At 51.5% G+C, this 141,043-nt stretch overlaps 3 protein-coding genes and 1 long non-coding RNA gene across 9 annotated transcripts; 2 read left to right on the top strand and 2 right to left on the bottom strand.

Annotated features, from left to right (window-relative positions):
• Positions 1–30,453: 30,453 nt before the first annotated feature.
• Meak7 (MTOR associated protein MEAK7) lies at positions 30,454–46,686 on the top strand. 4 transcript variants are annotated; one of them, XM_075977447.1, is made up of 8 exons: positions 30,454–30,750; positions 34,898–34,988; positions 37,362–37,592; positions 38,409–38,553; positions 39,861–40,289; positions 42,928–43,046; positions 44,406–44,585; positions 45,009–46,686. In XM_075977447.1, exons 1-8 carry the CDS (start codon positions 30,737–30,739, stop codon positions 45,123–45,125), a joined length of 1,326 nt encoding a protein of 441 aa, XP_075833562.1. In that variant the 5' UTR covers positions 30,454–30,736; the 3' UTR covers positions 45,126–46,686. The 4 variants fall into 4 exon arrangements, with proteins under 4 accessions (XP_075833562.1, XP_075833560.1, XP_075833563.1 ...); XM_075977445.1 differs by having other exon boundaries at positions 30,456–30,750; positions 34,898–35,066; XM_075977448.1 differs by lacking the exon at positions 30,454–30,750 and adding an exon at positions 31,162–31,248.
• Positions 46,687–52,043: 5,357 nt separating this feature from the next.
• Atp2c2 (ATPase secretory pathway Ca2+ transporting 2) lies at positions 52,044–108,876 on the bottom strand. Of its 3 annotated transcripts, none has more exons than XM_075977442.1 (28): positions 108,688–108,876; positions 91,917–92,027; positions 88,770–88,886; positions 86,291–86,380; positions 84,226–84,261; positions 84,056–84,117; positions 80,676–80,784; positions 76,424–76,573; positions 76,285–76,353; positions 75,787–75,862; positions 72,419–72,485; positions 70,391–70,531; positions 67,815–67,939; positions 67,582–67,679; positions 65,814–65,915; positions 64,694–64,783; positions 61,406–61,507; positions 60,829–60,985; positions 59,911–60,081; positions 59,250–59,347; positions 59,113–59,163; positions 58,028–58,194; positions 56,712–56,780; positions 56,507–56,623; positions 55,242–55,389; positions 53,933–54,031; positions 53,516–53,657; positions 52,044–52,180 (listed from the first exon to the last, which is right to left on the bottom strand). In XM_075977442.1, exons 1-28 carry the CDS (start codon positions 108,778–108,780, stop codon positions 52,062–52,064), a joined length of 2,976 nt encoding a protein of 991 aa, XP_075833557.1. In that variant the 5' UTR covers positions 108,781–108,876; the 3' UTR covers positions 52,044–52,061. The 3 variants fall into 3 exon arrangements, with proteins under 3 accessions (XP_075833557.1, XP_075833558.1, XP_075833559.1); XM_075977443.1 differs by having other exon boundaries at positions 67,582–67,646; XM_075977444.1 differs by lacking the exon at positions 70,391–70,531.
• On the top strand, positions 52,100–58,033 carry LOC142852535 (uncharacterized). The gene is made up of 4 exons (XR_012910970.1): positions 52,100–52,178; positions 52,980–53,091; positions 57,507–57,612; positions 57,922–58,033. It is a non-coding gene; the product is annotated as an uncharacterized LOC142852535 (long non-coding RNA).
• A 9,922-nt stretch (positions 108,877–118,798) lies between the features above and the next one.
• On the bottom strand, positions 118,799–138,699 carry Wfdc1 (WAP four-disulfide core domain 1). The gene is made up of 7 exons (XM_075977441.1): positions 138,254–138,699; positions 127,335–127,524; positions 125,951–126,034; positions 124,929–125,069; positions 121,596–121,637; positions 120,008–120,081; positions 118,799–119,062 (listed from the first exon to the last, which is right to left on the bottom strand). The coding sequence occupies exons 1-6, from the start codon at positions 138,371–138,373 to the stop codon at positions 120,023–120,025; spliced, it is 636 nt and encodes a 211-aa protein (XP_075833556.1). The 5' UTR covers positions 138,374–138,699; the 3' UTR covers positions 118,799–119,062; positions 120,008–120,022.
• Between the last annotated feature and the right edge of the window lie 2,344 nt (positions 138,700–141,043).

Raw genomic sequence — 141,043 nt, 5'->3', positions numbered from 1 at the left:
TTCCCCAGTCAAACACAACCTTATTTTTATTATTTTAAATTTAATTTAGTGTGTGTGTGTGTGTGGCTGGTGGGGGCGATGGGATTGCACACACGCCCTTGCCGCGGCACTTACGTGGAGGTGAGAGGACAGCTCTCAGGAGTCTGTTCTCATCTTCGGCTATGGATTCTGGAAATCCAAACCAGGTCATCAGACTTGTACAGCAAACACCTGTCCCCACCGAGCCATCTCCCTGGCCCTCCCCATGACTTTTCGAGACAGGCTCTCTCACCAAACCGTGTGCTGTCCAGTAAGTCCCAGGGATCTCCTGCTTCTGCCTCCCGAACACTAGGGTTTCAAAATGCAGCACAGGCTGGAGTTTTTAAGTTGCGGCTGCAGGTGCTGGGATCTGAGCAGCACTTCATGAGCTCAGCCACTCCCCGGCCCCTAATTGTGCTTTTCCAAACAGACATTCCCATGGGACACCCAGCACCCTGCAGGATCCTTGTTACCCACAGCAGGTGACTTGGTTCAAAGTCCACCCGGAGGGAAAGCTAGCGGGGAGCTGGGGAACAGAGCAATGTGCAGGGTGCAGTGGGGAGTGACAGGAGGATTGGCAGGGGTGACAGTGAAGTTTGGTGACGGCTGTTGCCTGGTGTTCACAGAGCCTTTGGGTTTGAAACAAAGAACTGTTTAAAGAGAAAAAAAAAGATTGTTCCAAATTGAGTCTGAAGCTTTCCGTTGTCACGAAATGAGGCCAGCTCTGTGGAGAAGCAAAATGTTGGCCTGAACAATCTAGAAGGGAAGTCTGTCCTCAGGAGTTTCTAGGACTGTCCAGATGGCCTCTAGGCCCAGCGCCTCTTTCCAGAACCTTGTGCTGCTGCCCCCTCCCCCCCGCAGCCTGCTTTGGCCTGGGCGCTTGCTGCCGAGGCCCAATTCCATATCCCCCTGATTCCTCCGGGCTGCGGTGATTCAGAGCCTGTAAACAACAGGTGCCCAATGATAACCATTCAGTCTGTGGATGCAAAAATGGACCTCAAAGGCAATAAGAGATTGTTTATTCTGGAGCCAAATGTGAGTGCCCATGGCCCGGGAACACAGATTTGGGTTACCTCAAATTCCATATTCCAACCTGGAATCAGTTTTATGAGGATTTTTACAGTAACAAAGGAAGTCATGATCCAAGGAGGTTGCAACAGAGGAGAGGTCTTGGATGCTATCCGAGAGATACTTAGCCTTTTAGTTGGTGGGATACGGCTTTATTAATTCATTCCAGAAGATTCAACTCTTAGTCACAGGATGGTAGGTCCAACAGAGAGGGGCTGGAGATAATCCAGGATAAATTGAAATTACGCTCTGGACCTGCAAACATTCTAACCGCTCTGCAGACACTGAAGTTCTCATCAGTTAGCCAGCCTCATGGAAGGCTCCATTGGAGGTGTCGTGTCTTTCTTTCCACTCACGGTTCAGGTTCATTGTGGGCACTGCCTGGATGGGTGAGCACACACAGGCTAGCAGCCTGCAGTTCCGTTTTACTTGCAGAGCAGATCTCATAAAGAGTGCCTCGGGGACCTGCGAGTTGCCGTAGGTGGGGACAGACAGCAGCTCTGCAGCCTTGCACCTCTGCCAGCTGAGGCTCGGGTCCCTCAGTGGTCATTTGCTGAGTGGCAGCAGCACTAGCCACACCCCGAGACAGACTTGTAAGGCAGAGTCCACTGGTGTCCTGCCTGCTGAGTCTGCCAGCTGGGGCTGGGGCAGGGCATTCTGCTTTCCCTACTCAGCCCCAAGGCCCCACTGATTCAGTGTGAGGTCCAGCTTTGGCCCAAAGCCAGCCCCTCCCACTTTCAGGCTGGAAAAGAAACTTTGACTCCATTATAGAGAAGTTTATGAATGGACTTAATTTTTCTTTTCAAAGTTTTTGGCATTGTCAAAAGCATGGAGGTGGCGCACTTGGTGGCCACACCTTTAATCTCAGTGCTGAGGAGCAGAGGCAAGTGGATCTCTATGGAGTTTGCAGCCAGCCTGGTTGACATAGTGAGTTCCAGGATACCCGGGACTGCATCGTGAGACCTGTCTCAACAAAACAAAACAACCAAAAAGGGGAAAAGCATAACTGCAATAAAAATTCTACAAATGGAAGAAGACAAAACATACATGTGCTGCCTTCCAGGGTCACCATCATCACATTTAGGCTGACTTTCAGAGCAATGGGTGAGGGGTTGGTGTTTGGTCTTTTGAGACCGGGTTTCTCTGTGTAGCCCTGGAACTCACTCTATAGTTCTGGCTGGCCACCACTCACTGAGATCTGCCTGCCTCTGCCTCCCAAGTGCTGAGGTTAAGGGTGTGAACCACCACAGCTCATCTGGGTGAGGGGTTCTTTAAAGCGGTCACTGGGAGGTCTACACCCAGCATGGGTGACTCCCACATCTCCACCCAGATGGAGCCACCTCCCCCTAGTCCTTTCCCTCCCTAGCGCTCTCACTCTTCCTTAAGGCCACCTGCAATTGGGATGGAATTGCATACCACTTTTGGGAAGAGTGATTGGATCTTAGGTGATGGCCCCACAACCCTTCCTGTCCCCCCCACTCTATGAGGGAATCAAGGCTCAATGAGCCCAGCTGTGGTGATTTGGCAGCCAGGTGATGTGGGATGGTCATTTGTCTATCTGTTGCTTTCATTGGTTAATTAATAAAGAAACTGCTTGGCCTGATAGGTCAGAACATAGGTGAGTGGAGTAGACAAAACAGAATGCTGGGAAGAAGGGAAGTGAGGTCAGACGCGATGGAGCCAGCCGCCAGGTCAGACATGCTGAATCTCCCCCCCCACACCATAAGCCACCACCTCGTGGTGCTACACAGATTATTAGAAATGGGTTAATCAAATGTGAGAACTAGCCAATAAGAGGCTAGAACTAATGGGCCAAGCAGTGTTTAAATGAATACAATTTGTGTGTTGTTATTTCCGGGGCATAAGCTATCCAGGCGGCTGGGAGCCAGGGTGGCAGGAACGCAGCCAGCAGCTCCTTCTACAAGTGCAGGAGCCGGGCGGGACGAAAAGCAGACCTGCCCGCGTCTCCTCTCTACAGCCAGGCACAGCTGAACTCGTAAAGATGGCTGCAGTTTGGCTAAGAGGATGGTCCCACAGAACACAAATGAAAGGAGCCCGTTACAGAGAGGGAGTGACTCAGAGGAGAAATGCCTGCTGCTCAAGTGTGAGGACCCAAGTTCAGGTCCCCAGCACCCAGAGAAACAACAAAAACCGGCATCTTGGCTCATGCCCGTAAACCTAAGAACTGTGGGGGATAGGGTGGCAGAAGCAGGAATCCCTGGAGCTCATCAGCTAGCCAACCTAGCCAGATGCGGGAGCTTTGGGTTAAATAAGAAACCCCGACTCAGAAAACTGGGATGGGGTGGTTCTTGGGTTTGTCACTGGGACTCAGGAAGTTTGGGTATTGCTTCCATCTCCCCCAGGGAAGGAATTTTATCGGTGACCTGTACGACGTCGCGAGCACGTTTTCACACTCACATACACTATCCGTCACTTCATTTCTTCCAAGACAAGGGGTCACTGTTGGAGCCCAGGCTGGCCTTGACCTTCCCAACCTCCTGCTTTATCCTCCGCTGGGATGACAGGCGTGGGTCACTGCACTCTGCTCAACCTTTTCCGTGGCTTCTGTCAGTGGCTGTACGATAACTTTCTGGGTCTGTACCTAGAGCTGGGTGAGGCAGGCCGTGACCCACAAGCCAGACTCAGCCCCCCCCCCATGTGACAACCAGGCTTACATACATACATAGCAGAGACTGTGGAGCATTGTATCCCGACCTAACACAACCGGTGTCCCCAGATTGTGCAGTGCACAACCATACCCGAAGCCCCTCCTTGAAATTCGAATTGCACAGCTTTCCTATGAAAATCTGACTCCCAGGTTTTTGTATTTGTTCTTTTCGGTTTGGTTTGTTTTTGTTTGTTTTTGCACATCTGAAGATGCAAACAGGGCTGGGCTCACACACCTGCAGCGTAACTAGAGCCGAAAACCAAGTCAAGGCTGTGCACTGGCCAGTTTTTATGTCACTCGACACAGCTAGGACCAACTGGGAAGAAGGAAATCTTAACTGAGAAAATGCCTCCATAGGGTTGGCCTGTAGGCAAATCTGAGAGTCATTTTCTGGATAGATGCTTGAGGTGGAGGGCCCAGCTCACCCTGCACAGTGTCATGTCTGAGCAGGCGGTTCTGAGCAGTACAAAACATCAGGCTGAGCAACTCATGGAGAGCAAGCCAGGAAGCAGCACTCCTCCCCCAGGGCCTCTGCACCAGCTCCTGCCTCCAGGCTTCAAGAGTTTTCTGGACAATGGATGACAGGCTGAAAACTAAAGCAAATCCTTTCCTTCCTGAATGGCTTTTGGCCATGGTGTTTATCACAGCAATAGTAACCCTAACTTAGTAGGCTGCTGGAGAGAGGAAGGGCATGCTCCCCCCCACCCCATCCTCTGACCTGGGCTCTTGTCATCCTCTCTTCAGCTCCTTTACCTTAGCTGCTGGATGGAAGCATCTACATCTGTCTCGACTGCACTTTTAAATGTTTGTTGAATGAGTAATGGAATCGCTTTCTCAAGCCACAGTAGAGTCAGAAACCATTAGCCACAGTGCCGACCAGGGTTGCCTTGGCAACTCTGGGACTATATTGTAGACAGCTTCGGGATGACGGCAGAGTATCCACTAGGAGTGGTACCCCTTCCTGCCACCACCAGCCTGGATCCAGCTGACACTGGGGCCATCATCACCTTAGGCCTCCTTTATATTCTCGCTGTGAACCCTACATTGTGCAACCACCTTAAATTACAAACCTCTTTGGGCCTCAGTTTCACACACACACACACACACACACACACACAAACACACACGCACACACACACACTGCATTTATTGAAACAGAGACTCACTGTATAGCGCTGGCTGGCCTGGAACTTGCTATGTAGACCAAGCTGACCTCCAATTCACAGAGATCCACCTGCCTCTGCCTCTCTGGTGCTGGGATTAAAGGTGTGTGACACCATGCTTGGTCCTCACGACCTTTTAAATAAGAATATTGTGACAGTCTTTATCTTAAAGATGGCTGTAAAATACATACCCCACGGCTGGCGGGTCACGAATGAAGAACTCATATGACATACAGCAAACTGTGGTCACTCAGTGCATGACTGCTATTAAACTGAGTTCAGTGGCTCACATCTGTATTCTGAGCTCTCAGGAGGCTGAGGCAGAAGGGTCAGGAGTTCAAGACCAGGCTGTGGTACAAAGTGAACCTGCAATTATCTACGTGGCTATGATGAGGTTAAAGCATGGCAGTGTAAGGACATCAGCGGTCACCTAAGGAACCTGGATGACTTCAAGGCCCTCCTTGCTACTGGGACTGTGAAGGTGTCCCAAGACCTAGTAGCTCCAGCTCATCTCCCAAGTGTTCATGTTCTCCAGTGGTCTTGCCACTCCTGACCTTGTTTTCTTTCTTTCCCTCCCTTCCTCCCTCCCTCCCTTCTTCCCACACTCCCCTCCTCCCCTCACTTCCCTCCTCTTTCTTTCTTTCTTTCTTTCTTTCTTTCTTTCTTTCTTTCTTTCTTCCTTCCTTCCTTCCTTCCTTCCTTCCTTCCTTCCTTCCTTTCTTTTTCTTTTCGTTTGTTTCTTTTGGTTTTTTTCAAGACAGGTTTTCTCTTTGTAACAGCCCTGACTGTTCTGAAACTCACTCTGTAGACCAGGCTGGCCTCAAATTCAGAGATCCACCAGCCTCTGCCTGGAACTAAGACATATGTCACCACCACCCAGCCTCTCCCAACTTTCAAAATCACCACCAAACTGGGATATTTAAATGTTGGCATTTCTCCCAAACACACCTGAATTGTTTTGGCCAATGGAGAGGGCGTGGGGAGCAGGCAGTCAGTGCCCCCACACTTTCCCATTTAGCATCAGAACAAGGGGTGTGGAGACAGAGGGGTGCCAGGTTGTGGGAGGTCTACAAAGCCTGAGACAGATACACCCAGCTTTGTTTCTGGGTCCCACATGCTCCTGCCAGGCCTTTCACAGATTCTAGAACATTCTCTTCAGATGCTTGGTTCCCTGTGCCTTGTTTCCATGGCACTGTGTTAGGCGGAGCAAGCCCGTGTGTTGTTTTCCTTGGAGTGTCTGGAGCCGGCCCCTGCAGTACCCCATCCTGTGTGACATGGAGGAGCTTAGGCCTGGGATTGTTCCTGTGGATTTATGAGGTCCTGAGCAGATGTCGTAGGAGGGTCCTGACAGCTCCTCCCTGGGATTTGCGCTGAGAGTGTTGGGGGCTGGGTGGCAGCTGAGCTGAAAAGGAGGGAGAGAAATAAAACACCAAGCATAAAGTCCTGTCAGGAGCAGGTTGGTGGGCCAGATGTCAGGGCAGCCATGATGCCTGGGGCCGCAAGTGGAGGGAAAAGCTTGCCTTAATCAACCTTTGGGGGCTTCAGATCTGGTCTGTGGAGGCCCAAAGTTTGGCAGTCATGTGAACTCCAACCAGTATTTTCACGGACAGCCTGAAGAAGCCTGCCCTGGGCTGTCCTGAGGGTCCCTGTGCCTCTGAGCTGCAGCTGAGAAATCAGATTGTGGTTGGATTGAAAGCCTCCCTACCTGGCAATGTGAAGAGGAGGGGCTCCCACTCGATTTGGGGTGTCAAGTGACAGCATTGCCTCAGGGGCCCGGTGGTAGATGAGGCAGCGTGGAATCATTCTATAGAAGAGGGACCTGAGGCATAGAGGGGTGAACTTGCTAGTTTAAGGGGGGTGGGACTGGGATTTGAACCTGGGTCTGCTGGTTCAGCAAGAGTTCTGGTCCATTTCTCCTCCCTCCTCCTCTCCCTCCTTTTCTTCCTCCCGCGATTGCTGCAACCATCTATCGACTCTTCAATATATTTCAAGGGGCTCCTTCACCAACTCTTTCAGATGGTTGGGTCACTGCAGCCTCCAGAGTGAGGCTTTTGCCACCTGTCAGATACCCACCCCTCCCCTGCCCAGCATTAGGCTCTCAGTCTACAGTGCAGAAAAAAATTGACACCACTTAGGGCCAGCTGTGATCGCTGCTCTCACCTCCAGGGGCATCGCCACCGCACCCCACCCCCGATGACCACAGTCACCTTGAAGACATGAGCCTCCTTACATGGGGCAGTTCTGCTCTGAGCTCTTTCACATCTGCCTCCTTTGCCTGGCCCAAGCTGGCATGGATGCTTTCATGATTTTACCCACATAGATCTCTGCTACGTCACCACCTCCGGGAGGCTTTTCCAGTCCCTTTTCTAGAACATTACCTTGCATCCTGCTGCAGACTCAGGGCCCAGCTGTTTATTATTTTTGAGACTGTGACCCATGTAGCACAACCTGCTGTGGTATCAAGACCGATTGACCCTCCTGTCTCTACCACACAAGTGCTAGCATTAAAGGGGTGACCGCCACTCTTGGTTTAAATGGTGTGGTGACTCATCTTGGCCGTCAGCTTGACTGCATCTGTAATCAACACAAATGCAAGCCACTGGACACTCCTGTGAGAAATGTGCTTGATCTGATAGTTTGAAGTGAGGAGACCCGCCCTGAATATGGTGACACCTTCTCAGGCCAGATTAAAGGGAGACAGATGAAGGCGACCTTGCTTTTTGCCTGCTTGCCTTCACATTTGCAGGCAAGTTCATCTATTCTGTTGCTGTTGCTGCTGCATCCCTTCACTGATATTAGAACCAGCTCCTTCCAGCTTCCCACACAGACTAAAGCACAGAACTCCTCTGGAAATCCCCCAGGCCTTCAGCACCAGATTGGGACTGAGGAGACGGTCAGCCTCACGGATTGAGCAACTACCGTGTTCCTCTTTTCTTTGGTGTGAGACAGCCATTGTCATAATACAGGACCGTATGATGCCAACCACCTAATAAACCCCACTTTAAACAAAATGCCCAGTGGCTTGCATTTTGTTCATTTCAGATGCAGTCAAACTGATAACCAAATTAGCCACAGCATCATAGAAACCAAGTATGGTAGACACTCTAGTAATCCTAGCACTTGGGAGGCAGACACAGAAGGATCAGCCTTGACGTCAAGCAAGTTGTGCTACATGCAATACAGCCTCAAAATATTACACTCACACACAAATATACACACACATAAACACACATGCATATTCACACAAATACACGCACACACAAATACACACATGCACACATTCATGCTATCAGTTCTGCTCCATCAGAGAGCCCTAACACATGTGATACTGGGGATTGGAGCCAGAGCTTTGTACATGCTGGGCAAGCACCCACCAGCTGAGCCACATCCCCAGCCCTGTGGATTTTCAGAGCATTCATTCCCACTGAGCAGCACCCTGCTTGCTGGTTGCCAGTCTTCCCTGACACAATGCCATTTCCTGAAGTGCACAGACCCTGTCCCTGGCACTGAGAATAATTCAGGCATGGGGCAGGGACTGGGTAAAACTTGTGGGGTGTGGAGGCATAGCTCTGTGCCTGCAGCTCCCCCTTGTCTCTGTCTCTCTCTGCTTGCCATATAAAGTGACATGCAGCTAGCATGTAACCCCAGCGCTTGAGAAACTGAGGCTGGAGGATGATGGTTTAAGTGTTGGCTTTGACTACATAGTGATAACCGGCTTTTAAAAAAATAATAGGCCAGGGAGATGGTTCATTAGATAAAGTGGCCAGCTATGCAAGCCTGGTGTCCTGAGTCTGATCCCTGGAAGCCATGTAAAGGTGGAAGGAGAGACCCAACTCCTCAGAGATGTCCTCTGACCTCTGTGCATGTGCTGTGAGATCCACACATCCACACACAAACATCATGTGTGCACACAATAAGAAATAACAAAATGAACTACGTATCTGGACACATTTTTTAGTGTCACACACGGCATCTGGTGGGCACAGGACACCCCACCCCACCCCACACCAAACGCCAACAATGTCAACATTCTCTGTGATGACAGTCCCTGGAGTAACTGCATCACGAGTTCCCCGTCGCCTACAGCTGACCGCTCTCATCGCCCACACACTGGTGTGAGGAACAGCTCCGCAGACAGCTATGCCTTGGTACACAGGGGCGGGAGGCACTTCTGAGAGAGAGAGAGAGAGAGAGAGAGAGAGAGAGAGAGAGAGAGAGAGAGAGAGTCAGTCCTGTCAAATCAGCCCACAGGGGTCATACCAGAGGTGTAGACAAGTACAGACTCTCCCACCTCTGTCGGGTCAAGGCTGTGTTGGTCAGTAGCATAAGACAGCCACCCAAGGGAGAACAGACACAGAACCCCATCCCAAGTAACCCAGCCCCATGCTCTGTGTGATCTTTAGCCCTTCTCTACCAGCTCCTAGCTCAGTGCCTGTCTAATTCCCCTGCCCCTCTGTACCCACCCCTCCCCATGTCTCTGACTGTGTGAAGTTGACAGTACCACCTACAATGTTCAAAGACTCCTGCCTGACCCCATGGCCTGCTGAGCACCCCTAGACTGGGCTACCACACAGTATTTCTGTCCAGAGCCCTTCGCTGGTTTATAATGCTAAGAACTGGAGCCTCGGGCACTCCTGCTGAGGGAACCCCGGCTTTCTCCTTACTTAGGGCATTGTTAACTGACTCCGCCATCAAGATCACTGCTCAGTCACAGGAGACAGGCAGGGAGGAGCACTGAAGGCTGCTGTACCAGAAGGACAATTGTCCTCAAGGGACCTGGGAGGCGTTTCCTCCCACCTCGAAAGCAGATGGCTCAGAAAGAAAGCAGGTTTTTCTTTCTTTCTTTCTTTCTTTCTTTCTTTCTTTCTTTCTTTCTTTCTTTCCTTCCTTCCTTCCTTCCTTCCTTCCTTCCTTATTTTCTGTGCTAAGAATGGAACAGAGGACCTCAGACACGCCAAGAACCATACCTATATTCCCCAGATCTGTCTTTTTGTTGTTTGTGACAAGGGACAATTCAAGCCACACACTGATTAGACTTTTGACATAAAGTCGGGGACACAGAGATGGGTGGTGTTTGGCCTCTGCAAAGGCTAACTTGACATCACTTGTTATTTATATGACAGCAAAAATGGAAGGTGGTGTCAGACCAGGGTGCTGACTTAGGAGTAAATGATACAAATGCTATTTGATTTAAACCACTGGCCTGGGGGTGCTGGGCATTGTCCCAAAACACCCACAGTGGGGAACCAAAGTCCTAGGAGGTACTCACATCTGAGAGGCATCAGTGACAAGGGACCAGATCTTAAGGATAGTTTCAGGGGAGACCCATGCCTGTATCTCCCACGATGCTCTGGGGACCACCATAAGGAAGGACAAGATATCGGTGACTTCATTATTTACGATTCTTCCCTTTCTTAGTTTTCAAAATGAAGTCAGTGGCCAGGTGCCTCCGATTTCACCCTGAACTGAAGCATCTGGCCCTGGGCTAGAGTTTCTGATTTTCACCCTAGGGCTGACCTCATAGCCCCTTTGCATTCTGGGTGCCAGGTGTTGACCTGACCTCATGCTGGTCACTGAGGGACCGCTGGATGGTTTTCCCCTCAGGATCACACACTGTGAGTGGTTAGCAGCCTAAATGCCACATCCCCAATAGGACAGCTTTTGAAAGATGGTACGGTGATGCATGCCTGTAATCCAGCACAGGGGAGACTGGGGAAGGAGGATCAGAATTTCAGGGCCAACTTTGACCGCACAGTGAGTCTGAGGTAGTTTGGGCTACATAGTGAGTTACAAAGTTACAGGCAACAGAGTGAGTCTCAAAACAGAACTAGAACTGGGCAGAGGTGGACTCTGACTACAAATAGAGTCAGTTAGTCCTCAGCACAGACTCACATACGGCTGAGAGGGCCCAGGATCTGGGAGAGGCAGGCTCCCCAGCTTCACTTAGAGGGACATTGAAAAGCCCTGTGGCATGGTGACATTTAACTGAAATCCAAACCTGAGATGGAGTTACTCAGAGAGAGCCTGGGACTTTCTAGAAAGAATGATGTAAGCTGAATCCCTAGACTACCTAAGGGCTGCTGTGTACGTGACCACAGGGGCATTGTAGGCTTAGCCTGTTGGGGGTGATAGCCACAGGTTCAGGGGACGTGGGACTTTAAGAGGGGTGTGGGTAGCACTTCAGTGAGCGCCTTCCCTCATCCTTTCCACAGTCACACTTACTTAATCTTCATGAATGAATGCTTTTGTCCACATGCACATACGGGCACCATGTGTGTCTGGTGCCCACAGAAATCAGAGGAGAACATTGAACCCTAGGAACTAGAGTTATGGGTGGCTGTGAGCCATCATTTGGGTGCTGAGAACCAAACCCTGGTCCTCTGCAAGATCAGCAATGCTTCAAACCACTAAACCATTTCCCCCTTGTTTTTGCATTTATTTATTTTTGTGTGTGTACACCCAGAAGTCTGTTCTCTTCTTCCACCACATGGGTCCCACTGGCCCTATGATTTTTATGAGATCTGGTACAACAGAGAAGGGGGCTGGAGAGAGGGTGAAGGCACTTGCTACCAAGACTGTTGGCCTGAGTTTTGATCCTCAGGACTGCATAAAAGGACTTGACTCCCAGAAGTTGTTCTCTGAGCTCTACACACGCATGTGTGCCCCCCCCCACAAAATAAGTAAATAAAATAGTTACAAAAGTATGACAGAGATGCACAGGTCTGACGTGGGCTCAGTGAATCCTCCCACTCCCGGCTGACCGTCTAGACCAATAGCAAAGCAATTGTGTTCTACCTCCACCTTCGCCCTTTAAACTAGCCCTCTGAGGTCCCAGCTGCATCTGCTTGCTTGTGTCTGTCTGCTCTCCCTCTCTAAATGTCCTGTTTGCTGCAACGTGGGGGTCAGATGGAGAAGGCAGCTTCCTCTTGCTCAGCACACACTAGTTTTCCCTTTTTTTTTTTTCTGAACTCCGGTTTAATTCTGCATGCATGTTTCTTGTGAGCTCTAGGGAATAGACTTAGATCCACCTTGAACAGCGTTTTGCCACGTCCAAGCAGCACCTGACAGTCTCACAGAGCCTGGACAGTGAAGTGAAACAGCGAGATACCCCAGGATGTGACCATCACCCCAGTTTTCTCAGGTCCCCCAAAGATGGTCAGTACCTCCCCAGGTCAGCAGGAAGTGGTCTTGAGAACACAGCATCCTCATCCCCGCCTCACCTGCTACTCTTTTCTAACTCTTCCCCTTTTTATGATAAGCAAAAGGGAGGAGTGTTAGCATCCAGGTCTGTAAGGGCTATGTTCCCCTTTAAAAGGTGGGTATTGCCTACCTCCCATCTCTCTCTTTCTCCCTCTCCCTCCCCCTCTTCCTCTCTCTCTCTCTTTCATCACTCTTATCCCCAGGGACTGGGCTCTGCCTCCTTCTCTGCCTTTTTTTTTTTTTTTAGTTTTTCGAGACAGGGTTTCTCTGTAGCTTTGGAGCCTGTCCTGGAACTAGCTCTTATAGACCAGGCTGGCCTCGAACTCACAGAGATCCGCCTACCTCTGCCTCCCGAGTGCTGGGATTAAAGGCGTGCGCCACCACCGCCCGGCTCCTTCGCTGCTTCTTCTCTGTCCCCTTTTCAGCCCCTTCTCTCTCTTCTTTCAATAAACCTCCCCTGTGAGCCCTGTTGTATGGCGTGACTCTCCCACTGTTTTTAAAATTGTAACACATATAATAGATATGTAATATATATATTACACATAACCATTATATAGTATATTTTCTCCTGTGAGGTGTCCCTCAATCCCACCTTTGGATCTTTCTACTGTGGATAGGCATGAATGATTCCCAGAGGATGGCGATTATACCAGAGCTTCTAAGAATGCTCCAGAACAAGTCCTTACACATGTACATGTCTGGGTTAGGAAGCCGAGGGTGTCAGTGCAAGCTTTAGCAAGGGCTGGACAAGCTGACTGACGTCCTAGCTGAAGAGTCAGAGTGAGGACAGGTTGGTACAACTGTGGTCAGCACTAGCCGCTGGGCAGTCATCTCTAGGACATTTGCTAGGTCCTATGCTTAGAAGAAAAGCCTGTGTTTAGGTGTTTAGGATTTGGGGTCTTGTCTTCCTTCCTTTTTTTTTTTTTATGACAGGGTCTCATGGATGCCAGGACACCCTCAAATGTGTTATGTAACCATAGAGGACCATGAACTTCTGATCCTCCTGAGTCTCTCCCTCAAGTACTTGGATCACAGACGTGTCCCCCTGCTCCCCAGTTTTGGGGATCATCTACAGCCTGCAATTGCTCCCTTAATGCCATTCCTAGTAACTGACCATGAGGACAATAGAGCATGGAGCACGGACCTTCCGTATTTGCCTTGCATCCCCCGTGCCATTAGCAAGAGTCCTGCCTGGCTAGTGTTCATGACCGGAAGCCTGACAGTCGAGTCCTCTTGGTCTGATGTGCAGAGCGGGAGTGACCTGGCAGAGGCACGGGACAGCAGCCTTGTCTTCTGCCACCGAGGAGCAGGCAGTTCAGAGTTGGAGCTCATGAACTGATCACGAGGTCACCATTCATAATGCATGAGAAGGTCAGTGGGGCACCGTGGACACAGGGCCTTTGTTCCTCACAAGGAAGACGAGGTTCTTTTTCCCTCGCCATCACCTCAGGCAGAAGGATGCAGAGATGAGGAGCTGCCTTTGGGAGGGGCCTCTGTCTCCAGAGCTTCCAATGCTTGCAGCATTTGAGCAACACCACACCGGGGAGGGGCAGCCTATGTGAGCCAAGCTCACTGCCCAGTGTGTGCAGATCAGGCGGTCTCCCGCTCCTGGCCTTCTTGTTCTGGGACTTGAGTTTGCTTGCTCCAGTTTGTTTTCCAACAGAAAGCTAGGAAGTGACCAGAAGGGACAAGGCTTCCCTAAGCTGGCAGCACAGAGCAGCCCTGAGCAGCCATGGCAAGAGGCCAAAGGTCAATCTGTCAGTCACTCAAAGAGCTTAGCATGGGAGGGCAGCTAGGGGTAGGGGGCTGGGCGAGACTGGTGTGGGGAGCTGTTGCCTGGGGGCTCTGAGCGGGCTTCCCAGCCAACAGCTGAATGCTTGTGCAGTGGATAACTCTTGGCCGGAACCAACTGGCTGGGCTGAATACTGACCCACGCTGGACCAATCAGATTCTCTGTTGTGTCATATTGCTGTGGGGTTGAGGTTCTGAATATCAGGGATAGAGAGGAAGACTTGGGGCCTGTCTCTAAGAGAAAGACAGGGATATAGATGTGAAAGCTCAGGGATGGGGGTAGGGGAGGGAGAGACAGAGAAGGAGGATAGGAGACAGAGGAGGAAGAGGAGAGGGGGCAGAGAGAAGGAGAAAAAAGACAGCTAGAAGAGAGAGAGAGAGAGAGAGAGAGAGAGAGAGAGAGAGAGAGAGAGAGAGGGGCAATTCCTCTTCTAGCTAAAGTGCCTGGCCAGTGCTCCCAGTTTTCATTTGAAACAAAGTCTCTCCAAGTTGTACAAGTTCATCTTGAACTTCTGATCCTCCTGCCTCCACCTATTGCAGTGGTTCTCAACCTGTGGGTCGCAACCCCTGGAGGGCACTGTTGAATGACTGTTTCCCAGGGGTCATCTAAGACCGTTGAAAAACACAGATATTTACAGCACCATTCATAACAGTAGCAAAATTGCAGCTATGAAGTAACAAGAAAAATAATTTTATGGTGGAGATGGGTCACCAAAATGTGAGGAACTGTATTAAAGGGTCACAGCACTGACCTATTGGATTCTGGGATTATAGGTGTGCACCACCATTTCCAGTTTACTGGGACTGAATCCAAGGTGTCAGGCAAGCGCTCTTATCAATGGAGCCACCTCTCCAGATGGTACTGTTGTATCTCAAATATAACAAGTCCGCAGTTCCCAAAGGATAGAATTTTGTTGGGAAATTCTTTCACCGTGCCATGGATTCGCCTGCTGAGTAGTTTGGTCCCTGCCCAGGGTCAGGAGACTCCAGCTGCAACCTTGCCCTGCCCAGCATCCCAGGCCTCTGCTTAGGGATTCAGGGACACAGCAGTGTGCTGTGGTCAAGTCACCGGAACCTGGAACCTAGCGAGGTTGAATTTTCCCAGCGTAAACTAAGGTGTCATTCAAGGTTGCTGGGGAAATCCTGGTGCAGACAGGAGCAGCTGGATCTTTGCAACTGACCACAAACAAAGGAAGGTGACTGTTCTCTCAGCTGGGCCACCTGCCACCTTCTGGAAGGCCAAGGACCTCATAGTCTCTCTGAGTGTCATTCCCCTCTTGGGCGGTTAAGGTATTGGGCTGGCCTCTCTGCGGGGGACTGGTAGTGAGTGACTTCTAGCTCCTCGGAATCCCTTCCTGTCAACAGAGAGGCAATGAGTCATGACAGTAGCCGGCTTTCTGTTTGTACCAGGGCTGGTGTCCACACCACCACATGACTTCCTGGGGCAGAATGAAGAGTCCCCTGGTCACCAGCGCAGAGGCAGTGTCCGGGGCTCTGTGCTCCCTGGTGGGATTTATAGATCAACTGTGGGCTTGGCTCGGCAGAAGACGGAAGAGCAACCAGGGTTTGCTGGGAGGTGAGCGAATGGCTGAGGTGCTTCTCTGTATTCAAGACTGAGGGCTGGCTGAGGCATGCTAACTCCCTCTGACTCTCAAGTTGACTTGGGGAGGATTATTTATATCAACTGCTGACCTCAGTTCAGGGTTGACCTTATTGGGGAGTCCCTTAGGCCAATCTTGAGAGCACAGGAGGTCCCCTAAGCTCCTTGTTTAGATACTCCTGAACTGGGGCCAATGAAAGTCCTGGACTTTCCTTTGACATATAGCATAGGGCTGCATAGTTACTGTCACCAAATATGAGTTATGAAGGAAGTACCATCTCCTTGACAGGGACAATTAACTCAATATAAGTCTGCCTGTGTCCTCTAAGTCAGACTGCTGGTGGACACCTGGACAGGATGTTCTCAGGTCCTAGTGGTTATGACCAGGGTAGTGGCTGTGTTTGAAAAAGACAGGGCTCTGTAAAGACCCAGGAGAGCCAGACCTAGTGGCCCATGCACATAATCCCAGCATTCAGGGGGCTCACTAGAAGAAGTATGAAAACTTCAGGGCCAGCCTTGGCTGGTAGAGAGATCCTGCCTCAACTAAGAGAAAAAAAACAAACAAACAAGCTGGACAGTAGTGGTGCATGCCTTTAATCCCAGCACTAGAGAGGCAGAGGCAGGCGGATCTCTGTGAGTTTGAGGCCAGCCTGGTCTACAAGAGCTAGTTCCAGGACAGGCTCCAAAGCTACCGAGAAACCCTGCCTCAAAAAACCAAATGAATAGCTAGCTAGCTAGATAGATCATCGAAATCCCAGCCTGGTGGTGGTGGTGGTACATGCTTTTAATCCCAGTACTTGAGAGAAATGGCAGGGGTATCTCTGAGTTCGAGGCTAGCCTGGTCTACAAAGTGAGTTCCAGGACAGCTAGAGCTGTCACACAGAGAAACCCTGCTTTGAAAAAGCAAAGCAAACAAACAAATCCTTGAAGGTCAGGAGACAGGGCATCTTGACGGGTTTCCAGGAAGGTTGTGGAGACAGGGTCAGTGGCTGCTTCCTGGGGTGGGACTGTGGCCTGTTTGAGGACAGAAGATGCGGTCACGTGTGTTCCTTGAGTCCCATTCTTCCTGAGCTGGAGGCCACACTGCCTTCTGTGCCATTCCTCATCTTTGCGATGTGGGTTCGAATTTCTAGTTGGAGTTGATGTTGGATGTGATGCCCAGGGGTGGGCTGAGGGAAGGCGAGGAAGGAATAGGTATCAAGTGTCAAAGGCATTAGCTCACAGGGCAAGTGGCACCTATGAAATCAGAATGGGGATAGACCCATTCAAAAGTCCCGGCCAGGTCATTGGTTAATCCCAGGACAAAGATGACCCATGGGAGGTCCTCCAGGGGTCACATAGCTAGTTCCAGCCCCCCTCCTGACATCATTGCTTCTGAGGAGGGACACCTCCAGATTCTCTTAGGGGGATACTAGGTTAAGTTCCTGAGGTGATATGAACAGATATCTGTTTCCTCCATGTTAGGTACTAAAGATTGACCGAAGGAGTTCCAACCAAGTCAAGCTTTGTGCCCAGTGAGTTTTATTGGGGTGTCTTTTGGAAGTGTGGGTAAGGGTCATTCATAGGACAGCTGCATCAGCGAAAAGCCCACCCCATGTGGATGATCACGACCACCTTCTGTTTCCCTTCTGCCTCCCATAAACTCCAGCATCTTCCAAGATCACATGCAACCCGGGCAGAACTGCAGTGGGGACAAAGGTACAGGCGTGAGTGGCTCAAATCTCAGGGGAGGGTCTTATGACCTTCCCCAGCCCCTTCTTCCGAGAGGGGATATCAGCAGACTCCCCACACATCAGACAGCTCCAGTCAGATCTCAGGGTCTCTTGGGGGAAAGGTTAGTCGGTCTGATGACGATAAAAGTGACATTCCATACAGGGGAGGTCTGAGCAACCCGTGGCCACCACCAGTGGAGTGTGTACACACAGCAACCTCAAGGCTGAGCGAAAGGGAACAAAAGACTGTGACAGGATCAAAGGTCGAAGGTGAAGAGGAGCCTGGGAGGAGGCTGCAGGGGTCCCCCAGAGGAGGCAGGGTTTCCTACATTTTCAAACTGGTGGCCATTGCCCAGCCTGGTTCTGCTTGTTTGTAGGATGCCCTTTGGAGCCATAATGTCTCATGTCACCTCCGCCTGGGGTGCAGCCATTGACCCTGTTTTTCCAGTGCCATCCCAGGGCTCCAAAGTCAGTGACCCCACTCTGAAGGTTGTTCAGAGTCTGAGCCCATTGAAAAGCTCCCACTGATACTGAAGAACAGTGGGTATCAACCTTCCTCATGCTGCAACCCTTTAATACAGTTCCTCATGTTGTGGTGACCCCAACCACGAAATTATTTCATGCTACTTTGTAACTGTAATTTTTGCTACTGTTTTGAACTGTAATGTCCATATCTGAATTGCGACCTCTGTGAAAAGGTCATTTAACCAACGGGTTACGACTACGCTGGTCTAGGAGGAAATTAATGAGATCCATTGAGTTTGAGCATCTGGGGCCTTGCTGCTCAGGTCTTAGAAGCTACAGAGGTCACCAGAGCCGAGGTATACAGGGACACACACACACACTGTACTGGATCCAAAAGCAGTTGAGAGAAAGGTTCTAACAGGCCACTGGCCCCATGCCCGACCCAACCCAGCTGCACCCGCAGTCGCATGGACACTGTGAATGGCTGTGAAGATAGAGTGGAGGCTGTCTGTGGTCAGAGGGGCAGAGCCTCCCTCCTAGCCCTCACCCCGGACACCTTGAACGTGGACTTCTAGCTTCTGTACTAGGGGTTGAAGTTTCTGTTGCATCAGGGTACCCAGTCTCTGTGTCGGGGTGTCTGGTCTCCCTGTCAGGGTGCATGCCTAGTTTCTGTGATGCAAGAAGCTGCTACAAAACTAGTTTCAAAACAGCCAATGTCCAACACATGAAGACAACACCTGCCATGGGTCCTCAGAGAAGAGGCAGGCTGTTTGGGTGGGTGGGGTCTCCTGGCACCCATAAGCCTGCTAAAAGGAAGAGAGCCTGCACTCACTGCCTTGACGTGCCCTGGGGTTCTGCCTGTAGGTTCTGCTCAGCTTGTGTTTCTCCAGCATCCACGTGCATGTGTATGGCCTGCTTAAAATGCAGACCCAGCCTGCCCAGTGATGGCAGGCTGCTTCCCTTGGACCTGGCACTGGTGAGCAAAGGCTTGGGAATAAGAGTCTAACTCTAGTACTCATGAGAGACGGAGCACCAGGCAACTTCGGGGGATACAGGGAGGAGCCCACAGCACAGGCAACCTTGTTCTGCTTCAGGCCATTTTAGCCTACACAGCAGGGAATGTGTGAAAGCCAGCTACAGAGATGGGCTTTGCTCCACCATCCGGGCCTGTCCAGCCTCCGTGCGGTGAGCACCTGGCATTGGGTTTCTGGGAAAATGAAGCAGCTGCCTGGGCACCCTGCTGCTTTCATTAGGCAGCTGGTTGGGATTACTTCTGCCAGGCATTTCTGGGGTCCCACCTGGTGATGGGGAAGCGCTCACTCTAAATGAGGAGAGCCTGAAAATCAGGGCAGAGCCACTGGAAACAGGCAGAAAGGAGCCTGGGGAGCTCCTCTTCCCAAGATGTTCAGGGACACCTGTGCTGGAGCCAGAGGATGAGCGTGCCCTCTGTCTCCTCCTCCCAGAAATGACTGCCAGGAGCCTGTCAGCAGAGAAGCCGGCTGTGTCTAAGATTCATCTGAAAAGGGACATGTTGAATTGGTTGGTACTGGGTACTCCTGATGCCCTGGTGCAACAGAAACTTTGCCTCTCAGGCCACATGCAAAGTGTCTGGGTGTTTGTTTTTGTGATTTTATTATTATTATGTACATGTGGAGGTTGGAGTCCCAGGGATCGACTCAGGTCACCAGGCTTGCATGGCAAATCCCTTTCCTACTGAGCCATCCTGCCAGTCTAAATCTTGGTTGCTTTTAAGGATTATAGTCCCGCCGGGTGGTGGTGGCACACACCTTTAATCCCAGCACTCAGGAGGCCGAGGCAGGTAGATCTTTGTGAGTTCACGGCCAGCCTGGTCTACAAAAGCTAGTTCCAGGACAGGCTCCAAAGCAACACAGAGAAACCCTGTCCCGAAAAACAAACAAAAAAAGGTGTGACCCACCACATCCAGCCTAGGATGATATTTTTATGAGTTGGGCAATGACAAATTGTTCTACCCTTTAAAAAAATGTCCTTAGTTGCATGAATATGGGAGCAGCTGTACGCTGGCCCTGTACTTGCATCATGAAGCCTGCAGGTGCAGATGTCCCAATGTTAGACCCTCTGTATAAAGACGCCTATGCAAGCACATTAGCTAGAAGCCTGTCTGTAGAGCGATGGGCAGAGTAACTGCTGTGCCTGACAGGAAGGGATTGACCGGGTACATGACTGTGCCGTCCCTCCTTTCACACGCTGGGAAAGTGCATGCAGATTTGCGCGAGTCCCACATATGTGTGTCCGTGGGGGGAAAGCAGGTGTGCCGCTGTGGATGGTGTCCCATGTGTAAGGGGATGACAGGTGGATGTGAATGAGTGTTCACAGAAGTGGGGGACACCCCCGGGGGACCCCTAGTGGCAGCTGCTGTGGGAGTCTTGGGAGGAGAAAAGGTTGTTCTTCTTTTTCTTCCTTTCTTTCCCCTCCCTCCCTCTCTCCTTCCCTCCCTCCCACACTTTCTCTCTCTCTCCTTCTCCCTCTCTCTCTCTCTCTCTCTCTCTCTCTCTCTCTGTCTCTCTCTCTCTCTCTCAGCGGGTCTTCTACATACCAAACATGAGCTACATGCTACATGTCAGCTTTTTCTTTTTTTCTGTTTGAGACAGTCTCACCGAGTTGCCCAAGTTGGCCTTGAACTTTCAATCCTTTTGCCTCCGACTCCTGAGCAGCTGGGATGACAGCTCCGAGGCCTGGCTGAGGTTTTCTTTTTCCAATCTAAACTCAAACTTTTTAATAGTGTACTATGCTTGTGTGTTAGGAAGAAAATGCCTGTTATCATTTTGTGTGTGTGTGTGTGTGTGTGTGTGTGTGTGTGTGTGTGTGTGTATGTAGGTGGGGTGTTTGTGAGGATGTGGGTTTTTCCCAGCATGAGGACCGTCCATCACTTTCACAATCTAGGGGCTTCAAGGATGCTCCGATGCCATGCAGGGCCTATTTTAGAGATGAGGTGAGAGGCGGAGGTGCCTTTCTCTCTCTGAAGCATCAGGAAGCTATGCTGAGGGTCACACCAAAGGGCTGTTACTCTGCTGGTGGGCACACCTCCCCTGTTAACTCTCTGCCCTTCTAGCTGGCAAGAGGCCCAGCTGGGTGACTCACCTACCAATTCCCTTCACATTCTCCATTAGCAGAGGAACTAGAGCCATGAGGCTCCCCTGTGGTAGCCTGGACCATCTCAATTGTCTGAAGTACCCAGGCTGCCTGACTGCTACTCTGTCCCATCCGACGAGCCTCTCTCATGGTGGCCTCAGCCAGGGGAATTTGCCAGAACAGCATAACTGAGCTTTGAGGATAGATCTGGGTGTTCATGTCGTGGGACCACTGTAGGGAAAAACCATAGACAGGGCAGCCTGATATATCACAGTATATTTCCCCTCGTGCCCCGATGTCTAATCAGTGTGTGGGCAGGGCTGGTTCCTCCCTGTGCTCCTCTCCAGGGCTGACAGATGGTTGCTTTAGGTGTATGCCACAGTCCCCTCCTTCCTTGGCTTTTCAGTCCTTGGCTCTGTCCCTGTCTGTGCAGCAGTGGCAACCATTCAGCTTTCTGAGTGACACCCTGCCTCAGCTCTGTGTGCAGCTGACCCCTCGTTCACTTTCACCCATTTGTTGTGGGGTGTCTGCTCTCAGGCCTCCCCCCCTTGCTCTACACTGTCCGCTGTGCAGATGTGAGGCCAACCATGCAATGACTTCACAGGTTTGGCTGCCCCCCCCAGGACTACCCTAGAGAATCTGGTAGCATCTGGGGTCTGACATATGCATGTATGTATGTGCTAGTGTGTGCGCGTGTGCGTACATGCATGTAGAGGCCGGAGACCATCCATGATGTCATTCCTCAGGCACCGTCCTCTTCATTGGCATGTGCCAGCCTGTTTCTGCTCCACCCTCTAGTGCTGGGATTCTGAGCACACAACCCCAGGCCTGGCTTTTTTAAAACATAGATCAGAATCAAGCCTTCATGCTTCCATGGCAAGACCTCTACCAAGAGAGCTGTCTCCCTAGTCCCTACCCGGGAGTCCTGCCAGCATCTGAACTGTAAAGAGAAACAGCACACATATCTCACGTGGATTCTGTGGTCCCTAGTGTTTCCTGCCCTGTGTAGTTAATTTGTGAGGTAGAGCTTCTGCAAGGTGAATTATCCAGAAGCTGTCCCAGGGGACTCCACCTGGACTAAAGGCACTGGGGGATGGGCAAGCAGGTCTCTATGACAAGAGGATTTTTTTGGGGGGGGTCTGTTTCAGCCAAGGCTGCCCCATTTACGCTCCAAGCTCAGTTACTGCACTAGATCTATGTGTCGCACCCATTGTCTGTCTTGTCTGGATTTTGTGTGTCTGATGCAAAGGTCCCTGTGGGGAAACTGCATGAATGGCATTGAAAACCATGCAAAACGATCTTCAAATCTTTCCAGGAACCTGTACTTATTTCAACACGGCTTTAAAATTCAAACATTTCAACTTCTTTGAAAAGTCTCTCTTTCTCTCTCTCCACCATCCTTGTGTGTGTGTGTGTGTGTGTGTGTGTCTGTGTGTGTCTGTGTGTGTCTGTGTCTCTGTGTCTGTGAGTGTAGTTCAGAGGACAATTTGTAGGAATCAGTACTTTCCTACTACTATGTGGGCCCAAGGGTTTGAACTGAGGTCGCCAGGCTTGGCGGCAAGCCCCTTGACTCACCAAGCCCTCTTGTTGGCCCCATGTTTTACCTGGTTTATCGCCACCAACTCTGGTCGATTTTGCCTTTACACTTACACCGCTATTCGGGACCAACCATGCTTCCTTCCCATAGGCAAGTTCAGCCTGCAGCTGCTGCAATGCCAGGCACACCTGAAGCCCTCTGCAGCCCTCCTCGGCCCTCTAGTGTGGCTGCCTTGGAGGCAGAGTTGCTGTGCTGTCCACCCCACCCCCACTTCTGCTTGCTTGGAGGACCAGCTCCTGATCTTCCAGATGTGTCCTTCTCTCCCAAGTGGGAATGAAGAGACTACCTGTCCCTACCCACCTCCTACCCACCCTACAGAGTTGTTTGGAGGGTTAAGAGATACTTTGTTCCCAGCTCTAGCCTGGGTGTGGTTCTTTGTAACCACTGGGCCGGAAGTTATTTGACTTGAACACCTGCTTCTGGGTCGCCCTAGGCACCCTAACCCGTCTGTCTGTAGCGAGCAAGAGAGCACAGAGGCCTCACAAGCCTCTTGTGAAACGGAGCACTTCCTCCACCTTCCCAGGTCTGCGCTTGGTCGCTGACGGGGTGGTTGCTCTTGGCCCTATAAGGCAATCTGTCCTCTGGGTGACACAGGTGAGCAGGCAACCCTGGGCCTCCCTTAGCAAAGCCGCAAAGTCTCCAGCTGAGCTGTACACAGGGGACTTCAGCAGCTGGGAGATTTTTGTCACCTTTTATGGCTTTGAAGGAAGACAAGAGACCCAGGCTTCACAAAACAGAAGCACAGAGCCCCACACTGTGAGGTGTGTGGGCTGAACTCAGAAGGACACCGACACCGCAAAGCCAGCCTGGGGAGGCTCTGGCTCTGCCCAGTGACTGTGGAGACAGAATAAGAGGGCTGGAGACCCTGCGGGGACAGCAGTGGAACTGGAGGGCAGAGTGTCCTCCAGGGCTCCCGCTTCCCCCCACCCCCCCCTCCCGCCCCGTGGGGTCTGGCCACACCTTGGGTCGCCAGCACAGATAACACACTGTCCTGTTTCTTCATCTCAGGGCTGGGACCACGAGGTTTCAAGGGGATGTGAAAGTTCTGAGGGACATTTGAGCAGAGGCCTGAGGGGAACAGGGTGGGGGGCGAAGGGGAAGAGATAAGAAAGCTTGTTATGTGCAGAAATGAAGGTGCTGGGGAAGTGGGTGTGGACAGACATGGGACCCTGATAGGTGGCAGATGCTGAACCAGATGAGAGGCAGGCTCCTGTTTATGTGGTGAAACTGAGCTGCTGTGGATGGGGAAGCCATCCGCCAAATGTCCTTCACTAGCCACTTGGTTTAATCAGTCTCTGATAGCCCATGCTGGCTTCAAACTGTGTAGCTGAGGACGAACCTTGAATTTACTTTCTCTCTTTCTTTCTTTCTTTCTTTCTTTCTTTCTTTCTTTCTTTCTTTCTTTCCTTTCTTTCTTTCTTTCTTTCTCTCTTTCTCTCTCTCTCTCTCTCTCTCTCTCTTCTTCTTCTTCTTCTTCTTCTTCCTCCTCCTCCTCCTCCCTTCCTTTTCTCCTTCTTCCTTCCTTTGTTTTTTCGAGGCTATGTTTCTCTCTGTAGCCCTAGAAGCCTTGGAACTAGCTCTGTAGACCAGGTTGGCCTCAAACTCACAGAGATCTGCCTGCCTCTGCCTCCAAGTGCTGGGATTAAAGGCGTGCGCCACCACCACCAAGCTCGAACCTTGAGTCTATAATCCCGCCTTCACCTTCAAGTGCTGGGGTTACAGGCATGAACCACCAAATTCAGTTAGTTTATGTGGTGCAGGGGATGATGGCCCCAGGGCTTCATGTGCGGTAAGCAAGCGCTCCATCAACTGAGCCGTAGTCCCAGCTCATGGCCACTTTTTAAGCACCTGCTTGGTTGGGCAAGTCCCTCCAGGTGCAGGATGGTGCTCAGCTCTCCAAGGCTTGGGCTTTCGCCATTTTAGGGGATGGGATGGATCTACCTGCTTACCGGATTCATACTTCTTTTTTGAGCATTCCTTGCTAGAGTTTCTCCCGCTCTGTTAAGGAGAGTGGGCAGGTTTTACTGGTGTAATTTGCACTGTGGGAAGAGGTGAGACCCAGGAACTATTGCTTTAGGCACCTTTTTTTTTTTTTTTTTTTGGTATATGTCTGTGTTTATCTTCCTCACTCATTCTCTACCTTGCTCTTTGAGTTATGGGACCACACTAATTTGGCTAGCCAGTGAGGCCCAGGGATCCTCCTGTTCTGTCTCTGCCTTTGTCTCCCCAGTACTGGGATGTCAGATGCACGCTTCTGCACTTGGATTTTTGTGTGGGAGCTGGAGATAAAACACAGGTCCTTGTGTGGCAAGAACTTCACTGACTGAAGTGGTGCCCTCCCTCGCTCTTGCCCTCCCCTTCCCCCCTTGCTCCTTTCCCCTCTATAACTCTCTCCATCTTTGCCTCTCCCTCCCTGTTCTTCAGCCTTTTGGGGCAGGTCTCATTCTGTAGCAGGCAGAACTTGATCTTGGAGTCCTCCTGCCTCAGCCACTGTGGAGTGACCTGAATGACAAGCCTGAGCCACTCAGTCTGGCTAGAATGTAGTCTTTACTTAGTCATAATGTATCATTGCTAGCTCCAGAGAGGTGAGAATATGCTAGAGAAGGACCCAGTGGTGATGGCAAATGAGAGGAGGCAGGACTTACACAGCAGCCCCTCCGGATGCGTCTGAAACCTCCGTGCAAGTTAGGACTGCAGTGGTTTTTCTTTTTAATTTTTAAAAAGATTTATTTTGATGGTGTACACCTTTATTCCCAGTACTCAGGAAGCAGAGGCAGGTGGACCTCTGAGTTTGAGGCCAGCCTGGTCAACAGAGTGAGTTCTAGGGCAGTCAGAGATACATACAGAAAGACTGTCTTAGTCACTGTGCTGTTGCAGTGAAGAGACACTGTACTGGCTAGTTTAATGTCAACTTAGCACATGCTGGAGTCATCAGAGAGGAGGGAGCCTCAGTTGAGAAAATGCCCCGAAACTGAGGCTGTAGCCAAGCCTGTAGGGCATTTTCATAGTTAGTGATTGATGGGAGAGGGTCCAGCCCCTTGCTGGTGGGGCCACCCTGTGCTAGTGGTTCTGGGCTCTATAAGAAAGCAGGCTGAGCAAGCTATGAGGAACAAGCCAGTAAGCAGCACCCTCCATGGCCTCTGCATCAGCTGCTACCTCCAGGTTCCTGTCCTGGCCTCCAGTGAACTGATGTGGAAATGTAAGCCAAGCGAACCCTTTCCTCCCCAAGTTGCTTTGGTCATGGTGTTTCATCACAGCAACAATAATCCTGACTAAGACAAAAATCATGACCAAGGCAACTCAGAACAGAAAACATTTAACTGGGGTCTTGCTGAGAGTTTCAGATGTTCAATCCATTATCGTCTTGGCTGGGAGTAGGGTGGCCTGCGGGACAAGCATGGTGCTGAGGAAGAGTTGAGAACATTCTTATCTGCATGCAGATAGAGAGGAAGAGAGACTGGGCCTGGAACTGGCTTTTACACCTCAAAGCCCCCCCACCCCAGTGACGCACTTCCTCCAACAAGGTCACACTTCCTGATCCTTCTAATCCTTTGAAAGAATTCCACTCCCTGGTGATTAAGCAGTCAACTAGTCAAATATATGAACCTATGCAGGCCACTCTCTTGCAAACCACTATAGAGATCCTGTCTCAAAAACAAAATAAAAGGGACTGGAGAGATGGCTCAGAGGTTAAGAGCATTGCCTGCTCTTCCAAAGGTCCTGAGTTCAATCCCCAGCAACCACATGGTGGCTCACAACCATCTGTAATGGGTTCTGGTGCCCTCTTTTAGCCTGCAGGCATACACACAGGCAGAATATTGTATACATAATAAATATTTAAAAACAAAACAAAAATATCACTAAAGGTTTGTTTTCATGTTACCAGTGTTTAGCCTGTATGCGTGTATGTGCATCATGTGCATGTGTCCCCGTGGGGGCCAGGAGAGGGTGTCAGATCCCCCAGGACAGGAATGACAGGATTGTGAATTGCCACATGGGAGCTAGAGACAAAATCTGTGTCCCCTGCAGAAACAGTCAGTGCTCTCAGCTGCCGAGACGTCTCTCTAGCCTAAATTTCATGTTATCACTTTTGCCTGAGTGTATGTCTGGTATAGCATGTACAGGCAATGCCTTTGGAAGTCAGAAGGCGTTAGTTCCACTGACACCAGAGTCATAGATGGTTGTGAGCTGCCATGTGGTTGTGGATGCTGGGAGCCAAACCTGGCTGTTTGTTGTCCTGTTTAATGTTCTTAACCTCTGCCCCTCACCTTCTTCATTCTTTTAAAAAGTTTATTATTTTGATGATTTGAGATACAGTTCGTGTATCTTCCTTCGTCATCCTCTGAGCCCTGGGATTACAGGTATGTGTGGTCAAGCCCTGGAAAAAGCCAAGGTATTTTGCAGTTTTTAGATAGAGCCATTGCAATATATTTTGCAGTAATCACGAGTGCCACCTTGTGGGCATAAGGCTACATGGTCTTGCTGTAGCCTGGAAGAACTCTTCCAAGGGTCTGTGGTGCGGAAAATGGAGGGGCCTGGCTCTTGCCCTGTGGTGGTTCCTAAACCAGGAAGGAAAACCTCGCAGAGCAAGACAGGAGGCTCTGTCTGCACATTTACTTTGTGTTAGATATAGAGCTGATACGCCTCACTGTAAATGACCCGAGGCAGCCTTTGGGGGATGGCTTCATTTCTTGCCACCACCCCCTGTTCTTACTTAGGGATGATGAGGGATTGACTGCCTCCCCCTCATAGGCTCTTCTTGTATTTTATTTTATTTTATTTTTTTGTCAGCTGGTAGGTAGTCAGGTCCCAGAGTAACTACATTGAGAACAATTTCAATTCATTAAGGTTTACAGCAGGGCAGGTGCAGGGTCTCCTCCTTCTTCCTCTGCACCCCTATATTGTGTTTTCTGTTTTGTTTTATGCACTGTTTTTGTTGTTTATTTGGTTTTTGTTTGGTTTGGTTTGGTTTTTCAAGATGGGGTTTCTCTGTGTAGCCCTGGCTTTCCTGGATCTTGCTCTATAGACCAGACTGGCCTTGAATTCAGAGACATCCACCTGGCTCTACCTCCCTTGAGTGTTGGGATTAAAGGTGAGCACTACCACCGCTGACTTTGTTTTTTTTTTTGTTTGTTTGTTTTTTGTTTTTTGTTTTTTCGAGACAGGGTTTCTCTGTGGTTTTGGAGCCTGTCCTGGAACCAGCTCTTGTAAACCAGGCTGGTCTCGAACTCACAGAGATCCGCCTGCCTCTGCCTCCCAAGTGCTGGGATTAAAGGCGTGCGCCACCACCGCCTGGCTCACAGCTGACTTTGTTTTTGGGATTTTGTTTGTTTGTTTTTAAGTCAAGGTATACCTCCCACACTGACTTTGAACAGCTGAGGATGACTTTAAACTTCTGATCCTCCTGCCTTCACCCCCTGAAAGCTGGGTCTGCAGGTGCACAATGCTGTGATTGTGACCTGGGGCCATCTGTGCCATCCAAGATGCTCTTTTCATCTCAGGGTCCTGGACTCAATTCCACCTGCAGAGTCTCTTTGGCTATGGGAGGTGGCATATGCACAGGGCTAGGGATTAGGACATGACCATCTTGGGGGCATGCTAGCTTCATACTGTCTGAGCCTGGTCCATGTCTCCCTCTGTCTCTGACCTCCTCCTGATGGCTTTATGCTCCCAGATCCCACTGGGTATTTCCCTGGCTATGGGCTACCAGTCACCCTTTGAAGGCTGTGAGGCTCTCACTGTTTGGCTCCTGCTGCCTTGCAATGGTCCTTTCTGTACAGCAGGCTTACCTGTCCCAGATCCCCACCTGGGCCTGCTACTGTGAGCAATTGGTCACATCCCAGTAGGTAGATGCCTGGCACCTGGGTGTGCGCTCAGTGGACAGTGGCAGGGCTGACAGGTGTGTTTCTGGGAGGTGGAGAACTCATAAGTCCAGCGAGGTCAAACAGTGGCAGGGGCACCGGGGATGCAGACAGCAGCTCAGGGGTCACAGGATGAGTGCTGCCGGTAGATCTGAGCGTGGCAGGGGGAAGCTGGGCAAGGAAAAGCTGAGGAGTTCGAGGCACTGGCAGTAGTGAGCTTGATGGTTATGGAGGGAGGAGGAGGGCAGCCCCTGGCTGAAATTGGAAATTTGGTGACAGGTGAATTTGACAAAAAAAGATCTTGTGAACCACAGCGGGAAGCCTTGAGAGTCTTTCGGGGAGCGGTGGCCTGGTGACATCTTCCTTTAGGGTGGCTCTGGGCGGGTACAGAACGAGGATGGCAGTAGGCCGGGCATGAGGCTGCTGTGGTCCAGGTGGGCAGAGCAGTTGGATGTGTGAGGGTAGTGGTCAGGATGGAGGATGTGGGGAGAGACCCCCTTTCCTTCCACTTTCATATCTGGCTCTGATACCTTGAGCTGTCATCCTTGTCCTGCGTATCAGGCATTTTCTGTGCAGAAGTCTCCTTCCAGGGCTTTGCCCAGCAGAAGGATATGTGTGCTTGGTCCCCTGCTTTAGAGTGCAGTGGACTCTCTGGGCCAAGCCGGTCTTAGCTGCCATTCTCGGAGGTTCCCATCCATGGGCAGACCTCCCAGGGCCTCTAGAAACAAGGCTGCCCACTGAGGCTCCCAGGCTGGACATTAACCTGTCATCCCAGCGCTTGGGAGCTAGAGGCAGGATTGAAAGTTTGAGGCCAGGACTGGAGAGATGACTTGGCGGTTAAGAGCGCTGACTGCTCTTCCAGAGGTCCTGAGTTCAGCAACTATAGGATGGCTTACAACCATCCGTTATGAGAACTGGTGCCCTCTTCTGGCCTGCAGACACACACGCAGGCAGAACACTGTATACATAATAAATAAATTAAAAAAAAAAGTTTGAGGCCAGCCTGGACCTCATGAAGAGACCTCATCTCAAAACAACAACAACAAAGCTAAGAAAACAGAGGGCCAACATGTTGGTTCAGTGGGGAAAGGAGCTTGCCGCAAAGCCTGATGACATGAGTTTAGTCCCCAGTACCCACTCTGTGGAAGGAGAGAACCACAACAATTGTCCTCTGACCTTCACCTGTATGCTGCGGTGGCGCATGATGTAGCAACATCTAGGCCCTAAAATCCAAACCCACAGAATATTCTCTTCCCTGAAAATGACATCCGGCCAAGCCACAGTGGAAAGAGTGTCCCAGCTCTATGTTCCTGGGAAAGTTACCCTTGCTGAACCCTGGCTCAGACTATGGCCCTGGCTTCTGATTATGAGAGGTCTGGAAAGGCACTTGGCCCATGGCATAGAAACTTTGGATGAACTCTCAAGCCTAGACATCCAGTTGGGGTCTTTATAACCTATCTGGCTTCTTGCTCGCAGCCTCTGGACCCCATCTCCTCTCTATCTCTACGGTCCCCCCCTTCCCCCCAGCTATCATCCAAGGCCACACCTCCATCCCCACTGGCCCTCCCCTTTGTTTATTCATGCCAGGTGGGGACTGGATGAGGAAGGAGGGTGCCGAGGGCAGGGACTGTGTAGCCTCCTATATGGTCTGACTGACACATGGTCATGTGCCACAGACGGGAGACCTATGCTGTCTTGGCTGCTCAGCCAGGCTACCCCATGATTGCTCCTGCAGTCCTACATGAGCTTGTGGCTGGGCAAACTGACTCAGGCAGTTTTCACAGGAGCTTGTTGACTTGAGCCCCACAGTGGCTCAAGTCATTCCCTCCGCCCCTCCTCCCCCCAGCTTTCTTTTTCCTTCCAGACAGTCTCTATACCCCAGGCTGGCTTTGAACTCACTGTGTAGACCAGGCTGGCTGCAAACTTGCAGCGGCCCCCTGTCTAGGCCTCCTGGACTGTTGGGATTATAGCTGTGTGTCACCACACTCAGCTGGGCTGGTGTCATTTAAACAATTGTGTGGGTGTTATGCTTGATGTGCATTGTGTGTGCAATGCCTCATAGAGGCCAGAAGAGGGCGTCGGATCCCTTGGAACCAGAGTTAAGCAGGCGTGGGCTAACACGTGAGTTCTGCACCAGCGTCCTGTGCTAGAGCAGCAATGATCCTAACTACTCTGCCACCTCTCCAGCCTCTGGTGTCATTTTTCCAGCTACAATTTCAAACAGCAAAGCTTCTGTTACTGTGGGCTTGGGAGGAGTTCTCTGTGCCGCTTGGATGGTGGAGTTCTCTGGAAGCGGCTGCATGTCAGTGGGGACATCACTGCTGGAAATTCTGAAGCTTCCCTGCACCCTGCCTCTGCTGTGTTTGTCCCCAGCACCAGAAAAGGCCGGGTAGGGCTGACAGGAACCTATTCTACCCTCCTGGCCAAAAGACCAGTTGGCATCTACTTCTGTGTGTCAAGTGCTACTACACTGGCCGGTAGGATGGACTGCAGGAGGTAAGGGGGGGGTCATCTTTTCCACTCTAGTCCTGGGGGGCTAGCCCCAACTCCCTGTTCCCAGCATCCCTGCTCCCAGCTCCCCTGCTGGGAGCCCCCTTCTCCCAGGCTCCTTTCAATCAGGCCCCTGCTCTCAAACCTCCTGTTCTGCTCCCAGCCCCTCAGCAGCTTCTCAGAACCTCCTCAAGCACCCCCCCCCCCCCCCCCGCCTTCTTATCTTAGATCACTGGCCGCTGTGTCACACACACACACACACCCCAACCCCAGGTGCTCCTCCTCGCAGTCTCAAGTTCACTGCTCCCAGGCTCTGCCCACTCCCCGTGAACTACAACTCCATTGGTTGAACTTTTTACCGGGCTCCGCCTCTGAATTGACTTTCCCCAATTGGTGCTCACGACCATTCGTCAGCGCTGTTGCTAGGGAATGGGTTGGGCAACCCGTGCAAGCCTGGCGCTTTGGACACATCGGAAGGAGCTCGGTCCCCGTGAGCCAAGGCTGGTGAGCCGGAGATTGGGAGCTCTGGGGGAAGCTAGGTGTAGCTCAAGGAAGGAAGACCTGCAGGGCGGCCTCAGCAAGCCCCCAAGGAGCCTTCCCTCGGTCAGAGCTACTGTCGGAGAAGCAGCGCCTGGGAAGGGTGAAGCTGGGCGTGCTCAGGAGGCTGTGGGCCTGCCTTATTTTCCAAGAAAACCGAGGAGTTCCTTCAGAGCCTAGCTCAAATCCCAGTTAGGGCGAGGCGAGGGAGGTGCCCCGGTCTGTATCCTTGCGGGAGGCTGAGCTGGAAGGAGAGCGGCCAGCCTCAGAGGCTCCAGTGGGCTTCAGGATTCAAACATGGACTTGATATGGCTGCTCAGAAGGGGTGGTGGACATTGACCCCAGGAACCAGAGGGCCATGATCCCTTGGAGGCCTTATGGGAAGAGCCTCCGCCTGCCACCAGGAACCTGGGGCTGCAGAGAAGCTATCCCGTGCTTTAGGGCAAATTTAAGGAGTCCCCTTCTAGTATTGTGGGCCCATCTGTTTTTGGCCACCGGACCAGGTACTTTGGATGGCTTCATTCAGTCTGATGCCTTAATTTTAAATGATTCACCTGAGCCTCTTAAAGCTCAGCAGGGCATACTCCTCTCAAGGTCCTGGAGTAGTGACGTGTGATGGGATTTCACAGCTGGGGAGAGGCTGGGCTCCTCTGGGAATGGGTCACCTGGTTGGGGGAGGAGAAAGCACCTGATTAGCTAATAAGGATGGTGGAGTATGGAAGATGGGCTGTTGCTGAGATTGGATTGTTTAAGGAAGTGCACCGGTGGGCTTAGGGAACTTAAACTCTGGGCAGGCAAAGGCTTGCCCCATGATTGTCCCCAGGTGGGAAAGCGGTCATGTGCACCTTGTTATGGAACAAGTGTTTGGTGGGTCACTTTTGCTCAGTTTGTGCCTGCAGAGCTCTGGCCCTGTGTGGAGGATGGCCAGGGCTGTGATTATAGGTGACCTTCAGGGGGCCCCTCGTTCCGTCCCTGCCCTACTTTCTCATCGAGCCATGGCTGGATGCTTTGTGGTGTGAAGAGGTTCTGTGTCCTGTAATGTGTTCAGAACAGTCCCTGGCCTCTGCCCAGTGGATGTGAGCATCCCCCTCTCCCCCACGCCCCACCACAGACCTTTTTTTTTTTTAATATAATAAAAATGGCGTTTACCCTTGTCAAATGTCCGTTCTGGGTTACAAGGCTCATACTCACTGCTGCAGTTGACCTTACAGTAACTGAGGCGCCTTCACCTACGAAGGGTGGATAAAAGTTAACAGAGGAAGGGTGTCCCATGTACCCATGTGTTCCCATAGAGGTCTTGGACACTAGACAGAACCTGCCTCTGACTGCATTGCTAGTGGACACATCAAAGACCTTTCTCCTGGAAACTGACAGATTTCTGGCCACATGACAGAGCTTGTGGGGGAGCCTGAGAACCATTCTTGCCTCAGTTGAGGGAGGAGACAGGCTGCCTTCTAGCTGTATTAGCTGGGGCGGTACAGGGCATAGAGCTGTAGTCTCAAGATCCCTCCCCAGTCTTCCTGAGCTGTGGGCTTTAGACCTGCCCTTACCCCGCAGGCTGCCCCCCCCTTACCATGCAGCCGCTCCCCGCTTCGCCACAGAGCAGCTGCTCTGGCTCTGTCCTGGCATCTGGCCCTATCCCGTGCTGCCCCTGGCTTGTTTTCTGTTCAAGGCTGGGTGCTTAGCAATTAAGTTGGGTCCCCACTGTGGCTTTATGCTGTCAGGCCGTGGTTATGTAGATGATGTCACTGAGCAGGGGCAGGCCATGCACAGTGGGACAGGTGATGTTGGCCATGGGGCTCCTCTAGGTCAGGGTGGGCTTGAGGAGGCTGCAGGGAGAAACAGTGGCAAGGTTTATGGAGACTTGGTGAATCCACACGTGCGCCTCTGGTAAGCAGAGAACTAAAACCGAGAACACTTGTGTAGCCACAGGTGATGTCCTGGTGGGGTGTCTCAGCCTTATGCACCTGGAGAGTTTCGTGTGTATCAGCTGATAGCCACCCCCCGCTTTCTCAAGAGGCAGGGCGCTCCTGTGGCCCACGGGTCTGCAGCAGAGGCACGATTCAGCCTCCCTGTGCAGGGCAGGAGCAGGCACCATGCGCATCTGCACATGACCCGGTGTTGGCCTCTCCCCACCTCCATGACCACCAACCATTTCCTTCTTCCTAGTTACGCTCCAGCCCTTCTGTACTCTCTTGCTTCTCAGTTGGAAATTAAGACACCGAGGCACTGAACTGTCCCTTCCCTTAGAGTCCTCCCCACACCACTCAGGACAGCTTGGAGTCCATTCTGAACCCTCCCTACAGCCCTGGTCTGCAGCTCTGACCCCAGGCCTGGGCCTGTATTGGCATTTTTCATTGTCATTGTCCCAACCCTGCCTTAGGTCACTTCACCGTGGTTCCCACGTGGTTCCCCATAGTCGGATGGCTTCAATGAACTGCAGAAGCAATGTCTCTTTCCCTGTACTTCCAAGCCCGGGTGACTGGCATAGCTGTTGCCTGGACATCCGAAGTCCACCCTTCTAGCTGTTTTGAAGCACACTGTTCTTCACTGTCCCCCTCCTGAGCACAGGACTCTGTACCTTCCCCTAGACAACCGTGACACTGTGTCTGGCGGTCACCCCCTCTCTCCTTCAGAACTCAACCAGGGAGACTGACAACCTGACTGAGTGCCGGGTTGCTGCTTAGAGTTGCAGTCCCAGGGGTGTGTCCCTGGAGGGATGGGGTTCAGCTGTGCTGCTGTCTGGTTAGGAGGTGAGGCCAGCCTTGTGCTCCTGGCTGTGCGGTGCAGCCTGGACTTGCTGCTGAGTCTCTTTAGATGGACTGTTATGTCTGTGTGAGGTGGGCTGAGTGAACCCCCTTTCCAGCCTGCTTCTGTGGGTAGTGCTCTGGTGAGCCCTCTGGGGCGGGACGTGTCTTCTGGGGAAACTTGGTAACATGGAAGCTGTCAAGAGCAGGGCCCCTGACCCCCTGAAAAAAAAGACAGCAAAGAACAAAGGTGGGCAAGGATGTGGAACCTTGTGCTGGACTGGTGGGAATGTAATTGGAGAACAAGGTGGCAGCTCCTTGGAACATCAAGAGTCCCACTGTCCTGTGTCTGAGGCTTGAAGCCTGTGGGCGGAGTACGAAAACCTGCAGAGCGGGACCCAAGTACATAGGATTACTGCCTGTAATAGCCACACAGTGGAAGCAGCCAGGTGCCTGCCTGTTGGTTACTGGTGACCAAAATGTGGTATGTCCACACAGTGGCATATTATTCAGCTATGAAAAGGAGTGAGGTATTGATACATTGCTACATAGCCAGTTCTGGCCAGAAGCTTCTGGGTACCACCACCCGTGCTCCAGTCTCCTGAATGTTAGGATTATGGACTGTGTCATTATGCCAGGTCTCAGTAGTGTGGTTTTAAATGAGTTCAGGCTGCTTTAGCTGACTTGAGGGATCAGGATGGGGCCTTCGGGCTTCGCTTGTGGCAGCTGTTAGTTTATACCCCATCAGACCAGAATCCCCATCAAAAGGACTTTAACTGTGTTTTTCAGTGAGTGGGTCATTCGCTACCATGGGTTTTCAGTATTTCAGTGATCTCATGTTGTAACTTTTCTCCCTTCCCGATCTGCAGAGAGCTCCAGAGACCAGGCAAGATGGGAAATGCCAAGAGCCTGTCGAGCCAGAAAATGGGTTCCAAGTTCCTGCCCGAGGAGCAGGCTGAGGTGGATAGGCTGTTTGATGTCCTGTCACTTAATAAAGGTGGCTCGGCCGCGGGGACGTTCTCTCTGGAGGCGCTAAAGGCAAGAGTGACCACGTGGTAGGGGATTTGGGGTCTGCAGGTGCGCTAAGCACTAACAAGCTGGCTTTGACGTTATATATTCCATGACTATGTCACAGCTCTGTCCTTGCAAGGTAGAAAGCAGCCATGGGCCATGTATGAACAGCACCCACACTCTGTTTTTTTTAGACAGAGTCTTGGTGTATAACCATAGCTGGTCTAGCCTGGAATCCACTGTATAGCCCAGGCTGGCCTTGAACTGACAGTGGCTCTCTGCCCTCAGCCCTCCGAGCGCTGGTGCAAAAATGCAGTGTCTTATATGTCCTAAATCAAGGAGCTGATGCCAGGCCTGGCTGTGTGTGCCTGTAGTCCACACACCCAGGAGGTTGATGGGAGGATTGCTGAGCCTACATAGTGAGGCCTTGTCTCAGAAAACAGGAAGAAGGGTCAGAGGGAAGGTGGAAGCAAGGGGAGGGGGAACTTGGAATGGCCTGTGATCGGACAGCATTCAGGCTATTTATAACTTGGCGTGACATCAGGAGGAGGAGCAGCTGCCTCCTCCGGGTGGCAGTCTAGAGCCATGCTTGATGCCCCAGCTGTCGGTGGCCTCTAGAATGTGCTCTTGACATCAGGGAGTTTCGTGGCATTTCCTGATCAGTACCAGAGTCTCAATGAAGAAGTGAGAAGTTGCCATGTCCTCAGGGCGACTGCCCTGCTCCTTAGAATGTGGGCATAAGCAAACATAAGCTTACTCCCAGAGACTGGGCATGGGTGTAGTCTACGAAACCGTTCTAAAGCTTCATCTTCTAGGGCAGCGGTTCTCAACTTGTGGGTCACAGCCCCTTTGGGGGTGTCGAAGGACCCCTTCACAGGGGTCACCTAAGACTGTCAGGAAACAGATGCTTGCATTATGATTCACAACATTAGCAAAGTTACAGTTTTGAAGTAGCAATGAGAATAATTTTATGTTTGGGGGTCACCACAACCAGAACTGTATTAGAGGGTCGCAGCGTTAGGAGGGCTGAGAACCGCTGCTCCAGAGCACGTAGAAGGCAGCAGATGGGGGCTCTGAGGATCCACTGCCACTTTCAGCCAACCAGCTGCACCAGGCTTTGTGGGAGCCCCACATGCGGTATATGTGCATATGTGTGCACATGCCTGGGACTATGGGCGACTGAGGTGCAGCCGCACATGCATGCAGCTGGAGCAGAGAGATCAGTCAAGCCTGTGTCAGTTATCCAGGTACACGGTGGAAGTTGCTGTGAGGCTTGGCTCTTTGTGGGGGGGCAGTCGTGGCTTCTGGGCTCAGCACGTGTGAGGGATGAGCCTGGCAGCAATGGCAGCATTCGGTAGGGACAGGCTAGGGGTACCCTGAGCTGTTGGGGGGATCCAGCCCTGACCCTGCTCTGCAGGACACCTTGGTGGGAAACACTCCCTCTCCACCTCTTTGTAACCTGTGGGTCTAAACAGATTTGACGGCTCTAGCCATTTGCCGAATGTTAAGGTCTTAGGAGCGGTTGGTCTAATGGCTGGTGCTGTAGCTCAGCGGGAGAGTGCTACCTGGCCTGGATGAGGCTCTGGGTGCCCTCTGCGGCTCTGCAAAAGAGAATAAAGACGGAAAAGTAGCTTGAAGCCTGGCAGGAGTAAGAGCTAGCTAGTGCATAGTGGCCCAATACAGAGACCACACCAGCTCCCCACAGGCGTAGCCCACACATTCGTGAGCTCAGACAGGTGCTGCAGCCACAAGAATCGATGAACATGGGGCCCTAAGCAGAGTGAGGAGCAGTGGCAGGAAGGACAAGTCTGGCCTGGGAAGACTGGAGTGGGAGGGGCAGGCAATGATCAGACAGGAAATATCTTATCTGATGGGCTCGATGAACTGGAGTGCTTTGGGTTTTTTCTTTTTATTTAATCAATGAATTAATTAGCTTTCTGAGGTAGGATTTCTTTGTGTAGCCCTGGCTGTCCTGGAACTCACTATGTAGACCAGGCTGGCCTTGAACTCTGAGATCTGCCGGCCTCTGCTTCCTAAGTGCTGGAATTAAAGATGTGTACCACCACCGCCTGGCTTTTTTGCCCCCTCACTACTAGAGATCAAACCCTGGGCCTTCCACACGGCGGTGAGCTCTTTCCCACTGAGCTCCACCCCAGCCTGAGCCTGTACACTTTGGGAGCCTCTGGTTGGGGAGATGGTACTGTGGGGGTTATCACAAGGTTATGCAGGTGCAGGCCGCGTCTGTGGAGCAGTGGTTGGGCTTGTCCTGAGCTTGTTTTCCCATGAACCCTGCCTTAGAGCTCTTCTGTCTGTTCCCAACAGAGCCACGTCAAGGAGGCTCTTCCTCAGGTGATGGTCACCAGGCTATACAATGGCATGTGGAGGGTCAAGGCCACCCACAAGGCACAAGGGGGCAAGAGGAATGTCTCCCGGGAGCAGTTCACAGTGTTCCTGTCCCACCTGTTGAAAGGCAGCTTCGAGGAGAAGGGCCACATGGTTATGAAAATGATCATAACTGCAGAGGATCCTGTGACGGCCAGAGACGTCCAGAAGGTAGACACTTGGTGTGCTGTTGGGGGACTTGGGACAGGGGCTTAGGTCATGATGGCATTGTGATGCTGGTCAGGCTCAGGGGCCCGAGCCCATACAACAGCTTGGTTGATCCGGAGCTCTTGAACTGGTTTTGGCAAACTTTCAGATGAACTAAGTGTGTTATTAGGAGAATGAACACTGGGGCCTGGAGAGATGGCTCAGTGTCTAAGAGCACTGGCTTCCATTCCCAGCAACCACAGGGTGCCTCACAACCATCTGCAATGAGATCTGATGCCCTTTTCTGGCCTGCAGGCATACATGCAGACAGAGCACTCATACGTAAAATACACACATGAATAAAATTTAAAGAAAAAGAATGATAGCCAGGCTTGGGGGCACAGGCCTGACATCCCAGCTACTCAGGAGGGTCAAAGGCCAGCCTAGGCACCTTGTGTTGGAATTTAACAGAAAGGGGAAGAGGGCTAGGGCTGTATTATCACTTGGTAGGATACAACAGCAGCTCATACAACAGGTATAGTGGCCCACATCTGTAATCCCACCACTTGGCAGGTAGAGGCAGGAGGATCAGAAGTTCAAGGTCATCCTCAGCTACACAGTAAGTTTAAGGCCAGTCTTGGCCATATGAAGCCTTCTAAGTTTTGGGGACAGTTTGGGCTACATGAGATGCAAAGAAAAGAAAAAGAATACATGAATACTACATGAAGTAGGGTCCATGCTGTGGTCCACAGTGGTTGGTCGAAAAGATAAATATCTTCACAGTGATGCACTGGGAGTGGGTTGGGGAGGGCTTGGCTCTAACGGCGAAGTATCTCCCAGTTCACAGAGGAACTGGTGACCTCTGTGGTGCACGTGCTGACCCACCGGCATGAACTTCGAGGCTGGACTGGGAGGAAATCCACAGTGTTCCCCACCAGTGTGCAGGCCATGGCTGCCCAACTGCTCTCAGAGATGAAGTTTCAAGGCAAGTGTTGGACTGTCCTCTGCAGTTCGGATCTTGGCGTGGTGGGGTTGCCACAGTCGCTGGTACTGTAGCCTCCCAGAGAAGATCTGCTGTGGTGTGTGCCTGTCTCCCTGGCTCTGTGATTGCTATGGGACGTCCTTGTGCAGACGCCATTGTGATGTCACACTTCCTCCTCTGGTTTCAGTGCCTGAAATCTGTCTTTCTTGGTCAGTCTAGTAGAAAGGGTCTCAATATTTTTGTTGATTTTAAAAAAGATTTATTTGTATGTGTGTGTGTGTTACAGTGACTTCGTGGTATTCCTTGGCTCCAGACCTCCAGGATCCCTTCCTATCTGAACCGCAGTGCTTACAGTGTATACATGTCTGTATTAGGCGGCTTCCGTCTTATTTTTTGAGGCAGTCTCTCACTGACCTGGGGCCCGTCCATTGGCTAGGTTGATGGTCCAGAAACCCCAGGGATCCACCTGTCTCTGTCTCTGCTCACCAGTGCTGAGGTTAGCTACAGCCGGGGATCTGAACTCATGTCTTCAGGTTTGTTTGGCAGGTACTTGACCAACCAAGCCATCTCCTTAGCCCCCGTTGTTTCTTGAGGTTTAAGTGGCTAACCTGAGGTCTCCCCGCTTCGGTGGAGGTGTTTGTCGCTGTTATGTGGCTCCCTAGCTGCACCCAGAGGTTGCCATGTGCAGCTTTTGTTGTCATTCAGCTCAGTGGTTCCGTTCAATTTACCATATATTTACTTTTATGTATGTGTGCACATGCATGTGGGTGTCTACAGAGACCAGAAGAGGGCGTCAGATCTTCTGGAGCTGGAGTTATAGGCACTTGAGAGCCACCAGACTTGGGGGTTGGAAATTCAACTTTACCACTGGGTGTGGTGGTGCATGCCTTTAGCTCCAGTGCTTGGGAGGCAGAGGCAGGCGGATCTCTGCCAGTTCAAAGTCAGCCTGGTCTACAAAGCAAGATCCATAGCAGCTAGAGCTGTTACACAGAGAAACCCTGACTCTAAAAACCAAAAATAAATAAATAAATAAAATAAAATCATACCAAGGAACAGAGACGTGAGTTTTGCTAATATACCCAAAATATGCTTCTAATCCGTTAGTGTGAATATTGTAGTATTTTGCAGTAAGTTTTCATTCCGGGTGTTTGAAATTGGGAGTGCTCATTAGACTTACGACATGCCTCACTCAGGTGAGCCACCTGCCTAGTTCACAGCCACGTGTGACTGTTCTTAAATCGGTTATGGCAGGCTTAGATGGCTGCTGTCAGGTGACATAGTGGGCTTACTATTGCTGTCCCTTTCCATAGATGGCCACAAGTTTCGGGGGCCTCAGTGCCTGGACCAGGTCTGCGACCAAGCTGTGATTGAGGACTGGGTGTTCCATGTCCCTCACGTGGGCCTGTTTCTGAGCGTGGTCCTCCATCGGGGCCTTTGCCTCCTGAACTCATCCGTGGACCTTTCCACGCTGGTGCCCGAGCGCCATGTGGATAAGGGGCAGCCGTTTGAGAGCATCCTGGACGTGCTGCCGGTCATCTACCTCAACTCCCACCTGGCCACAGATCAGCAGCACCGCTGGCGGCTGCTCTTCTCCACACAGCTCCACGGACAGAGCTTTTCCCAGCTGTGCAGCCGCATCACACACCAGGGGCCCTGCCTGGTTGTCCTCGAGGACAGGGATGGCTATGTCTTCGGTGGCTTTGCCTCCCGTTCTTGGGAGGTCAAGCCTCAGTTTCAAGGTAAGACTTCCAAGACCGTAGTAGGGGCTGTGCTGGTAAGCACCGTCACCTTGACACAGCCTAGAATCCCCTGGTAGAGAGTCTAAGACGTTATCCAGAGCGGGTTGTTGATTGATGTGGGAAGACTCACCTACTGTTGCTAGCATCATTTTGTGGGCTGGTCCTAAACTATACAGATGTAAAGAAAGCAGGCTGAGAGAGAGTGGACATTGCCGATGTAGTCTTTTTCCTCTGCTGTGACTGCGGTTCTGGTGTGCCTAGCTGCCTGAGTTCTTGCCTCGACTTCCCCAAAATGGTGAATCATTACCTAGAATTACAAGCCCAGTAGTCCCCTTTCCCTATGTTGCTTATGGTCTAGGTCTTAGCACAGCAACGGACAGGAAGCTAGGACACTTATTTTTTTTTTATATTTTTTAATTGATTTTTATTGAGCTCTACATTTTTCCCTGCTCTCCTCCCTGCCTCTCTCCTCTCCTCTTCAACCCTTCCCCAAGGTCCCCATGCTCCCAATTTACTCAGGAGATCTTGTCTTTTTCTACTTCCCATGTAGATTAGATCTATGTTAGTCTCTCTTAGTGTAGGACACTTATTTTTGTTGCTTGACCAACTACCTTACAAGAGCAGCCAGAGATGGGGAGGCTGTGTCACAGTTTGCAATGGGTACAGTTCATCATGGTGGGCCAGGCAGGGTGGCGGGAGCAGGTGACGGCTGCTCATCTACATCTGGTGGGTTAAGAAGTAGTGAGGTTGGAGAAACGGCTCAGAGGTTAGAGCACTGGCTGCTCTTGCAGAGGGTGCTGGTTTGATTCCCGGCACCCACATGATGGCTCACAACTGTAACTCCAGTTGCAGGGGATCTGGTGCCCTCTTCTGGCCTGTGGGGGCACTGGGTACACATGGGATGCACACATATCATGTAGGCAAAACATGCATACACACATTTTTATTTATTTATTTATTTATTATGTATACAATATTCTGTCTGTGTGTATGTCTGCAGGCCAGAAGAGGGCACCAGACCTCATTACAGATGGTTGTGAGCCACCATGTGGTTTCGGGAATTGAACTCAGGACCTTTGGAAGAGCAGGCAATGCTCTTAACCACTGAGCCATCTCTCCAGCCCCTCATACACACATTTTTAAGAAGCAGATAGGGGGGCAGGCAGGACAGGAGTGGCCCTGGGCTATTAACGTCTGAGACCTGTCTCCCCAGCAACCCTCTGCCTCCTCCTCTGCCTAGAGGTCCCATAATCTCCCCAAACAGCTCTACTGGTGTGGCACCAAGTATTCAGACAAGTGAGCCGGTGGGAGACATTTCACACTCAAACCTTAGCAGGGACCTAAACCCTGAGGGCTTGAAGAAGCTTGGGGTGGGCTGGCCAGATGGCTACTGCCTGGGCACAAGCTCTGGCTTTCATACATATTTACACACACACACACACACACACACACACACACACACACACACACACACACACCCCTACCTACCTACCTACCTCCCTACCTCCCTACCTCTTGACCCTCCAGTGGTTTCTTGACTGAAGCAGCAATGGAGGTATTATGCTCCTCTCTGGTATCACAGACCTCTTCTTTGACCCTGGGAGGGGGTCAATCCTGCTTCCAGGTGACAGCCAAGATGTCACCAGATGGATGCCCAGGAGGGGCTATGAGTCGTCTCCTCATAGGGATGCTTTCTTACTGCACTGCCCCCTTCCCATGGGTGCTACCTTGTCCCCCTCCATGCTCTGCTTTTCTGGTTTTGTGGCTTGTCATCTGTGGGAGCTCCACGTGTGACTGGGTCAGCTGCAACCTGTCCTCACTGCTCTCACGGGAGTTGTCCTTCCTGGCTGTCCCCAGGCTCCTCCATAGGTGACAGGCTGCCTGCCTCCTGTGCCCACAGATGGCCATAGTGGTGCCCCTATGTTTACAGTGTTCCTCTGGAGGCCAGGGGGCCACAGGCAGGTGGGGCTGCCATCCCCGGAGATCTTCCGGTCAGGCTGGTGGTCACAGGTCTGGAAGGGAAAAGAACAGTTGGTTGAGGGTTGTCTCATACACACCTACAGACATGTGTTCTCTTGGTTCCCTAGATCAGGTTTGATGTCCTGCTAAGTTTTGGGGTGTTTCAGAACTTCAGCCCAGTTCAGGGAATGGCGGGAACCTTCCCCAAGTCCAAGCGTCCAGGTGTTGCCAGGTTGGCAGGTGGGTCTGTCTGGAAAGAGCAACCTCAGGCTCTGCAGCCTGTGCTGTTGGCCATGGTGTCTTAGGGCAAGGCAGCACTACACTCTCCCAGAGGCTCCAGGGCAGGCTGCACTCGCCCCCTCACTGTGCCCCTGCAGGCTCAGCTCCTCGCAGATGAACCCCACTTCCTCCAGAGCCTCTGCACTGACCTCAGGCAGTGCTGTAGGTCTCTGATCCTTGAGCCTTCAGCTGCTCCATCCCGGTCCCTAGGCACCCATAGGCTTGTTTGGTGTGGTGTCTGGGACCTGCCCTCTGCTTACCAAGAGTCCACTCCACACCGCTCCTAAGGATGCATAAGCTCTTCATGGCTGCATTCTGGCATGCAACCTGCCGGTGTTTGTAGGTCTTTGTGTCTGGCTCAGAGGCAGTGACTCTTGCCTTGGCTCTCTGTCACTTCCAGGGGACAACAAATGCTTCCTTTTCTCCATCACACCCAGTATGGCCACGTACACGTACACAGGCTACAATGACCACTTCATGTACTTGAATCACGGACAGCAGACCATGCCCAATGGACTGGTAAGCAGGTGGGGAAGGGGGTGTCCTGTGCCAGTCACAGAGGAGTGCTTTCTGTGTGTCTGTCCCTTCTGCTGAGAGCCCAGCCCAGGGCACATCTTCCTTAGTGATAACCATGCCTTTGTTGGGCTTTCCTCTGTTGTGTGTAAACAGCCTGGCCTTTTGGGTAGACCCCAAATGATTGGCCTGGGTCCCAAGAGGGTGTTGGGAGCAGACACATTACAAGGCCCTGCCATCCTGCCTCACCCCTGAGTGTGCTGAGCCTGCACACCAAGACTGTGTGCCGAGTTTGGTGGAGGTGGGAGATGCCTAAGCTGAGGGCTCTGGACGCTGGGTCTGGTCGTTAGTAACTTACAAGACAGAAAACAGGCTCTGCTTGTGTGGTCATGTTCTTACATGTTGATAGCTGGAGGAAGGAAAAGAAAGGAGAGAGAGAGGGAAAGGGAAGGGAGGGGATGGGGGAGAGGAGAGGAAGCTGGAGGCCAGGCCAGCAGTGGATGTGTGGAGGTATAGTGAGACAAACACCCACAAGGATGCTTGGCATGGGTGAGGGCCACCTAACCTGTTGGCCTTTTTCGTTTCTCTTGATGAGTCTTCTGGGAAGGCCCAGCTCTGTGCTTGCTGAGCTGAGAGCCAAGGACATGATCCCCTCTGCCAGCTAGAGAGGGTCAGGGTTTCACTTCCAGGCTGATCCCACAGCAAGTGGGAGGGACATGGGCCAGGTCTCCAGGACACCAGAGTTTAGGCACTGTACCTCTCTCAGCGTGAGCCTGGCTGTCAGCCCCAGGAGCAGCCCTAACACCCAAAGGACCCATCGCCTTCTAGACATAAGCTCAGATCTCTACATGTCCAAGATGGAAGCAGGTCATAGCTTGTCCCTCAGGCCCACTAGGGACAAGAAGGTTGGCGGAGGTGGCATCAGGACAAAGCTGTCGGGGAGTCGGGGTAACAGCTGGCTTGAACCTGGCATTACCTGTGTGGTGGGGAGAAAGGGTTTGAGTTGCCACTTGTAGCCTACCACCTTTCCCAAGGGAGAGTCATGGGGCCAGGGCGCAGTTGGGTTTCCCTGTGCTCACCTCACCCCTGAGTACTGCTTGGGACACCCAGGGAGTCTGCAGATTGCCTAGTCTGCTGTCCCCTGTGTGTAGCCGCACCAGAGAGCTGTGGCGTGTGGTCTGCTGGTACCCATGACCATTTAGTAACTTTGGAACGTGTTTACAATCATAGCCCAAGAAAACAAAGCTGCCCTCCTGCATTCCTCCTTCCCTCATGTCTCAGGCTGGCCAGGATCCTCCTGGTTCTCTGGAGTGATCGATCAAACATGGCTGCCGACAGTGTCTTCTGTCTCCATTTGCTCCACAGGGCATGGGCGGGCAGCACCATTATTTTGGGCTTTGGGTGGCTGCAGACTTTGGGAAAGGACACAGCAAAGCTAAGCCCACATGTACCACCTACAACAGCCCACAGCTGTCTGCCCAGGAGGATTTCCAATTTGATAAGATGGAGGTGTGGGGGCTCGGCGATGTCTTAGAGACATGTCTGGTAAGTTCTGTGTGGCAGTGACCTCATGTAGAACCGTGGCTGTTCTGCTTTTTCTTACTCTGCTTGCCTTTCCACCTGGGGAAGCTTATCTCTACCAGCGATGGGCCATGCCTGGATACATGCAGCAAAATAGAGTATGGGTTTGCCCTGGAAGCGGGGACCTACCTAAGGTGTGCACCTGAGCCAGCTACATGGCCCTTTGCCTTCCCTACCCGTCTCCAAGAACACTTGGTTTCTGCATGGCCCTGGCAATTGCATCCCTGCCAGGGAGGTTTCAGGATACCCATGCCGCTTGGCCTCTTCATGGCTCTATTCTGATGAGCTGACTGCTTGGGTGGGGGGGGTGTCACTGTATATCTCAGATTGGGGCGGCTGTTATCACTCCGTAAGCTTCTGCATACGCTCACTCCCCTTCTTCCCAAGGTCAAGAACAAGAAGAGCATCCTTGACTCGGATCCTGCAGCCCAGTCCCTGCTGGAGATTAGTGGACGGACTCGCCACAGTGAGGGACTGCGGGAAGTGCCTGAAGAAGATGACTGAGGCTCCTGAACCGTGGGCTTCCTGGAGCAAGGGCTGGGACTCCCCTAGCAATACAGTGCACAGGGCATCCAGATTCCTCACAGCCAGGGAGACAAAACCCTGCAGACCCTCTGCCCTGACTCTGGCTTAGCTTTAACACCAGCCACATGGCCACAGCCATGCCAAAAGAAACCCCCTGAAGCCATATTGATGGGTGTTGCCTCCCAGGATCCCTATGCATAAGTTAGAACGTTGGCCTTATACTTTTTCATTTCATGTCAATGGAATCCAAGACAAAGAGGCTTGAAACCTGCCGGAACTGGTGATGGGTAGGGGCGTGTATTCTTGCCTCAGGAGGCGGCTGCATGCGTGGCCTTTGCTCTGGGTCTCAGTGGGCACCCTGATGACTCATCGCGAGTGGAAAGACAGAGGTGCTTAGATGAACCTTGGTACCTTGTAAGAACATCCTCAGCGCCACCATGGGACTTCTGGGTTTGTAGCGAAAGCTCTGAAGGTAATGTTTCTGGGGGCAGGACTCCTCAGAGCAGGTTTGGGATGGAGGTTCCCATCTAGTTTTCTCAACACTTTTTTTTTTTTAAATGAGTCAGATGAGTAGATGGGCGAACTTGACCTATCTGCCCAGAGACCAAGTCATTACTCTGCTGCTAACTAAATTTGAGGGCATTTGGAGGGAGCCAGAGTCTGGGTGCTTGCTTAATGGATGCCCAAGATCCATCCCTTAAGTCAGTGGTGGGGATGCCCAGCCTTGGCTTGGAGTGGCAGCTCCTAGGTGCCTTCTCTGGGGACACAGCTCAAGCCTCCTCAGAAGGAGGGTGAGTGATGGGACAGAAAGACTCCAGCGATCCCGAAAGACTGACGAGGACTCAGGTGGTCAGGCTGCCCAGCACACTGTAAGTCATTGCCACCCAGTGTCACCCACTCAGAGGAGCCATGGGCCCTTCTCTGAGACCTCTACCTCTTCCCTTTGCCTTGTGCTGCAAACCTCAACTTTACAGATCTCCTGTACAGTTTGCCTCAATTAAAAGCCATAGTAAATTCAGCATTTTTCCAGTTCTGCACTTTTTGCCCAGGAATCTCCTGGAATACTCCATGTAACCATCTTGAGCACAGAAGAAGGTCTGAGGCACGTACCTCCCAAACAGAAGAGCTATTTCTGTCGGGGGGAGGGGGTGTGTGTGATACAGACAAGGCTTGGGCCATTTTGGTTTTCTAGGTAAGAAGCCAGTTGCCAATGGTATGTGGGATAGAGAGAAAATACTGGAGTCTTCGGGCAACCCCATTGTAACCTCACAGAATTAGGTCACTGTGCTATGGAGTGTTGTTTTTTTTTCTTTAAGATTTATTTATTTATTATATACACAATATTCTGTCTGTGTGTATGCCTGCACACCAGAAGAGGGCACCAGATCTCATTACAGATGGTTGTGAGCCACCATGTGAATGCTGGGAATTGAACTCAGGTCCTCTGGAAGAGCAGCCAGTGCTCTTAACCATTGAGTAATCTCTTCAGCCCTGGAGTGTTTCTTTTTTTTCTTAAATAAAAACATAGTCCTGTCTCTCGTTGGTCGCAGACTGTGGTGCCCTTGGCTTGGTGTGACCCATTGGGAGGTCATGACACTCTGGCCCTTATGCTTTCTGATCTCTGTGCTGACAAGAGCTCAAACCACGGATGGGATCCTGCTTCTCAAAACAGCACCGTAAAGACAGGAGGGCCTGACAGTCCTCTCGGGTGACAGGTGACAGGCTCTGCTTCTCTACACACGCCTGTAACAAACTCCTCAGCACGAATGTGTGTGGGGTGTTAGCTGGGCTCCAAGGAACTTCTCAATGCTTCCGAATGAGGAGTGTGGTCTTTGGTGAAATTGGAGCAAACATTCAGCTGTGAGCGCCGGAGACCTCCTGGGAGCCCGATCCAAGCCCAGAAAGTGCTAGAAGGAAGAGGTAAGAAACACGGGCCAGCTGCAAGCATGGCTGTTGTTAGAATGTGTGCTTGAGTGAGGTGCTGGAAGGATGAAGACGGGAAAGGTCAGCTCTGAAAGGGATGCCCCGTTCTCCCTTGGGTTCCTCCGGAGGCCACCCTCTGCACACTGGACACAGCTGTGTTTAGACATGGTATGTTTTCCAGTGTGGGGGGGGGTCACTCAGGGTTTCTCCATCTCCTTTTCCTGCTGTTTCGTCATCTGTGTAGAGGCTCCACACTGTTTATCAGGCCAGCATCTTTACTGGAGGCTTCTTGTTGCCATAGCAACCATCACACGTCTGGCATTGTGTCTCGAGGATGAACTGAGTGACTAGTTGGTTTAAAAGATGCCTTTGCTTCCTTTCATTCCTTTTGGTAATGCTGTGGCATGCAACCCAGTACTTGGAGCATGCTAGGCAAGTGTGCACTGCTGTGCTGTGTCCCCAGCCCTTGTTTGGATGCAGGGTCTCCTTTGTAGTCTAGGCTAGCCTTGTGCCTCTTGAATGCTGTGACTACAGTTGTGCCCCACCATGCCTGGCTGAGTTATGACAGAACTCTGGACTTCATTTTACCCCTGTAACCTACTGAGTGCCTACTCATCAGTGAGTCACGGTGGATAGCTTCCTTCCTTCCTTCCTTCCTTCCTTCCTTCCTTCCTTCCTTTCTTTCTTTCTTCTTTTCTTTCTCTTTTTTTTTGTTTCTTGAGACAAGGTTTCCCTGTGTAACAGCCCTAGCTGTCCTAGAACTAGCTCTTATAGACCAGGCTGGCCTCAAACTCACAGAGATCCGCCTGCCTCTGCCTCCTGAGTGCTGGGATTAAAGGCGTGCACCACCACTGCCCGGCCTCTAATTAGTCTTCTTAATTTTTTTTTATTGGTTTTAAAATCAATTATTTGAGTATGGAGGTCAGAGGACAATGTGAGGAGTTGGTCCTTGCTTCCCACCGTGACAATGAGGGTCTTTTATGTCTGCTGCCTTGCTGTACCCTCCAGCTGGCCATGAGATCCTGGGAGGTTGTCCTGGCCCTGCTGCACATCCTGCTTTGGGTCGTTGGGGTCACAGATGCGCACTCCTGTAGCAGAGTTTTTAGGTGGGTTCCAGGGGTTGAACCCGGGTTATCAGGCTTTCTCGGCTCCACTTTTCCCCTGAGCCATCTCCTGAGCTCCGATACCCCTTGTGTTATGCCTTTCCTCTACTTAAGCTATTTGCTTTAAATTTTTTTTATTTCTATATTATATGTAAATAGGCATTTTGTCTGCATGTATGTCTGCACACCAGAAGAGGGCATCAGATATCATGGGACTATAGTGATAGACGGTTGTGAGCTGCTACATAGGTGCTGGGACTTACCCTCAGGCCCTCTGGAAGACCAGCTTGTGCTCTTAACCACTGAACCATCTCTTTAGCCCCTTGAGCTATTTTCTAATGAACTGACATTCTGTGTGAATTGAGGCATCTTCCTCATGTTTTAATATTGGAGTTTTAGGGGTGGGCAGGGGTGGTGCATGCCTCTAATCTTAGCACTCGTGAGGCAGAAGCAGGTGGATCTCAGTGAGTTCGAGACTAGCTTGGTTTACAGAGTGAGTTCCAGGACAGCCAAAGCTACACAGAGAAACCCTGTCTCAAAAATAAATAAAAAATACATACATACATACAGAATGAACGAATCAATAAAAGATGAGTTTTGCAGGAGAAGGTCCAGCAAGAGTTCTTTCCCCTCCTGTATTTTGGAATGGTCTCATGCAAAGGCCAAGAGACCGGCTCCCAGCCCCTACCCAGGGTCCCTCAGAGAAATGCTTCTTAAGAATGGGGATTGGAAGATTTCTATAAGAACTTCACACAGTGTCTGCGGGTCATTTTCTTTATTTTTTTCTTTAGTTCTGATTCTCTTGTCCTAGATGTCTACAATTTCTTAGCTCTAGCATTCTTTATTCTTCTGCATATTTATTCTTACTCCCTACATTTCACATTTTCTTCCAGTCTTTACTCTTCTGCTGTTAACACATTCCCAAGCATGTATGTGTATATCCATTCGTTAGCAACTCGTTATTAATTTTAAAAAAACTACAAGGATACAGGCATGCTTATCACCTAGTTTGCAGCCAACCACAGCTGCAACTGTGAGGTGGGACCAGCCATCTCTTAAAGGGACTTCAACAAAGGTTACAAAAGGAAGAGACTAAACCAATGAGAGATCAAAGGAAGAGGCAAAGACTATGTGTACTATTTTACATTTATGTGTGATTAATAATATCTGGACACGGTTAGTCAGCAGCCTTTCTTATCACTTGAATCTCAGGTCACAAATCCAGTCTACTGAATCTAAAATCTTGCGTCAAAAACTGGTACAGAGTGTTAATTGTTATTTTGAGTCAGAACAGGGATAGTGAAGGAAGTTTAGGTCAACATAGGTACTACTGATCTCTTGAAGGACTGTGATATAACAAGGCCAGACCCCTGCAATACTGCCCTATTTTGCTGTAATTAGATCCTCTTAGATCCTACAAGGCTAGACATCTGCAACTTCATAAGTAAAAGGTTCTGCTTGTGACCTGTCCAGAAGGACACATGTCTGGCCAACTTGCTCTGTCAGTAAGGCTGATGATAGAGAACAGGCTTCTAAGTCTCTCACCATAATGTGGAGAACATAGTGTAGAGAGAAGTCATCTTCCTGACCATCCACAAGTATGTGTGCTCATAAGATTGAGATGTAATCATGAGATTACCTGTACACATTACATGAAAGTGCATGGCCCTGGGCAGATGTCATGGCTGTTTTAGCAAATGCGAGCAAGAGTTCCCAGAATCGATGGTTCTGTGGGCTTTGCCCCGGCAGGATTCTCCTCCATCGGAGGACCATTTCTCTGGTGGGCTGACATCTGAACACTAGTTGTCACCTGTTGTAACTCTCATCGTCTCTGACAGCCTCATGTTTGCCCGCTTTTCTCTTCAGTGGTGACCACTTCTAAAAAGTCAGATGGCTGGGGCTGAGCTCAGAGGTAGATTTCAAGAGCCTGCTGTGTTCATTAAGCACTGGTGGAGAAAATATTTGCTCAACTCTGTAAAGGACAAACGCTCACCTCACACATGTTCAGCGCCTGCCCCTGACAGAAGACTCAACTATAGTGAGAGGCTGGCATGAAATGAGTGAATACAGGAGCCTGATATGAGGATACCGTGTGGCGTGTACAGGTACGGGCACACATGCCTCTTTGTATGTGTGTAAGTGCACATGGGCATGTGTGAGATACACCTGTGTGCACCTGCATGTATATGTACAGGTGTGATATGTGTGTGATGTATGCCTGTGTGCAGGTGCTCATGTGTGTGTGAGATACCTGTGTGCAGGTGCATATGCGTATGTGACTTAGGTCTGTGTCAAGTACATGTGTGTGTGTGATGTATGCCTGTATGAAGGTGCTATATGTCTGTGTGCAGGTGCACATGTGTATGTATGTAGTATACGCTTGTGTGGAGGTGTACATTGTGTGACATGAGCCTATGTGCAGGTGCACTTGTGCATGTGTGATATATGTCTGTTAGCATACTTGAACGCACATGTGTATGAGATTTGTCCCTGATGCTTGCTGAATCCCTTTGTATCATGACCTTCTGCTATGAGTGTCTCAGAATCACCTGTCCAGCTTCTTCTTCTTCTTCTTCTTTTTTTTTTATTTTCAAGACAGGGTTTCTCTGTAGTTTTTGGTGCCTGTCCTGGAACTAGCTCTTGTAGACCAGGCTGGCCTCGAACTCACAGAGATCCTCCTGTCTCTGCCTCCCAAGTGCTGGGATTAAAGGCGTGCGCCACCACCGCCCGGCACCTGTCCAGCTTCTTGAGACAGAAGAGGCTTCACCTCTTGAGAGGGGAGGGTGGTGGTAACGGAGAGCCCACGCTGCCAGAGAGCAATGCCGCACGGCGGGTCCCAGCTCCCTCTGACAGCCTCCATAATCCTTTTTGTTCCTCTGTAGGCTGTCTTGAGCGTGCAGGCATTGCTCCTCCAATGGCTTTATTGTACGTTTGCCTTGATTCCTTCATGGTTTTCAGTGTGGGACTGAGCCCGGGACCTCATCCATGCCAGGCAGACACTCTATGCCAAGCCCCGGCCCTTTTTCCTCAGAGGCAGAGGGGTCACGAGTCCCACTGAGTTGCCCAAGCTGGCCTTCAGCTGTAATCCTCTTGCCTCAGCCTCCCGAGTAGCTGGCATGTCAGATGTGTGCCTAGCTCTGTGACTCCAGCACCTCCACCACACCCTCCTCTCCCTCATGGAGCTCTGGTCTTTCTCCGTGAAGCAGGATTCCAGCATGTGCTTTGAGGTATCTGTATTTGTTTTGTTTTTCCGGGGGAGGGAACTTCACGTGTGTCAGTGTTTTTGAGGAGTCCCTCTTAGGAGTGGATGTGGAATTCTGAAAAAAAGTTAGGCTTTTATTTTGGTGTCCATGGGATAAGAGCTTTGTAAACACCAGGCAACCGTGTACTTCATCACGGCGAACATAGGGAGTTTTGGCTTTTTCAATGACTAATGCCCTATCCCACTCAGTGGCACCGCCTTGGCTTTGTTTTTAATCAGATTTTACATAAATCATACTTGTGGAGGTTTTTTTTTGAATACTGGGGCTCGAACCCCAAATCATGAGGTATAGCTCTTTACAGAGCTGCCCCTAAGCCCTCATCTTAGATGAAGAAGCAAGGCCTCGAAGGGGATGGCAGTGGGCAGAGTGGCCATATTTCTGGTCGCCGTGAAGTTCTTGTGCCATCACGTGAAGCTGCATTGCTCAAGCGCAGAGACAGGTTAAATAAAAAACACGATGTTTAATAAATAGTGCCCAGTCTTAGTAAGCTCCGTCCTGTCCTGTGCATCCCAGCAGGTCAGGAGGACATGTGGAGCCAGGGTCCTGGTGCTGTGTGGTCCTAAAATCCGCCTCTGAAGGGTGGGGACAGACGCAGGTCACCTGGGGCTGTTGACACAGTGGTTCCTCTACACGGCCTCCGGGAGCATCTGGGTGGCCCTGGCTCCAGAGCAGAACTTATCACACAGCTTCAGCAGCTCTGACAGAACGAAGACGGACGAGGCCAGGCCCGCTAACAGCAGCAGGTCTGTGGGGAGAGAGGCTCAGATGGCAATGGCCGCCTGCCACGTCCGGCTGTGTCTCCTCCATGTTCTCTACCCTTCTCCTCAACCCAACAGACTTGTGGGGGCTGGGGGGGGGTGGCCAATTGACAAGGCCAGGGTCCTTCTGTGACACTGGATGCCCAAATAAGTCACCTTGGCTTTGGCAAGCTGACATTCTTCCCTACCATGGAAAAGGCTGCTTAGAAACTTGCTTGGGGGAGGCGGTTTCCTTGTCTTCCTGAGATAGGGTCTCAGGTAGTTCAGGTTAGCCTCAAACTTTCTACACAGCTAAGGGCGATTTTGTGCTCCTGGTCCTTCTGGCTGGCTGTACCTCTCCAGTGCCACTGTTGGGATTACAGGCATGCCTAGGTTATTTGGTGCTGGGGATGGACTCAGGGCTTTGTGTGTGCCAGGCAAACACTCTACTGAGGGAGCTACAGCCCCAGCCCAAGAGTCTTCTTTGTGTGCAGGTTTGCAGGAACATGCAGGCAGAGGTCAGGGGTTGACACCTGGTGTCATTTTCTGCTCCCCACCTTTTTTTGAGACAGCTCTCTCCCTGAGCCTGGAGCCCCCAAAATACTCCTCTGCCTCCCCAAGCAATACTGGGGCATGCATTCTGAGGATCAGACTGGGGCCTCGTGCTGTCCTGTCTCCCTTTTCTTTGCTTGTTCCCCGGGGCACTCGTGGGGACCCTGCAGGGACACTGATTTTAGATCACACAGAGGTGCCTATCCTGGCTCTATCCAGGTCTCAAGTGCTCCTTCTTTGTATCTTCATACCCAGGTGACCATTTTGGGTCTGTAGTGAGCTGTGCTGGAGCAATGGCCTGCTCTGTCCTGGATCTGGGAGCTGACCCTCTGTCCTTCACCCCTGGGTGGAGGCGACAGGAGGAAAGGTAGGGGACCTGCAACTGCTGTGCTTGGGCTAGTTCCTCTGCAGGGCCTGTCCCTGCAAGAACAGGGACTATTTGCTTCCTGTCCCCACTTCTTTTTGGCTGTGGGAGCATCCTGGGCTCCAGAGCAGGGCATGTACACGGTGGCCTTTGGGCATCTCAGATGTCCCTTTCAGCAAGAACTGCCTGATGGCCAGCTCAGATGTGTGTGTCCTGAGGTTCAGGATGCTGCCACCCAGGCTTAGCCCCAGGCCCCACTTTCAGCAGAGGGGCCTCTTTCTGGGCTTTGTTTGTGTTCCCTGAAGAGTCTGCACGTCACCTTCCTTCCCTATGTGACATAGAACAGATGCTGCAGACCAAACTGTCTTTCCAGAGCCTTGAAAGCTCCCACTCTGGGGTAACCACTGTTCCTGATCCCATCACTCACCGAGAGCTCTCAAGTTTTCTGTCTGGAAGACCTTCTGCAGGGGTGGGGCATAGATCACAGCCAGCTGCCCGAGAAGGGACCCAAGGACCGAGAACAGGAACATGCGGTTCCGGAAAAAGCCAATCTCAAATATCAGCTTGGTCTGTGGGGAGGAGAGGCATGAGTGGGTTTATGAGTGAGTTTATCACCTGTGCCCCTGGGACACAGTACATTCTGTGTCCCCCCAAGTTGGCGCCTAGACAGAATGGCAAGTGCTGAGGGGACATGAAATCTGATCCCAGCACCCCTCTCCCCAAAACTTTGCCAAGAGTATGAGAGGCAGTGTAACAGTGCCCCCATACATAGCCAACCCCGCCCCCCCATTGTGGGTCTACGGGGGTGGGGCGTGGGACTTGGGGTGGGGTCAGCCCTGCTCACCTGAGAGCGGCAGCTTAGGGCATTGAAGAGGTCAAAAAACACGAAGCAGGTGAAGGCCATGGTGGTGGTGCGCGGGGTGCTGGTCCCGTTCTCTGGGATCTGGAATCACACATAGGTGTGCTCAGGGCAGAGAGGGAAAGCTCCCTACCTTGGAGCCGAGGGGTACAGTCGTGTGCCAGGGGTGGCCTGTGGATGCTGCCTGAGGTTTGCTCGTCAGCCCAGTCCCAAAGTTGGACCTAGAAGCTGATTCTGTGCAGTGTGTCTGCGCTGTCCCCAGGGGACTCCCACCCCAGTCTTCTCTCAGGAGTGTCAGCTGCCAGCACAGCCAGAAGGTAGCAGAGAAGGGAAAGACATCCCCTAGGGCAACAGTGCTCAAGATGTGGGTTGAAACCCCTCTGGGGTAAATGACCCTTTCACAGGGGTCACCTAAGACCATTGGAAAACACATTTATATTAGGATTTGTGAAAGTAGTGAAATTACAATTGTGAAGTAGCAACAAAAACAACTGTGGTTGGGGACCACAACGTGAGGAACTTAATTAAAGGGTCGCAGCATCAGGAAGACTGTCCTGGGGGTAACACCCTAGCGGGTCATGCCACTACACAAACCCACAGATCAGAGCCCATGTTCTGTGAGGAGTGTGGGACGGCTGGTCCCAAAGCCAGTGCATTTGGTAAGAATGTCTGTTGAGGCCTCAGCCATGTCAGCCAGGTCTGGCTGGAGCCCCAGTGAGATAGATTTGTGGGCGCAAGTGTCAGACACTTTTTGCCTCAACTTCCCCCTCCCCACCTGGTGAAACTTCCTCAGGCTGGAACACAGCTCAGTCCCATGTATACCCCTCCACCTGACGGCCAGGCAGGTTTCCAGAACCAAACTCTCATCTGGATGCCCTGGAGGCCATGTCTAAACACAGTGGGGGTCCCCACCTCATTCCTCATCTGGGCCACATATATAACCACATAGGTATATAACCATATACAACCATGTCCGAGGCTCCCTGGCCCAATGTGCTAAGATAGTCTCAGAGCATAAGGGGATCCTGTAGTTTCCTTTGACAATAGAAATGCCTACCCCAAATCAAGACTCCTGCTGTCTGTGCTCTGGCCCCAATTCTTGTCCCACAAATTTCTCCGTACCTCTCCCTACCATACTCTCTGGCCTCGGATAGCACCAGGTTCTTCTCCCTCTCCCTCTCTCTTTCCCCCTCCCTCCCTCTCTCTGTGTCTGTCGGTCTCCCTTGGAGAGAGCACCCAGCCCTGCACAGGGCTCCCAGCTGATCCCAAGCAAGCCAATGCCTGCCTTGCTCACCTCTCTCCAGAAAATAAAGAGGGTCCCTCCTATGATGACAGCAGCTGACATGAGGACCTTCAGGATCAAGGCTCTGTTCAGGATGCTGTCCCCCATGCTCCTCGGAGGCCTCCGCAGGGCATCTCTGTCCACAGGCTCCACCCCCAGGCTGTGCAGGACAAGGCAAGTGATGTTTTAAAATAGCAAAGGTCACTGGAAACTGGGCTAGGGGGCACACACCTGCAATCCCAGCTTTCTGGAGGCTGAGGCAGGAGACTCAGAGTTCAAGGCCAGCCTGGGTTATATAGTGCGCCCTAAACCCGCCTGAATCAAAGAGGGAGGATAAGGGAGAGCCTGCCTCAAAAATCAAAAAGGGACACCTGAGACCCGTGCCTCAGCCTTGACGATTGTCGCCTGTGAGCAGGGCTGTTCTTGTCCCCCAGGTGACTATCCTACTGATAGCCATAGCTCTCCACCCATCTGTCTCCAAGGATCTAGAAGCCAGAGCGCCTAGCAGGAGCCAGCACTGGGCTTTGGCCCTCCCCATGTCATGGCCTTCTAACCCCCATGTAGTTCCCTCTACCATGAGGGGTCCTAAGTGGGGCCTGGAGAAACAGGACCCAGCTCTGCTCCCCAGGGTCTACTGTGTCAGATGCCCATTTATCACTCAGGAACATCAGGAGGCCCAGTTGCACATGGAGACCTGGGAGCTGCCTCACCTGCTCTCTCTCTCTCTCACACACACACATAGGGAGGCTTGTGGAAGCAGCAGCCCTCGCTAGGCTCTGGGCTTTCCTCTCTGCATACCAGAGCCGATGATTACAGTGATGCTAACAGGAACATTAGCCGCGTTTGGAATGATACCTCCCTGTGCAAGCAGCCAAGGCTGCTGGGCACACAGGTCTCCTATGCCACCGATGTGTTCATGAGCATCTATAACATGCAAACACCATCCTAAGAGTCAAGGGGCATCAAGTCCATAATAACCAACCACAGTGAAGATGGATCTAATCAATCAAAACAAGGATACTTTCCCCTTTAGGGAAAAGCATGGGCAGATGCCCAAGGATGAGGCCGCCATTGTTAGAATGATCAGGGAGGTCTTCTTGGAGGTGGTGACCTGACTATAGAATGGGATGGAGCCATGGGCTCCAGGAGTTCACTGTAACTCAGGGAGCACAAAGCTCCGTCTCTGCATTCCAGTCTGCCCTTCAGGAAGCTGCTCACAAGCAGCCTGGAGATTCCTTTCCCAGAGGAAGCTCACACGGTCCTGCCTTCAGCCTTACCTCTGTGCTGGCGGTCCATCCATGATGATGTTCACCCACAGGATCTGCATGGCGTTGAGGGGGCTGGGCAGGTTGCACACGGTGGACAGGGTGATGAGGCTCAGGGCTGCAATGCTCCTGCAGGGCAAAGGCAACAGGCAGCCCCTCAGTGCGTGCACCGGATGTGGCACCCGCTCACTACAGGGTACCAGCTGCCTCTGCTTACGTGCTCAGCTGGAAGCGGACGAAGTTCTTGATGTTGTAGAAGATGCCTTTGCCTTCCTCCACCGCACTCCTGAAAGGGAGGCAAGAGTGTGGGTGCCCAGGAAAGTCCTGGTGGGGGCAGGAGTGGCCAGCCTACGTGCAACAGTGCCGGGAACCCTTGCTGGCACACCTGGGACACACTGATGGGGTGGTGGCAGCCTCTTTTGTATAAATCCTGTGTGTGACCCCTTTCAGCTGGAGCCCGGGGCCCTGCCTGCGCTCAGAATGCTGAGTGTACAATCTACCTGCGGTTCAGCACAGCAGAGTGGAAGAAACCCAAGCTCCACTCGCTGGGGGCAGAACAAGAAAGGGTGTGAGAGGTACAGAGGCATCACCGCCCATCTGTCCTGTGTGTGTGTACCTGTGTAGTTTATGTGTCGGAACATGCGTGTGGAGGCCGTAAGGACACGCTGGATGTCCGGCTGCCTCTCTGACTTCCTCCTTTGAGTCTAAGTATTTCAGAGTCTGGAGCAAAGCCCCTGGGATCCTCCTATCTCTGCCCCGCACAGTGCCAGGGTTACAGGCATGCTCCTAGGGCTGTGACCGTGGGACAGACACACATGCACACACTGAATCATTCATGGAAGAGTCTTTAGTGGCAGAGAAATGTTGCTACACCAGTGCCTCTGCTATTAGAAACACGCTTCCAAATGTTCTTCTGTACGCTAAGTACCGTGATTTACTTAAGATTAAATCCAGATAAAGGCAATTTTAATCCTCCCGTCTGGGCCTCCAACTGGGACTTTCATTTGTGCAGGTGTGCACACACGTGGGGACCAGAGGACAGCCTGGTGTCATCCCCAGGAAGGCTGTCCTCCTCCTTTGACACAGGATCTCTCACTGGCCTGGAGCTCACCCATCGGGTAAGGTTGGCTAGCTAGCAAGCCCTGGGTCGGCCTGTCTCCTCCACAGCTGTAGGATCAGCAGCCTGTACTGCCCTACCTGCGTTTTCACGTGAACTCAGGGTGTCAAACTCGATGCCTCATGCTTGCAGGCCAAGCACTTTGCCGACCGAGCCATCCCTCCAGCCCCCAAACATGATTTTTAACAGCTGCCCCTTGTGACTAGCTGGTCAAGTGACTCTAGGCTTTCTTTATATCCCACAGTAGTGAATGACAGGATGACCTTGTTTTGAGAAGGTCCATACATTTAGAATGGGCTTATCATTACAGCGATAACCTTGGGATTCAGCTCTCTCCAGGGAGTTCCCTGAACCTCAAGAAAGCCCTGCCATATCCACTACAGTACATCCTGGGGATGCCGATGATAGCAACTCACATAATGGTCGAGAAGTCGTCGTCCACCAGAATCATGTTGGCGGCCTCTTTGCTGACGTCCGTCCCCGTCTGGCCCATGGCTATCCCGATGTCCGCGGACTTGAGGGCAACGGAATCATTCACGCCATCCCCGGTCATGGCCACAATCGCCCCTGACTCCTGCAGTGCCTTTGGGAAGAGCAGGTGATGGAGGATGCTGCCCGAGGACTCTCTCAGACTTTCATGATGCCCTGCCTGGTGTACCACGGGGCCCCATCCCCTGGACTCTGGGGTCAACTGGCCTAGAGCCACAGTAGCTCTGCCGCAGTGGCCCTGAATCTACAAAGCAAGTGGCAGCCACCATCCTGGCCTCACAGGCTGCTGTGCCACCCTGGCTAGGATAGCAGATGTGAGTTGTAAAAGTTACATATTTCTGGGCTGGCAAGATGTCCCAACAGGTAAAGGAGCTTGCCACCAATCCTGATGACCTGACTCATATAGTCACATGGTTAATAGAGAACTGGCCCTCACAAGGTGTCACCTGACCTCCATACATGCACTGTGGCCTGTGTGCACCTATATTCATATATACAAAATTTGTTCTTTTTTTTTTCTTTGGAACAGTCTTTTTTTGTGTAGCCAAGGCTTATCCTGGAATTCATGGTCCCCCTGCCTCAGCCTCATGAGTACTGGAATGACAGTTGTGAGCCACCATATGGGGTTGGCATTTATTCTTCATCACTAAGAACTAAACACCTCAGAACCCCCTCAAATAGCTCCCAAAGAACAAAACAGGGCTAGCAAAGAGCTCAGCAAACTGCCAGGTACAGAGGTGGGGAAAGCTCTGGAACTCACTGGTTTCTGGTTGTCAAAAAGGAGCCATGGGAATATTTTCTCTTTACGTTATCTAATTCCTAGGGCTGTTCCCAGTGTCTGTGGACAGTGGTCCCCAACTTCCCCACAACCCCATAAGAGGACCCACCCCTGTTTCTACTGTGAAGTGCCTAGCAGCCTGCCCCCTTGGACCATCCCGGTCACTTGGCCAGCTGAGAGCCTGCCACCCTGAATGGCCCCACCCTGAACAGCCCCTGTCATATGCCCCATTACCTTTATGATTTTAACCTTGTGCTTCGGGCTGGTCCTGAAGAATATAGACACCTGGTACAGGGAGTCAAAGAGTCATCCGGGACATAGGAGCTGGAGGACCTCTCCATCCTGTCCCATCCGCCCCCGGAAGAACCCACCTGCCTCACTTGGGCAGCCAGTGCGTCCTGCTCCATGCCCTCCACCTCCTCCCCAGACATGGCTCTCAGCTTCTCGTTGCATAGGCCGATGTTTCTTCCTTTGGGGGAGGAGTTAGGGCTGAGGAACACCCCAGGATACCCACTGTGGTCCTGTCCCACCCAGCATGTGACAAACCCGACTTTAGCCCATATCCAGTCAGTGTCTGGTAACCATGGTGAACCTATATTTGCCCATGATCACAAAACTATGCAAAAATGGGCTTCCCTGAGGCCACAATGCTGGGGAGTATCACTGGCACCTCTGGGACTCTGGCAACAGCACTGGGCTGACTTGAGCAAAGCCAACAAGACAACTCTTGACGGGAATGATTAGAGGAGGCAGAGAAGGCCTGCCGGTCCACCGCTGATGAGCGCTTCCATGCCTTTTCAAAGATACCCAGCCAATGGAGGAAGCCAGACTGGACCTACAGGGTGTGGGATGCCACCTGTGCGATGAGATTACACTTGAAAAGCTCCGAAACACACAGTAGGCCCTTAGTTTACATGCGAACTTTCCCCCATTTTGGACACAAGCTGAAGCAGGGAGCCCAGGTCTCCACAGCTCAGAGCCCTTTCAGTTGGGCATGAGGCCCCTCCACTCCTGGCCCCTCATCGCAGTTACCTATGGCCCAGGCTGTCTCTAGGGCGTCTCCTGTCACCATCTTCACTGACACACCAGACTCGGAGAGGACCTGGACTGCTTCCTTCACACCAGCCCTCGGCGGGTCGATGATGCCCACAAGACCCAGGAACGTCAGTCTCCCCAGCTCGGGCCCAGATGCCAGGGCCAGCACTGTAGGAGACACAAGGACAGGTTTCTGGGGACTGGTGACCACCTTTGGTCCTAGCAAGCCCTGCTGTGACCCTCTGGGGAGCATAGGTGCACTGGATAGGGAGGGAGGGGTATGGGATACAGGCTGATGGTCCAGCGGAAGCCCCCGGGAGATGGCAGACAGGCATCTGGGACAGCCTCGCCTGCCAAGGGCTCAGTGCATGCTGTCTCCAGAGTCAGGAGGTTGAGGTCATGAATAGGAGAAACCTGGCTCTTCTCCCAGCCCTGCCCCCATGGAATACAAGTATTCCAGAGTGTTCTGAGATGTTTTCTCCAACAAGTGACGGGGTGACAAATGGCACAGCCTGATGGGGAAGACCCTGCCCCTGCCCCTGAGAAAGCTGTAGATGCCCCAAATGGACCGTCTCCCATCATCTGAGAGTTCTGGGTTTTCGTGGCAGAAGGTACGGGATGAAATCGTGCCTGAAATCAGTGCGCACAGCACAAACTTCACATGCCCTAGAGAATCTGGCAAGCAGCACTTCCTCCATACACAAGCTACCCCTAGATTAGCGGGTGTTGTGGGTGGCTAGGGGGGACTAGGCACTTCAACTGTGAAGTTTCACGTTGGGAGTTGCTTGTTGGTCCACCCCTGCCTGCTTTTTGGCCGGAGGCAGATTCACCCAGGACCCTGCTCCCATGCATTCTAGCGACACTACAGGCCAACGCAAGGCCCCAGTGGACAAGGGAGGAAGCCATGGTACCAACCCCGCAGGCCAAGTGAGCCCATCTTCTTCTCTTCCTGCAGCCAGCAGGACTTCTGTTGGGGCGTCAGAGGCAGGGGGATGCCCCCATTGTTGTACATGCTGCAGTGATGGATCACTTCCTCAAAGGCCCCCTTCATGAAGAAAATGTCTTCCCGGTCCTTGGAAAAGAAAAGGAAAACAAAACCCACTGCCATTGGGTGCTTCCTGCTGCATAGACAACTGCCTCACACGTGAGCCCATACCAGAATCTCCGCAACACACAGTCCACGCCTGGACTTTCCAACGCAGGTTAATTGAAGCCTGAGACTCCACATTGCTAATCCCCAGGGACGCAGGTGCGGCTGGGTCAGGGCCCCCACTATGAGCACCAGGGGTCAGAATGCCAGGTTCATGGCTGTCACCTCACTGGAAGCTCTCAGAAGGTACTGGGAATGCCATCCTCTCCCCCCAGGTGTTGTGCCTTACTTTGGTAAGGGAGGGAGGTGTGCTCCGCCATCCCAGCTCTCAATGCTGAGGCAGGAGCCTTCCAGGACAGCCTGGCACCACAGTGAGACTGTCTTAACAACAGCCAAGCTCACCTCATTCTTCGGGCTGCACCGCACGGCCATCCACTTCTGCTCTGAGCTGAAGGGAATCTCCTTTCTCCGTGTGTAGGAATCTTTGGCGTCACCTAAGTTCATCTAGGGTATAAGAGGGGATGTTTTCAGGGAGTCACCCCAAGCCAGGCTGTATGCCCCTGGTTCCCAGCCTTCCTAACGCTGCAACCTTTCACACAGTTCCTCCTATTGTGGTACCCCCCCCATCATAAACTTACTTTTGTTGCTAATTCATAACTGTGATTTTGCTACTGTTATTAATTGGAAATTGGAAATATGTGTTTTTTAATAGTCTCAGGTAACTCCTGTGAAAAGGTCACTTGTGCCCCCACCCCTGAAGGGTTGTGACCCACAGGTTGAAAACCACTGCAGTAAATTAAAGTCTGTATAAACCAACATCCAAACTATAGAACCCCAAGCAGTAGCTACAGGAAGGCTGTCTGTTTTCAAATGTCTCACCCAGGAACCTTTCTTTTCTCTTGACCCAGAACCAAGTCTTTGCCTCATTGCCTTTGGAAACTCCTGAGGAATGAGGACATTTGGGGAGGTGCAGCCTGGGGCCCGCAGGACCAGCACCTGTGTGGTCTTTGATGACTTCCGAGCCTATTGCTCACTAAACTAAAACTCAGGACAAACTCAGTTTTCCAAAAGCAAACCAATGTTAGCCAGGCATCTCATGCATTAGAAACAGTGTTCTGGAGAGAAAGGAATCCCAGAACTCTGGCGAAAGTGGGACTGGCTCAGGGAAGGAGGGGCTCTGAGAACCCTGCTCCCCCACTGAGACAGGGTCTTGCTTTGTAACCCTGCCTGGCCTGGGATTTGCTATGTAGATCAGGCTGGCCTTGTACTTACAGAGATCTGCCTAGCTCTGCTTTCCCAGTGCTGGGATTAAAGGCGTGTGCCACCATGTCTGGAAAGAGTCCCTACTCCCCATCCCCCTCAAAGCACAGCTATGCCAGCAGCCCCCACAGTGGCCAACGGTGGCTGTGCTGTGCAAGACTGTCCTCTGAGAAGGGCAGCCACCAGCATCCGAGAAGCTGTGACTCATCCCAGGAGACCCTCAGAAAGAGGAGTAGAGAGGGCATCAGACCCTCACCTCCTCAACCCTTCCTCGGCTGCAGCAGCAGCTGACATGCTAGAGTATGCAGAAGACAGAAGTTCCCCTGCAGGGAGCACACCAGATCAGGGCTGGGCTCCTTAGGGATGTGGCTGTTTGGGGTCACCATACATACTATTTTGAGCAAACCCAAAAAAGTCATCCACCCGTCAAGCTGGGCTTGGGTGGAATTGATGCTTTTGGGGTGTCCTATCTGGGTGAATAGATATTTGTTTGTGTCACCCCAGGAGAAGATGACAAAACATGGAGATGTAATGACCAGCAGGGTGTGGTGGCAAGTGCCTGCGATCATAGCTTCTCAGAGGCTGAGACAGGATTGTGAGTTCAAGGCTGATCTGGGCCACACAGCAAGGGCATTTCTCAAAGTAAAAAGGGCTGGATTTGGCTTAGGCAGCCACGGTGCCCTGGATTCCATTCTCACTCCTGAAAGCTAATAAAATTGTGAGAGTGGTGTGAAAGAGGGTAGGCAGATCACAAGGATGATGTCTAGGGCTGGGGAGATGGCTCAGCAGGTAAGAAGGCTTGCTGCGCAAACATGAGGACCTGAGTTCAAATCCCCAGAACTGTGTGGACTAGTCAAGGTTCTCTAAAGGAACAGAACTGATAGAATCAAGATAATTACATGGAAAAAAAGAAAGGAAAGAAAACACGAATATCTGTTTAATATGTGTGTATATATGCATGAACACATTCTTAAAAAATGTGACAAAACATTCAATTATAATCCATGTCTTATATATTTATTTATTATAGTGTTATTATTTATTTTAATTATATTTAGATTATTAAATATATTAAATTATAATTAATATTTATAAATATGTTAAATTATAGTTATTTATAATTATATGTTATTTACTATAATTACAGAGTTATTATATAGTGCTGATTTATTATAATCTGTAATTGGTCACATGGCCTTAACTGGTATTTGTTTTTTGTTTTTTTAAGATTTATTTATTTATTATGTATAGAGTATTCTGCCTACATATATCCTATAGGCCAGTAGAGGGCACCAGATCTCATTACAGATGGTTGTGAGTCACCATGTGGTTGCTGGGAATTGAACTCAGGACCTCTGGGAGAGCAGTCAGTGTTCTTAACCTCTGAGCCATCTCTCCAGCCCCTTAACTGGCATTTGTAACTACTTTCCTCTACTACTCATTCTGTATTTCCTTTACCCTCAGCAAGCACCTCAACAGGTCTTTCCCTGGAAGAGTTACCCACACCCTTATTCCTGATGGGGCTGTACCCTCTTCATCCTGCCTGAATTACATTGTAGTTTCCCATCGACCTTAATCACAAGACATGGTGGCACCAAGAGATGCCCTATAGGATCCCCTGCACGCCAGACGTAATCGTTCTCACCTCCATTGTGGAGAAGCAATCCAATTTCCTCTTGGTAATCAGGATCCTATTACCACTGCTGTTCCTTTCTTAGCTTGTCTGCTTCAGGGCACCAGAAACCCAAAGTGGCCCTGGGTTTCTGAGCTTCCAGTTCTATGGAATGTTTGCTGTGTTTCCTGGCAGAAAGATTCCTCCCTTTGGAACCAAAACTTCCAGGCCAGCATGTGGTTATGTGTGCCTGTACTCTCAGTGCTGTTGGAGGACAGGGTGGGTAACAGGAACACGGTTGGGGCCTGCTGGCTGCCAGCCTGGCTTAGGTTCAGCGAGAGACCCTGTCCTAAAGGAACAAGTGGAGACACACAGAGAAGGACACGGATGTCCTCTTCTGACCCTGTTGAGGACTGCAGATCATCAGACTCTGAATTTTCTATGACCCTTTGCCTGCCGGAGTAAACAGCTGCTTTTCCTGTGCTTGCAGCTGCTCTGAGCATGAGACCCTGATGGCAGGGGAGTGGTTTCTGGTGGCTTGCAGCTGCAGGATCTTGAGAGCTAGGGCATGGCCATTAGTCAGGGAAGGTGCTATATAAGCTGCCATCAATATAATGCCAACAATAAAGTTGGCATTCTTGGTGTTCTTGTTTCAAGGATGACGTGTGTGTGTGTATGTGTGTGTGTGTGTATGTGTGTGTTTCAATCTCCAAGGCCCTTGCCTGAGTATGCTACAGGCGTAGTACCGTAGTACACGTAGTACAGGTGCTACAGGACCGTAGTACACGTAGTAGTACAGACACTACATGACCCCTTACCTTCATGGCCAGCACCATCAAGGCCCCTTCTGTAGGCTGTCCCATCACAGTGTTCTTCCTGATGACAGCGTTGTTGGCAATGCAGCCTGCCTGAAGTGGGGTTGGAGTATCTGCAGTCAGTACAAGGAACCAGCCCCTGGGCCTTGGGCTCACCCATGCTATGAAAGGTTGGGCACTGCAGGTGTGGCCTTAGAGCTGGGCCAGATAACAAGTTTCCTTCTAATAAATGTGTGTCTTAGAAACACACAAATGTGTCACCCCCTGCCCCCACCCCATCTTCAGGCATTGAACCAGGCCTCTCACATGCTAGGCAAGCCCTCTACCACTGAACTGCATACCCCAGGCTTGTTTTTCATTTTGAGATAGGGCTTGCTAAGTTGCCCAGGCTGGCCTTGAACTTGTACCCCTGCCTTGGTCTCCTGAGTAGCCGGGATGCCAGGCCTGTCCCACTAGGCTGGGAAATGGCTTAGGAAGAGTGTTGGTTCCAGAAGCAGTCAGGGGAGCACAAGGTGCAGATGGACCAGGGTCTGTGGTGGGGTAGTGGGGTGGTGGTGACAGCAAGTGGATTTCCACTCAGGTGACACTGTGTTCTGGGGCTGGAGAGTGGCACTGGATGCGTGGGGGGATGAGCAGGCCATCAGTTAAGCCACAGGCTTTAGGAAAGTGTTCTGCAGTACACAGCTAGTTTGGAGAAACATCTAGAAGACTGACAGAGCATGGGCGACTGCTGCTTCCCTGCCACCCTGGAGCTGATCTCAACCATCCAGGGGCTTCTCTGAGTTTGTTTCTGAGGGGGCTGAGGGGAGGGAAGGCAGTAGAGCGGAGGGCCCCCTGGAGGAGGGTACTGTTCGGGAGGAGGCCCTGACTTCCAGGAGGCCTCTGGCCATGCAGGAAGGGCAGATGGCATACGAGGAGGAACCACACCTGACAATGCCAACAGTGACAGTGGGAAGATCTGCACCCACCAGCCCAGCCAGGCTCTGCCTTCCCTTCGCCCTCCTCCTTCCCATCCTGCCGGGGTGATGCCCGCAGCTGCGACAGCCCTAACTGCTGAAGCTGGTCAGTCACCTCCATCCCAGGCAGGCTGCACACCGTCCCACCATGGCTACCCAACACTCACCTCCACCAGTTTCCCCACCGAAACGTTGCTGAATCCCTGGATCACTTCCTTGGATGGAAGGAGACACACGGCCCCTTCGCCACTGTACCCGACTCCACTGATCTGGAAGGATACGGCAGACTGAGGGTGTTATCGAGACCTGACCCCTAAACCCTGAGTGGTTCCTGTCCCCTCTCCTACAGTCCCATCCATTAGCATATACGTTAGGATGACCCCGCAGACTGTCTGCCACCCAGGACCTCTCCCTGACAGTAGAGGCTGTGTGCATTTTGACCAGCTGCTGCCAGCACTCCCGGTGGAGGCCTTGCTGCACAAGCTGAGGAGCAAAGGGAGACAGCTTGGGAGAAGCCACACCTAAGCCAAGAGGAAATATCTGGCCTCTGCAGCTCATAAACCTGTCAATCAAGATAATGCAGCCCCGGGGCTGAAAAGCAACCAGCCATGGAATGTTCATAAACCAGCATGACAATGTGCCAAGAAAATGGCATTGAGGGGCCAGGGAGCTGGCTCTGTGGTTGATAGGAGTGCTTACTGGTCTTGTTCAGTTCCCAACATCACCACTAGATGGCTCCAAACTGCTTGTAGTACCAGCTTCAGGGGCTCCAACGCCCTCTTCTGGCCTCCACGGGAACTGTACTAATGTGCCTACAGTACCAGCACACAGGCATATAGCCATAAACATAAACAAATATCTCAAAAAAAATCTTTAAAAAGTAAAGAAACGTTATTGAGGGCTGGAGAGATGGCTCAGCGGTTAAGAGCATTGCCTGCTCTTCCCAAGGTCCTGAGTTCAATTCCCAGCAATCACATGGTGGCTCACAACCATCTGTAATGAGGTCTGGTGCCCTCTTCTGGCCTGCAGGCATACACGCAGACAGAATATTGTATAAATAATAAATAAATAAATTAAAAAAAAGAAACGTTATTGACAAGAGAAGGCCATCACCTGTAGGCTCCTGTTTCCTCACCCTTTGCTCTGGAAAGGTCTGTGGAAAAATACCCAGACTCAAAATTGCTGGTTAAGGGAGCGTGCCATTGTGCCTTGTGAGAGACAGAGAGGCACAGACAGTGACTCAGGGTCAGTTTGTCATGGGTGGTGACAGGTACTTCTGTAGCTTTTAAATTTTTTAACGAGCTGGACATGGTGACTCACGCCTGGAAATCCCAGCATATGGGAAGCTGAGACAAGAAGATTGACCGCCATCTCTAGGACAACCTGGACTACATAATGAGTTCCAGTCCAGCCCAGGCTACAGAATGAGCCTGTTTCAAAAACCCAAATGCAGCAGGGCCTAGTGGCCCAAGCCTATAATCCTAGGTTAGTGGAGAGCCGAGGCAGGCAGCTCTCAAGTTCAAAGTCAGCCTGGATACAGAGTAAGACCTTGTCTTCAGATGAGTGTAAAGAGTGAGCTGGGAAGAGTGATCTCAGTGGTAGAGGGTTTACCCAGCATGCCAGGCAATCCCCAGAACCACAAAAGCGGGGTGAGCTGTTACTGAAGGGCTGGGAATGTGGTTCAGTAGTATAGAGCCTGACTAGCGTGGAGGAGACCCTTGGCTCCATCCTGCAAAACCATGAAAAATAAATATGCTAATTAAGAATCAAAGAGGACATCTCAAATTAAAGGTCACAATCCTTTCTCAGAAGGACCTCCAAAGTGTTTATTTCTTCCTTGCTCATCTAAGAGAATCTGCGTGATCTCCCTGGGGAGGAGAAGGGCTATCAGGGGACACCTTGGTCTCCTGCCCTGTGAGATAGCACGAGGCTTACCTCAGCATGGAACCCATCGGAAGTGACGAGCTGGGTCGCTGTCATTTCGTTGGCTGTCAGAGTGCCTGTCTTGTCAGAGCAGATGACATTACAGCAGCCTGGCACCATGAGAATAGGTTTATAGAGATGAATTATCACCGCCAAGCCTGGGACTCATGCAACACTCTTGAATGAGCAATCTCAACCCCACACGTCAACCTGACTCAGATTGCATTGGCGTGGGGAAACCTCACCGAGGGTCTCCACGATGGGCAGCTTCTTCACAATGACCCGTTTCTTGGCCATCCGCAGCACCCCCAGGACCAGTGTCACCATGACAACGATGGGCAGCCCCTCTGGGATGGCCGCCACAGCCAAGCTGAGTAGAAAAGTCGAACCAGAGTTAGTACACCCAAGGGTGATGTCCATCTCAACCGACACCAGTGACGATGCTTTCTTCTTAGTGAATCTTGTCTTTGCCCCCGGGGGATGTCTATTCAATTTCTAATTCCACGATGCACTTGCCCCCTTCACTCTTTCTGTCCCACCACTTCCCTGGTAAACTACCTCCCCAGCCCGGACCTCTCCAGTCCATCAGGCAGTCAGCCGCATCTTAGTGCCAACTGGTGTCGATTAAGTCTCTTTACATGACAAACATTCTCATTTCTTAGGGACAGAGTTTCCAGGAAGCGCTTGGCAATTTCAGAGAGTCAGGGAACTACAAGAAGGGGAAATTGTGGTTGATGTAATATAGGAGAGAAAAGAAAGGAAGGAAGGAAGGAGGGAGGGAGGGGGGAAGGAGGAAGGAAGGAAGGAAGGAAGGAAGGAAGGAAGGAAGGAAGGAAGGAAGGAAGGAAGGAAGGAAGGAAGGGAAGAAAAGGAAGCAGCAGGTTTTGGCATGCAGACTCATCTCCAGGTCCTTGCAATTTTAGCTGTCACCTTCTAATGGTTTAGCTTTTAGTCCTGTGGGTACCAAAGAAGCCAAAGCAGTGCAACCCCTTCCCCCGGACCTTTGTGATAGAGTACATCTGATATCTGCTCCTTTCATCACCCCCCCCTGCCCCCCAGTGCTGCGACCTTGGGAGAGACCGGCCACACCCACTATCTCAGCCCCCTCCTTTGGCCCTGGAGTGAGGGTGGGGATGTGAGACCTGTAAACACAGTAAACTCTCCAGTATTTTCACTTAGAGGGAACCACCCACAGTAACTTCTAGAAAGGGACTACTTGGGGTGTGGAAGTGACAGGGCAAGCTCTGCTATCTGAGAAGCCACATAGGAGATGAGAGGGACAATCCAAGCCATGCTGAGCAGGTGATCGCCAGGTCAGGTCTGCCCAAATCAAGTTGTCATCCAGACGGTGGGGCAAGAGTATTGCCAGACCAGCTATCCTTCCCAAGAAACTGGAGGCCAGCTACCATTTTAATAGAGTGACTGTATTTGTCTTTTACAAGACAGGGTCTCACGTAGCTCAGGCTGACCTTGAACTCACTTCCTCCACTTCACAAGTGTTGGGGCTTCTGTGGTGCTGGAGTGGAACCCAGGGCTGCCTGCATGCTAGGCAAGTGCTTGACCATGAGCCGCGTGTCCAGCCTCACGAGGACTGAATTTTAAAGCGTTGGTAACAAAAAAATAAATAAATATAACAGAGTTCAGATTAAAAGCCCTTTCTGGCTACATTGATGCAGGGGCAGCTTTTTGCCTTCTGTCTTCCCTCAGGCTGAGGTGCTAAAGGCGCAGATGTGAACTCATCATGAGGACCTGACTCTTGCGGGTGCAGAGGGAACGCTCAGCTCAGGCTAGTGAAAAGTCAGAAAACTTGGTGGGGGCTCACAGGGCGCTCTCATCACCCAGGGAACCTCGCTGCGTTAAATGGTGAAGGCTGTCACTATTTGGTGTCCCACTGAGAAAGGAAAAGAGAGGATGGTGAAACGGTTTAGGTGATAAAGGACACCTGCTAACAAGATTTGACGGCCTGAGTTCCATCCTGGGGAACCATGCGATGGAAGGAGAGAATTGAGTCCTGTTTGTCCCCTGACGGCCACATGTGCACCCCCGCCCCAAACAAATAAATGTTAAAAAAAAAAACAAAACAAAACAAAGCCCAGTGCTATGTGTGTTGTAGCACAGGGTTTCCGACCACACCAGACTAAGCTGCCTCCTGGATAAGCATGGTGGCTCCCACCTGCAATCCCGGCACTCAGGAGGTCAAGTCAGGGGATCACCATTAGCGAGCCTGAGGCCAGCCTGAATGACATTGACAGATCCTGGTCTTTAAAAACACAAAGCAGAAAAGGAGAGAGAGAGAGGGAGAGAGAGAGAGAGAGAGAGAGAGAGAGAGGATATAAATAGTGACCTTTCACCTGGAGACAATGGGCCATTCAGAGACAAGTTATATAAAACAAGATTACTGAATTTGGTCAAGGAGGTTGGAGTGAGGGGTGGGGGCATTTCCATGGTGACAGTGAAACCAGCTTCCTTGGTTTTATGACCCGGGCTGGCCAGACCAGCTAAGCAAACATTTACATTAGATTATGAGGGGGACACCCCCATATGTCAAGGGATGGGCTCTGTGCGCACACCTGGATATGTTCATAGCAATAAAAAATTAATCCACAAACTAATAAAGATTAGGAGTGGTCAGGAATGGCAAGTTCCTTGAGTCATCTTAAAGGACACTCCGGCCACCAGGGCCTAAGGTGAGGTTTTTAGAAGAACAACACTCTGCTTTTATTTATTTTGGAAAGTTTTCTCGTTGGCGTGTCTGCCATTTCTGCCTTCCGATTTGGTGGTTTGGGGTGACTAATCCATCACAAAAGCCTGGAGGTTTTACCTCTCCAGTGTCCCAGGGGAAGGAACAGGTTCTTGCCCAGGTGCGCCATGAGCCGTGTGGGGAGGATCAATGGGGACACTGGGGTTTTGTTCTTTGCCCTTCAGGCGTGATGCCTTTTTAGGCTCCTGCAACTTCTGATGGCTTATAAGATGAGAAAAAAAATACAGAATAGTAATTGTTTGTGTTTAGGGTGTGGAGGGGATGAGGCCCAGTGCCCTGTGCACACCAGGCAAGTCCCATACCCCCACACTCTGTACGGTCAGGCTGCACCCTTCTGTGGAGGGTGGTGTTCCAGCATCTTGACCTCCCCCCCCAGGGCTCTGCTTTCTTCAGCAGCCCCTCCAGGATCCTCCTCCTCTGCCTCTCTCCATGGCTTCAACATCAGGGCACTGTTGAGGGTTGAGAGCTGCACCTCTGGTTCTGCTAGTGCAGGGGCCTAGTTCTAATCCCAGTTACAGTTATGGAGTGTGTCCTGGGACAGGCACCTTGGTACTTCTGGGAGCTTGTTAGAGGCTGCATCAGGTGTCAACGGTGTCCTCCTAGCGCGCTGGTCTGCTATGCACTATCCTAACCCAGGGCCTTTATACCTGCTTGCTACTTCCTTCCTGCCTGGCCATCTCTTCCTGCTATTCTCTTAACTGGCCCTTCTCAACTCCCTGCTTCCAATATCACATAGGAAATATCCTTGACTCCCTTCCCAGTTCCACACCCCTCCCTGTTCCCTCTCAGTCTCTCTCACAGCCAACACTTCCCATGGGGTATCAGCACAGCACAGATGCTAAGCTGTAATTGCATTGTTAACCCACACTTAAATTGCTCACAATCACTTTCTCTACCAGCCTGAAAACCCTGTGAGGGCCCAGGCCTGTGGCTCAATCAGTGCTTTGACGATGTAACAAATCGTCCAGCAATGCTTGGTCAATATTTGTGGCCCGACGGCTGCCAGCTGTCTAGGGTGTGAACAGAATCTTAGCAAGTGAAGGGTCTTATCCTGCCTAGAGGCACTGTGAGAAGCGGTTCAGGGTCTCTCCTCCGCTCCTGGAATCTGCAGCCATGGGCAATGGTGGAACCTGAATCTCAGTTTCCCTACTTATAAGGTGGAGCACGTGTGACCCCGAGGAACTAAGCAAGAACCAGCTAGGAGCTCCTGTTTCTTGTCCCAGCATCAAGAGATCCAGACTCCCACTCCTGGGAGTCTGAAACCCAAAATCCTGGGTTCAATTCCCAGCAAGGCTTAAACCAATTACGCGCAGGGTAATCAGAACTTCAAGGCCATCCTTGGCTACATAAGAGGTTTAAAGCCAGCCTGGGCTACATGAGATCCCGTCTTAGAGACGGAGAGATGGATTGTTCAATCCAGGTCCTTGCAGATGTAATCAAGTCAAGGTGAAGCGCTGTACCCATCTTCCGCAGAGCAGGGATGGAAGCCAGGGCTTTGCGCATGCCAGGTACCTGCTCTGTCACCACCCTACTCCCTGGTCCCAGTTAGAGTGGTCTGGATTGATCGCTTGATTGGATGGAGAAACCATCAAGAGATTGGTATGTCGTGCCTCTGGCCATGTGTGAAAGAGCCACCCTGTGTGTGAGGGGTGCCATTCCAAAGGGAGCAGATGGAATGAAGGGGAGAGGAGGAAATCAGGAGCACCACATGCCTCCCCGCTTTCTGCTGCCATCCTGTCTTGCTCACCACAGGAGCCAGGGGACTTTGGGAGGAACTCTCTGAAACCTTGAACCAAAATATGTTGTTGCTCCCTTACTTCCTTTCCTCAGGCATTTTGCCACAATATAACAAGGTCGCACCCTGCCCGTGCTTGAGGCACAGTGGAAGCCCATGCCCTCACCTCAATAGATCCAAACCCTCAGTGATGAGGGATGAAAAGCCGACCCTATGTTCTATAAAGTGCACGCCTCCCACATGCTATGGGAGACCCGCTTTGCTGGGGTCAAGAAGTGCCTCCCTCTCCCGGCCTGCCCTGCAGTCTGCACCCACTCTGCTAGGGGAGGGGCTTGGGAGCCTTAACAACGAACCTGACCCCGATAGTGAACATGCTGAGAAGGGGCTTGCCTTGCATCCAACCGACCAGCATCAGGAGACCTGTAAGAGACGAGGACTGCATCAGTCTGGGCCACTGTGCACACCCCAGTGCCTCGCCATGCTTTTAGCCCACTTCCTGAGGGGCCCTCTGGGACCTTGAATGCTGGAAATAAGTAGCCGCCTCAGAAGCTTCAGATTTCTGGGCTGGAGAGGAAGGATGGCCTAGCATGCACGAAGCTCTAGGTTCAATCTCCAGAATGGGGGGAAGGTGGGAGTGGTTCAAAGGGAATTAAACTGGATATGTAGGCATGGTGGCTCCTACTTATAAACCCAGCACTCAGGAGGCTGAGACAGGAGGATGGCTGGCAAGAGTTTGAGGTCAGCGTGGACCTTGTTTCAAATGAACCAAAGCAAAGAAATAAAAAGAACCCGCAATCACTCACCTTTTTTTGTTCATTTGTTTTGTTTTGTTTAAAGAAAACACATTCTACTGGAGGGGGGAAAATCCCGTTTTATTCTTTCAGAAAGGATTCCTGTCTAGTTTAGGTTGAAGACACTCATCACCAGTTCACCCTGGGCCATTCCTATCTGTAATCTGTGTTACTCCTGCCGGGGTGGATAAGCCTCTTTTGCTTCTGCTTCCACTCGCTCTCTCTCTCTCGCTCTCTCTCTCTCTCTCTCTCTCTCTCTCTCTCTCTTTGCTGGGGCTGGAACCCAGAGTCTTATGCACACCAGCAAACTCTACCACAGAGCCACACCCCAACCCCTGGGCCGCTGTTTCTTAACTATGTTTTATGTCCTGATTGAATTTCCTCTTCCTCCTTTGCCAATCAGTCATCAAAGTTTACTAAATACCAGGCATTATGCTGGGCCCTGGAGGCGTGGGGACAGAAGTGGCCTGAGCCACCACTGGGACCCTTGAATAAGTTCCCAAGATGTTCCAGCGATGCAGAAAAGGACTGGGGTAGCCAGATGTAGCCTCAGTTTCTTTGCCTGTAAATGGGAGCATGACCATAGCTCCCTGTCCTTGCAGTTGACATAAATAACAGAAGGAAGGAGAGGTGGCTTATTGATTGCTCCTTGAAGACTTTCCAAAAGACGCCAGCTTTGCAGTGCAGGACACAGGAAACAGAATGACCTATACTGGTGTGAGCATGTGCATGTATATGTGGTGTGAGCATGTGCATGTATGTATATGTGTGTGGGGGTGTACACAGGACGTGACTGGCCGTGGAATTCAGTCCTCTACCGAAATCTTTGCTGGGACCCAGATGAATTAATATGAAATGAATTAGGGAGGCTCTGTTAGAAAAGGGAGCTGGACAGGGAGCCCAAAGCCCCCCCCCCCCTAGAAGCTTCATCTGCCATTGCAGTCAGAAGATCATGGTACTGGCTGGCAAGGCCTTGCGAGGGGTGGCCCTGCGCATCCATCCCATGGCCACCTTCAGGGTCCTGCCATGTTTTTTGAGAAGGGTTTCTCTGTAGCTTTGGAGCCTGTTCTGGCACTAGCTCTGTAGATCAGGCTGGCCTTGAACTCACAGAGATCTGCCTGCCTCTGCCTCCCGAATGCTGGGATTAAAGGTGTGCACCACCACTGCCTGGCCGACAAATGGGTTCTTACAGCTCTCCAACCAGCCAAACACACCCAGATTTTATTTTGAATATTCCTTTAAGAGTTTTTAAATTACATATATCTTTGTGTGTGCATGTGTATGTTTGTGTATGTGCATGTTTGGGTGCACATGCCATGCCATATGTGTGGCGGTCAGAGGACAACCTACAGGAGTCAATTCTCTTTCTATCTTGTGGGTTCCAGGAGCTGAGCTGGAATCACCATTGTACTTGATGGCCAGTATCTTCACTCACCAGCCCAGTGGTCCACACCTGGCTTCTTGAATGAGTTCTGGGATTGAAGTCAGGTCCTCATGCTTACAAGGCAGGCGCTTCACGAACCAGCCAACTCCCAGGCCCAACATCATCTATTTGTTGAGTCAGCTTCTCACAGTGTAGCCCTGCCTGCCTCGGAACTCACTATGTCGACCAGGCTGTCCCCAAACCCACAGAGATCTGCCTGCCTCTGCCTCAGAGCGGTGATGGGATTAAAGATGTGTGCCAACATGCCTGGCCTCCATCACCTTCTTTCTCTTTTTTATAAGTTTCATCTTGTTGATAAGTCTGCTTCTGTCATCTCCTCGACAAGACTCTGCAAGCATGAAGATCTGAGTTTGAACCCTGAGCACCCATCCCACAGAAAAGTTGGGTATGGCTGCCTGTGCTTTTAATTCCGGCACTGTGGGGCAGAGAAAGAAGGATCTCTAGAGCTGTTAGGCCAGTGAGAAGGACTGGAAATCTCTCCCTGTCAGGGCTGCAGGTAACAACACAGAGAGTGTGCAAGATCTCCCAGAGGGGGCTCTGTGTAAATGCCCTACGGCAGGTAGGGACTATGGAAGGAGTCAGGGCTTGAGTCTAGACCCTGTTGTTGCTCTCCCAACCAATCCGTTCTCTGCCATTCCTTTCTCTTCCTGAGTAAAACATTCTATTTCTCTCACCTCTGGTCCAGTTCTTTGTTCCAGTACCAGAAACCTGGCACTCTCAGCAGGTGCCTTCCCTAATTCGGGTCACGCCACTAACAGTGTAGTTTTGGGAGCTAGAAAGGCCATTGAAGATGGATCACTTGCTAATGCCTCTACCTTTTCCTGATCTACTCCAAAGTTGAGAACATCACAGGCCACTGTCTCTGTATCCCGTCCCCCCCAACCCAAGAGGTCTGTCAATCACCAGCTAGAGACCGCCCTCAGGGAGGCCGGTTTACCTGAAGTCATTCTAAGGAGGTGGGAGGAATAATTATCCCCTTAAAGACATAATGTACTTTTCCTCCCTGGAAAACCTGCCCTATCCTTCCCAGAGCCTCACCAAGCGACCCCAAATAAGATGGCCACATTTCTGAGTCCTAACTTTTGATTCTTTTCTATCTCTTTTGGTAGGGGGCAGGGGTACTGACCAAAGCTGAAACATTTTCTCTGGTGCTTTGGGTTTCTTGTTCTTTCTCTGAAGTCACCCCTGACCAGCTTGCCTGCTGACCTCGGTGGCAGAACATTCTGGTCTAACTCTAGAAAGACATCTATTTCTGCCTTCCTTTCCCCCTGGAAGATACCCTATTGTTTTCTCTCAAACTCTAATAAAAATGTCCCCAATCTCCCTCCCAAGATCATTTAAAAATTCTTTTATTACTGAGACTGAGAATCCAAAGAAGAAACCCCAGTTTCCCCAGTAACGAACGTATGGTACCCAACGTGGAGTCCCTGAAATTTCACCAGCACAGCCTCCTCTCCAGAACCCAGCAGGAAATGACGTCACTCACCGATGATGCCAAAGGAAAAGATAGTCAGCTGCTTGCCCAACTTGTCCATGCTCTTCTGCAGAGGAGTTTTAGGTGTCTGTAGTGTGGGGGCAGGGCACAGAAGGACAATGGTGTGTTAGGACCCATGACTCTCTTGACTGTTCTGAGCGATGGCTATGTGGGGGTACACATGCACATATATTTGATAAAATGGTAAGTTTTGTTTTTTTGGGGGGCGGGTCACACATGGGGTTCTGAGGACAACCTTTGGGAGTTGTTCTATCTTTCTCACGCGTGGGTTCCTGGGATCAATCTCAAGTCATCAGGCTTGGCAGCAAGTGCCTTTACCCTGAGCTACAGGCACTCATGCTGGCACACATCCTGAAGTCTTCAACTTAAAAACACAAAGCCTGCTCCTATTTCCTGTGGCCTCCAACTTTCCGGGGTTGAGCAGGGCTGACCCTGGCTTAGAACAACCCTGATGAAAACAGTGGCCGCCCCCGGCCCTGCTGCCCTCACCTCTTCCGCCTGCATCATCTTGAACACTTCTCCAAACTGAGACTGTTCCCCGGTTCCAATCACAACTCCCTGTGTGGAAGAGAGAGGGAGGTAACAGGGGGCCTGGAGCGGCAGGGCCAGCACCCCGGGCTCTGCTTACCTGACCCTTCCCGCACTGCACCAGCGTCCCCATGAAGACCACGTTGCTTAGGGTGCTGAGATCTCCACTGGCTACCAGTGGGCTGTCTGTTTTACTGCATGGCTCCACTTCTCCTGTGAAACTGGATTCGTCCACCAGGAGGTCTGTGACCTGGGGGACAAAGGTGAAACTCTGAGCTCCCCTCTTGCCCTTCAGAAGTCTTGAAGCTTGCAACAGTACCAAAAGCCCTGTAAGATGTCAAGGAGGAAGCAGCTTTGGAAACCCAGATTCAGAATCACAGAACCAAAAAAGCTTAGAACTCCAGGCCCCTCCAGGAAGACGCGCAAGTCTTGCGCCTTGTTTAATGCTATTTGCAACATGAGAGTCACCAGAAAACATGACTCAGCTGCTCCTTGGAATGCATCTTTGCCTCTCCAAGTACCTGGACCCGCTTCCCACAACTGTGGGAGCCATATGGCATAGTATATGAAGGCTCTACTCTATATGGAGTGAGCATCTCCAGGAGTCTATGCACTGCTATTCAGTTCCCTCTGGGTGGTGTTAATAGGGTGGAACAGGGCCAGCGAGATGGCTCAGCATGTGAAGATACAATACAGAGAGAAAAGCCCTAAGAGGAGTCTGGGAGGATGGACAGACTTGAACTGAGATCTTAGGATGGGAAGGCCAAGTCCCTGGGGGGCAGTATACAGGGACACAGGGACACAGACCTCACAACAAACAGGGCCCCTGTGTGAAGACAACAGTGTCCCTGGTGTGGAGGTCAGGCCTGGGTCGTAGCTTGGGCCTTTTCTGCCCCAAACAACTAATTCATATTCATTTGACCTCAAGGTTAGCCCCAAAGTGGTTGTTTCCAGGGAGCCTCTTCTGCTCTCCACAGGCAGGCCTGGTCTCTGGGATCCCCAGGATTTTCCATTATACTTTCCTGACCATCACTGAACAGCTACCTGCAAGGACAGGCTCTGGATGCTAAACCCATGCTCAGGGTCAAGTCTGTTCTCTGTAGTATCCTTGGCACCCAGCACAGTGCCCTGTGCATGGACACCTTAGATCAGCTTGGTCTGGCACCCAGCACAGTGACCTGCATATAGAAACTTTAGATTACCTGGGCCTGGCGGTACCAATCAACCACTCAGAACTTGAGAGGCTGAGGCAAGAGGACCAAAAATTCAAAGCTAGTCTGGACAACTTAGTGAAACTTATCTCAAAAATAAAAGCAAAACAAAGGCAGGAGATGTAACTCGGTGGTACATGCGGGCTTAGTATGCACGAGGCCCTGGATCCCTGTCTCGGTGCCAGAGGTGTAAGGGAGAGGCCCAGGGATGGAAAGAAGAGCTCGAAGAAGGGTCTTGGGTGTGAACCCTTCCAAGGCATTCATATCCCCATCTTCAGAACATGTGGGTACAGCACCCTGTTTAGCAGAGAAACTTGGCAGGTGTAACAGGCACTCTGAAATCGGGAGGTGATGCTCTGAGAGAGTGGGGGCAATGGCACCCTAAGATCCTTGGGGGAAGACAAATGATCAGAGAGGGACTAAGGGTTGGCAGGAGCCATGGACTGGCACCTCCCATCGCTGGAAAGTTGCTGGTTTCTAGACCTGGGAGAGAGCACAATCTGCCTGGACTTGGACCTGGGCTTTGTTACAGCATCTGCTGGCGTCTGACAGGCAGGAGGGACCTAGAAGGAACAACTGTAGAAAGGGGGGTAAGGACAGCAAATTGGTGCCTCACAGCCTAGGTAGAAAGCTACCCTGAGTGCCCCTCAGGAGGCTGTAGAGCCCTATAGGCCACCAGGGGGGTGACAAGAAGGTCTCAGGTGTCAGCAGGTTCCTTAAGTACAAACATAGCCACATGTGTTAACACTGGGAAAACACTCGGACAAAATGTGCCTTTATGCATTTTCAGTTTGAGCCCACATCACAGAGTACGCTGGCCAAGCCAAGACGGCTGTAGCGTTACTGGGGGCCAAGTCTAGTGGGCCACCACTGCACACATGGCTCTGGTGACCATGCAGTTTGCAGCGTGTAACCATAAACAGTGGTCTCTTCCCAGGAGCCCTGGACAGAGCATCCGAATGAGAAGGAACAGGTAGTTGTGGGGAGGAGGGCACAATCTCACAGGAATGAGCATAGCCCCAGCATAACAAAGGTGGGGTGCTGAAGGATGGGGTCCACGGAGACTCCCTCCCTTACCAGGTCACATGTGTGCCCCTGTCCCCTCCACCCTCCTGTATGCCTGTTCCCAGTGTTAGGACCCCTTGGCAAAGCTTGCTTGGAGTTCTGACAACTCCATTCAATTGTCTTCATTTTAGTCTCCACAGGGGAAAGAACAGTCAAGAATTTTTGCCTTTGTTCCACTCAGGGGACTAGAAGGTAAGGCTTTGTGACCCCATGCAGCCATGCACGGACCATTGTGGGTCCTGTCCTCAGGCTCGTGAGCCTCCTGTGCCCGGAATTCGGTAGTCGGGGCTGGCCACTCCTGAGTCTCGGAGCTTAACTGTCGATAAGGTGTTTTGCTGTGGATAAACAAAGTTATTGATTGTCCCAGGGAGTTGAAAATGCCAACAGGGAGATGTGTGGGGCGTGATGGTGTTACTCTCGTGCTGTTGATATGCCCAGGGTGAAATGGATCCGAGGCCTCAAGAGCCAGGAGCAGTAGTTAGAGGCGTCAACTCATCTAGAGGCCTGTGGTCTACTCAGGGCTACAGAAAAGTAAATCACCAGTATCTGAGCCGTTACTGGTTGCGGATTGCCTGACCGCACAATTACTCTGGGCAGTCTGGACAAACGCCAGTTATATCATGAGACACAGGGCTAGGATTTAAAGCCCAAGGTTCTCTTGTCCCATACACCCACTGAGTTTCTTAGGAGTTCCCATAGTTCTGCAGGCATGAACCCCTTTAAGGCTTCTAACTTCCCCAGACTGCTACCTCTTCCTGCCTTACATATAAGGCAACTGAAGTACAGAGAGGGTAAGCAAAGAGCTCCAGGTTACCCAGGTAGAATTTTAGGTGCCGGGTTCAAAACCAGTCTTAATGTGCAGCTCCTCTCATGGCTCTGCCTCCTTGCCTCCAAGAACAGTCGCAGAAGATGTGACTACTGACCAGCTGCGTGGCGTCCTCAGGATTCCCTCAGTCACCTGCTTACTGAGAGTCCAAAGATTGCACTCTCCTGTTCTTGGAAGAATGTGTCACTCAGGTGACTCTGTCACCTAGGCCCTTCTCCAGAATGTAGCAGCATCACGTCGCACAGCCCCAGGTGTGCTAACTACTAGATCCTAACTCTGAACCCTTAAGCTGTGGGAGGAGCCAGCCCCATCGGAGTTGCCAAACCAGATCTCAAGGCTGCGCTTGATGGTTCTCTGCCTCAGTTTCCCTCCTTGCCATGAAGTCTCCCCCAGTCTTGTCCTGGATGATTTTGCCATTGTGATCTGCTCTATACGCCACGTAACCAGGGCTGGGAGATAGATAGTTTAGTTGGTAAAGTACTGAGTCGTAGAACATAACCAGGGCTGGGAGATAGTTTAGTTGGCAAAGGTCTGAGCCCCAGACCTGTTCAGGGAGAAGAAAAAAGAGAAGAAGAGGAGGAGGAAGAAGAGGAAGAGGAGGGGGAAGTGGTGATCGTGGCAGCAGGGTGTGGTGGTAAACCCAGAGTTAAGGAGATGGAGACAGATCCCGGGGCTAACTGGTTCAGCCAGTTGAGGCTACTTGGCAAGCCCTGGGCCAGTGACAGACTATCTCAAAAACCAAGAGAGGCAGTACCAGAGAGATGACTCTCTCTCTCTCTCTCTCTCTCTCTCTCTCTCTCTCTCTCTCTCTCTCTCTCTCTCTCTCACACACACACACACACACACACACACACACACACACACACACACACACGAGACTGAACACATATGCACAAAGCTCCACCCAACCAACATGTGTTAGGCCTTTGCTGGTGGTCCCCCTCAGCCATGGGGTCATGTTCCCAGCTCCCCAGAGGGTGCCCAACTGTAAGAATCGGTTATAATAAATGTTCTCTCTGTCTCTATTTCTCTCTGTCTCTGTCTCTCTCACTCTCCCTCAAGAGGGAAAAAATTACTAATATTTTTGGGCTACAGGTGACTGTGGGTTACAAACTGTGGAAATGGAAGCCACACAGCCTGGGCACCTCTGTTCTTAGAAGGTAAGCCACTTGGGAACAGTAACTTTGGGGGTTCTTGTGCTCATACCCCACCTGCCTGCTCATCAGGACCGGCCGTTACATGTTGCTCACCTCCGTGAGTCGGATGTCAGCAGGGATCCGGTCTCCGATGGACAGGAACACGATGTCTCCTGGAACCAGGTCTCGGGCGAGCATGTGTTGGAGCTTGCCATCCCTCAGGCTGTGTGGGAGAAGCAGCAGAATATTGAGCCTCACCTCACTACCTTTGACAACTGGATTTAGAGATCAACTTGGGGTTTCTATCGCCGGCAAACTCTTGGGAGTTTACAGTTCTGCTTTTTAAACTCGTATCTCAAGATACTGGGGAAGGCAGATGGCTTCTGAGAGACTCTGGGTCTCACCTGAGAAATGAGGCTACTGCCTCCAGAAGCCTCTACCGGTGGAGGCCAGCTGCTTTATGGCTTCTGAATGGCACCTGAGAAAACACACTAGGACACTGAGAGAACATACCACCCTGGCTTGGAAGTCAGGGAGGAAAGATGTCATCAGGGGGCAGCGGCATTGCCTGGGAAGCCTGGCCCTCCTTCAGGCACAGCCACCTGCCCTGGGATGATCGACTGGGCACAGGTTCCTACTGCAGTGCCTCCTCTTCTAGTCCCTCTGGCCTCCTGTTCAACTGCCCAGCAGCCAGGGAGAGCTAAACCAGCCCCTTCATTCCCCCCAAAGGCTCTAGCAGCTTCTCTTGGCCTTGGAAGCAACCCCACAAAAATCTTCCACCTGACCCTCTACTCCTGGTTCCATTCAGGTCTTGCACACACCCCTTTTGTGATCTTAAAAGTTTTTATAGTCTTCGACAGTTAGGGTAGGTATCCCCGTTATCCTGACAGGGGATGTGATTCTGCTTAGGCCTTCACCCTTCTCCACAGATGCTTGTTTAATTAGCTAGTGAGTGACCACTAGGTGTTATCATCAGAGCGGTTCCATCCTTGCCAGGCTTAGACATGAATGTGTCACAGAGCTCCAGCTTATGAGACGTGAGATGTTGCCTGGAACTTGCGAGAAAGGCTACCTTGCCCTGTACACACACAGTCTCTTCAGTGGAACCTATACAGTTTTGTGTCTGTAATGCCTGGAGCTGTGGCAGTCATCTTGGCACCACAAGAAAAGCCAATCAGAGTGAAATGCCAACAACCTAATGATGGCAGGGCAAGGAAGCAAGAGCCAGCCCATGGCACCATGTCAATCAACCTCACTCTGATCTCTTGCTGTGACACAATGCCATTTCCTTGTATCCTAAGCAATTAAGTTTTCCATTCTTTGTAGCCAAGAGCACCAGGCACACCCCGCTGCTCCATGGCTCTTCCTCCAATGCCATCTCTTCCTCTGATATCACATCAAGGCTGTCTCATGGGCTGTTTGGGGCTGTCCTTGTCCCTCCCCCATCACTGCAATTCCGCTGTGGCTGTTGTGTTTTGGGGCAGTGGCCATCTAGGGAGTACCAGCTGCTTGCCAGTTACCTGGTCTCCCAGCTCACTACCCCATCCCTACTCACCAAAGGACCCTGAGCTCTCTGAGGTCTGCAGCCTCCCCACTCCTCCCACAGGGATGACCTCACTGCTATGCACCTCACCGTGTCCCTGCTTCCAAAAGAAAACTGTCTCTGGAGTGGCCTCTGGGGACAAGAGTAACATGCCCCGTGACTGAAAAGCCAAGACTCAGGATTTGAACTTGAAGTCCAGGTACCATCATAGGTGGTTCACATTTCTACTGCTCAGCTGTTGATGTCGCCTGTTTGGGTTTGTGACAGCCTCATTCTCCAACCAGTGAGCCCAGATATAGTCACAGTTCCCTGCATCTTCTAGAATGTTCCTCCTGCCTATGGGCGTGTGTCTCCCACTCCAGCTGACTGTGGCCCTCTTCCTCCATCTCTCCATCTGTCTCTCTCGCCCTGTAACTGCTGGCACCTTGGGAGACCAGCCAGACCCATGACCCATGGGGCTTTCTTCCCACCTACAGCCCCAGCTCATGTCATGGGTGTCTCTGTAAACTTCATGCAGGCTCCAGAGCTGAGCTGAGTAGCTGAGTCCTCTAACGTGTCTCAGGCCATGCGGGGACTCTAGCCTTCATTTTGAGTGGCACAGGCACTGAGGGGACTCTGCAACATTCAGGGCCCTCAGTTGGGTTCGTGGGAGGGGGAAAGGCAGGCTTTCCTGTGCCTCTTCACAGACCAGAGGTGGCTTGTGAATTCTGCGCCATGTCCTTAAAAGCTGGCCCCAGAGCCAGCTGGGAGATGGCTCAGCAGGGTCAAACCTGACCACGTGCATTTGACCCCTAGAAGTCACATGGCAGGAGAGAACTGATGCCCTGAAGTTGTCTTCTGACCTTGTACACACGGTGACATGCTACATTCACACAAATGTACACAAATAAGTAAGTGTAAAAAAATGTTCGGAAGTTGGCCCCTTGTGCACTTAGAGTCCTTTCTGTCCAAGCGTCCCGTCTTGCCTATATGCCCACTTTAATAAACCCAAATAAAATGTCAGAAAATGAGGACTCCATCTCCCCCACTCGGCCACACTTGGAGCTCTTGTTAGGCACCCATGGCTAGTGACCCCACACTGTGCAGGGTGGGTGAGAGGACAATTCTGGAAGTTTCTATGGCTGCATATTGCACTAGGTTGAAACGCTGTCAAAGGTTGGCAGAGGTTGTCACCTACCCAGAGCTGCTGAGCCAACCAGAGAGCACCCTTGTGGGAGTTTGAATGAGAATGACCTCTAGAGTCTTAATATGTTTGAACGTTTGGTCCCAGTTTATAGACGTTTGGGAAGGCTTAGGAGGTGTGATCTTGTTGGAGGAGGCGTGGTCTTATTGGAGGAGGCGTGGTCTGGTTGGAGGAGGTGTGGTCTTTCTTGTTAGAGGAGGTGTGGTCTGGTTGGAAGAGGCGTGGTCTGGTTGGAGGAGGCGTGGTCATATTGGAGGAGGTGTGTTACTGGGGAGTTCTAAAAGCCCATGCCATCCCAGTTGGCTCTTTCTTTTTCTGCCTCATTGTTGTCGCAACAGGCAGGCTCTCAGCTACTGCTCCAGCGCCATGCCTGCTTGCTGCCCAGCTCCCCGCTCACCCTCTGAAACTGCATGCTCCAAATAAACTTTCTAAGTTGCCTTGGCCATGGTGTCTTCACAGCAACAGAACACTAAGACATCTCTCCACATACGGCCCTGCTGCAGCCACACCGTACTCTGTTGCTGTGCCTGTTACTACCCCAGGCTCAGCTTCATTTTGAGAGCACAGGGACTCTTTAGGCAAAACTCAGGCTTCTGCTTTATTCTACAGGCTCTTCCCTTTCATCGGCAGCCCTAGGTCACCCCAAGTTAGACCCTGCTGTCAGAGCAGAGACCGGGAGAGATGGCACCTCCTGTCTGTGATCACACAGCAAGCCACCACCAGGGCAGACACGAGATCTTGTCACCTGCCATGGAAGCCCCCACTTACCAGTTGCACTCTGGAGGCACCAGCTTGGTCAGCTCTTCCAGAGATTTCTCCGACCTGTATTCCTGGCAGGAAGCACATCAGATGTGCTGTTCAAAGGGGGGAACCCTGACAAGAAAGTGCCCATCATGTCCCTGGTACCCCACCCAGATGGGATCTCGGGATGTACACACCTGGATGAAGCCAACAGTCACCACGATCAGCACGGCCTGGAAGAGAGGGTTCCCGGAAGGGAGGATATAAGCAGGACTTCCAGGTGAGTGTGAGGCCAGAGCCAACTACCGCTGCCCTCCAAGCCCTGAGGTGAAGGCCTGTAATCCAAGCTGCTCAGAAGACTGGGACAGAAGGCCTGCCTGCGCAACTTAGGAAGACTATGTCTCAACCTCTAAAAAGAGGGCTGTGTGTGTGTGTTTGTTTGTGTGCGGCAGGGCCTCAGGGCTAGAGCCCCTGCCTAGGATCATCCAGTGAGGGCTGGGGGCCTGGCTCAGGGGTAGAGCACTTGCCCTGCACATGTGAGGTGCTGTGTTCGAGCCCTAGCACCACCAAGAGAACACATTGCCAGCTCTCTTTGCAAAATAGCTGCTCCGTAAAGAAATCAGCAAGCAGCCAAGTGTCCCTGTCCAACATCAGAAAGCCATCAAACCCCAACTCCCTAGGGCTTGCACATTGGGGAACCCTTCTAGATTTTTCTGCAGACACGCTTTTGTCATGGCATCAGGTGACAACAGACATGTTCACTTTGAGCCTGCTGTGTTCACCTGTCAGCTCTACAGGTCTGTTCTACACCTGCAGGTGTGACTCTGCCCCCCCCCCCATTCACACCACTGGTGGGATAGGCCACGCCTATGAAGAGGCAGAGCGAGAGCAGCAAGAGCTGTCCAAATCATTTACAGGGTCAGACACAGATGTGATTAAACTCAGAAAGATGTGAGGGGCGGAGGCCATTGGGGCTGCACAGGGGTGGGGGTGGGGGGTGGTATGGGAGTGGGGATACAAATGACTGTCGATGGTTTCTTTTAAGGGCAATGAAAGTGTTTTTGAACTGGCCAGAGGTGATCAAACAAGTGTGCAAATTCCAAAACCATCAGTCTTTGTTTTTGAGCAGTCTCTCTCTATGTAGCCCTGGCTGTCCTGGAACTTGCTGAGTAGACCAGGTTTACCTCAGACTCACAGAGCTCCACCAGCCTCTACCTTGAGTGCTGACATTAACGGCGTACACCCCACCATACAGGAGTAAAATCATTGTAGGTTTTAACGTCTATCTCCATTAAGTGAGACAAGCTTAAATAAGGTGAAGTAACCTCTAGGGTATTGTGGCTCGGATGTGAGTCACCCACCTCTCATAGGCTCATGGGCTTAAACACTTGGTCCTCAGATAGCGGTGCTGTTCTGCGAAGCTGTGAAACCTTTGGGAGGTGGAGGGTCTAGTGGGAGAGTGGAGGTTTATATCCTGGCCCTGCTTCTTGATCTGCCTCAACCCGACAGGCGGCCTCCTTCTTCTATGGTCACAGCCATGCCTTAGCCACCCGCTGGACTGTCGCCTCTCAAAGCCTGAGCCAAAATAAAGCCTCTTCTACAATGTTCCTTTCTGGTATTTGGTTGCAGCAGAAAGACAAGTAACTAACAGAGTGACTGCGTCTTATAACACATTCAGATCCCACAGGGAGGGAGATGGTGGCCGAGCAGTCCGCCCCCAAATGGGTTCCTTTGTACTGGGGTTGCCTATGCTGCACAGACCTCCTCAATGCTGGCAGGGGGCACGTGGTAGATTTGCTTGTCATTAATCTGTCCTTTCTTTGCTCACAATAAATGCCCCACCACCTTTTTCTTGTGCAATAACTGGTCACAGGGCTGGGGAGATGGTTCAATTGGCAGAGTGCTTGGCTTGTGAGTATCAAGTCCTTAGTTTGAGCTGCAGAACCCAAGCAAAAAGCTAGGCAGAGTGCTGCATGCCTGCAACCCCAGGGCTGGGAAGGCAGTGACAGGTGGCTTCCTGGCCAGCCAGCCTAGCCTGCATGGTAAGCTCTGGGCCGGCGAGAGACCCTGTCTCAGAAATCAAGATGAATGGATCCTGAGAAATGTCAGCTGAGGTGGACTCTAGCCTCTGCATGTATGTACACGTGTGTTCCCACATGCATACACACACATACACAAACCATAACATGTTCTGAAAAACAACTGGCAGCAGAGCCGTGACCCACCCTGTCCAGGGGCTGAGACCGACCGCCAGCCACTCACCAGGGCGATGCTGATGGCATCCTCATACTCCTTGGTGAGGACGCTCACCACGGCTGAGCCCAGCAGCAGCAGGATCAGGGGGTTCCTGAACTGGAAGGTGAACAACAGGGCAGGTCTCAGTTTCACAAAGGCCAGAGTAGGCTCCTACCTGCAGCTGCTGGGCAGCTCAGACCTTCACGTGAGGCTGGGCTTCCAGGTCCTCCCTACAGTGGCTAAGGGCTTGGGAAGGGGGGCTACTCTATCTGGTATTCCTCCTCTGTAGGAAAGCCCACTGTTGACAGCCTTCCGGGCTGATCATGACACTGCCCTATCCAGACCCAGCCTGGTCTCTGAGTTCCTGTCTTGCCTGGCCACACCTCATCCATTATTCTAGGAATGCATGGTGGATGCCAATCCTGGCTTCATTGCCAAGCACTCCTCTCTTGGTATCACAGACCCCAACCCTGTGTGCCACAATCACCCCGCTCCTGTGATAATCTCTGGGGACTCTAGTGATGTTCCTCTTAGGTTGACCTCTAACCCCCACACATGGACATATGTCACATAGGGTCAGAAGTTCCAAAGATTTCTCCAAAGAACTTCTGATGGCTGCTGTCTATCACCCCTTTATGTCATGACGAATCGCGTTATGGAGAATTGAAAAGGAGTACGAACTCAGACAGAGTGGAAGATCAGAGCCGAGGAGATCAGGGAGAGAACGGAAGGATTGACAGGCGAATCTCTGCCTCTGAGCTTCCCACTGGCCGAGGTGCAAAGGAAACAAGGCCCAGGGTGTGCATGGGTCCCACAGCTCGAGAGAAGCACTTTAGTGCGTGGTGGTGTGACCCGTGAAGGACTGAACCTCATCCTCACCCCTGAGAGGCCATGTGTTTATCACCTGTGGAAGGACCCAGTGGGTGGGGGCAGCTTGGCAGCAGCCCAGACTTGGCTCTAGCAAAAATCTCAACTCTTCAACATCATGAGGCTCAGAGACATTTTGGTTTTGGGTTAGGGCTGCCTTTGAGTCTAGCAACTCATCCCTACTGGACAGTTGGGAGATGGCCGTCCTGATGTCACAGACCCTGCCTGCCCTGGATGTGGCAGTCTTTTCAGGACCCAGTTCGGGGCCCAGTGGCATGGTGTGGTGGATGAGAACTCAGAAATCTGGCTTCTCCTGCCTGTTTCCACCACTGGCTCACAGACAACCTGGAGCCATCTGGGACTTCTGTTTCCCAGGGTGTGGTCAGGCTGTCTATCTTTTTCTCCTTCCCCCTTCCCTCACGCTCTCCCATCTTTCTCCTTCATTTTGGTTTTGAGATAGGGGCTCCTTAAACTTGCTACCTGGTCAGGATGGGCTTGAACTCTTTTCATGTCCAAAGTGCTGCGGTCACAGGCATCCACCATGCGTGGCTATTTTAAGTTTCCTGAGTCATCATCTTAATACGTAGCACAGGCTAACCCAGAACTCACAGTCATCCTTCTGCCTTAGTCTCTGAGTGCTGGGATTACATATCTGAATCTCCATGCCCAGTTGCTCCTGGCTCTTAAAAATCATGTCAGTGAGAGTAGCCTGGCCAGGGCTTAGTAAGTGTCCGTTGGCCATGATATCCGACAGATGCAGTGATATTTGGTATTGGTGGAAGGGAGGAATGGTGGCTATGCAGCTCCAGGAATGGCTCTCTACCACCAAGAGCTTCTCATCCTCCTTGCCAGAGCACTAGAGAGGAGGGACAGAAAAGGATGGGAATGGATAGTTCTTTTGGAGAGAGAACTATATTCCATGGATCTGTCCACCTTACTTTTTGAGATGGTGTCTTTTACTAGTCTGGAACCCGCCAAGCAGGCTAGGCTGGCTGGATCCATCTATCTCCACCTCCCTGGTACTGGGATTCCAACTGCACCCCACCAAACTCAGCTTTTAAAAGGTAGGACCTTGTGTTCATTTGGCACAAACACTCTACTGACTGAGCTGTTTCCCCAGCCTGACAGTGACTTCACTTTTAGTGACGTGAGGCACAGGTCTACTCAGCTGTTTCTTCCTTGGCCTTCTGAAACGCCTGTTTGCCAGGACATCCGTGTCTCTATTGGCTTCCTCTGGCAAAGCTATGTGCCATGCAAAGCCTTTGCCAAGCAAAGACTTCCTGCTTCTTTGCCACATTCTCTCCCTTTGCAAATGGCTTTAGGGGGATGATAAAATAGATTGGCACTACTTATTTCTTTACTGTTCAGCATGGTGCCTGGCCTGTGGCAAGCATCCCTAGTACCTGTCATTGCTAGTCAGGGTCATGGCCACCTCTATCTTTAGTCACCTATGCAGGGTTCCTCTTGGAGGCTCAGAGCATCCAAAGGGCAAGATTGTTTATCTAGAAACTCATTCACCCCACACCCCAATAGGGACCTGTCCAAGGACACCCAGGATCAATATTTAAAGAATGATTGCTTGGCTTGCCCTTCCTGGCTGGTTCCTTTACTGACACAGAGGAGGACATCCTGCACCTACCTGATCCAGGTATTTCTTCCATATAGGCTCAGCATTATCCGTGACAAACTCATTCCAGCCATGGACCAGCCTGCGCTGGGCCACAGCCATCTCCGACAGGCCACTGTCCAGGTCCACCTGAAAGGAGATAGGGAATGTAGGGTGAGCACAATGGGCCCAGCAAGGACCAAAGAAACAAGTCACGGGTATCGGGTGAGAGCCGACATCTTCTAGGGGAACTAGGAAAACGGGCTTGTCCGTGGAGGAGGAGGCCCCGGCTCTGCTGGGGCAGAGAGGGAAACAAAACCTTTATTTCTCAATAAGCCCACAGATCAATACACAATGGCCTTGAGCCATGGTGTCAGCAAATCCAACTGGAGATGGGAGAGTAGACAGGCAGAAACAGGGTCTTTTCTTTAAAAAGAAAAGCTGCAGGTGGTGCCCCCTTTAATCCCAGCACTCAGGAGACAGAGACAGATGGATCTCTGTGAGTTTGGGGTCAGCCTGGTCTACAGTGTGAGTTTCAGGACAGGCTCCAAAGCTATGAGAAACCCTGTCTCAAAAAAGTTAATAAATCCTGGGCTTGTGATGCACACCTATGATCCAAATATTTGGGAGGCCAAGGCAGGAAGGTCAGAAGTTCAAGGACAGCATCAACTACAGAATGAATTTGAGGCAGCCTGGGCTACATGAGACCCTGTCTCAGTCACCAAAACAAAACATAAATGATTAAGAAAGCCAGGTATAGAGGGTATACCTGTGACTGCCATACTTGGGAAGCTGGGGTAGGATTGTGAAGTTCAAGGCCAGCCTGGGCTACATACCAAAATCTTTTATTTTATTTTTATTTTTTTATTTTCCAGACAGGGTTTCTCCGTAGCTTTTGGTGCCTGTCCTGGAACTAGCTCTTGTAGACCAGGCTGGCCTCGAACTCCCAGAGATCCGCCTGCCTCTGCCTCCCGAGTGCTGGGATTAAAGGCATGCGCCACCACTGCCCAGCTATTTTTTAAATTTATTTATTTATTAAAGATTTCTGCCTCCTCCCATTTCCCTCCCCCTCCCCCGATCAGTCCCCCTTCCTCATCAGCCCGAAGAGCAATCAGGGTTCCCTGACCTGTGGGAAGTCCAAGGACCACCCACCTCCATCCAGGTCTAGTAAGGTGAGCATCCAAACTGCCTAGGCTCCCCCAAAGCCATTACGTGCAGTAGGATCAGAAACCCATTGCCATTGTGGAACTAGATCTTGTAGACCAGGCTGGCCTCGAACTCACAGAGAGCCGCCTGCCTCTGCCTCCTGAGTGCTGGGATTAAAGACGTGCACCACCACTGCCCGGCCCAAAATCTTATCTTAAAACAAAAACACAACCTAAACCCAAGCAGCAAACCAAAAATGGCTTATGTTGTGTATCTTGTTATCATCAAATTACATCTTAAAAACAAAATAGTCCTTCCCTGGGAGATTGGAGTGGCCGACGTGACTGTATCATACACCCCATGACAGATACTATTCCAGGCCCTTAGACATAACCAACTACAGCGTCGATCACGGTGTCAGGAAGCTCTGTGCTCATGTGGGACTTACGGAGAAAGCTGCCCAGGGCTGCAGGAGTGGGAGGGGAGCTAGAGCGGGAATCTCTGTAGGACAGGAGGGCAGAGCTCGTCATCTAGCCGGGGAAACATCTGAACAAGAAAAAAGGCCTTCCTCCCCTTCTCACCAAGAAGCAGGACTTGCGGTGGACTCTTAGGTCTTTTTTTTTTTTTCCAAGACAGGGTTTCTCTGTGGTTTTGGAGCCTGTCCTGGAACTAGCTCTGTAGACCAGGCTGGTCTCGAACTCACAGAGATCCGCCTGCCTCTGCCTCCCGAGTGCTGGGATTAAAGGCGTGCGCCACCATCGCCCGGCTCTTAGGTCATTCTTAAGGCCTGTCATGGTACACGTGCCCTTTCCCTGCTGCACGTTTCTTTTCCCAAAGCAGGATGAGCTATGAGTATGTACACGCCCACATTCATCCATGCACACACATATCCCCCATACCCATCCCGACACACACATGCCCATGTAATGTATATATGCACAAACATACTCATGTACATAATACACATGTACACATATGTACACACAGATACATACACCTAAGCACATATACCCCACATGCACGCACATGTACACATATGCATGTGCACACATATATACATGTACATACCTCAATATCCTTGCACAGATACACATGTCCATGTAATAGATTTATGCATGCACATGCATACATAACATATGTACATGCACATGCATACAACATACCCATGCGCGTGCATGCATGTGCACACACACACACACACACACACACACACACACACATATATATATATACCACCATTTCTGCTTGGTGTAACATAATCTAAAGATACGCTGCTGGCTCCATCCTGTGGCCCCAGAGGGCAGACTCCTAGGTCAGGGCTGGCTTTTCTCCTAGGTCAAGGCTCATAGATTCTAGTTCCCTCAGGCACTTGTGAGAATTTGATATCTGTAACTGCATCTCCATGTCACAAAAGATGAAAAGTGAGAGGCAGGCGTGGGAAAGAGTTTGAGCCCTGATGACAAACGCCTGGAGGAGCCCTGACCACGTGTCGTCCTAACAGTGCTGGTCACTCACTCAGTTTCTGGTCATTCTTTGCCTGCCAAAGGTCCTGTGGGTAGAAGGACGCTTGTCCTCTAGCAGGGACCACAGGGTCTGGGTCCAAGGACAGCAGCACCGCTGAGATTCTGTGTGGAGACCCAAATCATTGCACACGAACAGCTTTGTGGGACTTTCTCTTAATCCACAAACTACCTGATGATGTTGTCAGGTGCGATGGCTTATCTTACGAACCCGAAAGGCAGTAGAATCCTCATGAACACACTTCCGGATGTGTCTCTGCAGGCATTTCCCGAGAGCCTTTGGCCTTTTGGCCTGAATGTGGGTGGCGCCATGGCGTGAGTGGCATTCAGCTCTCTCCACTGCCTGAATGCAGATGCGGGAGAGCAGCTGCCTCCTGTCACGTGACTTTCTGGCTATGCTGGACTACACCTTGAACCAGAAGCCAGAAAGACCCCCCTTAAGCAGCTTTTGGGAGACATATTTTGTCAAGGCAATGAGAGAAGAAATAAGCACAGATACAAACAAAGTTCTTACATGGAAGGCTCTGGCCAAATCTTCTTTGCTGCATTTGCACGCTTCCCTGGGCGGCAGAGCTGTGACAGACTTTTCTCTTTCGATGGCTTTCAGCTCGTACTGGTCATCAATCTGTGGAGAGAGCGGTGTGGCTCGTGAGGAGCCTGGGACTTTTGCTGTGCGTCTCTGGTAAAAGCAGGGCACACGTATGCAACATGTGCATACCCCAAGTACACATGCCTACCCACATGACCCGTTTCCGTATCACGAGACAGATGGCATCAGTCCCCACGCTTACTCTCCGACCACCCAAAGTGCTTTCTTTCCAGTGTGACCTCTACAGAAACGGTCACGTGCCCAGTGCCCTCTGTACAGGTCAGTGACAGTGTGCAGGGTGTTACACCGCTCTCACAGGGCGTCCACAGGTGCTCAGCTTTCCTCTGCACATATAGATTCTGCTCCTATTCCTTCTGCTAGGGGCATGTAAGGTTTATGTGTAGTCATTGGCTGTTATTGACACATCTATTTGGAAATAACGTTTTTCTTCTTTATTATTATATTTTAGTGTGTGTATGGTGTATGTATGTGGTGTGTATGTGTAGTTTGCACATATATGTGGTTAACACTGGTATTTTCTATCATTGTGTCCACTCTTTTTTTTTTTTTGAGACAGGGTCTCTCACTGAACCTGGATCTCACCTATTGGCCAGACTGACTGACCAGTAAGATCTGAGACACCACCTGATTCTGCCCACTTGTGCCCTGGGTTAGGTTACAGATGTATTACAGATATGTGCCACTATATGCATGTCTATGTGGACACTGGGGATCTGAACTCAGGTCCTCATGAGTGTATTATCAAAGCGCTTTGCCATCTGAATGACCTGTCCAGTTGCATGAAACAAATTTCTTCAATAGGGCTAGGCTAACAGACCAGGGTGACGTTTTACATGGACCTCCTTATTACAGCAATCTGGGCTGAGTATAAACTGTAAGGAGTGTCTCCTGTGGGGTAATATGTGATCTCACACCCGTGTTCCATGAAGTTTCTGTAAATAATATCAGGAACGAGGTAAAGGTTACTCTTAGGTCCTAGAAGCCTGAGGACATGTGTGTGTGCCCAAAGCCCCAGGCAATTAAACCCCCAGGGGCCTTGGACACTGTCAACAGAGGGATCTCAGTACCAGGGCACATTAAGACATCTACAGTGTTCTTCCCAGAATTCCAACACTGGAACATGATAGCATCTCTTCTTTCTCAAGCCACCACCAGGAACTGGGAAGGAGGAAGGGAGAGGTGCTAACTACTTCCTTTAGCTGAGGTGGAGTCCAAGTTCCTCTTCCCTTCCCACCCACGCAGCACCACTCCAAGTGCAAGTTAGCACCAGTGGCCCATTTGTCCACAGGAACCGTCAAACACATCCACCTCCTGGGATTCTGCTGCTGGTCTCAAAAACCAGAGCACGGCAGTGAGGACACGGCTCCTCGCCAGGCTTCCCCGGATATCTTCACACCAATCACGAGCCCACTGCAGACTCACTTGACAGAGAAATAGGCACCATTGGACTGTGCGGCTCTAGTCCTGCTGGCCCCACTCAGTCCTCACTCTTGTTCCCTCTGCGTGGCCCTGGTGTGAGTACACCGGGACCTCTCACTCTGGCTGTACTGCACTCACTTTCCAAATACAGTGTCCTGTGACACTGAAACATCACACACACACACACACACACACGCACGCACGCACGCACACACAGTCTTCTCTATCTTTTCTCTCCCTGGCTTGAAGACACTCAAATCCTGGCTGCTTTCAGGACATGCCCATCTCTCTTGGTCTGGCTGTGGTGACTGACACCCCCTTGACCACCCCCTGCAGTCTTTACTGCCACAGCCTCATTTTCTCTGAGGTTTAACCTCTGTGGATTTTCTAGAATAGAATCCCACACCAGAGGGCCTCCCCCGCCTCCTTGCCTCCTCTGTGACCCCGGAGTACTGTTTGCCTGCAGCAAACAGCCTGTTGCTCCCTTGTGGGGGCCCTGAGGCAACAGTCCAGGACATGAGACTTCTCAAGAAAAAGCTTCCCCAGCTTTTCTTGGGCTTAGGCTGGAACTGAGCCCAAGAGAGACCAACAAAAGGCAAATGTGATCTCCCGTGGAAGACACAGGCTCTACAGTCAGCCTGGAGCTCAGGGCAGAGGGAACCTCTGGGAAGCAGGACTCAGCCTCCCTCAGCCCCATCCTGGCCTCCCTGCCTCCCTGACTATCCAGTTCATCCTATTTATGTCTCTGAGGTCCCAGGATCTCTATCCTGTTCTGGGACTGATATCATGTGCATTCCCCAACATACTTGCTAAAATGGACCCCTGCTTCTGTTTCTTTCTCTGAGGAGTAGGGGTTGTCACAGCAAGGCCTTACAGGACTGCAATAGGCTATTGGAGAAAAGGAGAAGGCAGGCCCATGTGCAGTTCCTGGCACCAAGAAACCCCAAACCCAGGTAGTGAGGGGACAGCAGGGTTGCTCTCAGAAACTAGGGTCCTGAAGGCAGTGCCAGGCTTAACATGCAAGAGTGCAGAGGCCCCGCCACCCCCAACAACCCAGGTGAGCAGTCAGGAATTTGTCTGCAGACAGAGGAATCAGTCAAACCAGGTATGGGGGCATGCATCTACAATCCCAGCACTTGGGTGGCTGAGGCAGGAGGATTGCTGAGAATTTAAGGCCAGTGTGGGCTACATAGTAAGATCCCATTTTCAAAATAAAATAACAGTATGGTACCTGAATCTGTGATGGAAATGGAGGGGTCACAAGCTGAGGACAGCATGTGGCCTCCCAGAGCTGGGAAATGGTCCCCCTGTACCCCGTCCCCCTAGAATCTGCACAAGGAGCTGCTCTGGTCAGGCTGCCTTTTACCTGAGAGACCCAGGTTGGCCTCTGTTTTCCAATCACCAGGGAACACATGCGCATGGCTTGCAGTGATGGAAGTGAGTGTGTTAGGTTAAAGCAACAGTGGTACCCTGGTGTTGTCGTGGCCTGCTTGCTGAGCTCCAGACTCCAGCCCCTTTCCTGGACCCAGACACATGGGCCTGTTGGCCCACAAAGAGGCCTCACACACTCCTCCACTGACCTCATGGGAGAGGGGCTGTCAGAATCCAAGTCACACAGGAGTGCCAGTACCGCGCATGCAGAGCAGAAGATGCTCTAACATGCTGCAGAAAGGAAGAAAGATGAGAATAGCCCCAGAAAGGGAAGGGGCGAGGGGCCATGATAGCTGCATGCATGGCCAGGAGACAGTCAGAAGGCACAGGAACAGACAGGGAGTGACGTTCACAATGCAGGGTGCCCCTTACGGTGGCACCACCCTCATCCCCATAGACGCCAACACCTAGGCTGTGGCTTCTGCATGGGGCACAAGTCTGCCCTAACAATGCTTTCTTGGCTCGCTCCTTTATTCCCTGGCTTCCTCCTGAATGCAGAGAACCCTGCCTGCTGCCTGGGAGACCACAGTTCCCATGCTAGGCCAAGAAATTATGCAAGCATCTTCACTTAGATCAACAAGTAAGAACACAGGACAAAGATGAAGCCATCCAAGTGCAAGAGGAAGCGAAGGGCTGCCTTTTCTTAGGATTGCAGAGTGAGAAAGGACTTTCTAAGTACAAGATAAAACTAAGATAAGATATAGACGGCTCAAGTCCCAGGTAGAAAGGGGACTGGGCTGTGTAGCACCCAGTACGAGCACTGTAGTAGATCCAGAGATAAACCTTCCGCAGAACAGCAAGACAAAGAGTTTACCAAAACAACGTGAGTCTCTGGCCTGTGAAAGAGGAAAATGGCCACCCATTTGTGTGTGAGAGAAAACTGGAAAAGGATATAGACAAAGAACTCAAGCCTATGATAAAGCCAAGGGCATTCACACACTGGTACTGGTGTCGGGGGGAGGTCTCCTCTTGCAGCTGTGGGGCATCAACCAGGAAAGTCCCCACTGCAAAGCACGTGGCCTCATTCAAGTTGGATATGCTCTGCTCACTTCCTGTTCAGATGCCTGTTCTACAGAAGGGTCCTCTCAGAGCCACACCTCACAGTACTGCTCAAATAGTTGTGTGTTAGTGTCAACCCACAGACCCGCTAATGGGCTGGCTGATGAACCATGACACCATACATAATGTGTGTCCCGAAGCTCCCCTGAAAGGAGACCCAGTGACTTTCCTGGGCTCCCTGAAGGGAAATGTTAACTGTATATTGAAGTATACCCACCATAGTCATGCGTGTAAATCATGTGGAGACTCACATGTGTGTATGTATGCCCAAAGGAGCACCACATAGAGCAAGGACGGAACTTATAGCTCCCAGAATCTTCCTGCCCCGGGCCCTCTCTCAGACACCGCCTTCTAGAAGGATTACACATACTGACTGCTTTGCACATGGAATTGCTCTTCCTGTCTCCGAAGTGGCACACCCAGGGACCCCGTCCTCCTGTTAGCTTGGCGAGAGAAGCTACGACGGCACGGATGGCAGGTCTCTCCGTTGCTGCGTGAAACCCTGGACATTTCATTCTGACACCATATAGCAACCTGGCATCACGATTTGTTAGCGGGTCGCAGGGACTGGAATGTAGGCTGTGTCCAGTTTGGGCTGTTAAGTCATACAAGGCATTGGTAGGTCCCAGGGCCGGCATTTAAATATAAACCCCCCAAATAGTGGTCCCATTAACAAGAGATAGAGAAGGAAAACTGGAGGTGTGGGACACTGTGCATAAGGTGGCTCATGTAAAACGTGGACGAAAAGAAGATGGAAGATACACTTATGGCAGAACCCAGCAGACAGCAGGGAACCGTGTGGTTTTGGGTTTGGAAACCTGGTAACTGAAAGCAGGGACAATGGGAAGCAGTTTTATGCTTTTGTGAGTGAGTCTTTTTTTTTTTTTTTTTGATTTTCGAGACAGGGTTTCTCTGTAGCTTTGGAGCCTGTCCAGGCTAACCTTGAACTCACAGAGATCTGCCTGCCTCTGCCTCCCAAGTGCTGGAATTAAAAGCGTGTCTCTTGAACTCCAAGTGAGAGTTACTGATTCGAAGGGGAAGCTAGTCCTAGCTGGCTTGGGGACAGAGATGGAGAGAGGGACAGTGGCTTCCCCAGGAAGAAATGCTGAGCAGCCGTAAGACCTGGCTCACTAGAGAGAGGGCTCATGAGGAAAAGCCTCCATTTTCCTCCAGCAGGCCCAGAGGACATCTACAGTGGATGTCCTCAGGTCCTACACACCTGAGAGGCGGTGGCTTAGAACAGTCTAAGTGCAGAAGAGAGGAGGAGGCAGATATTACAAGTGCTTTTCCGTATTAAGTGGAAAGTTTTCTCAATGCAAAAATCCAGGCTGCTGTGGATATAGATGGGCCAGCCACTTGCTCAGAATTCAAATTCTTGTTCCCTACTTGTTTATTGGCACCAGCTCCCATGGTATAATAGTTAATGCTTTGGACTCTGAATCCAGCGATCGGAGTTCGTGTCCCGGTGAAACCTGTTCTTCGAGGAAGAAACCTGACCAGTCAGTCATCCTCATCCAATCAGACCATGAAACTCAACATAAACGGGTTATCCATGCATGCTTCAGCATTTCCGGGGGCACGTTTCACCTCCCTTCACCTGCCTATTGGGCTTTCCACAGTAAAGCCTATAACTTTCTCAAATCTTGGTGTGTTGTCCTGTGATATCAACTCCACAAGAACATTCAGCCGTGATTGCTGAGAGAACAGCTTCAGCTGCAGCCTTGGGTCACAAGGGGCAACGAGCTCTTTCCCAGGCTGCAATGCTGTCTAGAGTATTAATGTGCATGTATTTGCATGTGTGCATGTGCTCATGTGTGTGAGAGAGTGTGAGTATGTATGTAAGTGTGCAGGAATGTGTCTGCATGCGTGTATACACATGTGTCTAAGGCCTAAAGGAGTAGCCAGCTCTCAGCAAGACACACCATGACTCACCCACTCTTTGTGTCATTCACGAGGAACAGCATAGTCAGGGACCAGAGGAGACGGCTGGGCTGAGTGGCAACCAACACATAGGTGACAAGACTGCTCACTCACAGGGAGTTTGATGACTCAGAAATAGCCTAATAATCACCAGTAACTGGTGTTCGCAGCGAGGTACTCAGGGAGCAGGCGTGGGCTGTTAGGGATTTATTGGACTGGATGTACAAGTGTGTATGTGTTCAGACACAAACTACATAGAGACTGGCAGTCTATGGATGGACATACCCCTCCTCCCACTAGCAACAGCAAACCTAGGTTTTGTTTCTCAACACAGTGGCCCAAGCAAAATTCATATCCAGGAGCAGGGAGCCGGGAGCCAGGAGAGATGGTAGAGATTAGTGTAGAATTTCTTCCTAGCTCAGCAGCCTTACCTGATTCTGGGGTAGGCTAGCAGGGCTCGGAGGCCTTACGAAGGGTCTCTCACAAGTCAGATCTGGGCATCCAGAGCAAGCTGAAATGAACGCTGATGATGACAGACGTGAACAGAACCAAATAGGAATGCATGAGTCCACATGGGCGTGAATAACATAAAGGCTAGGGAGAAGAGGAAGCTTTCCCTAGCGTGGGCAGCGAGGAAGTGGCTGGAGAGTGGGATCAGGAAATCGCTCAGTGATGCTTTTAGTCTGTCGAGCATTGCCCAGGCAGGCAGAATCAAGAAAGTGGCACACTAGTCTCATCTGAGGATAGGAGCTGCCACCACCAGTGACGGGACAGACAGCCTTACAAGGACACTGGGGACACGACTCAGTTGGTAAAGCGCTGGCTGTACAACCATGAGGATCTGAGTTCAGTGCCCCCAGCACCCATGTAAAAGCCAGGCACGGCAGTGCCTATTTGCAATCCCAGGGCTGGGGAAGCAGAGGCAGGCGAGCTAGCGGAACTAGCAAGCTCTGAACTCCATGAGAAACGGAAAAAGTGAAGAACAGAGGGAAACACCCCACATCAGGCTCCGCACACATGTAAGCACACACGCAAACCAAACGCCCCCTTGGGCTTCTCAACACCGTGCACAGTGTGGGACTCAGCACTGTCCTCCGTGAGGTCCCTCAGGAGAATGGAGCCAATGTCTACCTGAGGAAACACCAGACCAACTCAAATAGGGGAAACATTCCATAGAGTGATAAGCTTGGAATCTTTAAGAATTTCAGGAGCTTCTAAGACCAGGAAAACCCGAGGCAGTATTCCATATACAAGGGACAAGGAACACGTAACTCCAGGAGGTTCCAGACCCGGGTGAGTCCATGCATCACATGAATGTGCCTGTGGCTGAGTGGTGGCCTGCCAGGGCTTTGCTGTGATTAGGAATGTCTGTCTTCAAGTGTTTAGGGGCAGCGCATCACCATGTAACTTGTGCCCAAATAGGGATGGCAAGGGAGAAGGTAATGGTATTTATTTACTATAAGGTCCTGATGAAGGATATTCGGCATCTGTATGGTCTGCTGACAGTCCCCTTTGTAGCTACCAACCCAGCTTACATCCACTGAGCACATCTGGCCCCACACAGCTGCCAATTCTGCCTGCCCTGGCTGCCAAGTCTAACCAAAAGGCTAGGCTAGCTGGTGATGTGCAGGGACCGCTTTGTTGAAGGGGCAAAGGGTATCCCAGGATCAAAAAACTTCACCTAAGGACACAGTAGGCGGGTTTTGTGTGAGGACTGAGCCTACCTTTCTGTTGGTAAGTGGACCCTCCTGTTCTCTTCCCTGCCTCTCAGACAGAACCAGACATTCATCTCACCCATTCACTCTGGGTTCAGTTGTGCAAGGTGGGTTTCCTTAGAACCTGCTGGGGCCTGTGCAACAGGAAGTTGCAGGGCCTGAGCCTAGCCCGGGATGATAGGAAAGCGGCTCCAGGAAGTACCACTCCCATGTTCCTGGAAGCAGAGTCACACCTCTGGTTTCAGCTACAGGTTCTGCCGGCCCGTCTTGAGGCCACTTCTGTGGGCCTCATTCCACGTGGCTAGCCTGATTCCTCTAACCATGGGAAAAATCTTCCCGACTCTTCCTGCTATGCCAACGACCTCCCCGTCGGCAGTATCTGACCCCGAAGCTCGGTGATGCTAGGTCTCTAGCCCCATATCCCTGGCTGTAGCAGCTTGGGCTGCTGGGATCTCTTGACCAGGAGGGCACAGGAAGGCTCACTGGATGACTCACTTGACAGCTAGTCCAAGTGCCAAGGCTGTTTGCATACAGCGTTTGAAAGAGTCTGTTTCAATAGCCCAAGAGTTTAGCCAGCAGCCTCCGACTTCCCTAGCAGGCTGTCTTACTCTAGACAAGCGCCTAACATTTTAGAACCTTAAATTGCTAGGATTTTCTCTAAGGGTTCCAAACAGGGAAAGGAAAACCAGCTAGGTGGGGGCAATGTGTGCCTAGCTACTAATACTGCAGGGCTCAAGGGAGGCAGGGGAGCCCAGGGCAGAGGAACTAGGATGGCTCTCAGCCGGTGGAGAAAAGATACAGCCAGAGCTCTGTAATAACACTGCCTAAGAGGAACCAGGGAGCAGGGGGCTTTCAACCAAGTTCTATGTCCAGAAACCACATTTAAAAACAAAACAAAATAAGAAGTCGAGCAGGGCTGGGGGAGAGGTGGGTTGGAGGCAGAGACAGGCAGATGGCTCTCTGTCCAGTCAGCCTAGCCTACTTGGCAATTTTCATGCCAATGGGAGAGAAAAATGGTGTCTGAGGAACGAACTCAGGGCTGCAGCCTGACAGCCACCCAGGTGCCTGCACCTGCACGCACTGCCCTCGGGGGGGCGCCCTCAACACTTCGCTCCTTATTCAATAGTTAATCATCATTTAATGATTTAAATATTGAATCCTATATTTAATCACCCTCAGGAGGCGCCTCTGATGTCCATAGTTTATCCCATTGTTCAGAGGGCAGGTTCAGGCCTGGGGACAGGAAGACATTACACAAGTTCTCACAGGGCCATGTGTAGCGGTGGAGACTCCAGGAAAGTAGCCTGGGTCAGAGGATTTTGTGATGTATCCCATGACCTTCAGGGCAGCTCAGGAAAGGACCAGAGTGCCCCTGCACATCACAGCCTGACTGCCACACAGCGACAAACCAGCAATGCCTGGGAGAAAAATGGGGCCAAAATGTGTGGTGGGGTGAGGTGTGGCACTGTGCCCATGGAGATTTGCTGTGCGTTCATGAAGGGGACAAAAGTTACAGGTGTGCAAAGGGAAGGACATGAGGACAGATGTAGACAGGGAGAAAGTAGTAGGAAAGAGAAGAGAGCAGAGTCATATTCAGGCCCGGGGGTGGGAGTGGGGGGCACCGAGGCAATAATTAATAACAGTGGACATGGGCAGAGAAGTCAGGACACACTGAAATTTCACTACGTTGACACTTGGGGCACGGACTGGGGACAGCTCTGAGAAGTCTTCAGAAGCTAGAGGAAGAGTAACATGGAGGGGACCAGCCCACAGGGCTTCCTGGGGAGCATGCACATCCCACATCAAGGAAGGGGAAGACTGGCTTAATTTCCCAGGCTCCATGGTCTGCACGGTGTGACCCAGGAATGTCAGTCAAATGCTAATCTCAGTTCTTGGCACCCCACCCCTTCCTCCAGGAAGTGTCTGTGTGGCAGCCCAAGTACCAGGCTTTGTCTGTCTCTCCCTGGTGGGGCCTCTCTCAAGGTACTCTACAGCAGGACAGGCATTGTGCTGACCCAGAGAGGGAGAAGCCCCAGAGAGGGAGGATCACAGGGCAGTAATGTATAACCAATGAGAAGCTGCTGATTCGGTGAATGGGTCTCACGGTTCAGGGAGCACCAGAGCCACCACGGCCAACTAGAGCCCAGACCGCCAGAGTTGCCATAGGTGCCCGTGACTGAGGTCTGGAGCAGGCCAAAGACTGTACTCTCACAATCTCCCAGGGCTGCTTGCAGTCAGTGCAGACTCTTGGTCATTCCATTTACTCTCTGTGGATGCTGGGGGAACGCCTATGCCGGCTCTGCTTATGCTGTCTAAAAGCTATGAGGAGCTAGGAAAGGGGCAAAGGGAGAACCCAGAAGCCTGGGAGGGAACCTGACTCTCCTTGACTCTTATGATAAGTGTCTCCTCACACAGTAGGACACAGGGACATGCCAGAGGAGGCGCATCCGCCTCCTTCGCTGTACATCAGGAAGGGGAGGACCCGCCCCGTGCTACAGTTGGAGATTCGGGTCGGGGTGGCCTTGGACCAGGATTCTGTCCCCCAACACCCACGAGACTCCCACATTTGCTCTGTCTAGAAGCAAAGACTTACACATTCTGGGGAACACATGAACGGTCTTGTGGGTGATGCACAGGCTAACCAGGCCACATACTCATGGCTGTCCAAGAGAGGTCAGGTACAACACTAACCTTAGCTCTGGAAGTTTGCAGAATCACAAGCCGTGGGCATGTCTTCCCTGTCTACACTTGATTGTGCTTTGCTGGGCTCCCTTCCCTCCAGTGGGTCAGCAGAAGGTTCTGGAAGAGCCTTTGCAGTAGCACAGTTTCTGCCTAGATATGCGGACAGATGGGGGCTTAAGCTAAGTTCACGTACTCAGCAACCTCCATGGAAGGCAGTGCATTTTCTCGTGATGGCTGCGGCTCCTGGAAGGACAGTGACTTCAGTAGAGTTTTCCATTGGGGACTTAGAGCTCGGTGCTGCATCCCCTCCCTGGCCACTACCTCCCCAGCCTTGGGATATGGCTTCTCTACAGGCAGGGCTTTAAAAGAGGTGACTGAGATGAAGCAAGCTCACTAAAGGTGGTTCGTCAGGTTGGAGTTCTTAGGAGCTTGGGACATAAGATAAGGGTACAGAGGATGGTGAACAAGGCAAAGGAAATGATGCTCTCCGGCTCAGGAGGAGCCAGCCGCTAGCGCCTCCATCCCAGGCCTCCAGTGTGAGCCACAGTGAGCTCCAAAGAAATAGTACCTCCTCCGAGAGAGGGGTGGCCCACCCTAGGGCATCCACACCCATGAGCAACACTGTTAACCCCTACCTTAGCTGGGTACTATAGATAGGAAGCAGGCAGGAAACCAGAGAAAGACCCCAACCCTCTAGCTGTGGAGGCCACAGTGGCCACAAAGCCCCACTGGACGGGGCCACGCCTCCTGCTCTCACTCCCAGTGTTTCACGGATCAAAGACCCTACAATGGCATGGGTGGGTGGGATGGCTCAGTGAGTGAAGGTTGTCAAGTCTGATGACCTGACTTGAGACCTGTATGGTCGAATGAGAGAACTGATTCCTACAAGGTGTCCTGTGACCTCCACATGCATGAAATAATTTATAAATGTAATTAAAAACAGTACAGGAGCTGCCCAGTGCAGCCTGAGGCAGCACAGAACACTACTGTGCTTCAGCATTATTCTTCCCCTTCCGCTTATCACACACCACTACTGTGCTTCCGTGTTAATCTTCCCCTTCCTCTCAGCACAGGCCACTACTGTGCTCCCGTGTTAATCTTCCCCTTCTCCAGTGAGAACCCAAGGCTCATCCTACTTTATGACTTCCTGGGTGTGAGAGTACAGGTGCACAGAGATCCAGATCTTAGGGGATGGGAGAAGACATGGTTCCTGGAGGTTACTGCTCTGTGCCAGCCATCTTGATTTATCTTTAAGTTTGCACCACACAGAAGTCTAAGGGGGCAAAGATCTGTGCTCAGCTTGGGGCTGGGTGGCTCTGCTCGTGCAGGGTTCGACTTCCCGTCGCCTACCATTCCCGTGACTGTGACTACCCTCCCTCTGGGGTCTCTGCACATGCCACGTAGGTGAGATACTAGGAAGCAGTCAGAACCTATGACAAGGCCACTGAGATGGCTGAGGGGGTCAAGGCACCTGTCACTAATCTGATGACCAGAGTTCAATCCCCCAGGTCCCATGTGGTGAAAGGAAAGAATCAGTTCCCCAAAGTTCCTATATGTGTCATGGCATGCATGGCCTTTGCCCACTAACCCCCTTTTTAAAGAAACTGAGGCTGGTGAGATGCCTCTGTGGGTAAAGACCTCTGTGCTGCAAGCTTGGGACCCTTATAAAGATGGAACCAGCTCCGCAAAATTGTCCTCTGACCTCTATGTCTGTGCTGTGCCCATAGCCACAGTAACCAATAAAATAATCTTGTAAAAGCCCTGACAATGGAAGGCAGGAAAACACTCTCCTCTGTGCATAGGGATCCTGCACTTTTCTTTCATACCCAGTTCCAGGAATCAGGCAGCCAGTTCTGCTCTGGTACCAAACGTAACTACCTTGAGCCGAGCCCCTTTCCTGAGCCACTCACTCCCCACAGTCCTTCTGGTATTGACCCAAAGTCATCTCTGTCAGGAATCACTGGGAGTAGGGAACCCCAAGAATAGCAGCCTGCATCCCCCAAACCATCCTCTTCCCACTGGCACCCCATGCGACAGACTGGGGGCCAGATAGCGCCCCCACTGACAGTCACCTCATCCAGTTACTGCAACCCTTAGCCCTTGACCCTGCCAGGGTCACTGACCAAGGCCCAGTTCATCCCAGTTAGGAGGTCCCTGGATGTACTTTCTGCCGGCTCTCATTTTGATTGGCCATTGTCAGGGTAAGAGGAGCTCTTAAACACTTAAGTCTTCTGTAAGCCAGGCTGCTCTGAGCATGAGACAGACAAGGTCCTACCCTGGTGGAGGGTAGGAACAGACTACACCCATCATCTGGGGGATGGCCTTGTTTACACTGAGAGTGCTCAGGACCCCCAACCTCCAGCTTTACAGCCCCCCCCCCAGACACACACCCAACACTTCACTCTTATAGATCCTGGCTTCATAGCTCAGAGTCTTGGCTTCTTTATGCTTCAGGACAAGACTTGTGGCATTAGGACTAGACAAATTCCATGGTGTCATCTTTGTATTGATTCTCCAGGGCCTTCAGGTTTCCTGAGAACTTACTAGTTTGAATCTGTTCCAGCGATTGTCCTGATAAGCACAGACCTGGTGGCACCAGTGACAACAGTCTCAACACACCCCCTTAACAGGAGAATGGGGACACCACCTATCTCAGCTGGGGACTCTCAAGTGTAAACTATGAAGGCGAGGGGGGCAGCCAGCTGCAAGCAGGTGCTTGGCGTGAATCGTGTCTTTGTGCACAGTTCCCTGCCTGCCACCAGCAAGGAGCCCTGGAGTGAGTTATAAAGCACAGCAGGCCGCAAAGAAGAGACACCATCTCTACAATCCAGATGTTCCTCATCTGCAAGCAACCAAGCCGGTTCTGCAGCGGTTGGTCACAGCCTCCTTGCCGCCAGGTGTCATGGGCTTAAGACAGCTCACCTTAAACTAGCCAGCTTCTGCATATCTATATCCCATTCTGCACACACATTCTTGGCACGAGCGTGCTCAAAAACTCCAGACTCTGAGCCCAGAAACAATAGCATCAGAGGAAGTGTCACAAAACTAGGAAATTCCCGAGCAGGTTCGTGTGTGTGTGTGTGTGTGTGTGTGTGTGTGTGTATGTGTGTGTGTGTATGTGTGTACACCCTTTTTACTTTGAGCCATTTCAACTAAAGAAATCAGCCTCTGTTTTCTGCTCTCAGGGGCAGGACAGGGTCTCATGTAGCCCAGGCTTTCCTTGAATTGTCTATGAAGCCAGGGATGACTCTGAATGTAGATCCTCCTATTTCCACCTCTGGAATGCCAGGGTGATAGGTTCGCACTACATCTGGCTGGAGATCTTCCTTCTACAGTGGGAGGGCAGCCTGTGAGCTGCATGTAGGTCCGGGAATTGAACCTGGGTCCCTTGGAAGCGCGACCAGTGCTCTTAACTGAGAAACCATCTCTCCAGCCTGCGTGTCAGGTCTTAAACATGAAAATCTGTGTTTGTCTGTTTTGCTGACTCTCTAGAGCCTGACATTTTTATGAATATGTGCACAACTACCAAGTCCTGACTTAAAAATCATTCAAAAGTCTCCACTGCTACAAACAGAAAGGCCAGATTCTTTCAGACAAGACTCCTGGGGGTCACCTGTGCAGCCTGACCTTCTCCTCATGCTGGGAACGCTGCCCAGCTCACTCATCTTTCCACTCCTGTTAATCTCAGACATGGCTCCCTCCCAGCTCCCACACTCAACAGTGAAGGTCAACTCTGCCCTGCTTCCGCCCACCACAACGGGTGCTTAAGGGTGGAGAGCGTTTGTGCATTTTCCTCAGCCCTGGCCAGCACACAGCAGGTGCTGGAGTCTGGGTTGAATGACGAGGTGCCCACTGCACGTACCCATTTACTGGCACCCAGGCCTGGATCTGGAGAACCCAGAAGGGTGACAAGGTCAGTAGCCAGGATGGTAGGACGAGTGGGAGTCACACCCACCTCAGGAGCAGCCTCGAGGGCAGAGATGGCACCTGGCCTTCCCAGAAACAGGAATTTCTAGTCAAATGTTCGCCTACTGAGCAGGACATCAGAGAGAAGCTTTGTCGAGCATCAAAACCAAGAATCTTTCAAACACTGTGGTCAGGTGGTCACCCTGGAGACACAGCAAGAAACGAGCTAGCTTCCCAGTTAGGGCGCTGAGCTTCAATTCTGCCTCCACACCTGTAACTGGACAAGGTCCCCATTGCCATCTCAGCCTCTTGTCCCCTTCCAGTCTCTTTGACTTTCTTCTTCAGCACATCTGAGTAAAAAAGACCAGCAATTAAACATCTCTTCCACTCTCTGATCTGCCAGTCTCCTCGGTTCCCTTTTGTGAATTTGTGAACACCTTGACCCTCAGCACTGGTCAAGATGTCCAGTCAATATTCAACAAGAACCAAACGGCGCCCGCCTGGCACACTGGCCCTCTTTTGCTCCAAAATTGCCACTAAGTTCATCTGGAGGCCAAAGACCTGGGAGGGGACCCAGCCGGTTCTCAGGACTGATTCCTCTCACGGCTGTGTGTGCTGGGAAGCTCACCAGCACCTGGGACACAACACACACCAAGTCAGGACAATCGCAGAAATAACACCAAAGCAGACAAAACTTCCTTTCCAAAGCATCTTGGCCGGGGACAGAGTTCCAAGCCAGGAAGAAAGCAGTGTCTCCTCTGGCCTTCTTCCCTTACCTCATTCCCAGGGACTGGTTTTAGTGTGCTGTTTTGTTCCTTGGGGTACTGAGGATGGAAGTCAGGGCCTTACGCATGGACCCACCACTGTGTTCCACTGTCCCAAGATTCTGACTAGGCACCCTTATTGCATGCACACCCTGTGTTTGTAAGATCAGCTTTGGAGACAGCACACCTGCAACAGGTGGCCTTTGCTGAGAGCTGTCAGTATTGCTGACCTCCCCGTAAGTCACCACGTGCCCAGGCTCCCTCACCACCATTGTGCTGTGGAGAACACGACCAGGTGAGGAACACACCTGCAGACAGGTCGCCTTTGAGCAACTTAGGGGAACGAAGTCCACCTGTCTCAGAGCATCTCCATGCAGGTTACGCCAAACCCACACCTGCGTACTCTCAAACTCCCCGATGACAGCCAGCTACGCATCAGGCGTACTCAGGGATACCCAGCCGTGTGCAAAACATCAAAAGATAGAAAAAAAAAACAGAAAAGGACGGAAGGAAGCAAAGCCATCTGTGTCAACAAACTCACGCCAAACCCCTTGTTAACAACGCATTATAAACATGTAAGGACACACTTGGCATTAGCAAAGGATTATGGTACACCGCTAACCCACAAGGCTGCAGACAAACATGGATGGGTTTGAATCCTGCCGTGCACAGCCCTAACAGCAGAATTCTTCCACTAACACTCACGCTGTAAATAAATGCATTAATATTTAAGAACCATGCCATGGAATATTCTGACTATGGCATTCTTTGGGAAGAAATAAAATCGAAATGTTGCCAAACATTTTCTGCCATACAAAACAAATTTAACCTGGAAACCCCTCCCCCCACACATAAATGACAAGACCAAATTGGGGGGGGGTTGTTACCCAGAGTCAAGCATGGGAGTTCTAGGTATGCCATGGGCTTCCAGACCTTACAAAGCCAGTGCAGGGGAGGGACCATGCTGGGGCCATCAACCCATGGCTGTATCCTAACTACTCCATCAGAGGCACAGAAACAACTTTTGTGGTTGTTGGTCCTGGGAAGAAATTCTCAGCCCTGCAGTCCTGAAGAGCTATCCTAGAGGGTCCCCTGGAGATTCAAAGTCACCATACAGCTCGGAAGGGCTTTTTTCTGGTTGGTTTGTTTTTGAAACAGGGTCTCTCTACATAGTCCTAGCTGTCCCATAACTCACTATGTAGACCAGGCTGGTCTCCAACTCACAGAGATGCACCTGCCCCTGCCTGCCAAATGCTGGGATTAAAGGCGTGTGCCTGGCTCAGAGTAGCTTTTAAAAACCACACGGATGTAGAGGGGGGAAAAAGCTGATAGCCCTACTGAGTTGTTTCAATTTTCACTATTAAACTTGGGCAAGATTTTGTGGGGCTATTTTTGGTCTCTACCCCAACCCCATCCTCCTTAATTTTAGCAGCTTTTAAAAGTCCATACAACTGCCTGTGTGTGCAGAGGCATTTAAATCCCCTAGAGTCAGAGAAACCTAAGTTAAGTCCCTGGCTAGGTGGCCTTGCCAGCTGCGTGCCCTTAAAGAGCACAGGTCTGTTTCTCATTACTGAATGGGCTAGCCTACCCAGGTGAGTTCTCTGCCTAGAGCTGGGTCGAGCTGATTCCTTCAAGCCAGCTTCTCACTCAGAGTCAAAGGAGGTAACGAGTGGAATCTCAGTGCCCAGTGACGCATGGGTCCCGCGGGTCAGATGCAGGATCCCAGGGGACACATGTGGAGTCTGATCCCATGCCTCATACCGGATAGCTCAGACTCACCAGGGTCTCTACCTCGTCCCTCTCCAGAGCCTTGTACCGGTGGTCCTGACCCAGGAAAGCCAGTTTCTGCAGAAACTTGAGGCGTCTCCCCATGGTGAACGTGTGCCCAGGCTGCTCCACGGCCCGGCGTGGGGCGGGTCGCAGTCCCTGCCCGCGTCCCTGGGGCCCAAGCGAGACCGCGGCTGCTGCACGCCCAGGCTTCCCGGGCGGCCAGGTTGCTCGGGAGCTGTCTACCTAGTCCCCAGGTTAGCTCCGCCCCTGGGCAGGGCTGCAGCAGAGCCGCCCTCTGCACAACTGGCCCGCCCCGAAGGCGCCAGGACCCTAAACTCTCAAACTCAACCTCAGGGGCTCTGGAAAGACCAGGAAGCAACTGTGTTGTCTTAGAGCTGTGGTTCTTGTCCAAACCTGCCAGAGCACAAGAGTCACCTGGAAGGGGGAAGGTCCTGAGCCAAAGTCTTACATGGGGGGTGGGTAACTCGGGGCTAGTTACCTGGCCTCTATGAGACACCTAGCTGCATCTGTAATTGAAATGGAGCAGAAGGCTGAGACCTTACCAACAGGACTCTTACCTATACTTACCTAGGTGTTCCCTTGGGAATAGGGAACCGGTGGAAGATCTTTTTTTAAAAGATCTTCAACTTTTATCTTGGAGAGCACACTTCTCCCTTGCAAATGGTGGGGGCGAGTGTTGTATGTTTCCTGAATCTTTGGTTATAGCCCTGCAAAATAGCCATCAGGACAGCACCCCCTCCCAGGAAAACCGGGGGTCCTGGAGGCAGTGTGATGGGGCATCCTGTAGGACTCAGCACAGAGTGTGCTTGCGCCAGCAGAATGCTGGGACTCCTTGTCGGGGAGAGGCAGGAGCACATGGGCCACGGAGCTGCTGTGGGTTGCCCCATGTGTGCTGAGGGAAGCCAGAAAGAAGGCTTGAGAGGGCACCAGAGGTCCCTAACTCCACAGAGCAGAGGTGGCCCTAGAGAAGGCTGGGCCATGCTCCATCGTGGGTTTACTTCTGACCACAAGCAGTCAATCAACTGACTGCCTTTGTTTCTGTGACTAAACTGTCGCCTTTGAGCAAATATTTGCCACCTGGCCTCACTGGCTCCCCCAAGTGTTGGCCACTCCAGTCCTGGTCAACCTGATGGGACACGTCAGTGGGCTTCAGTCACCCTCTGTCTTCCTCTCTCAACACCAAAGCGCCCCGGCTTGCTACCCATTCCCCTCCACAATGCCTGCTCCCATCGTGAGACCCCCCTTCCCCAGCATGAAACTTCATCCCCAGCCCCAGTTCCCAAAACAGAGGAACTACCGAACTCCCTCGACTTTGCAGTCCAGGCCACGCATGTCCAGACGTGTGTGAGCTGGGATGACTTTTCCCACCTCGCTGAACCTCAGTTCACTCTTCCTTGAAGGAGTGGCACTACCTACCCACCGGTACGAGCTGGGGTCCCAGAAGGAAACAGCACCCTCAAACTGAGTGATCTGAGAGCTGGAGTGAGAGACTGTCCCCAAAGATGTGGGCACAGGTAGGGGAAGTGGAAAGGACCTGAGGTAGCAGTAGGGAGAACTGGGTACAGGTGGGGCCTCCAGAGTGGGCACCTAGAGAGGACAGAGCCACTGTGTGAAACTGAGAGCTTTGGGGAAGAAAGTGGCTCAGGGTAGAAGCCAGCGATCATCGGTGCCTCCTCCTGGGCTGAGTCCCTAGGAGAAGGGTAAAAAGCTATTATGTGGCAACAGTAGAGAGGCTTCCAGAAAAATCACCAGGGTCTTTTGTGTTGCTGGGAGAGCTCGTGCAGTGTGAGACCTGTGCCACTTCCTAGCCCCATCCCACACGAGTTCTCTGGAGAGTCTGTGGTGTGTGTAGAAAACACTTGGGATCTTGGCTCCGTTATCTCCCGGGTCTTCTGCAGCTTGCCTCCAGTGGGAAGATGTTGTGGTGGGGTGGAGCCTCTCACCTTCCCAGGGGCATTGCTGATGGGACAAGGCAGACATGGGCATCTGCAGCCATGGGCTGGCCAACACCTCCCCTGCATGGCCCAGCTCCTGGATCCCATCCCCACAGCCCCACTCCCTCCAGATGTGTGGAGACTAGAATCTGTGGGCAGGAGTGAGGATGCACAGGAAGCGTGAGAGGGAAGACCGGGTGCTGGGTGTCATGGAACACCCCCAAAACGAAGCAGATCATGAAAAGATCGGCATGGTGACCGGAACTGGCTGGATGGGCACACTCAAGCGTTGGAGACTGAGGTGGCAGTTGGCATTGGAGTGAGAACGTAGAGTCCACTCACGCCTCTGCTAGGTTTGAACTTACTGAGCACTTATTCCCGTTGTGCAGGCCATGTTTTTTCTTCTTCTTTCTGTTTTTTTTTTTTTTGACAGGGTTTCTCCGTGTAGCTTTGGAGCCTGTCCTGGCACTCGCTCTGTAGACCAGGCTGGTCTCGAACTCACAGAGATCCACCTGCCTCTTCCTCCCAATTGCTGGGGTTAAAGGCATGCGCGACCACGCCCAGCTGCCTTGTATTTTCTTAGTCCATCTCTGTGGCATTGTGAGCCCCATGCACAGGGTGCTTTGGGTAAAGCTGACTCTTTGGGCTGGAACTTTCCGGCCCTGGGGTTTTCTCTCCTCCCACATCAGTGTGTCCGGCTGGTCTCTCTCCACCTCTCTCACGCCTCACGCCTGGCTTCGGAGGCAAATACTCCCCGTCTTTCATCTTTTACTTTCATCTGGAGTACGCAGGGCTCTTGAACAGATTTCCCCAGCTTGTTTGCTCTGTTTCCCTTCTCAGTCTTGTCACTTGGCATACCAGGGTCGCTCCTCCAGACTCCCAGAGATTTTATTCCTCCTTTGAGAAGTCTTGATTGTTTTATTTCTGTTTTCACCTTGGGAGGTGCTAGAACCCACGTTTTAAGGAATGTCCTCAGACATAACAACCAGCTGGGAGCCTCTGAGGCATGCAGGTTGGAGATGGCTCTGACAGCTGGGCCAGGGATGCGAGCCAAGGGCGGGGCCTGACCAGAAACATGTTGCCTTTCTTGAAATGTCTGTTCTGGACACCTTGAGCAACGAGTGAGGTCACGCCGGTCAACTCCCTTCACTCTCTCCCTGAAAGTGGAGGCCTTTCATTCTGCTCCCAAGAATGCATCTCTCTGAGCAGGCTTGACAGGCTCAAGGCACCTGAAATTTATGTGGTCATAAACTGCACTTCCGGGTTTGACGGTTGAAGGCGTTCTCTTCAGAACGGGTACGCTGCACACAGGTGTGTTTCATATTTCTAAGCTGTGGGAATGAGCTGGAAGTGGCCGCTCCTCATTCAAATACGCCCCTGCTTGTGTGTTAGTACCATGCACACACCAAGTAGCACAACCATGGAAGGACGTGTGGCACGCCTGGGATTCCAGCACTGGAGAGTTAGAGGCAGGAGGATTGCTGTGAGTTCAAGGCTAGGCTGAGCTATGTTCTGAGACCTTGTCTCCAAACAACAGTAACAATATACTGTACAGATGAAGAAAGTTAAGTCAATGGAGAAAAAAAATAATCCCATTGATTCAACCACATATTTGTATGTGTGTGTGTGTGTGTGAGAGAGAGAGAGAGAGACAGAGAGAGAGAGAGAGAGAGAGAGAGAGAATAGGTACATATGTGAGCATGTATGTGGAGGTCAGAGGTCAACCTTGTTTGTCTTCCTCAATCAGTCTCCACCTTGGTTTTTGAAACAAGGTCTCTCACTGACGTGGGCCTCCCCAAGGTGGCCGTTAAGCCACGGGAACTACTCCTCTGCCTTCCCAGCATGGTGTCTCATCACATCTTGAACTCTGCCCCTGTCTGCCTGTGCCTCCCGAGTGCTGGGATCAGAGGAGTTCACCGGCACTGCCCCGCCTAGTGTTTGGTTTTGTTTTTTTAATTCGGGTATAGGGTTTGAACTCAGGTCTTTGTGCTTGCGTGGGAAGCGCTGTACAGATGGAGCCATCTCCCAGCCCCCTTTACGATACTTCTACTTCTCCGGGTGGTGGGGAAAGAGCCACAAGTACTACAGTATGCTCTGACCCTGTCCCCTCCTAGTGGGTGACAGCTGCCGGGCTGCCGTGAATCTGTGTGGTGCAATACTAGGCAGCAAGGTTGCGGGCTGAATAACGGCTGGGTGAAGACGCGTCCAGCCCTCGTGTGTCATTTTTGTCACTCCTGTGACAAAACACCTAACAAAACCAACTCAAGGAAGGGTTTGCTAGTTTATTTTTTACCCACAGTTCCAAGAAATAGATCCGATCATGGGGAGCGGAATCATGGTGGCCGGAGAGAGAGGCAGCTGGTCACATTGTCCCCACAGTCAGAAAGCAGAGAGAGAAGGATGCTGGTGCTCGGTTGCTTTCTCCTTTGTAGGAAGCCCAGGAGCCCAAGACCCCAAACCACGGCTTGGTGCTGCCTATATTTGGGGGCGGTTCTTCCCACCCCAGTTAACCTAGCTAACCCCTCACAGACCTGTTCAAAGTTTTGTTCCATGGTGTTGCTAAATCCTCTCGTGTTAGCGATCACAGTTGAGAGTGGGCCTTTGTCGGGAATGAGGATCTTCATAGATGCACTTATCCTAAGTCTCTGGGGGCAAACTCAGCCTGGGCTGACTGGCATCCTTGTTGTGGGGTGTTCGCAAGAGAAGACTGCTTAGACATGGGTTTAAGCCGATAGAAAGTCTTTATTAGCCGATTGGGGACTACAAGGGGTGTTCGGGATTCCATTGTAGCAATGAATCTTCCTCAGGGTGAGCTGTTAAGCATGAAAACCGTGTTGGGTTGACATGTTTCAGTTAATGAGAACTGTTAGCCAGAGGGGGAACTACCGAAGCTACAAAGCAAGGTTAGGGGCTCAGAGGTTAAGAGCACTGCCTCCTCTTCTAAAGGTCCTGAGTTCAATTCCCAGCAACCACATGGTAGCTCACAACTATCTGTAATGAGATCTGGTGCCCTCTTCTGGCCTGAAGGCATGATTGCAGGTAGAATACTGTATACATAATAATAAAGAAAACATTTTAAAAAATTTATAAAAAGCAAGGTTAGTACATTTAGTTCCTGTGTTTGCCCTCAGCTGTGGTCATGTTCTCAGAATCATCTCCAGATCTGTCCTGCTCTGGCCACTTCTCCACAGCTGGGCGACATCAATGGTTTGGCAGGGTTTTCCTTCCAACAGGATGGATAAGCCCGAGCTGTGCATGGTGACATCAGGACCCAGAGAAGGTGCCCCAGGGACTCACTGGAGCCCAAGGGGTAAACACATAGCTCAGATGCCAGACTCCCTCACTCTCTTCCCACATCCACAGGCATCTCTGTTTGGTCACCAGGTCACAGCAATGGGTCATTTTCCCTGGGCTGGGGCAGGCCTAGGAACACTTCCTTCATCCTTCTTGGGAACCACTATAATTGTTGACACCTGACACATGAATACATCTGTTTAACAAAGGATTTGTTGTACAAGAAGAAGGCAGAGCTTGCCTAGGAGGACTTCAAGGAATCTTCTAGAAGGTAGAGATCTAGATGAAAATCTCTGAGATCTCTTTTCACACAACCATCGCAGACCATTGTCATGGTGTGGTGGGAGTTTGTGGTTCCATATAAACGGCTCCACTGGGCTGGAGAGATGGCCCAATGGGTCAAGTGCTTGCTGTCTAAGCAAGAGTGTGGATCCAAGTTCGGATTCCTAGAACCAAGGCAAAGTGTGACACCATAGCGTTTGTATGTGATCCCAGCACCCCTACGGCAAGACAGGACACAGAGACGGGGGACTCCTTAGAAGCTCCTGCCTTGGCCAGCTTGCTCTACACAGTGGTGAACAAGAGATCCTGTCTCAAACAAGGTCAGAGAGGACTGGCACCAAGGTTGTCGCTTGGCACACACTCGGGAGGTAGAGGCAGGCTGATCTCTGTGAGTTTGAGGCTAGCCTGGTCTACAGAGCAAGTCCCAGGACAGCCAGAGCTACACAGAGAAACCCTGTCTCAAAAAACCAAAAAGAAAAAAATGAAAGACACTTGTCATTGTTCCTGCCTAAAGACCCAGCCTGAATCTCAGTCCTGCGGTTGTGAGTGAGTATTTTTTTTTTGGGGGGGGGGGAGTCTTTCTATTCACCCCAGAGAGGGTAGTGACAGACTGAAGAGATTTTGCACACATCAAGCTTGGTGAGCTGGTGGGAATATCAGAATCACTCATGTTCTTCTTGGTGAGCTGGTGACTGTCCTGGGATTGTCTCCAGAAGTGTGGTTGCCTTGAAGGTAGCTACACCATCAACAGTTCCCGCCCCATCTATATCACCCAACATTGGCAATACACAGATGAGTCCCCATCCAGTTGGCCCTCTTCTCCTGCACACTCTAGTGTCTTCAGGAGAACTACACACAGCTGAGCCAGCAAGTGACTCTGGTCTCGGGGGAGGGTCTGATATCCCCCATCCCCATTCTACCAAGGGACTCAGGAGTCTGGGAGATCATCACAGCTGCTCTGAGCCTGAGCCAGCAAGAGCCACCTCACGGTGGAGACTCCGGTTCCAAAGGAAAAGTGTCCCGGATGGTCATTGGCTTATTTCTTCAAACAATGTAGCCATCGGGCATCAGGAAGAGGTTGCAGAACATTCCAGAAGGAAGGTGTTGCATCCCAACCAAATGTGGCTCGTGATCATGATATCATAGAAAATGTCTTCATCTTCTGTCATAGAAGGAGGGATGGATGGATGGGGGAGGGGACATCACAGTCCATTGTGGGCTCCTCAGTGGAGAGCCGTTCATGGGAGCTCATAAGCTCCAGGTTCCTCCATTAGTCTTTGGGGCTGTAATGTACGTTTTGTTGGTAAGTTGTGCACAATTGGAACCTGTGGAAAGCAGAGTCAAGGAGCAAGGAAGTCTTTGTCTCCTCCCAACCCTCCTGGTCAGTCTGGGCCCTTGGCTCTGCACAGCCCCTTTTCCAGCCGCTTGTGATCCTGGGCCGGTTGTACATAGCCTCAGGAGGTGCCGAAGTAAATAGAGACTGGAGGGTAACCTGAGAGGGAACTCCATCTGCGCAGCTAAGGGGAGACTATGGAGGGGTACTACTTACTGGCTTGTTCTTCATGCCTTGTTCAACCTGCTTTCTTTAGAGCCCAGGACCACCAGCCGAGGAGTAGCAATGTCCCCTAGAGGGCTGGGCCTTTCCCGTATAAATCATAAATCAAAAAAGTAGCCCATAGCTTTGTTTATAGGTCAGTTTGATGGGCGCATTTTCTCATTTAAGGTTCTTTTTCCCAGATAACTTAGTTTATGTCAAGTTGACCAAAAAACTAACCAGGATCATAAGTAAGAACAACAAACTCATTGATGGCCTTATTCTTTCAGCTGTGAAATACATACATACATACACACATATGTGTGTATACATATACATGTATATATGTATACAGATGCACAATACATATATATATATAAATATAGAAATAAATATTAAATAAACCAGTCTTTTTAAGATTTCATATAATCTTGAGGAGAGCCGGGCAGTGGTGGCACACGCCTTTAATCCCAGCACTCGGGAGGCAGAGGCAGGCGGATCTCTGTGAGTTCAAGGTCAGCCTGGTCTACAAGAGCTAGTTCTAGGACAGGAACCAAAAGCTATGGAGAAACCCTGTCTCGAAAATAAATAATAATAAAAAAAATCTTGAGGAGACTGGTTCATAATCTTAAAGGGTCAGGTTCAAATTCCAACAGTTAATATATGAAATATATTAGTAATAAACCCTGTTGATTTCACAGAAGGGACATTCTGACTTCTTGCTTGGAGCCTGGGTAACAGGAGCAGGAGGCTTCTGGTGGCGTTTAGTGGCAGCCGGTTGCTGATGACTTGCAGGTGGCGAACAGCTATTACGTGGCTCAGCTATGGCTAGTGAAAGGAGAGTCGGTCTTCCTGCTCCTCGCTTCTCCCCGTCTCCAGGACTGGCTAGGGCAGGACTCCCTCATCGAATGGGTAGGGTGTTGCCCATCTCCGGACTCCTGTTGAACCACTCCGAGTGTGACCCGGTGAGAAGCCGGAGTCTCCGTGAGCAGGAGAGACAGGTGTGGGATGGGTGTGGATTGGGGACGCGGCTGTGCCTGTCCCCAGCTATGACGCAGCAGGCACAGGTGGTATGGCCACCAAGGAGCTCCGTTGTTGCCCGTGACTGTGGCCTGCTGGACTTTCTCTCCTGGGTCTCGGAGTTCAGGGCAGGAGATTCCAAGCATGTAGATCCAAGGAGGTTCTGACAGTCTGACAGACTTCACAGAGTCTACCCCGTCAGCCTCTCCCAACTCAGAGGTTGTATTGCTTCAGTTTTGTTGCTTACAAACAAGATAAACCCACTGAGCAAGTCCAAACCAAAGTCAAGGAAACCAGACACTGAGGACCCTGGAGTCATGACTGCCATGTGGCATAGAAGCCAGTCCTGGAACATGGTCAAGAGCTCCCCACCTCCTCTCCCTGTCTCCTTCCCTGCCCCCAGATCTGTCTAGCCCACTCTCTTTTCTCCTAGCCTGGGGTTAAACCTTCCTCCTCCAGCATTCCACTGACTCCCATTGCAGTCATGGGGAGGTGCGGTTTCTATTGTCCTAAGGGCTGGACAGGCCTGAGAGGCTGCCCAAGGCCACTGGCTGAGGATCCGGCTCTTAAGACAGGTTCAGTCATGGGTTGTGTTTCTGCTGTCTTTAGCTACTTGGCTGGTGACTCCTAGGGATGGCAGCCCCAGAGACCAATACACAGAAATGTAGCTCAGACATTTCCCACCTCCAGGAAGCCCTCCCCAGCTCCTCCCCCAGAGCCCCGTGAATGGCTTTCTCCCACACTTATCTCATAAAGGGACAGGCACCACCTCGACTCTGCCAGCTTAGGTCACTGAGCCTGTAGGAAAGAGGGTTCTGGGGATAAGAGTCCTGTCTGCTTTACCCAGGATCACGTGACTGCTCCATGTAGCAGCACAAGAGGATCCCCCCTGGGGGTCACAGACTTAGTACATCCTGCCCTATGGCCACTCGAAGGGGACCTACCTTCTCCTTAGATCAGTCAGTATACTGATTTTGTGAGAATGTTCTAGAAAAAAGGGGGGGGGGGCAAGTGTGGGTAATTAAACTGGAATAGCTGATGGAAAACCCCAGAGAGGACTGGGCCAAGGTCAGCAAGACCAGAGCACAAAGACATTGTTTAATTGCGACTGCTCCTACAGGGAAGTCCTTGTTAAGGGACTTGGCCCATGGAGGTCACTGACCTGGATCAGCTCCCAGTTCACCTACTCTCCCCAGCTTCCCAGGGCTCCTGAGCTGTGGGGCGATGCACTCAGAACTCTGGCCTCAGGAAACACAGCATCCCTGCACTCCTGGCCCATCCACCAAGGGGTAGCCTCTAGCACAGCACATTTGAGGATTTTAAATAGTTAAAGCCGTAACTCAGGCTTGAGATGACTCAGTGCTGACACCTAGTGGACAAGCTCAGTTTGGTCCCTGAGACACGGTGCCAGGGGAGAACCAATTCCACGGATTGTTTTCTGACCTCCACACACTCACAGACTGTGGGAGGCACTGCCTTGTCCTCACAGATCAGCACGAGGGGAATCTGGTGTATTAAACACCCAGGGCTGTTCTTTCAAAGGAAGGGGTGCATAACCTGTTGTCTGCCCGGAAGGCTAGGAGAGGATGTGGTGAAGAGCCTGGTGACCTTTTTGCTATCTGTGTGGCCGAGACCACACCAGATCCTTTCGCAGACTTTGTCTGTGAGCTTGTCAATCTATAGGACCTATCTTTATGGAAGGGGTCACATGCAGTCAGTCTATAGGACCTTATCTTTACAGAGGGTGTCACATGAAGTTTACAAAGAGTTTTGATGTAATCACATTCCTGCTTTATTGTGTACTTGGGATGGAGTTAACTATCGCCAGGAAAGTTTTCACCCTGAAGTGTGAGCCAACACCAGCTACGTAGTCATTTGAACTGAACTACCTTCTTGCCTCCAGAGGGTCATGACTCTACCAGCCCTGGTGGTCCCGGAGACCCTTGCAACAGATGTGCGCACACAGCTGCGGCTCAGGTCTGATAAAGGAGTTCATTTCTACGGTGTGGTGGGCAGATTTATTTTGGGAGCAATCGGGTTGGATATAGGTCTTCACAGTCAAAATCTGCAAAAGTCACCTAGAAGCTGCAGGCTCATGTGACCAGGGTGCTGAGCAGAGACCCAGAACTTGTCAGGGGCTTCCCCCAAGTTGCCATGCCAGGCTGGGCCACACTGGGATTGGGAGTTCCTGGGAGCTCTGGAGTTCTGTTCTGTGGCACTGGGCATGATGTCTAGGGTTGAATTCTTTTCCTGTTTCCGAGGTTTAGCATCTGGAAAGCATAGGAAGGGTCCTCAAAGGCTGTAAAGGAAGCAAAGGGGAAGGATACAGATAAATCGGTTGTGGGCAGGGCAAAGAACACAGGCCTTTTAAATTTCCATCTGCCCTGGACCCATCAGGAGCACCAGAAAGATGTGTTTTTAAAGATGAAATCCTTAAGGTCCCCATGGTTCCTGATTAGCTACTGACCATCCTTCCCCATCATACCCATTTTGTAGACAGGAAAACAGGTTTGGAGAGTGGAGATACTCACTTAAGGCTACAGAGTAGGGAGTGCGTTTCAGCATGGCTGTTTTGCTGGGCAGCCCCTATGCAGAGAGCCTCCTTGAATCCCTATCCTCTCAGCAGCCTCTCGAAGGTTCTCACAGTTGAAGTGATGCACCGTGGGGACCGCAGTCTCCACGTCCCTCCACCTGGTGCCGTCGTGTCCTCCAGCCTGCTAGTCCAGGTGGTACCTTCTCACCCCAGCTTTCAATTGTGAGTTTAGTGTCCCCTGGCACACACACCTCAGGTCTCCCTCACACTTGTTGGAGGCAGCTCCTATACCTTGCTAGCCATTCCCTGGTGTATCTGTGGCCTCCTTGTTGATCTACCAGGTGGCTGGCTTAGACTTCCTTCTAACGGGATGTCAACCCCACCTGTGGTGCCTAGTGGAGACCGCTGGCTACTGCTGAGCAATGGGGTTCAACAGATACCACAACTAATGCTGAGCCGGGGTGCTGGCACCACAACGGTCAGACAGGTGCTCCCCACAGTACTGACTTGCAGAGTGGAGGAGAAGACACGATTTGTGGGGCACGGGCATGGAGTCGTGAAGGCGGCAGACTAGAAAGGAGGTTAACAGCCAGGTTTAGGTTCTGCTTCTGACCTACTGGGATTTGGAGGGATTGTGACGTTCTGATGTCGCCCTCTTGTGGCCAACATGGGGACGATGGCTGTCTGAGCCACCAGCTCACCTCCACTTACCTGCCAGTCTTTGCTTTATTGAAAGTGCCTCTGTTGTCCCTTTCCAGGTTCTGCCACATTCTTGGAGTCCCCTTCTGCAACAAGAACACAGCTGTCAGGACAGATGTTCTGCTTAAATTCTCACCTCTGGCCCCTTGTGCGCACCAGAGGTAGCGCGGATGGATGCCTTGGCACGGCGGCGTGGCAGGCTGCATGCTCTCCTCTTGCCTCAGCAGGGCCCCTGCCTGCATTTCTTTGTTCCATCTTTAGTATCCTGGGGACTGAGCCCAAGGCCTCAAAGCTGCTAGGTGCTGCACCTTTGAGCCTTATCCTTGGCCCTCCTGCCTACCCAATTCCTCAGCTCACACTCATCACGCCCTGCAGCCACAGGGACAGCCACACCTCCCCCTGATCATCACACATCCTCCCACTGCCAATGCCTCCAATTCCATAGGCTGAGCTTTCTAGATCCCTCCTTAGGAAGCTCTTCTCCTTAGGAACTCTTCCGGTCTAAAGGGTCCTCGTGGTATCTGGCATGTGACATCTGGAACCTTTATCACATGAAGTAACCACATAAGCTTTATGAGTATTTGAATTTCCTGCCTGAGCTACTCTGTGAGAGGAACTGGGTTCATTGTGTTGGCAGATGGAGTCCCAGCCTCCAGCCCTGAGTGGTGAGTAGTGACTGATAAAGACATGCTGTATGGATGGAAGGGTGATAGATTGATGATGGACAGGTAGATGAGTGGATAGGCGAGTGGTGGATTCAGGGAGGAGTGAGTGGGCAGGTAGATGGATGAATGATGGATGATGAATGATAGACAGACAGACAGACAGACAGACAGATAGAAGAATGGATAGATAAAGCTATAAAGATGGCTCAGAGGATAAGAGCACTGGCTGCTCTTCCAGAGGTCCTAAGTTCAATTCCCAGCAATCACATGGTGGCTCACAGCCATTTGTAATGAGATCTGGTGCCCTCCTCTGGCCTGCAGGCATACACACAGACAGAACACCGTATAGGTGATAAATAAATCTTTTTGAAAAAATGGATAGATAGGATAGATGGGTAGAAGAGAGGATGGACAGAGGGATGGGTGAATGGGCAGATGCATGGATGAGAAGGGAAGATCAGAGAAAGGGATGCAAGAAAGAATGGAAGGATGAAGAGATGGGTGGAAGAATGGATAAGAGGGTGGATGGAAAAAGAGGTGGGTGGGTGGATGGGTGGATGGGTGGATGGATGGGTGGATGTAAGAATAATTAGGTGGACGAATGAGTGGGTGTATGTATAAATTCTCATATACATGAACAACCAGAAAGATGGATGAAGGATCATCTCTTCCAATTCCCTGAGTGAGGGTAGGAGAGACATAGCTGTGCCCATTCCCAGATTCTCACACTAGGTTGAGGACCTGGTTGCCCTGAACCCCTCTCTGGCTCACATCTGTCCTGCCCAACATCGCAATAACAGGGCTCGGCTTTATTTCTCAAACCTAATTGCCATTTTGTTCTCTAGCTCAGCCCTGGACTTTGATATCTCTGTTGCCTCTTAAATGCTTGCCTCTCTTCCTTGTGTCTTCTGCAGAGAGTGTCTTCTTCCTCTTACCTGGGTATTGCTTGTGAAGTTTCTGCCGCAGGATCCGCCCCTCTGGAAAACAAGCAGGAAGAGAAAGTTTTTAGACACTTGCTTGGGAGGCTGTGCTAGTCAATTTCCAGTTGCAACATTGCACAGATATTTTGACATTATTTCGAGGGTCAAAGGGACCTGAGACTAAAAATACTCTCCTGACTGACCCTAGGAAGTGGTCAAGAGCCTGCAATTTAGTGTGTGTGCATGCATGCAGGTGTGTGAGTGTGTGTGTGTGTGTGTGTGTGTGTGTGAGAGAGAGAGAGAGAGAGAGAGAGAGAGAGAGAGAGAGAGAGAGAGAGCGAGAGAGCTTGGAAGCCATAGAATACTGGGTGTCCCGCTTTACCATTTTCTACCTTATTCTTTTCTACCTTATTCTTTTGAGACTGGGTCTTTCACTGACCCTGGAGCTAGGCTGGCAATCAGCAGTCTCTCTGGCTCTGCCTAACCCATCAGCTGTGAGGGATTTCACACCTGGCCAAACTCAGCTTTTTTTTTCCCAGTTCCTCATACTTGCTCAGCAAGGACTCTTGCACACCGAGCCATTTATCTAGCCCCAGCAATTAACTCTCAGATGGCCCAAGAAAGCACGTATGTCCATTTCTATTGAGGAAAAGGGAGGGAGAAGAAAAATGTTTTAACAGTGCTGTGAGGGGTCCGAAAAATGCAGGCCCATTTCCACCTCATCTGACTGTCAGGAGAGGGACAGGCGCAGTTGTGTGGCCTGACTCAGGAGGTGATTGCTTTTGAAATTAAAATAGCTCATTCTAGCAAGTCTGTGTCATCCTGACAGGTGGTCAGGATATGCAAACATATTTCTGGTCCTTCTTTAGTAACTATGAGGTCACCTAGGGAATGGTGGCCTTCAGCATACATGACCTAGAGCACCTTCCCTGCTTAGACAACAGAATGCTGATGATTCAATGTCTCAGAATGATAAAGCCATTGACTGTGTGAGTTTTCCTTTTGTATCATGTTGATAAAGTCTTTTGTTACCTTGTCCCCCCCCCCTTACGTTGGGTTTAAAAGCCGTGGGAAAATAAACGCAGGGGAATTTCAGGATATCAGTCACCGGAATGCCCTACCGACACGTTCTATGTTTTCTGTCTTATTATTTTTAAGTGTCTTCATATTCTTATATTTCTTCATTTCCCACGTCCTTACCCTGGTAAGAAGTATTTTTGTCGAGGCCAGTGCTAGGCCTGGAGATGGTCCCAGTAATGTTTCTGCAGTGTTTTTTTTAAGTCTGAGATTACTCTGAATATGCAGTTTAAAAACCTTGTTGTTGTTGGTTTTTTTTTTAACTGTATCTCTCAGTTACTGTGGCGTGTATGTCTTCTTCTATCTGCTGGGAGTTTTGCCCTAAAGGAAGGTGAGGGACTTTAAGATGACTCCAAACTCCGATATAATCACCACTAATTATTCCTAAGTGACAGCCCTGCAGTCAAAGCTGGGAGAATTTGCTTCCACCTGGGAGGCTGGAAGTGTTCCTGGGGGAGGGGGGCACTCAGCACATGTGGATACATGCAGGTGCAAGCACACACAGGTGCATGCTCAGGTTTATACATGCCCTTTGCAGCTGGTGGGGCAGATCCCCGACCTGATTCCTCCCTCTTACTGTGCCGGGGCTGGAGGTGGCATACACCCATTGAGCTTCAGAATCTGCCCCTGCAGTGCCTACTGCATCACCCCAAGCCCCACTTTACAGATAGAAAAACTGAGGCTGTGAAAGTCTATGGTGACAGAGCAAAGCCACACCCAGGAAAGAAGAAGCAGGCTGCAGATGTTTCTCACGTTCTGAGTCTGCACTCTTGCCTTCATTGTACTTCTTTCTCAGGCTTGGACATTGCTGGTGTGGTCTTGTTGGACGGCCTGCTCTCTCTGCTCAGCTTCCCCCAGGACATGGGTTTCTTTGGACTGGGTTCAGACTCCCTAGAACTGGTCTGAACCGGTTTGGTTTACACCAGTCTTATAAACTATAGAATCAAATGAGCAAGATCAGGGGACTACAAGGACCTTTCTGGGGCTGGGATGCAGCTCAGTTTGGAGAGTTGTTGCCTTGCTACACAAAGCCCTTTGCTCCATCCCCTTGGCATAACCCAGCATGGCCATGTGTGGTGTCAGCCTGTAATCCCAGGGTAGAAGAATCAGAAACTTAAGGCCATCCTTAGCTATAGTAAATTGAGAGTCTGGTCCAGCCTGGGCTACATGAGACCTTATCAGAAGAGGCAGGGATTGGAGCTTCCAATATATGAAGCATCCTTAGCCCAGCTGGGGCCTCTCAGGGAGGGCATCCCTCTGTCCTGCAGCCCTGATGGCTGCCTGCCTTCTATGTCTGCAGGTCCGCCCCTGCTACTCCCCTCCCTGTGACCTGGCGTCCAGGGATCGGCAGTCGTAACCGGGAAGATTTGTGGAGCCACAATGGTCATCATGTGTGTGGGTTAGCCTGGCTGCTCCTTACAGAACCCCAACTTCGGCTTGATCACCCTGCTCTCAGCCTATCCCACACCACCTGGAGCCCGTGCCTCCACTGCTTCATCCACAACCTCCGCGACAGATGTGCACCGATGGCCAGCTGCCATCCGAGAAACAATTCTCAGACAATTCAGGTTCTAGGAGGTTTGGGCTACGCAGATGGCTCAGCAGGTAAAGGTGCCTGCTCTGTGCCCAAGCTTGATGGCCTGAGTTTGAGTCCCAGAACCCACATAAGGGTGGAGGGCGAGCCTGGACTCCTCAAAGTTCTCACAGGTAACATGTGTGGCATGCGCCTTCTCTTGCTCTGCCCTGCGCGCACACACACATACACAATAATAATAGATTTTAAACATTCAAATTCTGTGGGGTTAAAGACAGACCTAGAGATGGGTGCACAAGATCCAGTGTTCCCCAACACCTGTGGCTACCTGGTTTCACTCCCAGAACTCTGCACCTATGTTCTCATCTGATCCCATGACAATATGAATTGGTCCTCATTGCACAGGGGAGGAAACTGAGGCTCAGAGAAATGAAGAGACTGACCCCCAAGGCCAACCAGGTAGCTGACTCAGAGCTGGAGTTACAAGGAAGAGCAGGACACGGAGGGAGCAGGAAGTGAGGCTAGAGGGTACTCTGAGCCAGCCTGAAGTGGCAGGCAGTGGGCTGGGACGGGACCAGGGCAGACTAGGGCGGGGCCAAGGCAGACTAGGGCGGGACCAGGGAGGCTGGGGTGGGGCAGGACAGACTAGGGTGGGGCCAGGGAGGCTGGGGCGGGGCCAGGGCCGGGGCAGAATACGGCAGGGCCAGAGCAGAGTTGGGAGCAGCAGCCCCTCTTACCTGCTTGTCGGCGCTGCTTGACGCACTGCCCATGGTTAGGTATGCCCTGGGCTGGGTCCCCTGGACGCAGGATGTGGCACTCATAGCCTGAGGGACAGAGTAGTGGCTCTGCCCCATCCTCAGTGGTGCTGCATGCCTCTGCTGTGGAGGGACACAGACCAGGTCTCAGATGGAAGATCTGGGGAGCAGACAGTGCACCCCAGCACCCCATCCAGAAAGGCCACTTTCTAGCCCCACCCAGATACCAAGCCATATGTGTGTCTCTCACATGGTGCACACATGGACACTCGGACTCCGGGACATATTTGTACATACACGTGCACCAAGAGAGACCACCTCCCACCTGCTTCCGGACTCTAAGCGGCACCTATGCCTTGCATACAGACACTCTGAGAGAGCACCTCCCACCAGCACCCAGTGCACATGTACACAGTCACCGTATCCTAAACACACCATCACCCAAAAGAACCACATGTGAATACATGTGCACGGGTATACCCTGAAACATGCACAGACAGCTACAGTCACCCGTGTACATACAACACACCCCAGTCAACACATACATACATGCTTTTTCACACATGTGCTTATACACATACACACACACACATTCAACCACATCCACAAGACCAGGTGTAGCATGCCCTGATGGACATGGTCCACACGGGGGTGTGCAAAGCCACCGGTACAGCTGTGTGCACACATGTACAGCCCGACCTCTGCGAACCCCTGGGCCTCAGGCCTGTGTGTGGTTCCTTTAAGAAATCGCCCTCCATGCCCCATCCACATAAGGATTCCCTCTTCATAGGTGGCAATTAGGCCCTTTAAGACTTTAGGGGTCCCAGATCCCCTTTCTTCTCATTCTCTGCTGAGATGGAGGCTCACCGTCAGGGAGGCCCTCGCTGTTTTATTTCACCCAGGCCACAGAAAACAGGCTGGGTCCCCAGCCAGCATCCCTGTGACCCATGGAAGCCCAGTGAGAAGGACGGGCTGGCTCTGACTTGGGGACCCATGGCAAGTACCTTGTAACACCTCTTCAGGACCATCCAGCAGCCAGCCATTGCCACCAAGCCATCGGGGTTTGGGCTGCACCAGCCAGTCTAGAACTGACAGAGAACTGGGTGAGATGAAGGGCTTCCTATGGCAGTTCGACACCACCAACCTTGAGGGAGGGGCATCTCACCTCATCGAAGAGGTGACATTGGCTCCAGCACACTGCCCCGGGGACATGCTACAAGCCTCCAGCGTCTAGGCCACCGTCACCCTCCTGTACCCCAATCCCACAGCCAAGTGCTAAGGCTGAGAGACCTGGGTCAGCTGTCATTGTTGCCGTTATCGCTAACTGGCGTAACCACCCCTGCTGACGGGAAATGAATGAATGCCTCCGTGTTCACCGAGTGCCTTGCATGGGTCCAGAGACCACGGTACCGGGATATGGGAAGGATACAGCCCTCTGGGGCCAACTCCAAGTGGGGGACACCAGATACAAAAAACAGTAAACCCAGACACCTGCAGCCTGTAACAGCGGGAAGGAGGGGAGGACCCGCTGGCGGAGGGGCTGCCGGCAAGGGAGCACGCTCACAGAGGAGGATCCCAGAGCTGGGAGAAAGTGAACTTTGTAGTTGTCGGGGAAAATGTTAGGGACACCCTGTGCATGGAAGAGCTGCCTGGGGATATAACTAGGAGAGCTGCCCAGCTCAGGACATAGGGCGCTGGTCAGGGATTTTAAAGGAAAGGATCATGATTTTATTACTGTTATCTTTTGAGACAGAGCCTCACGCGGCTCAGGCAGGCTCTGAACTCCTGAGAACAACCTTGAACTTCTGATCCTTCTGCCTCTACCTCCTCGAGTGCTAGGATTACAAGTGTGTACCACCACACCTGGTTTATACAGTGGTGGGAATCGAACCCAGGGCTTTGTGCTTGCTAGTGTTACCAACAGGGCTACATTCCCACCCTGGATATAAAGACATACATGCATCTAAAATGTTTATTTTTTTGGGGGGGTGTGCATGTGGAGGTGGTGAGCGTGTTCTCTCCTTTCCTCACATGGGTTCCGGGGATTGAACTCAGGTCATCAGGGTTGGTTGCAGGTACCCTAACCCCTCTATCCCAAACTCTCTTATAGGTTGAGCCATCCCACAGATTAGACCCCTATTTAAAGGGTGGAATCTCACAGTGGTGACATTATTCCTGGAGTGTGTATATTCCATGCTGGGCTGGCTCCACGCATGAAGGTGAGGCAGTTGCACCCCACAGGTATGGCAGAGTTGCAGCTGAAGGCTGCAGGTGAGCACCCAGGCTGGGCAGCAGGTAGCTCAGCACAAACACAGCTCAGCTCCTTCTCCTCCTCAGCCCAGCACTGGATCCACATGACCTCTAATCCCCTGACCCAGCTCAGCTCACCTGGTGGAGGTGGCACAGCCTCCAGGCAGGCGTAGGCACAGCCATTGTAGCAACAGCGCCTGTGTCGCGGACACTCGGAGTCGGCATGGCAGCGTGTGGCCTGGCAGGCACCTGGAGGCAGCGTCTGTGGGGGTGGTGGGCAGCGGTCTGCACGGGGCTGCCGGGGGCCTGTTGGTGTACCCTCTTCAGCCTGTGGGAGATAGTGGAAGGGCATCAACCTAGGCTCTCAGCCCAAGCTTCCTCCCTGGGAAAACAGTTATATGGGCAGAAACTGCTGTTAGGGCAGGTAGGTGACTGAAGCAGTTCTGGGGTTGACTTACTGTTTCTCTGAGTCCCCAAAGAGATGGCTGCAAGAGGGAAGCAGAAAGGACGGGAGGAGGGAAGGAAGGAGCCATGGAAGGAGGGTGTTTTCGGAGCGTATGCTAACGCAGCCATCTACATTCTAAGTATGACCCCATGAGATAACTCTCATCTGTCTGCCTACATGTGTCTATACATATATGGGTGTACATGTCAACACACATGCACATATGAAACATGTATATTTCTGTATAAACATATCTTTTTTTTTTTACAATCCATCAACATGTCTAGAGCTTTAAGAACTCATAGATCACACACAGAATGTATAATCCCTAACGTCGTGGATAAGTCTCACACGCTGCTAACATGGAGGTGGTAATGGCACTGGAGAACATTTGTGTGCTCTCTTTTGTTACACTAATCCAAAGCCAGGCAAAGCAGACGCCTGGTGCGGGGCGCCAGAGAGGCTTAACCATGCTCTGACTCATCCAGTTCTATCCAGTTCTACTCTGTAGTTTTGGTGACTTCAAGTCTGGGTCCTGGGAGTTAGCGTTCTGCGATGTGACCCTTCTCCATGTGGCGACAACACAGCACCTCTCTGGGTTTTGTGATGGGACATGCACAGTGCCCAGCGTGACATTTGTCCCTGAATGGAAGCTAGCTCCCTGCCACCAGAGGCCACTCCTACAAACTAGTCTTTTGCCCGGAAGATTGCTCTGCGTCTATCTTCTGACTGGATCACCTTCTAACCCTCAGCGTATACATCCTCCTGAAGGTGGCCTTCCTTCACTAGCAGATGCATGGATCTTTCTGGTACAGTCCTTACCCACACACTCCTTCTGTGCTGCCATCTCTGAGGCTGCAAACGCTATGCACTACTGCTGATGTCCTGCAGGGGGAGTGTGGTCGCAGGGAATAAATCCTGCTTTCCCCCCTCCCCTCCTGTTGGCATCAGAGCAGGCAGTGGCTTTCGGTTTCCTATCCGAAAGCTGGCACGTAGGTGGGACCAAAAGCAGGCAGGGTGGGGTCAGCTAAGATGGGGGTGCTCTGACTATAGCCTTCTTCACCCAGGAAATCTCTTTAAGCTTGCACAGATTGCTCCCTCAATTTGTGAAAAGTAGGGGGCTCAGTAAGGAGCTTGCCTCGCAAGTGTGAGTGCCTGAGTTCATTTCCCAGAACCCTTGTAAACATCCAGGCCCACTGCAAAGCGCTGGTATCCCAAGTGCTGGGGCAGGCAGAGATGGGCCAGCCTGGCCTATTTTGTGAGTTCCCTGTCTCAAAAAACAAGGTGAGAGCTGGGCAGTGGCGTTGCACGCCTTTAATGCCAGCACTCCGGAGGCAGAGGCAGCTGGATCTCTAAGTTTGAGGCTAGCCTGGCCTACAGAGTAAGTTCCAAGATAGCCAGGGCCATTATACAGAGAAATCCTGTCTTGAATAAAATAAAATAAAAAAATAAAAGAACAAAACAAAAAAAAACAAACAAAAATAAGAATGAACAAACGAAAAAACAAAACCAAGGTGAACAGAGCCTGAGGAACAACACCTGGGGCTGTGCTCTGATGTGCACACCAATGCACACACCCGCACCCACAGCTGCACTTCTCCCACGTACAAACATCTACTCCACAGGTACACACATCTGCCCCTCATCTCTACAGGTCTACCCATAAACACACATACATACAGCTCTCCCCCAGACACATGCAAAAATAAACAAATGAACCAAAGAAGCGGATGATAAGAGAAAGGCATTGTCATGGGTATGGAGAGGAAAGTTGGATGCTAGAAGTCCCTAGAGACTCAAGGGAGACCTGTGTGGGCCCTCAGACCCCTGCTGAATTCGGTCTTCAGCATTCCGCCCCTCTCTGTCTCCTACATTTGTATGCTGTCCCCAGTTGCTTGGAAACTACCAGCGGGGGACATAAGCCCTCACCTTCCACTCCACATTCATCAACTACAGGATTAAGTGAACCAACCCTAATCCTGATCCACCATGACAGCCATGCTGGCCCCTTCGGAGGGTGACTGAGGGCCACCGGGTACTGTCAGGGGAGGTGACAGGTTTTCTTCCCAATAGGTTCCATGTGCAGGCACCGTGGTGCCCGGGGCTCAGCAGATGGCCTCTTCTCTAACCTCCCTGGCCTCCTGTCTCTCTGGGGGGCAGCCTGAGTGAGGGATCTGCGGAGAAACGGGTTTTATGCCCACTACTGCTGTCCCCATGGGTACACAGCCTGTTTCTCACGGTGGAGATAAGCACCTTACTCCCCTTCCTGACAACAGATGCTCCCTGGGGACTGAGAACTGAGGGGCCCTGAGTAAACAGTTTGGAAGAACACTCTGTGCCCTACAAGGTGTCACTTAGAAAAGCTCTCAACAAAGGTGCTTCCTGAGATCTGAGAACTCAGAGAAACACAGGGTGTACTCTGCAGCCCCTCCCGGTCCCAGATTAAAGGCTTGACAGCCCCAAGGGTCAGGCCAGGACTGGCTCACCAAACCCCTCTCCTCCCCCCTCCCCCTCCCCCCATCTTCCTACTGCACCCTCCCCAGAAGTCCTGGTTGTTCCCTTCCAGCCGTCCACCACCTGCCTGGTTGGTCACTGTGTACTCTGCTCACACGCAACACCCTATCCAGTCTTCTGTCACTCCTGGATGTACCTGTGTGCATGGATGTACACATGTGTGTACATCTGCGTATGTGTATGTGTGTCGGTATCTGCGTGTTTGTCTGGGTGTCTGTCTGTTTCTGTGTTCTGTCTCACTAGGACTCCGCAGTCTAAAGACTAGATAGGGCTAGCTCATGATTCATATTCCAGAGGCTGCCGTGATGCTACCGGTATCTCTGACTCGCATCCGTCCTGCTCTTTGCACGTGCTGTCCCCTCTCTCCGCTGCTTTCCTGACACCCTTTGCTCATCCTTCAAGTTTGGACCCAGGAGCTGGGTTGACCGTGAGGCAGAATCAAGAGGAATGGGACCAAGGCTGACAGAGTCCAGATTAAGGGCTCAAATTTAAGAATCAGATCAGTTTGGGGTTGAACCTTAGAGCTGTGGGACTGAGTCTACAGAAAAAAAAATCACCAATTTACCCAAGACTCAGTTTTCCTCACTTCACAATGGGCGCGATAGAGTAGTTGCTGTGGTTGTGGTAAGACCTGGCCTGTGAGGTGCCCAGCTCAGCACCCACACTGCTTCACCCCAGTCCGTAGTGACTACCACGGCTTCTACCGCATTTGACTCTGTGGGTTCAGGGACCTTCCTTCCCATCTGTATAACATTCTGTCAACAAACTACACCAAGGCCCTTCACCACTCCTTGCCTCCGTTCCGCACTTCACTCTCTGGGAGTGATTGGTTGGGCACCCGCAATGCCACAGGCTGAGGCGTGATGCTAAGACAGGTTCTAAAGCCAGCAGGGCTGGAGAGACGTCTCAGTGGTTAGAGCACTGGCCGCTCTTACAGAACACCAGGGTTCGATTCCCAGCACACATGGCTTCTGTGGGTACTGCATGCATGTGATGCAAAGGCAAAACACCCATTGACATAAAATCTTAAACACAGAAAAGAAGGAAAAGAAAAATGTGTCCCTGGCCCCAGAGGCTCTGGTCCAGCTGGGCACAGAGGACATTCAGAGACAGACTCCCCCCCCCAAAAAAAATAGTGTAGTGGGAACGTGACAACCTCACAGTGACGACCTCACTGTGGCAGAGTTCTTGGGAGAGCAGGGGAGGGGCACGTGGCTTCTGCGCCCACACATCTCTCTGACAATTGCTGGGTGTGGCCTTATCTCCCTCTCAGATGGGGTCTCTTGCTGGCACTGTCCCACAGTGAAGAAACCGAGGCACATGGTCACCACCCAAGGAAGCGCTCAACTCAGAATCTGGGCCATCTGGTTCATGGCTGTGGCCTGAAGCAGTTCCTGACAAGCTCTTATCCCACACTGGGGCCTGCAGCATGCCCTGCTGAAGGTGTTATTAGCCCACTTTACAGATGGGAAAACAGAGGTTTGGGACTAGAACAGGCATCTTGCTCAAGTCAATGCAGTTCTCCAGAGACAGGCAGATTGGATCATCCTGAATCCTCCGGAGCCTGGCTCTGAGGGTCCTTCATCTCACATACCCCAGCTTCCCCTCTCCTGGGAAACAGCCAGTTCAGGACACAGTTAGCCATCTGCCATTCTCATCCAGGTACATTCTAGAAACAGCTCATTCCCAGCCTTGTTTGTAGTCATAACCTACCCTTCTTTCCTGCCTATATTGTCACCAGCTAGAAACCAAACAAGAGCACATCAAATCCCTCACAAAAGCCAGAGGCTCAGCCAGAAAGACAGCATCCTTCAGTAGTGTGTTGGCACCCTCTTCCCACGATATTCAGCCTTCATCTGTACCCCCACTAGGGACCATATTTTAAGGGTGTCTCCAAACACCTGCCTTGTAGAAACTCTGGATACCACTCAGATGTCTCTCAGCTCTACATGCCAGACTCAAGTAGAGTGATTCCCCTAAGCTCTTCAGTAGCTTGGTGGCTGTATTTAACCTGGAGAGAGATTCTAGTACCTACAGAGGTGGACAAAACCCTTTTTGGTTGATGCCACCCACAGGAAATGACCCTGCAATGGGCGTGAGAGGCAAGAATCAGGAGGTTCAAGCTCAGTGTCCTCAAACAGCCAGAGGAAGCCGGGTGAAGAAGTGATGGGCATCTCAGGTTGGAACATCACATGGGCCTTGGGGAAGGACACGAACCAATCACATCCCCAAACCTGTCGCGTGTTGTCCCATGCAGATCGTGTGCAGAGGGAGTCCCCCCCCCCCGCCACAGAGACAGAGCCCTTGGGTGGCTGCTGGGAGAAAGAAAGCAAATGCTCATTGGGTGTGGGTTTCCTCTGTGAGGGGAGGGAAGGAAGCACTTTAGAAGCAGAGAGAACTGGTGACTGTGTGAATGTACACAAACACACACATACAGATAAACATACAGAGAGAGACACATACACACACATAGATACGTATAGAGAGACACACACAGACACACACAGAGATACACATACAGAGAGACATACGTAAGACATACACACATAGATACACACACAGATAGATTCACATACAGAGAGACACATACGTAGATACACACACAGAGACGCATACACACATACATAGATAAACACACATAGACACATAGATACGCACACAAACACAAGATACACACAAACATAGATACATACCAGACATAAACACACACATAGATACACAAAATACAAGACATACACAAGCATAGATACATACCAGACATAGACACACACACATAGATATACATCCAGACAAACACAAGACACACACACAGACACACCCCAAGGGTTTGTCTTGGGCCATGGATGAAGCTTAGTTGGCAGTGTGCTCACCTAGCACGCTTAAACACCAGGGTTCAATCTCCACCCTGAATGAACTGGATGTGGTGCACATGCCTGCAACCCCAGCACTCAGGAGGTGGAGACAGGAAGATGAGAAGTTTAAGGTCATCCTCAGTGACATAGGGAGTTCGAGTCCAGCTTGGGCAACATGAGATCCTGTTTCAAAAAACTAAAAAGTAAAAATAAAAAATGTCTTATATCATGCAAGGTACAACTCAACTTAAACATTTTTAAACAACATGAATAAAAAGAAATGCATGTTGTGGACAGGGCTCATGAGAAAGCAGAGGTCCACACAGATAAGTGATGTGTGGAGGAGGATGGTATGCAGACTGCCCTCGACCCTCCAGTTCTGGGCTGTTTGGAGGGTAAATATCAGTACTGCCCCATTAGAGAGAACTGTGGAGTGACCTCCATCTAGGGAGCTGGCACCCCACCTGCAAATTTGCGCTCACCCCACTCCTCCCCTACACTCTCCACCCCTTCATTCCATAAGAGAGCTTTGCCCTTCTTTGGAATGTTCTAGAGACTTCATAGCTAGACCAATAAAAATGTCTTCCAGGTCTGGTTTGCATGGTGGAGGAAGAAAGCCAACTTTCCTTGGAGCCCCACTTGCCCTTCCTCTGGAATTCGGACGTCAGAGATCTAAAAATAAGCATCTCCCTGGCCTATGTGCTGGGGCTCAGAGTGAGGATGCCCTGGGCCTCCACAGCAGGCCGTGGGGCTCTTCCCAGGAGGGTGCTCAGAAGACTTCAGCTGGAGCGGAGTCGCTGTCAGCTGCACACATGATGCCCCCTCTAGAACTTTCTATTTCTTCTTTCATTCTCTGGGTGACATGAACACCCTCTGCCTGAGCCTATATGCTTGGGGCTCTCAGCTGGCCCTGAGGAATTCTGGGCTGGACTCCGAGACACTGCCCATCTTCACTTGGCCCAGTTCCAGCTTGGGTGGACTTTCCCCTGACACTAAGTAAGCCAGACCCACCCTAGGAGCAACCCCCCCCCCCCGCTTCCTTTGTCTTCTGCAAAAGCAGCTAGTGAAAAGATAAACAAATCTGACTGATAAGAGCAACAGAGCAAAGAGTGCAGGCAAGACACCCTGAAAGCAAGCACGGAGTGGGGCGGTCTCTGGGGAAGGGGACAAAGACGATCCCTGCCTACAGTCCCAGCTGTCATTGGCCCAAAGTACCGTCATAGGTTTCACACATACAGAGACAACACAATACATGTGTAAACATACATATGCATATATGTATGTGTAAACATGCACATGTATGCAAGCTTCACCCATAATATCTACACATACATCCCTGCATATACACTCAAATGAATACACACAGAGACATAGGCATGAGTGTATGTGTACGCACATGCAAAGTGGTGCCAAGCACAGACAAAGGCCTGGTCTTTTTAGTTTTTATTTTTATATGTGTGGGGTATTTCACCTACATGTATGTCTGTGAACCACAGTGTGTGCTTGGTGCCTGCAGAGTCCAGAAGAGGGTGTCGGATCCCCCGGAACTGGAGTCATTCAGTAGTGAGCCACCATGAGAGTTCTGGGATTTGAACCCAGATCCTCTGGAAGAGCAGCCTGTGCTCTTAACCTTTGAGCCATCTCTCCAGCCCCAACTCTGGCCTTCTCTTAACCCACAAGGCACCTGTTGCTGTATTCCCCACTGCAGACACGGAAACTGAGGCTCCCATAGCTGACAATCCTAGGGAACTTGCTCTGTAGACCAGGCAGGCCTCAAACTCAGAAATCCGTCTGCCTCTGCTTCCTGAGTCCCAGGATTAAAGGTGTGAGCCACCACTACCCGGCATCCCTAGGTTTTCTTTAGGGCTTCACGTGAGAAGACAGGGTTAGTGTTCCTGTCTGTCCCCTACTAGGAGTCACTCAGGAAATGAACAGCCTTGCTCTAGAAAAAAAATTCAGCCTCCAGATACAAGACATGCCACTGAATAACATGCTTAGAAGTGGGATGAACCAGGGAGGGGGACGTAGGTAGACGTGACAGGCAGGTTTAATGACCATCTCACCTCCATGGCCTGGGCCGTTCACCCTAGTGTGAGAGGAGAAATAAACAGTATTGTCACAAGTCCACAGATGCGTAAGTCTCAGAGCCAGCGAGAAAGACAAAACAGCTATGTCCCTCAAGGGCGTGTATCGGATGAGCTGCTCCTTCCCAACTGTGAGCGAGCGATGGGCACTCTGGTACTACGACAAAACACCTGAGCAAGTCAACAGGAAGGGAAGCAGGGAAGGTTCGCTTGGGCTCAGGGTTTCTGAGGTCTCACTCTGAACGCTGTCTCGTTGTTTGCCGGAGAAGCAGACAGTAGTGGAGAGTTAGGAAGTGGGGAGACAGACAGCTGAGAGGAAAGGCAGGGACAGGTTAAACCTTCAAATTCATGTCCTCAGGGAGCTGCTTCCTCCACCAGGCCCCACCCTCTCAAGTTCTCAGGACATCCTACATCCTGACTCTCCATCCAGGTATATGTCCATTAGGGGACTGATCCACTAACCCATCCAGTCCTCAGGCTCTGACCTGTAAATCACCTCCCACAGGCCCCTTCTGTCTCCACTACTGCATTAGAGACCAGACCTTCAACACACAAGCCTTTAGAGAACGTTCTAGACCAGACAGTAATGAATTCTCTGTTGTAGATATACTGGAGCTAACATTTAACTGTGACTCTGTTCTCAATAAAAGTAGCTGCCCTTAGGCTAAGTCTGCTCCAGATGCCTGCAGCTGGAGTCCCTAGGTCTGACCAGCCCACCATCATCAAGGAATCAGCACGGAGCAGCAGGAGGGGAGCAAGGCTAAGGGTGCATCTTGCCTCTAAGCACATGTGGACTGCATCTCTCCTGGTCACTCTCAGGTTAAAGAATGGCCTGAGACCCAGAGAGAGGCAGCGAGTGGCCCAAGCCAGCACAGCTCCTTGATAGGTCTGTGCAAAAAGACTTCTAAGCCTAGCTTCTGAGTCACAGCCTGGCCTTCCCCGGGGTGTGTTCTCTTCCCCCACTTTCTTTCGCTCTCTCCCCTATGCCTGTCTGGGCAGCAGGGAGGGACTGATGTCTGTGGATAATGCAAAGCCCAGGGATTGTGTCCAAGGGGAGCACGAGATACAAAGAGCTGGGCCTGGGAAAGGTAGAAAAACATCTTTCCATGCAGCTCGCCCCTCCCTCGGGCCCTCCTCCCAGTCCAACCCCCTCTAGATGGCCTCTGGCCTCTGAGCTTCAGGTCATGCTGAGCCTTCCAGGAATTACCCCCTTCCTCCTAACTTTTTTTTGTTTTTTGAGACAGGGTTTCTCTGTGTAGTCCTGGAAATCTCCTCACAGACCAGGCTGGCCCTTGAACTCAGAGATCCACCTTCCTCCTGAATGCTGGGATTAAAGATGTGTGCCACCATGCCCAGCTTCCTCCTAATTCTTAATCATTCCTCAAACTCCCTTCAGGAGAGCCGCCTCTTCCAGGAAGCCTTTGGAGGTTAGGTATCTCATACGAACTCCATCTCCAATCCCTTCACTCTCTGACTCCCCTCCTGTGACTTTCTGAGTTGTATCAAAAACATCCAGCTCAGTAGGGATTAGTATCCCAGCCCCATGCTTCTTGACTGGGCAAACTCATATTTCCCCTTCAAAGTCCCTCGTCAAATGTCTCCAACCCTAGAAGGCCCTTCCTGTTGCTCCTGGGCAGGGATGAACGAGCTCACTTTCTGTCCCCATAGCACTTATTTCATGTCATGCACAAGAATGTTCCAGGTGCCAGCTTGAAGGCAGGAACCGGGCAAGGAGTCCAGCAGCCCCAGCCCCCGGAGCCTGCATCCGTCCCAGGAGGCAAGCGTTGGTACTTCACCATCCTTTGATTTAAAGCCCATGAGACGCACCAGCCATTCTGAGTCCTGGGCGCTTTCTCCACACCAAGCCACACATCTGCCCAGGTGTGTGAAGTGTCACCACAGGTACGCTGTCCCCTCAACCTGTGCTCCTTTGGAGGGTGCCCACCTTACACCCACCCCAGCCCTTTCCTCTTATCTGTCTCCTCGATGCTCAAAAGCTCACACACCCCAGGGCTTCCTTCCTCCCATTGATGCCCACCCTGCTGCGCAGACACCCCAGGCAGGCGCTGGCGGACAAGTCCCACACCCAGGACAAACAGTGCCTGCCAAACAGTGGCCCTCAAAACACCAGCACCAGAGTTAGGGAGCTGCCTTCATGGATCCTGTACCCTCCATGCAAGCATGGGGCTGGAGTTGGAATCTCCAGAACACCTGTAAAAGCTAGCGGGAGTGGCGGACACTTGTAACCTAAGGGCTCGGGAGGCAGGCAGGATGGCCAGGCCAAGGTGGCCTGCTAGACTAGCCCACCTGGCTGGGTTCAGGGAGAGACCTTGCCCTAGTAAACTAAATGGAATGAATGATCAAAGTCAAGCAACTGACACCAAGTGCCAGCCTCCGCAGGCACTTGCACACACGTGTCTGTGCACACACGTGTTGTGCACACCTGTAAACACACATGCATGCATGTCACACGCAACAACAATAACAACAAAATCTCCTATTTGCCGAGAGGAACACATCACTCTGTCTTTTGCAGAGGAGATCACTGGGGTCCAGAGAGATCAAACAACTTGCCTGAAGCCACACAGCCAAAGACAAGCCCTGCCTTAGACCCAGCCATAGGGTCCCGCCGTGCCTGCTTCTCATTGGCTTTCTTCTCAGAACCTTCCTAAGGATTGCCGTCATTTGTCCCCAGGTCGCCTGCTTCCCCCCAAGGCTCCGGAGAGCTGGCCTCTTCATCTTGTACCAACAGGTTGCCATCTCGAGCTTGGCTGGCATACTTTCCACTAAGTGGTTCCTTGCTTGAGCAAGACACCACAGCCAGGCTTCAGGCACTGGGGGTGGGTGAGTGTGTTGGGGTGAGGGGGGCACTAAATGCTCAGTTTGTCCTCAGACTCTTACTAGACTGCTTTCCAGGAAGAAGGATGCTTCAGTTAAGTTTCAAAAAGCCAAGTCTCCCTGTGGGGCAGACATGTCTCTTCCTCACTGCTGGCAGGAGAGTGTCCTCGGGAGGGCACTGAGTCCCCTCTGCCCACGATCTACTACAGCTCAGCTTGAAGACTCCCACCCTGCTGAGAAACCACAGCATCTGAGGACCTGTGCCCCTTGGGTCACCTCCCACCCACGAAGGCCCCATCCCTCCTCCCACATCCCAGCACTTACTTGAGACTTCTCCACCAGCCTGGAGGGCAGCAATGCCTCCCAGGTGTCCTGCGCAGAGCTGGTGCCCAGTAGCAGCAGGAAGCCCAGAGCCGAAAGGGCCTTCCGGCCCCAGCAGCTCATCCTGAGGCTAGTGGCAGGGTTTTCTTCAGCAGGAGTGACCTCCGCAGGCCCGGGAGAGGAGGTAAAAGGGGTTAACGGGGAGGAGGGACGCTGGCCTGGGTGGGGCCTGAGAGCGGGACCAAAGGACTTTGCCTGCTTCAGGCTTGGTCCTCGGCACAGGGTCCCTGGAATCCTGTGTCCTCACCCAGCACCTGCGCCCTGGGCAATGGCTGGTCCTCGGGTTATTTTTAGCCCACCCTGTAACTCTGGTGATGAGGGTGGCTGCAAGTTGGACAGCTCAGCACGAATGGCTGGGCAGAGGGAGGAGGGGGCACTGGCAGAGACGTGGCCGGGAGGGGCCTGCCACTCCTCTCTAACCAGCACGCTGTTGCTGCCTCAGGCTGGGCTGGGCTGGGCTGCTGGCTATGGCTGCTCTCAGCACTGCTCGTGACTGTCCACTCCAGAAACTGCATTTGGGGGTGCTGCAAGGAGGGGACAAGTGACCCCAGGAGCCTGTAACCCTGGTATGGGGAGGCAGATTAGGGGTTCTTATCTCTGGGTTCCTGCTCTGGTGTGACCCTGGGACAGAATGCGACTGGCTTCCCATTAAGGCATCTTCGTCCGTCTGCGCTGAGGGTCCTGATGCAGGGAACCACTCAGCACTAGCCCATCACCAACATGCCTGTCTGTGTATGCAGAAGTGGGTGCAGTTTGGATGCCCATTTCTCAGAGGAGGACATCGAGGTAGAAGAAGGTTCCGTGCTTGCTCTGACATGAGGTAACACTATGGGGTGAAGGTGTGACCCAAGCCCAGAGGACCACCTGAGGGACTGTCCTGAAGAAGGTGGGGTCAGCCCTCTATGCAGTCCCAGTGGCACTTCCAGGGAGATAGGGGTACAAGCCTCAGTTCTACCACCTATGAAAGGACTCTGGGGCACAGCCTGTGAGGCAGGCTGGCACTGGCAGAATGGGTGCCCATGAAGGTGAGTCCATCCTCCCACCCACCACCATAAGCACCTGGGACCTGGGGCCCTAAAAGCAGCTCCCAGCCCCCATTTCCCTTCTCCACATGTGCCTACACTACATTCTTGGACAGCAGGCTCTTGGCCTAGTTCCTAGGTCTCTCCGTGGGTGGCCTGGCTTCTGCCTAAACTGGGATGATGCTCTTGGACACCCTCCTGACCTCCCTCCGTCTTAACTGTACCAGGTTTCCTAGTTCCCCACCAGGAAGGCTTTTCCTCCCAGTACGCCCCTATCACACACAGCATTTCCTCTGGTCCCACAGGCCCCTCTGGCAGGACCCGCATTTCCACTGTGGCTCCTGATAGGGTCTCTCCTATGCCACCACCACTGGGCACATCTACACTGACTGGTGGGCTGACCTTGTGTCTTCTGAACTAGACAGCCAGCTCCACCGGGCGGGTTTTCCCTGTTCTTCTTGATGGCCTCTTTGGTCACTCTGAAGTCACAGATCTGATACATCAGACTGTGTCCTTGAGCAGTAGATGAATACTGCTGACCCTGCTATGCCTGACGCAGGCGCTGCTGGGGTCCCCTTCCCATTTTTTTGTACTTGTGCCATCTAATCCAACACACAGGCATGGGACCACTAAGCATGCACAATATGAGGACTGTCCTAAGTATAAAGCAGACGCCATGTGCCAAATGCAACCTGTGCATGTGTGAGTGTATGTGTCTGTGTGTGCGCGCATGTGTGTGAGCATGTGTTTGTAGGCCAGAGGACAACCTTACCCACATTCCGTTCACTTTATTTTTTAGATTGTTCTCACTGACTGGGAATTCTCCAAGACGGCTGGGCTGGCCAGCCAGTGAACACTAGGGACCCTTTCGTCTTGGTTTCCTCGGAGCTGGGGTTACGGGCACACGCTGCCACACCCTCCTCTTTGTATGAGTCCTGGGAATCCAACTCAGGTCCTTGTGTCTGCCGGGGAAGCACTTCACCAGCCAGGCCATTCAGCTCGTCTCTCACAATGGCCCCAAAGCACTTTGTAAACTGGTGGGGAGCGGGCATTTCCTTGACATTTGTCTGGGACTGCATTCAAATGGCTCTGCTGGGTCACATGGAGCCATGACTGTGCCTGGCCCCCCTCCCATTTCCTTGTATGGTCATATGGCTGCGAGGAAATTCGGTCACTCTTCTATGACACCTCATCGCCCTCTGACAAACACTCGACTTCCCCCACGTCAGACCTAATCCAAACCTTGATCTCAGTGCAAGCCACCTGCCTGTATGACTCCCTGCTCCGCATCAGGCCACAGTCCTGAATCGAAGCGACTGAAGGCGGTGCCTGATTTTTCTAATAAGCTCTGTGTAGCCACCAAGCATTTGGAAGCTAAAGGGGAGTAAAGAGGAGATTGGGGACCTCTGTACTAGCTGCCACATCTGGACTTCAGTTCTGATGCAGTGAGGGAGCTGGACCAGGTTGCCACAAGCTGCTCAACATGTGGCCATTTGTCACACTGGGGACCCCACCTGGGAGCTGGGCTCACCAAGACCGTGTCTGAACCTCCTCCAGCTGCACCCAGCACCTGGCCTGTATTCAGCAAGTGCTTGCTGCTGCTGAGTAAACTTAATCCTCTCAACCACAAAGACTCTTCCTGCCCTTCAGATTTAGGGATGGGTGGTCCCCAAAATCAGGTCCACAGTCTGAAGTCCTAAGGTGTGACTAA

The sequence above is a fragment of the Microtus pennsylvanicus genome, chromosome 6 (assembly GCF_037038515.1).
Source record: "Microtus pennsylvanicus isolate mMicPen1 chromosome 6, mMicPen1.hap1, whole genome shotgun sequence".
Lineage (NCBI taxonomy): Eukaryota > Metazoa > Chordata > Mammalia > Rodentia > Cricetidae > Microtus > Microtus pennsylvanicus.
Note: the sequence above shows the minus strand (reverse complement) of the source record. Positions and strands in the feature narration are given on the sequence as shown.

Excerpts from the sequence above, each read along its gene's own strand:
- Wfdc1 (XM_075977441.1), bottom strand. The coding sequence starts at position 138,373 with ATGAGCTGCTGGGGCCGGAAGGCCCTTTCGGCTCTGGGCTTCCTGCTG. Across the intron at positions 127,525-138,253 it reads GGCTGGTGGAGAAGTCTCAA|GCTGAAGAGGGTACACCAAC; the intron begins GTAAGTGCTGGG and ends TATCTCCCACAG. Across the intron at positions 125,070-125,950 it reads TCCTGAAGAGGTGTTACAAG|CAGAGGCATGCAGCACCACT; the intron begins GTACTTGCCATG and ends GTCCCTCCACAG.
- Meak7 (XM_075977445.1), top strand. Across the intron at positions 38,554-39,860 it reads CTCAGAGATGAAGTTTCAAG|ATGGCCACAAGTTTCGGGGG; the intron begins GCAAGTGTTGGA and ends CCCTTTCCATAG. Across the intron at positions 44,586-45,008 it reads ATGTCTTAGAGACATGTCTG|GTCAAGAACAAGAAGAGCAT; the intron begins GTAAGTTCTGTG and ends CTTCTTCCCAAG.
- Atp2c2 (XM_075977442.1), bottom strand. The coding sequence starts at position 108,780 with ATGGGGAGACGCCTCAAGTTTCTGCAGAAACTGGCTTTCCTGGGTCAG. Across the intron at positions 58,195-59,112 it reads ACAAGGTTAAAATCATAAAG|GCACTGCAGGAGTCAGGGGC; the intron begins GTAATGGGGCAT and ends CTCTTCCCAAAG. Across the intron at positions 53,658-53,932 it reads CCCTAAGCTGCCGCTCTCAG|ACCAAGCTGATATTTGAGAT; the intron begins GTGAGCAGGGCT and ends TCCTCCCCACAG.